Consider the following 144,179-nt stretch of genomic DNA (forward strand, 5'->3'; position numbering starts at 1 on the left):
AATGTCCCATAAAATAACTCATTAAAATTACTGATCCACTGTGGTTGTTTTCATAATTTTTTGGGGAGAAGCTCCTGGGGCTGGACAGTCAGTTGTCAATTGATCTAGCGCTCATGCCTTCCATCACTAGTAATTGATTAGTTGCTGTACTCACATTATAATGATTGATTGTTAGCATTTGTATGCAAGAACAGTTCTCTTTTGTAAAGATCATAACACAAGTCCCCCCTTAATAGTTTATATTAGATCAATAACATCAACTTTGCACTTAATCAGTTCAGGATTTAGATTTGAATTGACATTTGTGACATGTGTGCACCAGGAGTGTGCCAAAAAAAGCCACTTATGGCAACACCATACAGACAGACATTGTTTTGAGCCACAGCTGTATCTAAATTGCATACAAATAGGTGTGAAACGTAAAGTAAAGTAAATCCTATATATATATATATATATATATATATATATATATATATATACAAGGGCAGATATTACGTAACTGAGATTTTCAAAAGGTCACATCCACTGTGTGACAGCAGCGCATCGCCTCTCCTCACTTGAAAGACTGCAAAACAGCTGGCGGCAGAGATCAGTCCCTGCTGGATTGGACTTTTGTGTAGAAAAGATATCTTTCAAATACGCTTAAGTGTTAAGTTTACTGAATGTTGAGCGTATTCCTTCAGTTTAAAACATGCGCAATCCCCTATCTGGTACAGAGAACTGCAGTTACCTGTTATTGTAATGCATCCTTTCCCCATTTTCCTCTTAAAAAGCATGCATTCAAATGACAGCACAATGCATGACATGTAATACTGTTGTATGCGTTATATGCATGTCAAAGATCTTGTTACTTTGTTGTTTTCTTTGCTTTCTTCTGGAATAAAGAGATCTTTTTGCTTAAAGTATCGCCATGCGTTTGGGATAGTTTTGCACCCAAAACAAGGCATCGCTTTGTGCACAGCAGGGATTAGGAATAGATTAGAATAGGATTGCAGTGAAACAATGGGAGTTGCAGCAAAGCTGCACATTTAAAATACAACACGTTTACGGTTAAGTTACACAAATGAGTTGCTTGCAAGCAACTCATTTCTGTAACTTAACCGTAAACGTGTTGTATTTCAACTAATACACATTATAATACATCCATCTATAGATACGATCCTATTCCCACTGCATTCTACTCCCTCCCCTCCCTAACAATATAACAGACAGGGCGCAGGAGGGAGGCGGGGATCCGCGCAGGCGCACCGAGCCCGCTTGCCCACATGCGGCTCAATCACTCCGCTTCAGGCGCCGCGGCTCCAGCTCCAGCCCCAACCCCAGCTCCAGCCCCAGCCAGCCGGGGAGGCTCTCAGATGCGTCCCGCCGCGCCGTGAGCACACAGCCCCCGTCTCTCTGTCCCGCGTCCGATCCACGCTGACCCCCCTGCGGCTGCTCGGCATGGGTTAGAGGGAAGATGCCCGGGATTATCCACTTGCGCCACTTTGCCAGGATGGGGGAGTTGGATGTGTGCGCTCTGGATGGGGCTGAAGCACATTGACAAAGAGGGGAGAGAATAGAGACGGGCATTGATTTTTCTTTTTCTTTCTTCGGTTTTTTTTTTTTGGGGGGGGGGGTTTCTTTTCTTTCGTGGTGTTTTTGCGGGAGCGATGATTGCAGAGTTGGTGTGCAGCGCCGTGGCTGTGCTCCTGTATTTGAACACCCTGGGCGCTGATTTCTGCTACGATGACAGGTACATGGCCGTCTTCATTCAACCTGTCCGCTTATTGCTCGGGTGATAAAGAGGTGCCGGGGGGTAGAGATGGAGAGAGAGAGAGAGAGAGAGAGAGAGAGAGAGAGAGAGAGAGAGAGAGAGAGAGAGAGAGAGAGAGAGAGAGAGAACTGGGGGGTAAATGGGGGTAATTGGGAGGATTGCACGGCGGTCCTGCGAGTGGCAGATGTGATACACAGCACACAACTCGGCAATGCTCTGCTTGGGTCACTTGGCTACAGTAACGAGTTTGCTTTGTTTCCATCCCCGTCCGCCGGAGCAAGTTTTGCAGGTTTCTTGTTTTTAAATGCACGTCATGATGTCAAGGTCGGAAACACAAGAAGTGGCTACTTTGTTGCGATGCCAGTGCGCCGCGGATACAGTGCGTTTACATTGTATCGGCGCACATGCTTATATTGGGGGGCAGCGTGTATGTTAGGTCAGTAATGGGATCCACAGCAAAACGGGTCGCGATTGCTGCTTGAACCCACACAAAGGCTGCCCGTGTTGTCCGAGACACTGGCACCGATGCCTGTGAAGTGCCCCGGCCAGGACTGGTGCCCGTCTGCGGGCTGTGCCGCCCCATTGTCCGCGGAAGATGAAACGCCCTGCCCTGGCCCAGCGCGGTGCCCTTTCCCGGGGAATGATTACGATTACAATTAGGCTCAAATCGGTTTTGGTGAAAATTAAATGTGTGTAGCAGGGCACGGCTGGCACAACTTGATCACAGATCTGCGGTGTCTTCATGCCCCGGTGGAAGGAAGCTGTCCTCCCCTGATAAAAAGTGAAGATGCTTTCAGTTTGACAGCTTTCCACCGAGGGGGTCGGCTCCACATGCACGGTGCTGTATCGGCTCTGTTTGTGGGACAACTCCTTGGTTTTAAAGCTGCATTTATATTTGGGGATGCATGCGTTTTGAGTTACTCTGTGGCCAGCACTGTGCACCAGAGCTGCAGAGTCTCAGCACAGGGTCTGCCATGCTCTCCAGATCACCGGCCCACACTTCTCTTGTTCTTGCGTTGATGCTGGTAATGGTGATCAGTGAATTGGACATGGACTGGTTTAACAGGGGTTATCAACATAAGTGTTCAGTTTGGCGGCTTCTCTTTCTAAGCATGCTTGTAACTCTTCATTTCTCTCATTAGGCATATATCATGTGATTGGATTAAAACAGTGCAATGGAAATGGAATCTGTAATACTACATTTTTTACAATAATGATTATTTGCAGAGTTTAACAACCCAACCGAGTGTTAAATGAACCCTTATTGTTTTTAATCTGGAAAATGAGATGATGTTTGTTCTGTGTTTACACATAAACATACACATAATTGGAGTGTCTAATTCATACTCTGCTGTGCACTCAGGCAATTGTAGTTTTATTGCTAATTTTACTATATAGAGTTCACTCAACATGTGATCTCTATGAACTACACTGAAACTTGAATAGTAACTTAAAACTTGTGTGCGTTGACTAGTTGTACATTTGAAATCTGTAGCCTATATGATAGTGCTGTCATTTCTTATGCATTGCAAAATATATAATTGCTGTCTTCAAATCCTTAAGTAGTAGTTAAAACAACATTATTATAAATAGGTGTAATATATAACAGTCTATATATATATATGTAAGTGTATGGATCTGGTTTGCTATTTTTGGTCGGTTGCACACTCCTAAAGACTTTAAGCTCCATCAGTGTACGTCAGTCTCTCTGTGTGTAAGTGAGCACATTGCACACTTTGTAACTGTGATAGTGGCTTTGATGTTCAGGGAATGGTATTAAGTGTTTGTGTTAAGATAAGGGAGTTGAAAGGGGGCATCCGCACTGAGGGAAGTTTCAGGGTGGCGTGGGACTTTTGGTCACTCGTTTGTAGATGCAATTTGGTAAAGGGTGTGTGTTCTGTTTTAGAGATAAAAGCATTATAATATATGTGAAATGCATGTTGACACAAATATACCATTTAATGATGCCTGCTCTGCCATCGGGAACGTTTTTATTTTTGTTTAGGTTGAGCAGACATGACTGGCTTATAGAACAGCCTGAGAAGAAACATCTCTCCTTTCTTGTGATAGCTGGTATACTTTGCAAGGTTTTAAGCAACTAATTAGAATCAATGCATAGATCTGCTATAAAATATGGAATTAAAACATGAAACATATATTTTAGACATCACTCTCACTTTCATTCTATTTTTGGCTTATAGAAGAGTCTTCTGGTACTAAATCACAGTTGAGGAAATAGTTTTTTGTTACCATTAGCCAGCAATCTTATGGCTTTCTGTACGTTCTTGCAGGAGTGTCTGTATTACCGTACAATGCTCAGTCTTCATAAAGTAGATACGGAGTTTAGAAAAGTAAAGATGTTTTTCTTTGATATTTCCGGGAGCATGTATGGTTCAAACATTTAGGTTTTTATTAAGTTTCAGGTATTTTATTTTGGTATGATTTGAAAATATATACATTTAAATTACCCAAAGCACAAGGTACTTCATCCCTGTCCATTAGGTAGATCCAAAAAAGATAAAATGTGTAATTTGATATAGGCTACTGATACTGTTACATGGTCTTCCTGTTTATTAAATTGTCTAATAAATTAGATTGCTGCCCATTGGGGTCATGTAAGGTAATGTTATATTATAAACGCTACATACTATACAGATATAGTGTAATTAAGATTTTATTTCAAGGCTTTAGTAAGCTTTTTAATCAGGGATTTCATGCAATAAGAAGATGCCATTCTAATTTGCACTTGTATTAAGTTATGTTTTGTAATTTTGACCCATTTGCAATATTTTCAGGGTGATCAGCGTCCTGTTATCTTGCGACTGCTGCTGATGTAGTCATCGTACACTTTCATTTTAATTTATAAAGAACAAAGGATTAAATATACCCTGTATCCGAGCAGCCTGACCTAACCCCTGCTGAGCAAAGATGCAGATTTTAAAAGCGTTGGAGTGAATTCATGCAATACGATTTAAACAATAAACACATCTCAGCATTTCATATAGCCTAAATTATGCTGTTTGATAATAATAATATTAATCATAATCATAATAATAATAATAATAATAATAATAATAATAATAATAAATATTGCTTACGTACTCCTCTTTGACATAAATGCATGTATTGGATGTATTAGATTGTAATTATTTTAAATGTGATATGTTCCAGCACTCACTTTATAGTGCAGAATTATGCAATAAACCTTTTTTTTCCCCTCTAATGATGCAGTTAGATGTTTCTTGAATGACAATTTCAGCCATTCAGCATCTTGTGAAGAAAACAGTTTATCTCTGATGAGCATGTAACCGTTATTGGTTTCTCTAAAAAGGAATGAGAGCCATTTAATAAAAGCTGGGATTATTCAAATTGCTGTGTAGTCACCTTATTCTTTGAAGTACGGAACCAATATATTTAAACTTCATTATTTAAAAGACCTGTGATTACCCTTGAGTGTAGTCATGTGCCTGGTTTAAACACTGGGTCAAGTACTACTGTAAATCAATATGGTTATGATTGTGGAAATTATACATTGTAATGAAATTTGACATAATTAACATTAATTAAAATATTTGTGTGTACTGTTAAGACTGAAAATCAGACATTTTCCCATTTGTGTGGAAGGAAAATCAAGGTTGTAATCTGTGACCTTAGCAAACATATTTTTTTATTTATTAAACTTTTGAGAAGAGCCGTTTGGTTTGAAAAGGCCCTGTCCACCTGTTTTGACAGATGTGTGTATTCTTGGGTCGTCACTGGTGACCAAATGCAAGCTCAGACAGCTGCCCTCATGTGAAGTGCTAAGTTACCCCCTTCGGCAACATTTAACCTCTCCCGGAGATCTGAAGTGTAATAATTGGTTGGAGCAAAATCTACTTATTAGGAAATGCACTTGGAAATGTGCAGTGATTAGCTTATCTCTCGATGTAATTTACAGACCACATAACGCGTGACTGGAGAGACTTTTATTGACGAAAATTAAACCGTCACAGTAGATAAATCAAAAATACATTCGACACTTATCAAAAACCTGTATTACGATCAAGGACTCCAAAAGGCAGGTTAATCTACACTTGTTTTCAACATCTATGTGTTATATTAAAATAAATATCAATATAAAAATAGAAAAACCTAACAAAACAAAAATTTTAGTGTTCACAGCATAAGCTCTGATAATTAATTAATAAGGAACTGATTTAAAGTGTTATTCAGGAAACTTTTAGTCTAGTTCTCTGCCAAAGAAAATACATGTATATCTTGCCAATGATTAAAGCCTGAAATCCAGTTGCGTTAATATGACCTACAGCAGTGAACAACCCAACAAAAGTCGCACTGGAGGGTTTTAAGATGATCCAGAGTTATTTTGCCACAAAGATTCTGCTGTGTTAGAAATGGAACACAGCATTCTGGAGTGTTTATAACCTAAGAATGACAAGAACCTGATCTTTTTATTACATTTCAGTCTATGTCATCATCTCTCCCATGTACTTTTCAAAAATCCCTTTTCCCCCTTTTTCTTAATGGTATTAAACAAAGCACTAGCATTTTAGATTTATTTTAAATGGAACAGTCTGTCATTGTATGCCGTTGAATTGTTTAACTAAATGCCATACTGGGATTTCCGTAGCTTTACAGAACCCACAATATATAACGGAGAAAATGGAAGTCTTAATTCATTGCAGCCTTTTGGGGATCAGCGAGTGTGGTTTTATTCTGTTCTTCGCTTTGCTCGTTCTGATTTTGTGAAGATCGCACAATTGTAATTCATTATTTTATTATAAACTACATTAGCAAACATGAGTTCTAATGCATTTTTATATTGAGGCAATATGGTAATCCATTATTTTCAATATGTAAGAATTTATAGCATTATTGCCAGACTATTGTTTTATTACACACCCTGCACCCTTCAGCTGATCATGAGCAAATGTGCTCTGTGATCACAGTAGTCTAGAACAGTTGTTCCCAAACCTTTTCACAGCTATGTGTGGTACTAAAGTATTGCAGATGACCATAATATGAACTATGCTATACAGCCAATATACATTTTATTGCATGCACTTACAAAAAATGTATTTGCCAATAAAAATGCAGTATCAATACTGAATATATAAAGCATTTTTAATGATTTTCTAAATATTTTGATTTAATTTTGAATGTGGGTTTGAGTGCAGGAGGAAATATGCTAGTGCACTAAATGTGCTACTGACCGGTGTTCGCCAACCACTGGTCTAGAGTTTTTTAGACAGAGAAGCTTCTGGCTTGAAACATATGGTGCATCCTTTATTATGATGAAATTGATTTCTTTTAAATCCAATTCATTTCCTTTGAAAGAAACCATGCAACTCTGCATGACATGGGAGTAAAAATCCAATATGTAATAAAAGTGATATACTTGGACTTTTCCAGCCTTTTTTTTTCTTTCTTTCTAATTTGCAAGTGTCTTTCTGGAAAGAGATGAATCCCTTTATGTTTATAGCTCTTTAATCTCACTGGCAGATTAAGGCCTTAAAATACACTCAAGCAGTTTTACACAGAAAAGGCTCAATGTGTCCCTTATATCTGTTTATCTACTTTACAGATGGAGTCCTTTGGCACATATTTTGAATTACCCTTTGACTCCTTTTTCATCTTTAATTCATATAAGTTGAAGTGGCTCTTCAGTTTGACGCACTGTTGTTGTTGGCTTCTGAACAGTAAATTATCATGTTATGTTTAACAATTCTGAATATACGCAGGGTTCAGTACTGACAAGCTTCCAATGGGGAAAAAACTAAAGAAGTGGGGACGTCTCCCATAGAAATTGTCCAAAGGATAATTTAAATAAACAAAACATAATTAAATGCCTGTCTTTTACATTTTGTATAGTATTTGTGTTTCATCTTTTAAAAACGTATGGTAAATTCAACATGTGCATGGGCCAATATGGGTCAAATGTCTCTAAATAGTCACTGCTAGTCGAATGGGAGTTTTATTTGATAAACACTGAAGACATTAAACCGCCTTGTTGAATAACCTCAGTACTTATTATAATCAGCATATGATAGAATTGACCTGGTGTGCCGAGATCAACAGAAGACTTTTAGTTTAATGTTATCATGGGTAGTTCTGTATTATAAAATGAAAGCACCTTGAAATGCAATTAAGCAATCGTGAGATGATTCATATTATTAAGGTTTACTTCTCTGTGTAAAATAAAATAACAGACCCTATTACTGAGTTCAGTGTTTTGCTGCAGAGTATGTACTTAATTTTTTCTGTCTTTTACAATGAATGCAGTTTAAGAGGATAATATGGGGTCATACTGTATAACAAGAATATATTTATTTAAAAAAGGGGGTTTATTCTCTTGTTAGGAGTAGTTTCAAATGTATGCTGTCCAATTGCATCAATTAGTCTCTACTTATGCACTCAAGAAGTTAAATGGCACAAAGCAGTGGTGTTTCAGAAGCTATTTGCAATGATATGTGTACACAGGACTGCACATAATGGTTATTTATTAAGAATTATTATAATGCAGTAACTTGTTTCACAAATTGGTCTTGACTGATAAAGAAACAATTTTATTTAATCATTCTTTAAGATTAATGTTGGACTATGAGTAATATAAGATACGCTTTCAGGAGAAAAAGACACAATCCATCTTTTCTAGACATAGTGCGGAGAGAGATGATCTCTGCGATATCCACTGTAATGCATTTTGAGCATTTCATGTTTACACTTCAGTGAAGAATGTCCTGATTTGGATTAAAGGAATATGTTTTAATAATGGTGAGTTTGATAGGTTTACATTACACTTAAAAGATCTTCATTTGATGTGAGAAGCCAGTTACTCTTTGCTGAGTGTGTAGTTACTATATCTCCCAAAACTGATCTGAAGAGTCAATAGGTTTAAATCCCTTATTTTATTAAGGGAGGTAAGCAAATTTTAAAGCCCAGAGCTGTTTTTTGTTTTTTGTTCAATTGTTCATACAGTAAGTTTCCCTTCTCTATATGCATGCAACATTAAAATCACCATACAGCCAATTCCCACTTGACACCCTTCTTTCTGCTTGTGAATAAACCGTATTTACAGTTGACATGATGTATGTTCTACCGTATCTCATTTTAGATTGGCTAAATTACAAATCAGACTGCCATACATCACTTGATTTTGACATTTAATCTGGTTTAGGCCATTGCTTCTATTGTAATGCATTTTGACCTTCAGTTTGGCAATGATAGTATGAACACTTTATGGCAATAACATCCCTATACTTCAGAGAAATACATGGTTCTGGGTTGCAGAAATAGCCCTTAATTGTTTCATTGTGTGCAACTTGTTTTTCATACACTGTAATTAGCGCCTAATGGGTCTAAGATGTACATTTGCGTATCTGAGCTTTAAATAGATAAAGTTAGTTTTTCATTTTGGTGATTTTGACTGGTTTGGTCACCTTGGTCTCTGCCAATTTAATAATGTTCACCCACTGAAGATGGCATCGTTGTGGGTATGTGGTCTGTTCAGAGTAAGTAACCCAGTTTCTGTGCACCCTGTGCTGATGTCCCAGAATGAGTGATTGCAGACCTAAAAAAAGCCACTGCCTGGGTTTGTCTTTAATCTTGTGCCTGATGATTCAAACCACTCTTGACACTTGCTATCAAGTGAGGATCTCCTGTTATTTTGATTGTTTTATGTGAGAAAGGAAGTATTCTGATGGGATTCCTGTATTTATATGGGAGTTTCTTTTACATTTTTAAATGATTAATACAGGGCTGTGTGCCAAACTTCTGGATACAGTGTTTATATCATTTGGTAAAATGTTTCAGTTGACTCCCTTTGCTCAAAACATACACTGGTGCTCAGATAGAACTAGGCTGAGCAAATCATGTTGTGTTTTATTCTCAAGATTGAAAAACATAAGAGTGTCTTCTGTTCTGTGTCAAGCACAGCTTTGCTTTCAGATTTGCTATAAAATGGCACAATTACTATCCAACACCTGCCCAGATATTAGGTTATATGTGCAGATGGATCTGTTTTGTACAAGCAACTTTGGAAATACCTCCATGGTTTTGACCACAGAGCCCTGTAACTACATTAACAAATTTAAAGATAGCATGAAACTCAATAGCTTGGTACTCTGAAGCCACTTCACGCAGTAAAGCGTTTTTGCAGGCCACGTTTTTTTACAGGGACATACATTTTACAGGGAAGCACAGTAAATCATTATTAACATTGGCCATGTGAAATTAATATACCTTCAATATCAAGAAATATTTGTGGAGCATTTCAGCTGATGACGGACAGATGTTTGTTTTTGGTTCCATCTGAAAAAATACATTAGTCTACACTAAATGTTTGAGGCTAGGAAATATAACGTCCATTGGGACAACAGTTACTGTACATGTTAAATGTGCTTAGTGATGTTGGAGCTGCATAAGGATTCAGGTAGACTTCCATGTTACAAAATGTTTACAATACACTAAAATATTCATTTTGACATTCGGAGAAACATTACTAACCGAAAGGAGAACTAAACGCTCAGTGGAGACCAAAGGAAAAGCACGCTGCCCTACTTCATGTTGTAAAATCAGTAATATTGTTCAGATCCTTTTGTTAACAAGAGGTTCAAAATTTACAGATTGTTCTTTTCATTGCCTACAAAATTCAGACTTTTAAGTAGAGGCAGTCAGTGCAGATGTGGCTCACTTGAATCAGTGACCTTCTTATGGTAAAATAAAAATGTATTTTCATTCATGATTACATTGCTTAGTGGTAGCCAATTTGCAGAATTACAGTTAAGGCAGATTTGACCCGATTGCCATAATGTTTGATATTTTATGGTTTATTGAGGGTTCAGGCTTGATGTTCTAATTTAAATAAATTAATAAATATCAAAGAAACCTGTGCAGTAATTTAGGTACAGAAGGGACTGCATTTCTTATGTGTTCATTACACTAATTCCACTTCCTGTCATGTCAACTTTGCTAATCTGAAGCCTTGCCTCTCTGAGTGAAAACAGGACTAGTCTTTTATAAACTAAAGCATTTTATTTGTATGTGCTGAAGTACTTTGCAATCTCAATCTCAAGGGAAATTGATATGAAAGAATTGTAGGTTCTTTAATAATAATTTTAATAATTTGGTACCATATAGTGGCGCAACAGGTCAATATACTGTGTCGGTGTATTTTAAAGGTCTTTTTGCAGCAGGAGGTAGTGCTGATATTAATACTTCCGGATTATTATTATTTTTAAGCAAATCTTCAGGGTCACTGACATTTTTAATGATTGTCAACTTGTCAGCTTAGTGTGTCGACTGCCCTTGGCTCACATCACCGAGCTGGACGCTGGCAGCTCCTACTGTTTAACCTAACTGTGGAGGACTCTTGCTGAGGACTTTTAAGGTCAACTTTCTACACATGCAGATCATTTCAGGTTTTGAACTAAGCCTATCAGTCAGACACTTGCTAAATCTTTTACTAATAACAACACAAGAAAGGAGAAACATTGATTTATTTGAGGTGATGTTGGATTGGATTGAAGAGCAGTGTTTTGTTGACTCTAATGTTTTTGTTGCGCTCCAAAACATAAACCTAACAAACAGAAAATGGTTAGTATAAAAATCTTAACAACCAAGCTGTATGGCACAAACATAGGAAAAGTTGACTGTTTAAGATGTTCCGCATCATGGGCATGAAAAAATTGAATAAAATCTTAATGGATGCCACTAGTTAGCCAATACCAGCCATAGCCCAGATGGTGTCTAGACAACAGTCTTAAGATGGGGAAATACATAAAGTTTTTATGCTTTCTGTCTGTGGCCTTGAAGGGGGTTTGTATTGCCTCAGGAAGTCCCCTATGTGGGTCTAGGTTGAGAGGTTGGTGGTTCTGACTTTTGAAGACTTTGATTAGTTGAGGCTGCTGGTATCAGAGGTAGGAAATTGGAGAGGCCTGGGCTCAGTCTATGCATGTACGCATTGGCTATGCATTCTGTGCTTCTTTGATTGCCTGCTAGATGAATGTCATTTCTGATGCGTTGTGGGAATAGGGTTAGAGACTTGCGGTGGCGGTGATGATCGGTTACCCACCATTTCATGAAAAGGGTTGTTGTGTGCAGCAGACAGTCCTGCAGCCCGGGCAAATTAAGCGGGCTGAAAAGAAAAAACACTCTAATCGTTCAGATCGGAGTTAAAGAGATCAGAAATGGGCCATATGTAGCCGAGATGTCGGTCATCTTGGCTTCAGTAGAAACCATTGGAGATTAACGTGGTTAGGAAAAGGGGTGGTGGCAGTCTGTATTTTTTTAGATTTATCTTTGTTTGTTTAAATAATCACAGATCTGCTTTCTAGTGTGTTTGCCCTCTTTCACAAACATTTTATCACAAACTGCATACTTCTGTTCAGTGCGTCATGTAAATAATATTTTGACCACAATAAAATGCATAAATAGATGAATAATAAACAAAGTATCATGAAATTGTACAGTACTATATTGACCAAGTGAATTTATAGCAATTTTTTGGTCCCGAAGGAAAAGAATATGTCAGTAAGATTCCAATTCAAAATTAGAAATTAGTACAACAATATCTAGTTTTCAGTTTTATAAAGTACAGTAATACTCTAATAGGTCTAGACAAGAGGACTAATTCAGATGGATATTTTTTCTGATGGATTTAATCCTGTGTCCAGTCCATGCTCCAAGTTCTCTTGATATTAATGGGATTAGCAGTGGTATGCATGAGCAAACTAGTGTAAGCAGAGACCGGTCTGTTAGAAACAAAACCTCCCTTGTAACAAATGCTGAACAAGGATGCCATGGTCTGGCAGGAGAAAACGACCCTTATTTGCCGTTCTCTTGATCGTTTGGCACAAAGTTGTAGAGCGTTTGATAGAATAATGACATTCTCTGACCACAGCCTGTCTTTGTCCATTGTGAGGGGCTGTGTGGTCTGATCATATTTTCCAAGTCCATGAAAGCCCTTATTTATTGTTGCTGGGGAAATAAGTCACAGTGGCCAATGGTTGTGAAGACCAGCGGATTTGAAAAGTAATAGGGGCTCCAGTGTTCGGTTGGAAAGATCCGGCGCTCTTGTACCAAGTTGTCAAAACCCATCTAATCACTTCTTTGTGACCTTATGTGCTTGAATTAACAAGAAGTGATACATGAGCATTCACATCAGCACAGAAGACTACAGTGTTGTCTTCTTTTGCTATGAAGGTCATGTCATCTGATTTCCCATGTGCCAATGGATGAATAGATAGATGGATGGATGGATGGATGGGTAAACAGAGGTCAACTTAAAATGGCATTGAAATAGTACTCCCAATTAATTTTTTATAGTCAATTTCAGTGCTTTGAACTTCAGAAATAAAGTGGATATACATTAGACCAAACAACAGGACAAGGTTGAAGTCACATTGTTGTGAATTATATAACACCTTATCCATTGTGATGCTTATGAAACCAAAATTAATGTATTTGTTCTCCCTAGCTGTTTCAAAGACGTCTGCATAAACGTGGATTGCTGCCACCATCAAGAAATTTGCTTATAATGTAAATTCTGTCTGACCACATTTGCTTACGGGCATCAGATTTCACTTGCATCATTCCAACGATTTACTTTACTCTCTCTCGTGATTTTGACCGTTGGTATAGCATAACATGTTTTGCTGTTGATGTAATGTCCAAACTCTGTGTGCTGGATGTAGTTATCTTCACCTTAAAGCGTTCTTCTCCCCAGTATATCAGTTTTTGACTTTTCTTTTCTCAGGGCTGCCACATTTTGTTGTTTATTTCCATCATCTGTATCTGCTTTTAAGACTTTAATCCAATGACATTGTTACATCCACTTCAATAATTAAATCGTTCTCTGATTATGGCAAAATGAGCGCAAATGTTTCTAGCTACACTTTCATTATGATTGCTTTTGTTCTTGCCTTGTTTTCAAGATGTATTTACTAACCAATCCTCTCCTTTTAAAATAAATTACAATGACACTTTTTTGTCTGGAAACACACCTGTCAAATCAAGAAAAAATTGAAGAAAATTGCAAGTGAATGGATTAATTAAGTGTTTGCCTTAAAAAAATGTTGATTGTTAATTGTAACCAGTTGCTACTCAGCAAGGTATTTCTCAAACAGTTTTTCTCCTCAATGGCAGGTAGCTTTGGATGGAAAGAATATTGAATCTTCATCTGTAAATACTATTTTTATAGGTGATGGCATTTACAGTAGTAATACAATAGATCAGGTGGGTCTTATTTTTGGTGTTGAGGTCAGTTTTCTAAACAAATACAGTAATCATCTTGGCCTACAGAGATTTTGACTCAACTTGTAATATAATAATGGGGGCTGTGGTTTTTGAATTTAGCTACATAATTTGTTTCTGTTCACACAGCTGCTCTGCCAACAGTAGCACATTACTGCACCTCCAAACTTACCCTATACTCTATTTGCAAGGTTAGCCTGCTATGCCAAGAATCGCATTTCCTTCCATGCATGTACAATAATATTAATATAATTGTCTATTTGGAAGTTGGTGAATTAGAAGCATGTGTTCCTTCATTGTCTTTCAGTCCATTTATGATTTTTTTCATGAGTTATTGAAATTCAAAACACATTTTTATTAGTTCCTACTTTCGCTTATAAAAGAAGAATAAAAAGCAGGTACTGCTTCTTTGAACTCGTAGATCGTTTTGGAATAAAGTTATGGCACTGTTGGTAGGAGATTAAAGTCCATTTTATTTAGATAAGGGAGCACTATCATGAATACTCTTGTATTTTAAATTGAAAACTGAATACCAAATGCATGTAATTTGAGCCAGAGCCTTACATCAAATTACTAGGTTAAAAGTGCAAGCGCTAAATATACAGTTCACAGCAGTCATGTTTATTTTCTGGAGATATGCAGCATGAGGCTCTATCGGGATTAAATGGATGATGCCAGAGGTGTTTTTAACTGATTTCTACTGGACTGAGTTACATGGTCTTTTCCTGGCAGCTTCGGGTTCCTAAAGAAGGTCTTCAAGAGGTCCAGTTGAGTTGAACTTAGTGAGCGATTAGGACTTTTCTGTTTTCTTTCGAATGTCGAAGTCTTCTTGGCAACACAAATAATGTTTGGCGCAGCTTTGGTGGTAAATTGAACATTAATAAATAATAAATAAATAAGCTGTGTCATACATCTTGTCTCTATTCTAGGTTTATGGCCCTAAGGGAACTTGAAACTGACTTTTTCAACTGAGCGATTTGGCTTAAAGTGGGATTGGCTTTCTGCAACTGTATGATATCAGCCAGCTCAGTCTTTTTCAAGGTTTTATTGTACTGAATACTTAGTTTGGTTTTTTGGTGTGTTTTCCCAGCATAGTGGATTTTACATTACTGTATTTATTTTGTTATCCATTTGGAATCCTGCCAGACATTTTACAAGAAAGGTAAAATCCTGTAAGTGCTAAACAGCAGGAATAAGCATTGAATTTAAAATCATGTTCAGAAGTCGTTATTTATCGTCTTTTGTCTACTTTTCTTCTCAGATAAGAGACTTTCTCAGATTTTGGCACACATTTTGACATTGCTTAGGTGCACCTAGTGTGAAATAAGTAGGCCTGCTTTGTATCAGGCGTAATATTTGTTTTGAGCATCCGGTCTTCCTTCCAAAAAGTTTGAATGATGTTAACTGCTCTTACGTTCCCAGCTGACGAAACACATATAAGAATGCACCTGGGGGCAGCATGTCCGTTTCTGATAAGTATCCTCCTGCAATTCATGACTGAGATAAAAAAAAGACTGTTTTGTCTCTTTGTGTTGTTGTAGTAGTCAGCTGTTTGCAGAGTACACAAATGTGCTTTGGGGATTATCCATAACTGTGGTAAAGTGTCTTGCTCACTGTTCCAGTTCGTTCATGCGATTTCAGTTAAATAATGTGCACTTTTTATACATGCCATTTTCTTATGATTCTCCTTAAGTGGTTGAACTAGGTAGGCTGCAGGCTATTTAGATGATGGACATGGGGTGTACATAGTGAGAAAAATAATAGATATTCGTAGCACTTGAGATTAAAATATCTTACTTCCCAGGTACCTGACAAGCACACCGTATAATTGACTCTTCAGCCACTTACACTTAAACTCAGTAGACTCTGTAGTAAAAAACTTACACTTAGGCCTACATGAGATTTATTTATTCATTTATTTATTTATTTAGAAAATGTCTCAAAAGGAAAAACATTGAATGGTGAGATCGATGATGTTTAAGCTAGAACATACTCATAACCTTGTAGTTAAGTCATTTTGCACAGCTGTTAAGTGGTATGATCTGTGGTATGATGTGCGGATGCAAATGGAATTAATATCATGCAATACATGATTAAAGTGGAACAACATATTTATCGTTAAAATATGATTAAAGTGGAATAACATATTTATCATTACAATAATTACCTCTATCGTGTTTGAACAGAATGGAAATAAGATTGTATCAATTCAAATACAGTTCATATAAATTATTATTACTGGCACAAAAGCATTTTTTTTTCTTCATGAAATTTGATCTACACTAAAAACTCAAGGCATTTGGTTCCTACCTGGCATCAACTGTGTCAGACTTGCACACTTGTGTCTGAAGTTACAACACATTTGCCATTTTTAAATCGAGATGTAATTTAATCAGTTTTTATGGAAAAGTGTGTCTACCCACAACCGTAATTTGAAGATTTAATAAATCATACATTGGCTTTATAGAAATCTCTAGGTACCATGTAGGATAGGTAAAGATTCCTAGCTGCTGTAATTTTAAGAATATTACATGTCTGTTCGCAGTATCAATTCAAATGGTGGGTTAAGGTATGATTATGTGAAAAGGGGTAGAATAGAATGAGTCTTATATGGTGTGGTGAACCAGACGTGCACCTCCTGAAGATGATGAAACTGCCTCTCGTCCCATAAAGTGATGTTTCATTCATGACAGGTGGGCTGTGCTTGCAAACTAGCATTCAGGAGACGTGCCAAATCTGAACATTTGTGCCACATTGTTACATTATTTATAAACATCCTGCGCTAAAGTAATGCCTTTGAATGGAGTTATGCAGTACCGTGGATATGTACATGATGGGGTGTTGGGCTGATTCCCATTTCTGCTGTCAAGAAATGTTATACTTCAATGTGATGGACCCATGTTCCCCATGTGTTTTTCTTTTTTTTTTGGTTCTTCTTCATGAAAAGTATGCAATTTATCATGGTACTGTACCTCTGTGTAAAAAAACAGATGGACACATTTTCTGCTGACACCTAGACACCAGCTAAAGGATGTACCTACATTTTTAGAAGCATGTTTTTTTAAAGAACATCTTAATTTAAAACAAAGGCTTCCAGGACACCCCTTAAGTTATTTGTGGTGGTCCTGGGGTAGACGGCTATTGCAAAGTCACATGCATCCCACATGTAGTGTTATCTGTCCATAAAAAACTGATAACATCACTATAATTGAACCACCACTAACGTTTTTGATCTCTGAAGGCTAAGCATCTCTGTTCAAATGTTAACAGATTTCATTCGTTCACAATTTCCACCAACAAACTGCCTTTATACTTCAAGAACCTCATTCCCTTTTACATCGAGCCGTAATTAACTGTAGATTCCTGGGTCGCTAATGAGAAATGGTTGTCACTCTCTTTGATTGATGGCTTTAAGTATTCCAGAAAAATCCTTCTGTGAACAGCCTGCCTTATAAGGAGGCCAAAGTGAATTGTGTTTAATGAAAAGAAATGTCCTTATCGGCATGTAGACATCCATAGTATACTTATCCTAACCAAAGGTGTATAATAAAAACAAAGACTAAAGAAAAACGTGTTGAAAATGTCATTATTACTTTTGCAATCCACAAGTGGGTTTTTTCTATTCTTTTCAACCACTTGAGTTCTTAAATTCTTTAATGACTTGAGTAATTGGTCCAGATTAACATCTTCCCATGGTCTTTTGCAGTTAATGCTTTAAAGGGCACACTAAAAGCTAGTCCTCGAGGACCTTTTGTAGACACCCTTTATGTATTTTACCTCTGCTCCCTGGAATTGAGCAAAATCCAGGAATACAAATGTAGTGGTGTTAAAATCAGCATAATGGTCTTTATTTAATTGTGACTGGGCTATTGTGAGGCAGTGCTGAACAGCCAGTGGTGTACTAACTACTGCAGTATGACATGCCTACTTTCTCTGAAAAACTGCATTCCATTTATCTAATATATATCAGTGCATAGGGACCATTCATTTTGGTTTCTGTCTGAGACGGTTAGTTGTCGCCATTTGTGTTCTCTGCAAGGAAACCTCTCTGTGAACATGCTTTGGAGATCTCATTTACAATGTGAAATCCCAGGGGCTTTGGCCACCACTGTCCTTCCTTATTAGTGACCAAATTAATTTGTGCATAAACATGCGCTGTCTGGCAGACAAAGATCTCTATTGTGTTTCTAAGCAACACTGCCATTCAACTCAACTCCACATTTTATCGGACAGATAGGTGACATCTGGAATGGGCGAGCTATTTCTTTCTATTTTTCCCCAATGAATGTTCAACATTTTATCCAACACACAACATGGCCGTCTGAATAATCAATGGTGGTCAGGATTAGCCACTAATTGAGTGGTAATGACTTCTACTTCTGTACTCCTTATGCGTTAGAGACATGTCTAATGACAGCATTTCAGCTTGCACTATATATATATATATATATATATATATATATATTGCAGCAGTTCCCACTTTGGGTGGGAAATGTATCCTTTCTGTTCCTGGAATTACAATTTGTTAATTTTGCCAAGTTATTTTTAATTCTGGATCTACATTTAATAACAGTAAGGTGTTCTCCATTCCAGGCCACTCCACAGTTCTTCACAAATCCAGCAGGGTTTATTTTATTAGGAATTCAAGGATTAAAAGCACAGTTTTTAAATTGACGTCATTCCAATAGTTACTTAACTTATATAACAGTTTTTCATCTTCCTTTGTATGTTTATCTCTCAGAAGTAAGGCTTATCATTTTCTCTCATTTCTGACAGAATGCCCCCAAGCACAGATTATATGCAATAGCTCAGTGGGTTGAAGCTTTATTTTAATCTGGACCTTAATTGAGAGACTTTGGTGACCAATTAATAAGGGTAAACCCTTTTCTTGCAGACAATCCTCGGCTAATTTGTAATGCATTAAAGAGGACATTATGTTGTTGGATTAGACAATGGCATGGTATTAGGGAGCAATTTGTCAATGGGGGGCTTCCAGTCTTTGTCCAACGTGTGTGTGTGTAGGCGTAGGTGACCCTTATATTAAAGCAGGTTGCTAACCCCCTGCTGATTACATACACCCCCAGCCCACGGCTAGAATTGACATTTGGGGCAAAGCAATCAGAAACCAGGTTTCAGCCGATCCATCCTTATAAAGACCCCTCCAGAAGATGTATAAAAGTTAATTGAAAAGCTAGGATTGATGAGTAAGCAATTTTCATTTCTCAGCCAAAAAATCCAATTGATTAGCACGCCATTATTCCTCTTCTGTTGGTCTTTTACAAACCTCAGTGATTCGTTTCAAGACAATATGGGTGTTTTTCTCATGTTACATCTCACATCCTAATCTTTTTCTAATTGTTGTATCTGACAGGACCATTTTTGTTGCAGTTCACTAGAGATCTCCGAGTTGTTTTTTTCTTTCTGTTTGAATGCACAGAGGTTTAAAAAGCCCATCTTTACAGAGTGCTTGCCTTTTTCTGTCACTTTTATCTTGGATTGGATTTAGTCTTTTTAAACCATTTACATCCAGGTTATTTCACTTATTTTTGTAATGATCCTAATGAGCAACATACCTTTAACTGGAAAGATATAAGAATGGATAATCATTAAGCATTTGAAAGAATAAGATATCAAAATAAATCTGTCATCATACCATGGCTTGTGAACACTAAACCCTAAAATGTTACAAATAAAGCTTCAAACAGATGATAATCATATAAAATTGGCCAATAATCATATAAAAAAGGCTTATACATTGTTCAAATAATGGGAATCTATTTGTCGGGATAAGGATGCATCAGACGGGTGTTGCCGCAATTACGAATGAAAATGATCAAATGGATAATGGAGCATGGCATTTTGTGCATCAGTATGCTATATTTTCATATTTTACAGACGATGTTAGGGGAAAGCAATTGAAATGTAGTTTGAAATAGAATTAGAAATTGGTGTTATGTTGGACTGTTGTGTGTTTCAAAGGGTTTTTAATTAAGCTCGCTGTATAGAGTTAGTCTAATGTAAAGACAACCCTCAGTGAAGCATGGAAGGGTTGAACATTGGACTTGGAAGCAACATATGGGTGATTTAAAGAACAGCATCTGGAAGCCTATTTGGAATTAGGCATTAGTCAGTGAAATCAAATGTCTATGATTATGTCTTTTGTTCTATGTCTCTAATGCAGACAGTGTTTTATCTTAGCAGTATTTCTGTGTGATTCTGAAGTAAAATAACATACACTTCTGTGCTGTATTCAATCGAGCATCACTGAGATAATATGTGTGTGAATGACACCAACTTGAAGCACAAAATGCAGAGAACATAAACATAGCAATACAGTTCATGGGTCTGTAGCCCATCCCAGCGAAATTATCTGGTTTTGACTGGTTATCACTCAGCTAAATGGGTCCAAGTAGCTCCAAGAGTTCCTTTACAGTCTATTTTGTTTATTCTCAAAATGCTCAACGTATTTCTCACCATGAAGGTTGCCATGAAATGAAATAAATAATACAAATATCAACCTGTCAGGGATTATTCAGCAATATATTACTGCTTAGGATGAACATATGTTGATGTCTGTGTTGGTTTCCTCAGCGTTTAAATGTAAACAGGGTGTTGCAGCAGTTCAGTGAAATTTGCATTAATGAATAAATACATAAAAATACATAAAAAATTTTGGTGGAGAAGGAAATAAACTTAATTAAATTCCACAACTTACAGTATCTGGAGGTATGTTCATGCCCGGCTTCATACCATATCTACCTTTAAACAAAGTGTGTTGTGAAGTTCCCTGGCAGGGATACATCCATTCAGAAGTGGGGGTAAAACCTGAAATCCTTAATCATTCCTTACTATGTTGAGCCACAGGAATGCTTTTATAACTCATTTAATAATCTGCAGGTGTCTTTGTTTTGTAATGTAAAACTGCCTGGTAAAACTCTTGTGAAGTATCTAATGTCTGTGTGAAGAAAAACTTCTGATTGATTTCATTTTTTCATTCATCCATTCCGCGAGTCTTAGGATTTATACTGGAAGTGGAAAAATAAAAGTATGCCTTGAAATCTAGGCCCACTGCAATTGTTACAGCTCTAATTTTGGCTGGGTTGACTTTGTGTTTTAGAAATGACGAGCATTGTTTAATTTCACTTGTTAAGCCTCATTTATGTTCCTTTAATCAGCACTTGGAACTGAGTTTCTTTCATACGGCGTTGACTACAAAGAACAGGGGGCATCTGTATCTGAAAATGTAATTTAATATGTGGACTGTGGAGGCATTTTTAAATTGAGCAGAATGGCTGGTATATTAAAAACCTTATATTTTTGGAGAGAATGCTGCTGCTGTCTTAATAAAAAGCATTTCGGACTTGGTTTTGAGACACCCACTGGTGATTGCTAAGATATATTATCATGGATTTCTCCTCTGTAGGAAGATTTAGCTTTGTGCTTCGGGGCTGTGACTGTTTTTAAATTTATTGTATCGAAGAAATGTTTTTCACATTAATGCCTTTCTTTCTTTTGCAGAAGTTAGAGCAATTGTATAAACTAGTTAGTTAGTTACAGAATTTTGTGAATGTCATTTGAGTTATCTGAAACTTTGAAAAAATTAATATCATTTGCTTCATTACAATTTGTATTGTAACCTTTGTAGGATGAATTGTTTGGGGGAACACAATAACATTCTGGAAGTATCAAATAATTTGCCCAAATTGGCAAACCGTTTTCTCTAATAATTTATTTTGGGATTTATTAAATTAGCTTGATTGATATTCATCTTGGAGGAAAGCCTCAATGTTGGGCAAATATTTTCTGTCCAAACATGTTGCTGGTAGAAGAGCATATGCTGCTAAAAGAGGAAATGCAGAATACACCTTTTTGCCCTCAATCATTACAATACGTACAGTTTGGATGTGTTGATCTCTCTTTGAAGTTTAGTTTGAACTTAACTATAGTGTGGCTTCACAGTGTTCCGTGATTATTATCAAGCAGGCTGTAGTTTAATTAAGAAAATGTATTTGCATGCCAGTTTCGGCTGCATTGGCTCAGCAGGGTTCAAATTAGCATCCATATGTATTCATGAACTCAAAGGCTGGATGCTAATTGAATATATATTTAAAGCTCCACAGAAACTATTGTGACATTTTGTTGTTTTATGATGTTTTATGCATTTCTGTTCATTTTCTGACGCACACACAGAAAACGTTCATGCACGGCTCAGTAATTACAACTTGAAAAGGTCTAATTGTGAGATGCCTTTGCTGGTGGGAATCATGAAATCCGTCTATGCCTTCATAATGTGCTGATGCTTTTATGCAAATAAATACAATTAAAAAAGTCATTTGAAAACGGATGATTGTACGTGATAGCTATTGAAACCTTAGTGTGGCGCTTTACCACTAATACATAAGATGCACCTTGTGTTTTAGGAGCTCCTTTTCAGTCATTACACTGTAGTAACCCTTGGCTGCTCCATTGTATGCGTCTGCCAGGCCTGACCAGCGGCCAGCATTGTGGTTGGCAGTGAGGAACTCTGCAACAGTCCCACAATCCTCTCTGGAACTGGAACTGCATACCCTTGCAGAGGTAACAACTCGCCAGGGCTTACCTTAGCCATAGGCAACATATGGAGCTGCCTAAGGTGCCAATTATTTGGAGACTTGGTGCATTTTCCCCATGATTGACTGATCTTCAGCTCATGGTGCACTTGAGGCACCCTGCTATGTAACTACAGGGTAAGAGTGCCTAAGTCTTTATAATGACATACATGTCAAATGATAGTCCTTCAGCTGTCAGTGAACAGCATCATTGACCTAATGGCCCAATGAATCCCTCTATGCCAGTATCAGTTCATAGCAGCCTATCCGAAACCATGTTAAGCCTAGCATTTTTGTTCTACCAGAATTAGTACAGTAATAACTCGTATTACTATCCATATGAAAGTAGTGTTCCATAGAGAAAAGTGATCGGAGACCTTGGGAAGAGATGAATTTCCATTCTGCCGTCCTTCTGTCATTCAGTCACTTTGGTTTCCATTCCAGTTGGCTTGACAGTGATATATATATATATATATTTAAAATATTCAGGCAACCCACGTTGAATAACCATCAAGGGAACTGAAAGATGTTGGTAGATGCTTCCTTTCTTGTCCCTAATTACCACTCCTTCATTGAATGGAGATCTAATTATTTGAAATACAGTAGAGGTGCAATACGGCCCGTCGGCGCTGGTTATCAGAGTTGTTCTTGCAGTGGCTGAGCCTAATCTGGCTGATCACGAGTAATGTGCTGTTATGATTTTAATTTAGCAGCTCGCGCTCAGTGTGCGGCTCTGACACTTTGAAAGGTTTTGGTAATTGATGGGGCTCCTTTGTGCAGGTTAAACTGTCCCTCTCGGTAATGAAGATGACAAAAGTGCAAAGCTTTCAGCAGAGCCCATGTTTGATGAAGAAATATGATTTTCAAGGTGTCGATATAGGGATTGCCTGTTATCTTTTCTGATAAGATATAAATGGCATTTGCTGCACTGTTTAGATGCTGGATCAAGAAATTTCAGTCTTTAATATGCCTTTTTAACGGCTTTCTTTTTCAATTACGCAATTCCTTGATCTTCGGTTTATAGCTATATAAATGTGTTGCAAAAGTTGATATGATAAGCAGTTATCATTATTATATTTGTTGTAAGGAGAAAAGACTCAAAACTTATGCAATGCTTCTCATGCAAACATGTCATTAAACATTTAAATCAGTATTTTGTGTATATTTTTATATGTTCTTTTAGTACATAGGATTTGTTATTTATTTTATGACTTTAAACTTTAACCAGCCCTATGTGCTTATTTGACTTTGTCTCAATGGAGTTTCAAGTCAGAAGAATCTATTAATGATTGACTATGGTTATTAGTTGAAATGTAACTAAATCTGTTGCACTTCATATAACCAAGGCTATAGTTCTCATTTTATACCAGAATATATGATAAGAAATATTTGCTTGTGGTTAAACTAAAATGCCAGATGCTTTGTAAATCAAATTGTGATTCACTTGTCTATTTCCTTGCAATGACCTGACACATGTGGCTTCCAACAGCATGTTTAAAGTTACTTGGCCAACCGTATCTGTGTCAATTGAACTGACTTTTTTTCCCAACTTATACTTGGGGGGATAAAAAAATCTGGTTCAAAGGAGGGACAGGCTTCACATTCTTAAAACGTAGACAAGAGAAAACTATATATTATACATCATAAAGCAGTCTTCTCTGATACATTGAGGCAGGAGAAGTCTGCCGTAGCTCCAGTGACACCTTTCTTTAGAAGCGTCACTTCTGAGTGTTGTTTGAAGACGGGTGGGTAAGGGGATCGAATCGTCTCGACACTGTTGTATTTCGTCTCCTGTGCCGTAGGTGATCGCAACATTTGTTGTGCAGCATGGTATTCTTGAAAGCCACCCTTTACATTCAGACAGTTCATTTTTATATTGTGTTTGACTTCAGCAAAGAACAAACATTTGTTTAACCGGCATATTATACTGAAACCATTATACGCTCCTGCCTCATAGCATTACTGCAGTCCCAAGTTGTTGACATTGATATTCTTTAAAGCGCAAGGCAGATTTATCCTTATCAGACCAGAAAGCCAATGCTACAGATTTGCTTGTGGCTGGTGATATGCATTGAGATTGTACAGTGTGATGTGTTAACCCAGTTTGCTTGACAAGAGTTTATTGATTTTTTAATGATTTTTTTTTAACCCTTAGTTTATTCTGTATCATTCAAATATTGCAATATAAATCCCCTGTCTCAAATAAATCAATGAAACAATAACAGGCAGAGCAGAATAGTAATGTATGTATGCATGCATGGGTAGAGGATACAAAAAAAATGATACACCTGGGTTAATTAAGCAAATGACATTCCAGCATGCCTAGAGTCATGTATAACAATGCTGGGCAGGCCTATAATTTTGGCTGCAAGTGGAGACTGCGGTGGCTTTGATAGAGGGGTGATTGGTGGGGCGCATTTGGCAGAATGGGTTATAGACGTTCAAATTGAGAGCCGTGGGTGGAGGGGTGTTCACAAGGCTGCCACAGAGCTCTCCACAGAATACAAGAACAATATCACATAGTAATTTAAAACTGAATGTTAAAATATAAATAAATCATTAGGCACAGAGGAGAGAAAAACAAAAACTCCTATAGGATGACAAGAGTTTTAAATCTCTCGGGTCCACAGTTAATGGATGCCTCCCCCCCAGGCAACGTAAACATAAATGGGCAGCAAGAAGATCAGAAAGTTCATCTGTGAATTGCGGTCTGTAGACTTCCCTCTGGGAGTAATCTATTGTCTCCCTGTGGTGGGAACAGGTTGAGTTTACAGACATAGTTATACCAGTTTTCGTACATCGGGTGGGTTTATTACAATTGTCTTTAAATGATTCTGCCTCAGAAAATGAAAACGGAAAAGGTAGACTCTCGATGTTAGAAATATTCTGGGTTGTCTATATTATCAACTACTCGGTAATAAATGTCATCATTAAGAAAATCTTCTCTAAGTAAATTTGTATTACATTTTTAATTTCATTTAATTTGATTACACCACATTAAGTATAGTATTCTTACCCTGTTTTCCCATTCCCTGTTCTCTAAATTATTATTTATTCTGAATACATGTCATGGGTATAAATCAGAGCTGGCAAGAGTTTCCTAAATAAATGTAATGATCAGATATTGCAGTGTCGGCACAGTTTCTCAATTAATTGTCCAGCCTCCCAGCTAATAAATCTTGGAAAGTGAGCAAAATGGATCCTGTTTAATCATTGTATGGTGGACTGAAATTGGGGTTACATTTTCCCTATATAACTGCAAAATAAAAAAAGTTCAAATCCACTTAGGCAGTGCAGGAAGAAGAGCTTAAATGAATCAAATATGTATCTAGTATTTATTTGACATGTTAGGCCATGATCTAAACTTAGCTCGCAAATTCAGTAAAGCCTGAAGATTTGAAAGACTAGGAATTGGGCATTTTTTTTCCTACTCATTCAGTCCACTAACCTTCAGTATGTGATTATGTATATTAATCAGTTCAGGATGGACATTTCTTCCACTTGCTCGGGCAGCACAGTGACCTGACAGTTCCTTCTCGTAGGGGTGTGATTTGATACCTAATGGAATCGACGGCTTTAGACTTCCAAAGGACCTGAGCTTACTTACGATAATGGGCTTATTTCTATAAATAAACCAAGCACTACGCTGATTCTTTAAAAATAACAGTGAAAGCACAGAGCATCGCTAGATTGAATGACTTCTGATTGAACTAGACATTTTGTAATACTTGTAAAGATAAATGACAATCAGTGTTTATCACTAAAACGGCCAAGCCATGTATTCATATTTTTCACCAGAGAATCCTAGTCCGTTCATTGGGTTTGCTTATTTTTAAGGCAATACGAGGAAATATGAATTATGTTAATAGCTGCATGATTGATATTTTAAGGGACTTCAAGGCGGGTGTGGTCTTCCTTTTCTGAGGAGACGTCAGCTGAAGAAGCATGACAGTAAAGATTTTTTTGGGATCTTTTTGCTCTTCGTGACCTCCCTGACATCGGTGGTTGCGGGAGACGCTGCTGCTTTCACTTTTTGCAAAAACGTTTTTTGGTTTTTGGGTCAATCAATCCTTAAATCAATATGGATAAAACCATAGATAATTAATTGAATCAATGTGTCCATTTCTGGCTGAAGGCCCCTTTCAGAGTAAGCAGTGAGCTGGCTTACTATGATGTCATAGTTGTTGTTTTTTAATGTGTTTTTTGGAGTTGAGTTATTGCTGTGAAATCTAAGTATCCCTGGGGAAGAGTGTCTGCTAATAAATAAATAACATAGTTGTGGGTCTTCTAGTGCTGTTTAGATGGGTACATTAACAAGGGACATTTGTAGTAACTTTTCTGTTTTTAAATGATAAAACATTACATTTTACAGTAACATTATGTATGTATTTATGTATGTATGTATGTATATATAAATATAAGCTTTATTTGGGGTAGTAAGCCACTGTTATATGTATTTATTATGTTATAGACTACGTTTCAAATGAGAGTGAAATTGTGACATTGGCGTTTACACTTGTTTGCCGTTGAATATGTTGAATAGCTCAATATGTAGCAATGCCTTATTTTAGCTCAGTGTAAGCAGTTACCATACAAGTCTTTTAGGCCTTGATTGGCTGTTCTGGTATTCGGTGTCTGGTAAGTGCACTGACATCATGTTTAGATAAATCATATCTATTTGTTTTAACTGGGCACCCTGTTAAGCTTTGATGTCAATTAATGTCAGGGCAGAAAAAACACAATAATTGTATGTGATAGTAAAGTGAAATTGACCATAAATAAACATCAGACCCAGTTTACACTCTCTTGATCTTATATGTGGGGGTTTAAGTCGGAGGCCATGATTCTCTAACTAGTGAATTTATAGTAAAGATCTGTTTAACAGGAAATTCTTAATTTTCAGTACCAGAGGGGTGAAAGTAATTTTCTGTATATTTTTCTTAGCAAAAGAATGTAAGCATATTCAAGTCAAACTAAATCATATTCCTAGTATATGTTTATCTTCTCTTAAAAAGACATTGCGTTATTCAAATTTACATCTATTACCCGTCACAGGGTTATATTTTGAAAATGGGACCTATTTTGAGGTTTATAATCTTTTGTAAATGACTCATATCTTGAGGTTTACATAATAATAATAAAAGGTCTTCAAGGCTTTTTCTTATGTGGTCTTCACTGTATAACACATCTTAAAAATGAAATAAAACATCTTTAGGTTCAATCCTGTTAGTGTAGCTTTGCATCCAATACAAGCTAAGCATGTTAAACAATAAACTATTCAAATATATGGCTGTTGAAGGTTTCATTCATTCATTCATTTGATGTTAATAACGCTTCAGAATTGATATCTGTGCATATTCAGCGGCTGTGCATTGTATTGTAACCTGGTTATGCTGGGGGTTCACTGTATATATGCAAGGAATTATGCACAAAATATATTTGTAAGTCAGCACAGACAAACAAATCTGCCATTAAGAGTCTCTGAAGAGCAGTGATCGTTTTATGTATGTGGAAAATCATCCATTATCCAACGGAAAGCGCAGACAATTTAAATTACAATGACGCGCCTCTCCTTTCTGCAATGGTAGCCACTTATTGACTGTATATTCAACAATGAAAGTGAATGACTTTGTGCCATCTTAACTAAAAGGGCAGCCTCCCCCCCCTCCCTTTTGTGAGAACTTGTTGTTGTCTTCTTTTATTGATTGTTGTCTGGTCAGTAACATCTACTAATTATAGTGTTGCATCGCTTTGTAGCTTGGATCAGTGGAAATTTTGTGTTGATGTACTTAATTATATGTCAGTCTGCCTTTGATATGAAACAACCATAATGGTAATGATTTCATCTGTCCTCGGGCTTTGCATAAATACATGTGTTGAGAGTTATTTTTAAGTAAGTCACACACAGTAAGGTTATCTTGGGATACCAAAAGTCTTGTATAATTTGTGCAACATTGTAAAACAAATATGTAACAATATAACTGAGATATGACAGACAGTTCTTCCTGCACAAACCCGCCAAAACAAAATGGCGAATGTAACAATAGCCTCAGCTCCCTGGGGACTTGATGAGGTTTACGGTGTGGTGCTGATGGTTTACCTTTATCCTAATGAAGTTGCACGGGATACTGACAGCAGTTGCAGGAGCTGTCAGAAGACAGGGATTATCACGTTGATCTGCTCTCTTGAGCCAAATTCATCTCTTTGCTGTAGCAAAGGTAATTAGTACCAATCTGTTGGCATAAGAAAGATGCATCATTGACTTTTCCCACTTCTTGACTTGTGAGAATTAAGGAACGTGGGGTCTGAATGCTAAAGGGCTCCAGCCATGATTATATTGGAGAAGAGCTTGGAATACTAAATGTCATCTCCTATATCTTTAGATCTTTTGCTTTTATTTTGTTTTAAATACCTCTGAGTTCCCTTTAATTAATCTACAAAATAAAAAATCGAAAACGAATGTTCTGCCTGTAAACCATTAAGGGCATCTGATGTGTGTGAGGTTCTCGGTCCTTGCATTGTTTCTCTGTGCTTCAGGGCAATCTACATACAACCATAATGACTTATGTTTACGAGGATGCTTCTGTAATTTCTGAGAAGAGCAATTATAGTCACCACACACATTGCTGCAGTATGAGTCGCCTTGTTTTTCAACATTGTGTCGGCTGGTAAACAGAACTCTCCTACCTTTTATTTTCATTATTTTTGGGAGAGCGCTTTTAAACAGGTGGTGAAGGTTTAGGCAAACAGATGGATGCTGGGTAGTGTGGGTTTCTTACTGCTTTGCAGGCAGTTTTTTCTTTCCAGTATAACAATCCACTGCTACCTCATAAAGCTTGTCAAGATGGTGGTTTTGGATCCAGCTATTTCCAGTTGACTTTATATATTTTATTTTTTGCTTGGTTACTTGTGATATTTCTTGCTTTTTAACAGTCGAACATCATCTACAAATAAATACATTATTAACCGAGACCGAAAGCTAAAGAAATTCTCTGATTTGAAAACTGACCTACGTTAGGATGAGCTCTTTTATATACTACTAGTCCTTTGCTGGTCTTGGTTGGGTGATATTGAACCTCATGCAGCTGTTGTCCGGTGCCAGCATTCAAAGACTCCTTGAAGAAAAAGTGAAATGTATCTCAAGGACGTATTTGTTTTGAGAGAAACCACAGTCTATCTGAGAATCCATAAGGGATACTTTGCTTGCATCCCCACTTTAGTAGTGGTTTAAAGATCTGTGGGCATTGATGAGACTGTTTGTTTCAAAAGTAATTCCCTGGTCTTAGAATTCAAATTAAAATTCAATAGTTTTCTGAGTGGGTTGATGTCCAATAAAAATGTCTATTTTAGGATCTTTTGCTTTTTAGAATTGGTGGCAGATATATTTCATTGAAGTTACCATGAAGTGCATTTATTGTTTGGCACAATTTACTCTATACTCTAAGAGATGTGTCTGTGAAGCTTCACTAAGCCACTAAATTCTCAGATGAGTAAGTTTAAACATTTAGCCCATGAATGTTACTTATTTTTAACCTTAGGAAACTGAGTTAATTAGTTTTATTTGAAGCAAACATGTATAACAATTGTCTTACAATATCTTAAACTGTGATTTGCATAGGAAAGTAAATCTGCATTTTATGGAAATTCAAGTTACAGATAAGCCAGTCTCAATTATTAGTCTATATATCAGGAGACAAGATTAAATGTCAAAACTGAATTTAAATGACTGTGCTGTCAATCTCACCACTCTTAGAAAGACCATCTGTTCTTATAGAACTGTGTTTCACTCTGTAAGCCTGGATTAATTCAACTTTGTGGCACTAAAGCAGCATTTGTATAGAACTGCCATCTTTACCAACTAATTTTGCAAACTTATTTATTATCGCCTTTTAAAGTGAATGTAAAAGCTAACTTCTGTTTAATTTGTTGAAGGTTTTTTCCCCGCATGTGTTGCTGCAGTTATTTTTATTTCTTGTTAATTTAATCTAATAACATGTATCCTGGTCCCCTTGCAAAAAAAACAAAAGAAAAATGATGTCATAATGGCGTGCGTAGATTGTTAGTTAGTTCCAAGTTGCAGCACTGCTGGAGTAAAAGCACGGCAGTAAAGAGTTATTAATTGTTTCCAGTAGTTGCCTGTTTAGCTTACGGTACTTGTGAATGACAGATTTGCATGAAAATCAGTTTCCTGCTAACACTGGCCCGTCTCCAAAATCTCAGGCCTGGCGAGTTTACCCCTGGTTTTTCATTACATCGGAGGCGACTTGTTTTGCCAGCTTTCTGTTACTGTAACAGCATTTCGTAACAACAAGGTATTTAATGCTGGTGGATAAATATAGATATGAGACCCGCATTTCGCAGCTAGTCCAAAATAACTTGGAGACGGTGTGGTTAGCCACAGCATGCCGTTGTGTTTACAGTATACAGATTCTAGCATTTAACTGGGAGCGCTGTACGGTCTGTCAGTCATAAAGGGGAACATGTGAGTGTTTGTTTTATCTTAAGCACATTTTGAATGCTGAGAAATAACACAAATGTAAGCATTAAGTTAAACTAGCTCCTATTTGAAACCATGCAAGAATAATTAAAATTCAAAACATTCATATTACACCAGCGTTTTGTAAGAAGCCATGATCAGTGTCTATATTATAATGTCATTAGGGCTTATTAACCTAATAGTATTTAGATCCAAAGCAGTTAACCGTTTGAGATCTGGGGAAAAATAACTAAAACAAACAGACAAAATTGAAATTGTATTTATTTAAAAAAGGCAGGATAAACATAGTTTAAGGGACAATAGCAGGCAGCATTCCAATCTATTATTATGCAAAAACAATGAAATATGACAACTTATTCAGTGTTACCTGTTTGAAAGTGCCCATCTGTAGATAATTTATATAATGTTATGCAATTTCCCGTTTCAAATCCATAAGATGTTGGAAATCTTTGAGAGTGAGTCAGTCTGGTGGTGGTGAGAAATCTGTTGATTCAACCAAAAAAAGAAAATGAGATGGGAGTGTTTTTGTTCTCTTTGAATTGAGTAATGTACTCTGTGAGCTGGCATTGTGCTATTTTATTAATTGCTTTACAGTTTCTTTCTTTCTTTCACTGGTCACCTATCACCTATGACCTTATTCAATTAATGGCAGTAATTAGTTATAAGCACTTATGTTTTTACACATAGTCCTGTCACTTCTGGCTTTCACAAGCAGCCTCAGAGGATCTCAAATTGATGAGAAATGTGTTGCATTTTTGTATTACTGAATTTTAATTTCCTCCCCTACTGGCAAGAAAATAACACATTTTATTTTACAATCTAATTTTATATTTTATTGTGGTAGAAATCATTGACAAATGTCATTGCAATAAATATATATGTAGTGTTTTTCATCGAGAAATGGATAACCTCAATCAAAGTCCTCTGTTGATGCAACATTTCTCATTTGGCAAAGGAGAGAGAGTTGGACATCTGGTCAATTGCTCTGACTGCCAAGTTGGTAGTACTGTATAAAAATATCTTTGATTGCATCCGAAAATGTGAAAATATAGTTGTCATGCACATTCTCGAACATGATAAATTGGATGAGACATTTTTCATTTCCTGTTTCTGTCGGCTTTGTTTATTTATTTCATCCCTGTTTTTGGTCACAGTGAAAAAAAAGGAAACAAAAAAGAAAAAGAAAGCACACTAACAATAATACAAGTCTTTGCCTGGTAGCTATTTGAAGTATCCTGTTAAACTCATTAATTGATTATTAGAAGATAAAGACATCCCAGAGCTCTGCAATTGCCTGCAGCAGTGCCTCCCCTGTATCTTACTTAATAGCAATCTGATCTGAAGGGCTTTGAATAATTTCTGCTCAGGCTGGGTTTATGGGTCACTGTGCCACAGACGTGTGTAATTTGGTTGTGTGTGTGTTTGGGGGGAAGGGGCTGGGTTGTGGTGTCTAGTCTGAATATTAAGTGATTGTCAGCCTCTGTTCCAATACCTTTTAGTATAAATCATTTCAGACAACATTTGACCTAGATTTCCTTCTTTCCTAGAATATATCTATATATTATCAAAGGATAATAAATTAGAAAATAGAATCTGATTCTTTAAAAATAGCCTCACTCCTGTGGATTCTCCAGTGGAGGTATAATGAACCAGATTTATTCCAAAGCTAAGAATGGATGTGACATTTTAGAATATTGCAATATCTTGTTTTACTTTTGAATCATCTTCAGTGCAATTCTAAAAATGTTAACCGAAAATAACTCTCAGCTTCTACCTATGGACACCACTTCTTTTTTAACACATTATCCTTTTGTCTTGTTTGTCTAAGGATTAAGCTGATTGTTAAATGTTTTATAATATATTAAATCAACATCGTCCTTGGCCTTAATTTGTTCTGACAATTTCCAGATGCTGTGAAATGGTGTTTTATTCTTTGTAGAAAGCAGAAAAGCAGCATTTGCATTAATTCATATCAAACATTGTTTCACAGTGTTTCCAATAAACACTTTTTGGAAAAACAGCTCTACTATCAACTCTTAGTCGCATTGAGATGCCAACACAATATCACTGACTTGCAAAATGCATCATACAACTCTAAGTGCTTGGTAGTGTCCTGTCAAAGCATAATAACAGCGAAGTGTGCAGCAATTGGGCCAATTCTTTTGTATATTACTTTCTCACATTTGTTTTGTTCTTTCGTTTGGAATCCATGAATGTAAATTAATGTGATTTAGGGACACATGACGTGTGAGTCGGCCGTGGCAAAGAAAAGCTTCTGTTTGCCAGTCAGGATCCCGACTCTGCTGCTGATCAGATGTGCTGAGAGGCTGGCGAGTGTTTCGTCACGACTGACCTCATCTCCACAGAGCCGACCTTTTGTTTTCGGGCTGATTGTGCGGAGGCCTGTCTGATGCTAATCAGCTTTTTGTGGATGTTGTTTAACAAATGTTTTGATTCTGAAAACGATGATCCCGGGGGGGTAAAAACAGCAGCTTTGGTGGTCCACTTTCAAATTAAAAGATCATTCTCACATTAAATGTGTAACTTGCATTGATTGAGACAGAGTTTTAATTGAATTCAAGACATCCAGTAAACATATTTGGCTTTCAGCTTTACAGGGAGTTATATATTTAAGGTGTGTTTTAGCTACCTCATTAATAACAGAGATTAAAACATCTAAAGATGCAGTTGTAATTAACTGGTCAGCGACTGTAGTAATTAATTAAAAAGTAGTCAATTGAAAATCTCACAGGGACTTCGAAGGATTGATTTTTTAACATTTATGTATGTTTTTCCTCACAGGGACTACCTAGGAGTTAGCACTATGGCTACCAATTTTAAAATGTTGGGTAATATCTTGTTTGCTGGGTAATTTGGGTGAAATTGCAGAATTTACTTCAGACACCATATGGTTCACCTGGGTGGTCATTTTACCAGAAAGTTGCACAACTTGAGTTTTATGGCTTTCCATTGCTGCCAGCTATGCTTTTAAGACTGAGAATTTCAAAGAATACCAGCTTGCCCCATTCTTATTTTAACAGAGAACACATTTTCCCTCACATTTATGGGGTCTGCCCCTCATATATACATATGCACACATTTACTTTAATATAAAAAATCCACTTTACTGGGATATCTTGACTTTCCAGATGTGAAATGTCGAACCTCCATTCTCAGCCCTTCCAGTTTGACATCTGCTCAGTTTTTGTTCATGAGAAATTATAGGGTATTTGCATCTTTGAGTTTTTTCTACCGCAAATGTTAAGCTGCGACTGCATTAAAGATTTTTCAAAGCCATTAATTTACAGAATGATTCATTACATTTTTAGGATTAGCCACTGCTATTTTCTATTCCTATTTTTCCAATTTCCCATATCAACATATTCCAGTTTAGAGATGCTTCACTGGACCATTTATCTTCTCAGTTTTAAACTCTTCTTAGTTTTAAACTTTTGAAGCGAACCTTTGTTTCACTGTCAAGAAGAAAATGTATTCACGCTTTGTCTGTAAAAGCAATTTTACTGATGTAGTGCATTTGAATATAATTTCCATTGATAATTTAGTCTGTGATTAATCACAGACAATTCACTAACTACCAATTCAATCCTCTAATTTATAAGTGAAAAAGTGGCAAAAATCAGGTGGAATGCACATCTTATCATCAAACCAGTCAGAGGCTTATATTTAGATGAGTGTCTGATCGGGGAAGATGCTCATTGTGTAATACTTGTCAGTCTTTTATGTTAGTGAATTTTCTGCGTTCCTCTGTCTGGATCGAAGCGGTCTCTCAACTCTTGAGTGATTGTATTGACCCAACTTTGTGTAGCGAATGTTTACTTTTAGAATGTGAACAGGAAGCTTCAATGGAGAATGAAATTAGTTATTTTAAACATAAATAAAAGTATATTTCTGTCAGGTTCCAGAAGTGAGCGGCACATCTGTACTGTAGCTTACCATAGTGTAATAAATAAAAACTTTATTACCCGGAATTATTAATGTTCAAGGAGATGCTTGCTGCTGAAGGTATTAAGAAGAAAGAAAAATGTAGCCTAGCTTTGGCTGTCATTTCATACAACAACATTTATGGAGAACATTTTGATAGGATATTAAAATATATCGACCCTTTAGTTGGGAAATGGTGTAGGCTTAAATTAGAATATTATATTATGCCTGTAAACTCTCAGCAAAAGCAATGAGAAACCTGTTTATGTTGACTAAAGTGGAAGCAAAGTATAATATAATTGTGAATGTGAAGGGAATAAGAAAGTTTACCTTTTAAATAGAATATTTTACAGTTTCTTAAAGAGATGAAGGTTGTCTATATCTGTCACTATAAACCAGATTATTTTTTTCTTTTGAAAAGTTGGCATTGCCTTCTCCTTTCTTCTTATGGAAAACAAAACATAAAATAGAATACTGCGGGAAGGTCAGAAAATATGTGAACATTTGACTACATTTCATATCCATAAATAACATGTTATAGTCTCCAGATCCTTTCCTATGTGTGTCAAGTGACTTCTGGAGCAAATGTAATGGCAACAGATTGTGAAACCAGTAACCAACTCCCAAGACCCATGCAGATGCTATTATATGTGTTAGGCTTATGTTTTTTTCATCCATCCAGTTTCTATGTACTTAGACATTTGACGTTATGTTGCTTTCAGTTTATTCATTTTGAATTTATTTTCTGTTGCGGCTTTGAATTAAATGTAGCTCTCCTGTACAACAATGCTTATTCTTTATCCTGAAGCCATGTGTTGAAGTCTTGATTACTGATTGGTTTTGTTCAGGAAAATTATATATATTTTGTAGTTTTGTATTCTTAAATGGGCCATAGTCATCAGCAACATGATTCCTGGTTTACTGCTTTATTATCATTCACAAGACACCTGTCACTCATATTTTGTGACACTGAAGGAAGACACTCACACAAGGCAATACTACAAATAAGTGTCCTACTTCTTCTTACAAACGCTAGCTCACTATACACTAAACGTGCAGACTTTGTTTCCTTCTGTTCCTTTCTTACCAGGCAGGGCCACGCAGTGGGACGTGTCCCAAGGAGACTGTGCTTCAGCCCTGCTTGCTGGGGTGTGATAATTGACCACACATGGCTCTGCCTTAGTGGCTTCACGTTAGTGTGTTTCGATGCAATGGACAAGGCCTGGACTCTTCTCCTCCGAGCCATTGCTGGCTCACACTACCCACTTCTTTGTCTGCTTGATTCACAGAGCCAGGCTGTGGAAATCGCTGTCTTCCCATTGTGCTCAATGCGGGGGGTCACCCAGCCTTTCCCCACCCATCGTTGTACCCTCTACCTACAATCTGTCACTGCAAATATTTGAAGAATGTCATGAATGCAGGTCCTTTTGTTCATCTGTTTTACTGAAAGAGAGACGTACAAAACTGCCTTTGGAGAGCATCAGTTCACTTTCTGTCAGATGCAAATAAAGCAAGGAGATCCGGGGGTTGAAGAAATTGGAGATTTTAAAGCTACAAAAATTCCACGAGCTTATTAGCTTGTAAATGAGCAGGAATACTTGTCAGCACACCTCATTTGAATGTTAAATGTCTGGTAAACATTTTCACATAGTAGCTTCATTTAGTTTCCGTATTATATAGCTTAAAACTGATGTATATCAACTGTCTATAGATATCAGAAGAGCTCTCAACTTTAAACATTTTAATGATGAGGCTGTTTGCATTTCAGACAGTTGAGATCTAATAGTTGTATCTTGTAGCAGATCGTTAACTGAAAAAAACAAATTAAGGCTTGGGTTGATAAACATCAGTGCCAACTGGTGAGATTTGGATTTGGCTTGTCATTATGTCACAAATCTGGAGACGTATTTACTGCCCTGCATAAACTGAAAAGAGCATAGAAGCCTTCAGAAGTCTGGATACTGTAATAAACACGTCTCCTGTTTTGCTACATAATATATACCCATAGTTCTTTACTTTTATTATGGATTACACTGCACCCATAAATCTGCATGCATGTGAGAGGCTTGCTATGGAGGCTTTCTTTAGAAAAATAGAAGTTGTTTGAAGTGTCACCCACATGTTGCATTTTTCCATAATGCTGAAGGCTAAACTGATTTGTAAAACCGCTGCTAGCACTGCTAGTGGTGCCATTCTGTTAAATTCACATAAGCCATCTTACATTTTTTAGTGAAAAAGCTACCCCAGGATTTATTTTATTTTATGATAAACATATTTTGAGGAATGGGGTGCATTATATCCTTCAGCTAAAAGGTTTCAATATATTTTTCTTCTGCTTCTGCTCTGCAACTCAATACAATTAATGAAATGGAACTAAATGTTTTTTTTCCCTTTAGATTTAAAGGATTAGCTCAAAAATGGTCATGCCAAGTACTGAAATGTTTCATTTGCATACATGTCACTGTATATTTGGGTCTCCATTCTGCTTTTTCTACCAGTATCTTTAATAATAATGTATCTTAGAGGTTAAACATTAATATTTTGCCATTAGAACAAACAAATGAATTCACATGAAAATGGAAATCAGGCAGAATATGCTCTGCATACTCCTCTGCTCATGATATGCCCTTGGCATATGGTCCCCTGTTGTTCTGTTACTAATCAGGAAATATACTTTGTGAGGACATCAAAGGATATTGCTTGACAATGGGAAATGCTGACTTCCTGTAGCTGCTTGAGCAAACCCCCTTTGTAGAGAAGAGAGGAAAAAACCTTCCCGTTTCAGGCATGTAAGCAGCACGGTTATTTATTCCTCACCAACGATTCCCTTTGATATCAGCAGGTTGGAAATTCATGAAAAAGAATTGATCTAGTTAGAACTTGTACAGCATGTAAACAACAATATCTTGCAGTAAGAGAAACTGATCAAACTCTTAACCTATTATACACTTCCAAAAAAGATCCTAACCATTTGTGTTAAACACATGTGATTTGTGCCTTTGGTTTTCCACATTTAGTTTTCTTTTGCCTTGTGGACCCAGTTTCTCTATTGCATACAGGGCAGCGTCATTAAGGAATTTATTTCCTTTGGCCAGTAGTGATTCAGTTTTCAAATGATATCATGAGCTTGCTGTATTTATAGAGCATAAGTAACATTCACAGCAGAGGGTAAGATAAGAAATATTATTTGTCTTAACGTTTGTTAAGCTTGCAAATAGATTTGTAATTGTTTGTAAAGGCAAGTTGTGTTTGACACATATGGTGTGTACAACACAGAAGACATAAGTGATATAAAGTGTTTGGGTATGTTTATTTCTTTTTTTATTATAGATCTTGGTTGGTGTGCAGGTAGCCTATAGTCATAGCCCTCAGCTGTATCAATATTGGAAAGACATCTGTTAAAATGTTATCTTCTCTCATTTAATTAGGAGACAACTGATTTGAAAATGATCAGATTTCATCTGCTTGTAAGAAACTTTGCTATTAATTGCTGTGTTGTTGTTTTTGTCCCTGTGTCTTTCTCTTTTAAAAGAAAACCTTTAAACAGCTCAATGGAATTAAACTTCACAAGACATTCTTAATGAATTACACTGTTTGGATAATAAACTCACAGAAATCAAACAAACAGACTAAATCAATTACAGGGTATTCCAATACAGAAGGGATCTGTATTCTGGTTATTACTCTTTGGAGATTTGGAGATTCTGCCTTGGATTAGTGGAGCTATAAAACCTGTGAAACTGCTAGTAGGCAGTTATTGATCAAGAAAGCACTGTTTCTGCTCTAACTGTGGAGAGGTCTAAATATTCGCTGATGCCGAAAATATGAGAAGCATTGGTCTGTGGTCACAGTAATGTGGAATTCACAAAATGAATGAAATGTACATTTAAAAAGATTCCGTTGTACATATATATATATATATATATATATATATATATATATATATATATATATATATATATATATTCTTGTACATAAATACATAGCTGACGATACACTTTTCTCTAATTATCTGTGTTTGTGGATAGTAAAGTCCTGACTAAAGTGTTTATTTTTCAGGTAACCGTAAGTCACCTTTATCTGGTTCCCACTGGCGACATTGTGTAATTGTAGCTGCAAGTTTTCTAAATATATACTGCTAAGGTGTTCATTGACTTGACAGAATAACAATTAGTAGGTCCATAAACAACCAGGGCGTAGACTTGCAACACTGTGTCCTTTCGGCCCCTGTAATTGTCATCAACATAATGCATTACCTCTTTCAAAGTCCAATTGCTAGTTGTGTGGTGAATCATACAATGTGACCCATGGGCATCTAAAGGGAATGGAGCTGTGAATTCCTGCAGACTATCTCATTTCTTTTTCTTGTTCATCCTTGGTGTTGGCACAATATGTCCTATAAGCATTCCTCAGCTGTTGGCGAAATCATTCAAAGGTGAAATGTTTCTTTAGGGCAAATGTATCATCAAGAAATATAACTTTTTAAAGCAAATAATGACTTTAACATTGTTTTCAAGGAGCTGAAAGTTAATATTGCAGAGTATCATCTAGTAAGGGTGTCATAATTAAATTACAGAATTATAGGAATTTGCTGAATCGGAAACCAAAAACAATTTGAATAGATTATTAAAAAAATTGTCCAGCACCGCAACTCGTAACGTTGTCTTCTGTAATGAGAAAAATAACAGAGCTTTGTTGTTTTTTATGTTTCAACTTCAAATGTTCCAAATTGCGTTTTACAATTAAAAGTTTTTAAATGAAAATCATTAAAAGTGTTTCAAATGCAACAACTCACGAACAGGAAGGACGAATGTGGCTTTGATGATCCTGCTTCTGTACATTTTTAAATGGACTAAATGAGCTCTTTGACAAAAATGCAAATTGGAACCATGTGGAAGTCAAAGTATAAAAACACGGTTTGAGTGGTTTGGTGGGGTTTTAGATAGGTTTATGAGAGCATAAGCAGTCGCACGCAATGTCCGTGGCAGAGTTTAAAGTGGGATTTTTTCCCCCTCAATCATCACATTTGGTTCTATGACCTGTTAAACTGTTGGACTCAGTCATGCCTGATTATTATATTTGTCTCATTTTGGGCAGTTGGACGATCTTGTTTATTTCAAATAGTGAAGTAAAAGTGCAATTTTTTTAAATGGTAGTCAGTGATGAAACAAAAAATCTGTAACGGATTAGAGTGATCCCTAATTGCAAATGGCAGAAGTCTCAGTGGTACAGTATCTCAGCTATGCCTGACTGACCAGTAATTTGTGTCTCTTCCTTTTCCTTTTTCCTTATTTCATACCCTATTAACATACTGTGAACTAAATGAAAAATTCTACAGCTGTTCCTACTTTGTTTGTTTTGCAAATCACAGCTCGTCATTTACTCTGATTATTTGATATACACAGTGAATTAGGATTCTTTATCTGATTAAAGGAGGAAGTTATATTTTGTTTGCTGTGATAAACTATAAAACACCGCAAGTTATGGCCTTGTAACACAGTTTGCAGCCAGTCCTTTCTTTGGGAAGGAGTCCGGAACATGTGTCTTCAATGAACTTCTACCCTCTAATGAGAAACTAATAAGGTTCTTGCTAGTATGAGATACATCTGCTAAGATAGTCCTGTTGTGATACGATTATAGGAGGAAAACATTCATTTGAAACCATTGTGTGACTCGCCATAAAAGGCAGCAAAATCTTATGAATGCATATTGTAATAGAAATAAATTATATATATATATATATATATATATATATATATATATATATATATATACAGATCTCACGTCCATTTCTCTGAACACCTGTTTCAGGCTGTTTGGTAAAGAATGGGTGTTTTGTAATGTGGTTTGGCAAGATCTGTACATGTGGGTTTATCTGACAAGTTGAATAATTCATACTGTGTAAATATTGTAAATTTAGAGTTACTCGTTTGCAGGAGTGGATGATTTAATTACACCTTAAAGAGTATTATATACAGTAAAAGAAAATAATTTCACGCTAAATTGACCATGTGTATATGTATAACATAACTAATTGACTCTATGATACGGTCATGGAAAATGACAAGTAACTTATGCATGTCTATTTAAGAATTACGTTTTGTTTCTTTCAACATCTTTTCTCAGAGATTAAGTGTTTGTAACTCCTATCTGTGACATCATTGCTCTTCAGATTTATGATATAGGAATAAATAAGACAAACGATGTTAGTGTTAGCAACGTAATCAAACTGAAAAAAGCTTTCTGTAAAAGTGCAATTAGTCACAATGTTCAACAAGTCCTGGACTTTTTGGATTATGTGAAGCAGTTAATTTACATTACCACTCGACAAATAGAGATCCATCATTATAAAATTTGATTTGACCAGTCAGAGCTCATTTACGTTTATAGATTTCATTTTTGGTTTCACAAAAGGATACCTCAGGTTGTTTTAGTTCAAAATAAATCGATTTACCATTTTCAATCTTTTGCTGCACATTTGGAGAATTGAGGAGATGTTTGAGTGAAATGAGGTCACAATTTCAGAAGACAGTCACGGATTTTGAAGAGTATGAATCATGTTTACGTTTCCTCGTCTGCCTTTAGAGTGTAAACCTCAGGATATATCTGAACCATGAAGCACCCTATTGGTGTGGCTTAGAGAAACTAATTGAGCTGAAAGCAAACTATACCCACCAAGAAGTCACTGTATCCCTGGAATTGTGGAGAGAAGTATATGAATCACAGAACTATCCTGACATTTCTATGGAATGTTTGGGTCCAATAGTTCAGTCTGATTAATTCCAGTATTCTCATTGACTTGATCAAAATCAATCAATGACTAGCAGTAGGCCTATAACTGAGCAATTTTGTCTGAATAATGTTGAACACATTTTTTTGTATTACAGCAGCTGTAATTCACTATTGTTATCAATACAAAACTAATATATATATAATCCATTAATATATGGATTCCTGATCATGTGACCCACTATTGAAAAAGCTTGGTTTTTAATATGGTCATTGTTCTTCTCCCTCCCAGCTTTGGATTTCCTAATGTTCAGTAAAGTGGGCTCAGTGGTAAAACCTTTGTAACAGCATGGGAGAATTGCAACGTAAGAACCACATTGTCAGGCTAGACAATCCTCTCACACTGAACACTCAAAGCACAGACAGCAGAACTAAGATATCCGACAGGACTGGCTCAACTCCCACTGATAGCCCTGAATACACACAGGTGTCTGGAAAACCACCCAGATCACTGCTATACAGGAAGCTGAGGAAACCCTGACCGACTTCAGTCCCACCCAACCCATTTGGCTCTGGGTCAGTTGTTTGCAGGCTGATGGAGAATCCCTGTCATAGTTTGCTGATTATGTATTTAAACCAGTGATTCCTAGACCACAGGACTAAAACGTGCTTCAAGCAGAAGGAGAAACAGGTTTAGCACCCATTGCAGTCTTCTTTTTAAAAATATTGGCAGGAATGTCCTCGCACTACTGTTTAAGGGACCTTTCACACCTACGGTTAGATGGGCATTGAGGTGTGGTTTGACTCTTATCCTCTCATAGTGATGTAGACCATAGGATGCAGAGGAAACAAAATGACCCAAACCGCTAAAGAGCGAACTCGGTATATTTGTCACAATCATCCTCCAAATTTATGCTCCGTCCTCTCGTGTGTAAACCCTCACTCCGCCCCTGGCCTTAACAGTCTGGTTTTGATTTTATGTTATTATCAGTTGAATACAGTACAGTATATAGTGTATTTAACTTTGTCTTCTTTTTCTGTGATTACAGTTGAAGTAGAATATGGCCAGAGAATATCTGGTATTATTTACTGGTAATGCTCACAAAATATTATAGTTACTTTCTGATCATATTTATGTATTTATTATGTATAAGGTATTCATCCACTTTTTTGTGGTTTAATTTGCAAGTCAAAGGTGAAAACATTAATGTCCGAATATAACATATAGTTTACGTGATGCCACACTACTCCTGGTGATTAATTTCCTTCGGGGTAATAAATAAATAAATACACACTTTTTCGTTACCCTATGATTGAACACTAAAGACACCAGGTTTAGAACACATGTAAGACACTGCCTCATTATCCACAATTTATTTGCTCTGGCAGGTTTAATAGAAACCAATCTTACCCAGATCAAATGTCTTCAAACCTTTTACATGTTCAAACCACGAGAACATTAAGTTCTTTGAGTAAGTGTTTGAAACTCTATTCAACAAGGCAAAGGTTCCTTTCAGTAGCAGTCCAAAAAATGTGTTTATTTTTATTTATTATTACTATTATTATTACATTTTACCGCAAGCAACTTGATATTACAAGGAAATGACCTTTTCAAAGCTTCTAATTTACAGTTGAAGTGGAAGTTTAAGCCTCATTGCCTTCCCTGGTCTTTGAGTGTTTCATTCTTACCACCAGACAATCCATATGTGTCTTTGTTGTGAGAATTTGTCATACTTATATTTCATTTGATGAAGAGTCTAGTTTATAAATTAGCATTGTGTTAACCATATGTTATCCTAGTGTGCTGATGGTGGACAGTAAAACAATAAAGAGACTAAAATTACTGTATATATGTAACATAATATAGCAAGAGGAAGCTTCCATGGTGCAAATGTATTGGTGATATCATTCTAGCTTTATATTTCTTTCACTGAGTAATATTTTATGGGTAAAAGATAAAAACTAAATCTATAATATATATTTTAAACTATGTGCTATAGAATAGACCTGGCAAGGGAATGAGCCTCCAATCACTTGAGGACAGGCCTACAAATGAGTTGATAAAAAGGTGTAAATGTCAACTGTCGGAAATCTCCCCAATTCTCTTAAAGTTGAGGGTTAAGAAACACAGGCTGGTCTGGCTCTCCGGTGGGACACAACCCGAGATACACAGGGAGAACCGCTGACCCTTTTCGGCACAGGCCACTTGACTTGAGAGTGAGCTGGAGCACCATGTGTCACCGCATCCTCTCAAGTGACTCCAAAGTGAACGGTGACAGATTTATGGAATGTAATAATCCTTCTGTATATCATCCTGCCTTTGTCATTCAGGCGGGACCTGTAATTGGTTTTCAGACCTGCTAATGTTAATTCAATATGTCTAGACCTGGGAAGTAAACAAACTGTACAACAACATTTAATCAAATGAATCTCTGTGAACAATGCACTCAACAGTGTGATCCCTTGTGCAAGTTTAAATTAAACGTAATTCTAGTTATGTATGTGTATATGGATGTATGTATTTTTATTTAGTACACCTCATAGATTATTGTTTACCTAATAAATGTATAGGTTATCCAATCAATAGCGTGCATTATACTTAAGTTTATTATACATGCCTTCCTTTATAGAAAGTAGTAAAGCTTTATTGTAAATCATCATTTAAAACTCAATTGTAAGTATACTATGGTGCAACACAAATCAAACCCTTGACCTAAGTGTTGTATGGAAGTTTTCTTATGGCCATGTAGGGAGTGTCTTTGATTTTTATTTCTCAATGAGGGGGTGCATGGGGGGTTATATTCTGAGAAGAAAGTCTGAATTTCTGAGATTTAAAGTCAAAATTCAAATACTTGTAATAATATGGTGACAGCCAAAGAACAGCCAAATAATTTCCATATTGCTAAATCCAATTCCACAATATAACTTGATTGAAGCATTCATTTGATGCGTTTTAAAGAAGCCCCCAGTTAATATTAACTTGGAATCTCAGAGATTCTGACTTTGATCACTCCCTATGTGGCCCTATAGGTTTCCATAATCTTGCCATTTTAATTTGTTTAATTGTTTAATTGTTTTTAATTTGTTACAATTCTTTTTTTAACTCTAGTCAATTATTTGTGTCACAATATCCATTACAATGATTTCTCTTTTCAAATAAATTAATCTGAAGAAGTGAATTGAATTGAGTTGAATAGGTTGTTACCAACACATTCAGTAGTCCATTTACTGTATAGCAATGTGAATAACATAGCCGAAATTTGGGCCCAGCAGAATGCTTTTACTGCAGCTGTAAACCACAGAACTGCTTATACACAGTAATCCAGGACACGTCATATCCAACACTAATTGCCACGAAACAAAGACTTGGTCGTGATGTTTTGGGACTGTTTTGTCCATAGAGCTAACCAGCGTTAACCCTACAACCCTATAGCAGGGACTTATTTCTGCTAGAACGCTCTGTGTTTGCTACTCTACTGTAGCATGAAATGAAGTGCTTTGGCATTTAAATGAACCTGCGAGTTTGTCAGCGAATGCAATAGGGCCGCAGATTCCAGTGCACACAATAACGACGGCAGAGACGGGGCTTGGGTTACCACACAGGAGGGTTCTGGTGGAGGTTCCCCTCACATTCAATGGAATTTAATCAGGGCAGATATCTTGGCATTAGGCGTGTTGTTTTGCCCCTGGAAACTGGAGGTCTGTGATCTGTTTTTCATTTACTTTATATAGGATACTACACTGGTAATTTGTTTCAGTGGGGAGATGCAGATGAATATTGCATGAATGAATCAGTAGGACTCCCTGGCGGAGGGAAATCAATTAATGAAATGTTGTCAGTGTTTAATTCCTCTGCTCTGCTTTGTTTTGTTTTTATTTTCTTTTTGCCATCAACAGGAGCCAAAACAAATGGACATTATAAAATGTTAGAAATGCATCTGCCAATCAAACTGTACAGGGTCTTGCCCTTTCAGGTGATAAATCCGTTTTGAACGAGATGCAAATTTGTAAGAAAGGGTAATTGGAAGGGTGCACCAAGTAATGAAAATGCACTGCCTGAGAGACTCATTAACAACAGAGCGAGGTGCACCTTTTACTCTATTACAATCTGTCATGAAGCTAACTACGGAAAGGTAAAATATCAGAACAGTGTAGTAACAAGTTGGTTAGTTTAATGCTGTACTTTGCAGCATGCTGTTATTTCCTCTTTGACAGTATTGTTCAGAGGCTTCTGATAGTGATGTTAATTAGCCAGTGCAGGTTTTCTGAGAGGGAGTCAATCCAATAGATTAGGGCTGATTGAAGTAGTGCTTACTTTGAAATGTAAATTTATTGGCAGATCCCTTAAAATTAAAATCACCTGCCAATTTGCAGGCAAGAAAACAAAACATTAGTGCATTCTACATCACTGCGCAATTTTAAAATGTATTTGTTATTTACATTTTGTCAGTTGCATCATACCAGAACTATTCTACGCATCTGTAAATTACAAGAATTTGGTATATTCACACTGCATTTGAGCTGAGGCTAAATGTTATGTGTGTGGAATAACGGCATCAATCAAACTCGTTAAGATCACAAAGGAAAAATGTATATAGCTGAATTTTTACCACAGATTATGTAATGGAATTTATGTTTTAAGCGCTTTGACATGTAGAGTATTGAATATATGTCAGCTTTTCACAACAGATCTCTCTCTTGTTTCACTTGAGACCCGAAACTTGGCTAATTCAAGTTGAAAATACCCACATCATCTGAAGAGGAATATGTCTTCTTTTCCACCCCTGCTGTAACTTTTTGGCCATTATCCTTCTCTGCCTGGATTAAAATCCTATTTGTCACAGACATGCCAAGAGTTCATTTTGGTTAGAATTACTGTTAAACACATACGTCCAATTGATTTAGAAGACCATTCAGTCTCAACAAATGCACATTGTATGGTTGTATTAGGGGGACAATGTCTGTTATAATGTGCTGAACCACAATGTGACCCTTGGTCTTTGGGACTGAATCTGGAGTGAAAAAGCAGTATGACCACATTGAAGAATCTCCTTTTATTTATTACTTGCATATATCTTCTTATCGTTGAAGACAGTTTGCCACCATGAAGTTTCGGTAGGTTAGTCAGTTGAAAAGTCTATTGCTGTGGTATTTTTGTGTAGCTGAAGAGAGAAAATGAATACGGATGGGAAGAAAAAGGCAGGCACTGTGTTTTGTAAGTGAAAGATTAAGCAATTATATTGTGCATTGGTATATTGAGGGTTATTTTAGGATTCTTAGAAGTCAGACTATGGTTGAATCAGTGGGAATCTTCCATATCAAATGCTGCTGTACCATCCTAATTTTAAATATTGCGATCAGGTAACTTTTAATCAAAAATATCAGTAGTGTCTATGAAAAAATGTACATTTTGTTAAAGGAAACGTTACGCACTGACTACATTAGCTGTTCTGGCAGTTAAAAGAAACATTGTTCTCCAGTTCTTTATAATAAAAAAAAATCACAGGATGAACTATTGCGTGATATTTGCCAAAGGTTTCTGTTTCCCAGGATTGTTTCCATGTTAAAGGGGAAACAACCATTTTCCCAGACTCCTGTAGTTGTCCATGCTAAAATGAAGTATTTCTGATGTTTGGATTTGCTAGTCACAGTATGTTGCATCGCCCTCTGCCAAGTGTCATGTCTGAACAGTGCTTTTGATAACATATCACATTAATATTGTACCTTTGATGAAGTGATGTGCAACTACAGTATTGTGCTTCATGTTGACTGGCCTGTGCTCTAAATAATTGAAACATACAATAAAAAATACTGTTCTACTTTGCTATTGCACAAAATACAAAATTGTATCTATATTTAGATAAATCCTCTTTGAGTTCTTTTAACGAGCAGAACATTCATTAAAATCTCATAATGTTGCTGTGGAATTGGAATGGAGAGGATTTTCCTTCATATTTCCATACATTTTCTCTCTCTCTGGTTTTATCCACTTTTGTAATTTAACCAAGAAATGCGATGGCACCCTTTGACCCATTCCTCACTTAACCTCTTGTCCTTCCTTCTAACGAGAGGAAGATTTGCGTATTCATTTGATACTTAGTAGAGCTAGATAATTACAGAGCAAAGTGTTGAAATAAATCAAATGGAGCTGAAGTCCTCAGACAGGCAGTGCTGCAGTAACAAAACAGACACATGAACCAATGGTATGAAAGTCAAGTCATGAGCAAGAAAGTCAAGTCGTGAGTGCCTGCAAGGACGAAACTGACTTTAAGTCTCTTTACAAAGGAAGTCTTGTGTTGGTCCATTTCCAGGCTTCCCCTGCTCTCCGAATATATTTCATCACCTATTGAAATACTTTTACAGAACAAAACAAAAATAAAATATGCAGGGCTCCCTTATTTCACATAATGAAGTAGCAATTTCCTTCTTTCTAAAGCCCACAGCTTTTGCAGTGCAAATGCCAGAAAATGAGAGTAAGGATTTCCAGTTTATTGTTCAAGAAGAAAAGTGAAACTATAAAACTGGAACTCAAAAAAAGTCATTAAAAAAAAAAGAACCCTGCTGGCTTGCGCTAATAGAAATAGAAGGCAGGCGCTGCCGAATGGAAACCTGACTGGACAATTGAAAGATTTTTCAGAGATTGAAACTGTGTGATGATGATGCATCTCTAGCAATGTATTATTAATATTTCCTGATTGTGGAACAACTTCCTTCTTTTTCCTCGTCCTCTTCCTCTCATTTATTTGCATCTGCTGCTAATGGCTGAGTTAATGTTATTCCAATTCATCAATTAAAGTAGGATTATTTATCTTTAACTGCCTACATCCCTAAACGTTATATTTCCAAATAGACTTAAGTAACATAAAATTGTGTTTGCTACTTTGAATAAGTAGAGCAGCCTACAGGAGGCTACAGGACACAGGGTGATTACAAATCCACTCATTAACGATTGAGCTGTGGAGGTTCAAAACGAGTTGCAATTTTAAATTGCTGGGCCCTCTCATCTGTGCCTTTATACTATATCAACAGGACTCTGAACTTGCCTCTCTGTGTGATGTCTTTTTAATGTTAAAACCTATTTCAGCCGTGTTGTTGTGTTTGAAAGCCATATGTGTACATGGCACTTGGCATCTTTATACATCTGTTTTGGGAATTCTCGTTTCGAATTTGCACTTTTCTTCCTGTTTCAATTTTCACTTTATCTGACCTGTTTCTGGGTTGATGGGTTTTGTTGTTTTCCCGTTTGTAAATTCATTCTGAAGGAGTTCCTGTGAATTTAATAATACCTTATATAGACTTTTTGATTAAGGACTGATGGAAAGCTGAAACTAATTTTCTATTTTGCAAGTCAAGTGATTTTGTGTATGTTGTTGTCTTCTGAAAGAATACATTGAGCAGCATGTTTAAATCAATACGAGTCATTTTTGGGAACTTGTAGCGGTTTAGTTTCTATAGTAACAGGAAGGTTTTTTTCTATAAGTGTATATTTATTAATGTATTTACGAGGAGAAATGAGGACTGATGACTGGGTATCATGTAGATCCCTGACCTTGCTTGTTATTTTCTTCAGGATTCATTTACAGTAATTGTAACAGAACGTAACTAGATTATTTTATTTTCCCGACGATTGTCATTTGAAATGGCTTCTATTGTTAACATGACTCTCCCAGGACATGGACAAAACACACAGAACAGGTTAATCAGTCTCCTGTTACAGGGATAGATAACAAGCCATGTAGTTTCAATAAATTTGGCACTGATAACAAATTACTAGTATTGTTGCCTGAGGTTAGAGGAGAGGCATTAGAGCAGATATCTGTTTTTGTTGTAGTTCAGCAGCGACAATTCACTAAAATCAATCTCATTTCCGGTGTTGCATTTTTTAAAAGATAAATGTCTGTGTCAGTGTTCAGACACGTGCGTATGTGATCTTTAATTGCAATTTACAGTTAAGCAGTTGTCAGTTAAAGTATATTGGCCATACTTGTTAATTAGGTAGATCAGACTTGAACTATGTACATTTTAAAGTTTTAAATTCTTGATGTTTTTTTATCAGTACAATAAGATACTAACTCTATTGCTGGCATTAGCTTTAAAATGAGAAAAGGGCACCATTGGCTGTCAAATTGAACTGCTAAGATTACAAGGAACATATTTCAGATTGTATTTGTTAATATTTATTAAATTTACTGAGTATAATATGCATTCTGTCCCTGAAGATAATCAGTAGTTATACAGTATGTTTTTTTTATAAAGAAATGTGAAGAAAATATTGATCTCAGGTAAAATAAATAAATAAAAAGATTTGACAGATTAAGATGAAGTTTTAGCCTATGGCGTGCGATAAATCACATCTGGCCAACTTTTGGTTTCTCTTGTTAGCAGTTACTGGATACTGCAGTCCTTTAGGGGACACAGAAATGCGTTTTTTAAGAGGAATGTCCTGTAGACAGGAGAGGTTTGCAGTTTGACGGTCCTGTGCCAGCTATCCAAAAAGGAGCTACTAACCACAGTAACAAAATCTTCCACTCCAGCGGCTATTCCTAATATTGAATTCAGCTGTTGCAATAAGAGTTTGTGTGTGAACCAAAGGATTAATGAATTGTTAGTTCTCGTGAAAAGGGAAGCTCTCGGTCATTAGGCATGCAATAATGCAAATGTGTTAATTCCATAACAAACACTAAACTACGACTGTTGTTGGACTCGACTCATTTGAACGATGCTGACGGAGGGATTAGCAAGCCAGACTGCAGCCTCAGTTGTCCTTCCTAAGAATCTCTGTTAACCACAAAATATGGTTGCTTACGTATCTATATCCTTTCTGTCTTAAAAGAATCTGAAAGCTAGAAAATACTTCACTTTTCTTTATTATTGTATTCAAGTACTCACAAATATCCCCTTATCAAATGAGTTTTAATGGCAACGTGGTCTTGCGTTTTGGATTCCTCACTTAAAGATAGGAATGCACACAATTCTTAATGGTAAAGGGGATTATATTACCTTTTTATAAATATGATTAAGATGGATAAAGTAATATTTTTATTTGAAACATACTTTTGAGAAAAAATAAAAACTGATTTAATAAAACTGTTGAATTGAATCAATTTCAATTGTGTATTATTCATGCAAACATATTAATATTTTTGAAGGAATACAAGGTTTATTTGAAAACTTTAAGTACCGAATACAAATTGTTAGCTGGTTCTAATAGGTATATAAGTATCCAGTTATATTAGTCCTGTTAGTTCATTACTTAATACTGAATGAAAAATATCTGTGATTAAAATGTTTTAATAAAGGTTGTTTTTTGTCTTTGTTTATTAGTTAAAAAGCTCTCTCCCTTCTTGGAGGCTGCATTCTATGGCAAGAATCAAACAGAAAAATGTTCCACTGTGGAAAAATACTGAGAACATATGCTTTGTAGCAGTAGTTGTCTTCTGTTTTCAATTTTATTGCCCATGGTAAAGCTGTGAATTGTGTGCTCATGTCAGGAATTGTTCTGTAACATTTGCTTAATTATTCTTTGCAATCGCCGTATACTATGGGAATACCCATAGGCAAGGTACCGATAGGCCAGTTTATACTGATTTTATGCAAATCTACAATATGTTTGCATTATTGGTGGCTGTTTCAAATAAGCTTATAGGAAACTGCTCCAGAGAAGGACAAGGGTGAATATCATTTACATGTGACTTTCAAGGATACAATGAAAATTCCACATCCACTTTTTTTGATGGAAATCACAGTTTCAAGTAAAACCATTAGTTAAATCATGCATAATCTTCACACAATAACATAATAAAAGTCGAAAGGGAGGTGGTCATTTTCTGTTGTGAGTAACCAGACTGCTTTTTATCCAGGCAAAGGTATAGGAAGTTGTTGATTAATAAAAAATGTTGAGGTTCAATCTTCTTTAAAGGTATGACATAAACAGTCTAAAATGATTTGGGGGCATCCTGTTCATGAGAAGCATTGAGCAGAAATAGTAACTTATTTGCAGCTTTAGTGATATGGAATTGGTTGACTGGACAGTTTCATTACGTTAATCAGATTTGTTTTCCACAATTAATGAGTCATATAATAACTATTAATCACTGAAAATTATTTCCCTCACCAGTGTTGTTCAAAACATTAATTTGCGCTATAGCAATACCGATCTCCCATGTTTATTTTTATTTCCAGATACGAGGGTTAAAAATCATAAGAAATCTGTTTATGAAGAGGACTTATTATCCTTCCCTCTCCCGAAATAAACACTTGAACAGATTCTCAGTGGGTGTGCATGGCCTTGAAAAGTGATTATTTTCATAGCCTCCTGTCCCACATTACCTCTTACTTTGTAGACCCTTGTGCAAATATACAAAATTCATCCATTGTCTATTCATATATTCACCATTATTGAAGACTGAGGGTCTCGCATATGACTGATGTTGATTGATGTGGTTTTATTACTGCACTGCACACAGTTCATTAAGGATTACCTCTTTTAAACAGTTTTTTTCTGTGTTGTTAAAGGTTTGATAGACATTTTCTAAAGTCAGAAGACGTGTGGCGTATTTGTTCTCCAAGTCTAACTGCCTTTCAAAGGAATTGTATTGGGGAAGATGCACATAACAAGCAAACAAACAGCATATGCACTTAACATATGTGCATCCGTTAATAAAATAGTCAGGCAGACTGAAGGATCATGTATGTTCCGATTTTCACAAGTTCTGCCATGAATAGATTCCTGGTTTTCATTTCACAGCACCAGAGCTCAAATTCATGAAAAGAGTCTGTGCGTTTGGGTTGGAAATTCAGTTATTTCAGTTTCACACAAAATACCAGTGCCTTACAAATCCATATGATGAGGAACTGTTCACATAATTCCATCCTTATTTCATTTGTGCTCCTTGGATTTTCCCAGGGGTTTTGCCTTTAATTCTTGCATGTGAAGGGAAAATGTGCAGGCCTACTTGGATGTTGTAGTTAGTTAGTTTTACGTCGGGGGAATTGGCTATTTAGCAAACGTTTGTAAAATGCATGTGGGCTAATCTGAGTGATTTTGCTTTTCCTATTTTTATATAAATGTGTTGCAGAGAAACATAATCACTAACTCGTTATGGATTGTGACGTGGAGAATTGATACACGGTATTGTTTTCTCTCGGTTTCCCTGCAGCCGTGCTATCAAAACCAATCAGGACCTCCTCCCAGAAACGCCTTGGACTCAGATCTTCTACGATGACTTCTGGGGGACCCTCCTCACCCACAGCGGCAGCCACAAGTCCTACCGCCCCCTCTGCACTCTTTCCTTCCGCCTTAACCACGCCCTGGGTGGGCTGGACCCCTGGGGGTACCACCTAGTCAACATCATCCTGCACTGCGCCGTCACGGGTCTGTTCACCAACCTGTCCCGCCTCCTGTTCGGGGGAGGCTACTGGACGTTGCTATCAGGGCTGCTGTTCGCCTCGCACCCTGTGCACACGGAGGCGGTGGCGGGGATTGTGGGCAGGGCCGACGTGGGCGCGGCGCTCTTCTTCCTCCTGTCCCTGCTGTGCTACGTCCGCCACTGTGCCCTCCGGCGGCACTCTGCGCGCTCCTGGGCCTGGCTGCTGGGCGCCATGGGGTGTACCGCATGCAGCATGCTGTGGAAGGAGCAGGGGGTGACCGTGCTGGCAGTGTCAGCGGTTTATGATGTCTTTGTCTTTCACCGGCTCAAATTTCACCAACTCATCTCGCTCATTTACAAGGTAAGCGTTTTTCCGCCCATTGTTTTATTTTTTATCTTCAGTTATTACTGCACAATAAGCAAAGTGCATTGCTGATTTGGTGTCTGTAGTGTGTGTGCGTAAACCTGGATGAGGCAACAGGCCAGTCTACCACAGATGCATGTGTTTGTGTCTGCTCCATTTTGTCTTTTGTCGCATGTGTGTTCTTCACAAATACTGCTAATTTTAATATGAAAATTCGGTGCCAGCATAAAATACATAACCCATAATTAAGTTTGAAGTATGGCATCTAAGGTCCCTATTGAATTGTCTTCAGTAAGAAAAATGAGCCACTCATCTAGCATACAGACACACAGCAGAGTGTGCTTTAATAGGGAGAGATCAGCAAAGAGATGCATCACTTTGTAGGGAAGAGGTTATTGTGTGTCACCTGCACATTATTGTGGCCTCAATGTTGAATTACCGGCACTGAAGTGAGGAGAATGTCTTTCCATTAGCAAAATAATTCTTGTTTAAAATTATAATAAAGCTATTTTGGGTTAATCTCATGTATAAGTAGATTGCAGTCTTCAAATTATGATTTTGCACGTGAATATGATTAAAATATTTCTGTAGGGAGTTTGATTAGAAGACTCCCAAAGTCAATTGCTGTGCTCATCTCGGTGTGAGAAAGTAAGCCCCCGGCTGTCAGACTTAGTCAGACTGCTGCCATTATTTAAACCTTATCTGAAGTTTAGTCCTCTGGAGTATAACCCATCCATTGATGGTGGCAGACAATACTTTTAATAGGCTGTCACTCTGTCTGGGGTGAGAGGCTGGTGGTGATAGAGGTGGTTGTTGCCGGGGGTGTTCGCTTTTAGTTGCATATTTGGAGCTTGTGATTGGTGCCTCACCTTATAGATCAACCTTTCCTGTAGGCGATACAAAATACTTTTATGTATGAGGTTGGCTGGCTTTATTTTTCTCAGTATTATATATTCATATACACAAAATCAGCCTACACATTTTCTATCATGTACATATTTTCATGAAGCAGGTTTATTTCTAAAGCAGTGGTTTAAAAATAGAAACATTATAATGCGCTCTGCTATAGAAATTATAGCACATCCACAGGCAGATGTTCATATTGTGCTTGCTTTTCTATTTTTACAATCAGAGAAATGCAGTAAAGATGGAAATACTGAACTAATTCAATATTTTGTATGTAGTACCATCTAGTCCAGTAGGTGGAAATTATCTCTACTGCATCAGTAGTTCTGTGCAAAGCTAGAAGTGTTTACAGACATTTTACTGCGCTGTTTAGCTTTACTACTTAGTTGGCATTGATATACCTATATTGTCCTTGAAGACATATGTGTTGTAAGGGCTTTGAGAAATACAAATTAAAATAATATAGTGTGATTTTTTTTAAAAAGGGAATTCGTCCAACTGCACAGAGCTCAATTTAAATTACAGCTCGTGATGAAAGCAGTCAAAATGGAGCACTTCCACTCAGAACGAACATACACATCTTTTTTTGGTAAAAAAGAGGAAGTCAGACTAATTAGTGTGGGATTAAAGAAAACAAGATTTCAAGGTGCTAAAGTAAAACTGTCCCAAATGTTAAATGACCACATTTCCTTTTTGAGTGCAGAAATGTAGAAACAGATTTAAAAATCCCCCATGTTATAAAAGAATATAGCTCTTGGCAGAATGAATCGTGCTACTGTAGAGGTCTGCTCATTATTGATGGTTGGAGTTTGTATAATTTCTTACATTAATGGCAAGGCGTTTGAGAAATACTGTAACTCTTTGTGTATCTTCTCTTGTATCTGTTTATTGAAATGTTAGGGAACATTTTATGGTACCCATGGGAGAGCCCGCACTCTAGTGTTTAACAAAAGTTGATAAAAGGAGGGAAATAAACAAATAACACTCTCTTTGGGCACAGTGTTAATGAAGATATGCGTTGCAGGCAAAAGTCCAGTATTGTTCTTCACCACAATGCCATTTCTCATAATTGGTATAGTCTTGATTAAACGATTCACAGATTGTGTCCCACCCTCAAATTATACATAATGCAATAAACCTACCAGGACGTGAGTCTTTGTGGAACTACATTCAACATTCAGTGGAACATAAATTCTGTTCAGCTTAATTGGGTTCAAAATGGCCTTTGCAGATGGAAGAAGGCTGAGTTTACCATAGGCGTTTCAGTTTTCAGACCCATATGTGTCCAGCCTTCAAGTTCTGAACCCCCGAAGAATAGGAGGACAAGGATAAAAGAGAACAGCTTGAAGCAGCCTCTGTCTCGACTGCAGATTCTGCCAAAACACCTTATGTGCTTACAAAACAAGGGGCAAACTGTGACTAATTGAGCAATGCCTTTAAATGCACAATTTACTCACAATGCATCCTTAAATGCTTCCGTTTTGGCATTAAAACTTGCATTTATTTTTGTTCCAGCGTAAGATTGGTATTGCTCAAGTTGTACCGTCCTAATAAGGATATATTTGACTTCTGCCACATGTGTAATCCAAATAGTATAAAGTGTTTTTTTTTATTTAATTGCCAAGTAAGTATCCACAACTTTACCATTGTATTTATTTTACTGTTTATATACAGTATAGGCAGTGTATTTCCTGAGGGAACTTAGCCAGGACAGTGCCTTTTAGATCTGTGATTGTTTACTTGAGTAGATGGGATCGTTTCCTGTTAGTAAAATGGGAGCTTTGCATTTAGGTATAGGAATCATCCTTCTGTTATGTTTCAGATGGAGATATGTAACTGCCTAAATATATGTATTGCTTCATGTTTACACAAAGGACTTCCCATTCATTTAAGCAATGTTTGCAATTAGACTGTATAACACAATTCATTAAATTAGGAGATGATGACAGGTTAGAGTTATTTATTTTAGTCCCTTAAACAACAAAACAACAACCTTAATTTAAACTCAGCATGTGCCTCTGCATGAAATAATGCTATGATCAGTAATTTATTGTAGAGATGAGAGAGTGTTACTCAAACGGACTGGTCAACAGCATGCATTTATTTGTTTCCACTACTCCGGTAGCAGTTTTTTTGCCAACTCTTCACTGTTTGTGGTTTTTCCTGACAGCTTTATGGGCCTGGCCTTTCCTTTCAGAAAAATCAGCTTGAGGCACCATTGCCCTGTGCATGTCCTACTGTGCAGTAGCTGAAGTAAAGGCTGTACAATGCATCCCACCCTTTCAGATCCAGCTGGCCGGCAATATGCTTTGGTTACTCGCGCCAAAACTGTTGCTCCGCTCACTTACTTCAGGAAGAAATGTTTCATATTCTAGTCATTTACTTACCTCCCTAGAGTGGTCTACATTTTGTGACTGTTTATTGTTCTCTTTTGTGTTTATGGATTTATTTACGTTTTGTGTACTTTACAAGGAAAAGACCTTCTGAATTCATTCATATCTTTGATAAAGTGGACTAAAAGTTGATTTAGCAAGAAACTCCAATCCATTATTCAGTATAAATACATCTGAAATTAAGAACTGTATGATTATTGGTAGTGTATGTATTAAAAACATACCTGTCAAACCTAGATACATGTATTTCTAAATACATGAAGATCAATTAAGTAGTATTAGTTACAACCTCGCAATCAGTTCCTTTCTGCTTGATTTCTTTCATCTTCTGAGAATTTTAAGTAATCTTTGAAGCCTTCATCATGCTCAAGAAAGCACCTGCTGTTCCTTGCAAAACTGATAAGAGGAGGTATAACTTACTGGGGAAAAATAACATCTCCATCTGGTTGCAATTATGTTTAAAAATATCTGTACTTATGATAAACAACATTTCACCACTCATTTATATATTAAAGTGAATTATAGGTTTAAGAGTGCTGGTAAATATAAACTACAATGCATTTTTATTCTTATATACTTTTCACAATGCAATGTAAGGTTTTGTGAGTTCTTTTTTCTCAATATGAATGCCACAAAAGGGCAACTGATGCTAAATTCATGCATACCGTGTAAATATGTATCGCGTAGGCTTTTAGGAGGATTGTATGGCTGTTACATTTCAATAATGTGATAATTTCTTTGCATATTCTTTTTGTCAGTTCACCTGGTATGATGTGCTCAAACTCACAAATGCATCCAAATCCACCCACACAACATGTCTTCTTTAATCTAGAGAAAGTAGTTTATTTTCAGTCTTAGGTCTTCTGCTAGTGCTCCTTTTACTGACAGCTTGCTTTACATGGGAGGATTTTGACATTTGCAGCGACTGTTAAAGGTGAATCAAGGAAGTTTTGTTTAGTTTTTTCTCCCAGATTGTGATTTTACAAATGGAAAAACTCTTTAATTGGTCAGTGTCGTTAATCATTCAAAGAACTGAATACCCTTCATAGAGATTCCAATGAGAAGTGAAGGACTGCAGTTGGATACCGGGGCAGACTCCTGGCTTTACAACAGAAGCAGAAGCCCGTGCTAAAGAGACAGACCTGCTGGTGACTTTCTCCTCAGTCTCCCTTTGAGTGCATACATGAAAGCCCATTTGGATACAAAAACATTTAAATGGACACGTGTGGAAATCCATTTCTTCTGCCTTGGCATTTGGTAGATGAGATGACAAATGATTGGTTGACTGGCAGCTCTAGTTAAGCCAAGTCTAGCAGTTTCTAAACTTAAAGTTATTATACGAGGATTTTAACCACAGTCTAGATAGAGCTGTCTAATGCAATAATGTTTTCAGTTTGCCTCCAAGCATTTTGTTTCTGAGTGAGCTTCCGCAGTCGAGAGACCTTGACAGTCATGGCGTGTGCAAAGATAACTGTTCCCAATTAACTTTGGCACCCTGACACTTTAACATGTTTTTTCCTTCCTCTGCCGTTCCTCTTCAACAAAGTAAGATACCTGTGTAAGGCAAATGCTCTCTTTGAGAGTTTTATTTTTAACTGAATTGATTAATTTCTTTTTTGCTCAAAGTAGCACCAGTAGCACAGATTAGTCATTATTATCATCATCTCATCCTCATAATCATCTTCATCTTAGTCAATATCTTCTGTAGCTCTTTTCATTTGATCTGTAACCTATGACTCTCATGGATGTAATTGCCCTGCATCCATTATGACTTATTTAATAGTACAAAGCTGTGTATTTAACTTTGATTTGTGTGGATTTCTGTTCTATGGAACATCAAGTCAACAAATACATGTAACTGTTGTGCTTAGTAGTCCTGATGTTTTACTGCGGGGCCCAACAATGAAATGAAATGCTGCTCACACACATTTTATTCACATGCTGTGTTGTCGTTTTATGTAAACCTCGCAGCATTACATAGTGTAGCAATCTCTCTCTAGAGTTTACAGGTGATTGTAAGAGTTAAATGAATAACTAAACCCTTCAGACTGTTAATTGTGAGTTATACAAGATTGCTGACTGCTTGCTGTAAATGTGTGCTGTGTAATTCCAGTCAGTTTAGTCTCATGTAAAACCGATTTTATGGGCTCATTTTCTGTGTGGCTCAGGTTAATAGGCTAATTTTCAATAACAAATCCTGAACTCAGATGCAATTAACACACCTATTTTGGCATAGATGCTGTTGTTTTTCAAATATGAGCTGGAAATACTTGCTTTTTAATAATTTGGTATAAAATGTTTATTCCCAGATTTGGACTGTTTTAGACTTTTTCCATAACAATTGAGAAAATGCATAGTTTAGTTTTTAGTGTAATAAAGTAAACATTGTGGGGAAAAAAGGGGGTTACCAGCCAAAGTTATAAATAATTACAAAAATAAAAACCAGCCCAAAAGTAAAAAACTTCCCACAAGTATTTGCTGAACGTTTGAGAAAAGGGAACACTAAAATGATTTAAAATCCTTTTGATGTCTGGTTTCTAAAGGAGTTTAAGGATAGAATACTCATCGTTGTCTGTAAATTCACTGTCTCTGTGTAATGATATGTTGACTGCAGGGTTGAGAGTAAAAGCAGAAAGAGAGAAACAAAACAATACAAAAATAAATCCGCTAAAGGGTAGATTATGTTTAGTAGTTTTATGGGTTGTTTTGGATGCTTCCCTTTAAATTAATTTGTTGAATGTCCCTGTATTGATGGGGTAAATCACAGTTTCGTAGATTACAAGTCTCCCTGCTATTGTTTTAAAACTAATTAACACCTTCCCTTCGACTGTTCAGTGGCTGTTATTCCCGACTCCTTTTTTCGTGCTTGTCATTGATTGTATGTTATTTGTGCTTATGTTATTCTCTGTGCTCTGAAAAGGAAAATTGCTTCTGGCTGTGAGTGAGGGGCAGGGTGGCGGTGAAGCAGATGCATGTTTCCCAAATGCCAATTATTTCCATTTGTCATGCACCATGATCTGCACACTTTGCAACAGGGCTGTGCGGTGCTGTATATGCCTTCTCCCTTCCTCACCAGAAATCACTACTGGAGTGCATGCTGGGAAAAAAGCATAGTAAGACGTGAACTGTTACATATATATAGTTATTAATTAACCTCTAAATAATACACTTTCATAGACTGAGGCCAAATCAAAACTTTGACCTACCCACACATTACAAACTTGTATCCCAATACGTTTTGAATTAGAAGTAATAGAACCTAGTAGAAGGTTTTCAGGGAATTTAAAGTTGTGATTCGGTCTTAATATATACAGTTCAGTGATTTCTTCAGATCAGTTAATAATAACACTCCCTGGAACGCTACATTGTTCTTTACATTCATGTGACACAGCACTGCGTAAGACTGTCTCCGTGCATCTGCGAGTTACAGGAAACCCAACAGGACAGATCGTGTGAAGCGTGGCTCTGCAGCACTACGGTATCCGTAATGCCATAATGAGTGTTTGTGTTTTCCTCGCTGAATGAAATCTGGAGCAGACAGCTTTGTAATTGTCAGCAACATGAATTGCGGAGCCTGCACAGGGATCTGACATGTCCTTGCTCTGTGATATGTTACTGTAAAGCCCTACAGTACCCAGATGGCTCCTGTATGCTCTACTTGTCTGGTAATAGCGGCTGTCATCGAGTGATAAACCATACACAGTCAAGTTACTGGATACTTGCGCTTTCACACCTGCCTCCAAGTTAATTTTGCAGACAGCTTTATATCAGAGCTAATGTATTTTTAAATAAACTTGTTTTCCCTTACCACTAATGCAACAGCCTGCCGAAGCTTTATTTACAGAGACCAGGCCAAAACCGAACAAGTGTAACCAGGGGCTGCTTTCCCAGGAATAGTTTATTGCTATTTCAGTGTCGACATTTGTTTAGCAGCAGTGTAGCTTTGTTACAGTGTTAAGCCATTTCAAAACAGAATTGACTTCATGTGTTTACGCTGATTTCCAAAGTTCCTTAGTTTGATCACCAACTTTACTATGTCGTCTACCTGATAATAATAATGTTGTATATATGTGTTTGTGTGTGTGTTTACAAATGGAAATGTTAATATAGCCAGCAGACCTATGTGTTCAGCTGTTGTAAGACATTAGTAGGAAAGATGACTAAAGATTAACAATGACAAAGAAATATTTTAAGCTTTGTCTGTCCTTAACTGGGCTGATGGAAAATGACTTAAGGTAATCCAGCCTTCATTCTGCTTCAAATCACAGTTAAAATAAAGTGACACACATGTCTGTAAAGGGTGAAGTATTGACCCTGGCACTACCTAGAGGCAAGGAAAAGAAAGTTGGGTTATTCTTAGCAATACTGAAACATAACATTTTGTGAAAACAAAGGAAAATTATTCTGATGTAATTAATATCCAGGCATACTGTGTATGTATGTGCACAAATGTTCACTTTTCCTGGGTTTCCAAATGTTCATTTCTGTGTTTTTTGTTTGTATGTATGTTTTTTTTGGGGGGATAGGAGGGTTGTTTACCTTTTTAAAGAAAAGAAGACAGGAAATTATATATATTTATAACTCCACTGTGCTGTGACACTTGTGATGAATATAGATACTGTGGTTTGTGTGTCTGCTTTAATAAACATGTTTTAATTATGCTTTTCTGTGGCCTGTAACTCTGTGCCTTAGGATATTTTGAAGTGTATTACCTGAGAAGCTTCAGATTAATTATTTATAGGTTTGAAGACTTGGATAATCAACACCCCCAAAGCATGTCTGAATGTCTGAAACCATTATTCTGTCGTTTTTATTTCACTGCTCTATTAAAATTGTAAAATTATGAATTAGGTGAATAAGAGATGTTATGGTAGGGTTCTCCTTTATTGGTAGGGATCTTCCTGTTTGCGAACCTTTCTGCAATTGAAGTTGCCGTTAATCCAGTATGTCCCACATAAATCAGTGTGAAGACGAGCTTTTTGTTAACTTACAATATTAAAAAAAAAAAAACACACTTTATAAACAATTATTCCTCTATATGCTATGTGTATTACCCACTCGGTGGCCTCATATGTTATGAAATAGATCTCAGTGTGTGCTTCTGAGAAAGGAATGGTTCATTGCCTTTGGATATCTTGTTATTTTGTAGGAAAACACAAGTATGCTGTATATGTATCTTTCAACATATTTATGTAAACTAGTGGCCAAACATTACTTCCCAAACTGCCTTTTTTATTTTATTAATGTATTTGTTTTTCCAGTTATTCTTTAAGAACGCAGAACGCGGTCAAGGAAAATATGACTGTTCTTCCTTAAGTGTATTTATGTCTGAGTGTCTCCATCTCTTATCTGAAGAGAGGATGGAAAATATAAGTAGATGGAAGAGGGCGATGCATGTTTTGTAAACTTTCTTATCTTTATTTTTTATCAAGTTGTTTTCCTAAACATTCTACTTGTTTTTATCAACGAAATAATCAAAAGACTTTAAATACCCTTTACATCACAGTAAGCCACTGTCTCCACAGCTTATTTTGAAATAAACCTACAGACTAGCAGCATATATTGTGTATTTAAGAAAATGTTTACAGTGAATACATCTGAGCAAATATTTGTTCTCCTTTCATACCCAAAGTGGAATTGATACTAATTTCTGCTGCGCTTCTTCTAAAGACACTCCACCTTTTTCCAAACAATGGACTTCAATAATCTCTCAGAACCAGAAACAGATTATGAAGGCCAAGTGCAGAATCGTGTGCCAGAACATCTGGAATATTTATCACTCTTTAATGCCTTCCACTCTCATTTAATTAAGTAGTAATCTTGAAGAATGCTGTGTGTACGAGCCAATAACTAGCTATCACGCTCTGAATAAACACCATGGCTACACGATGCATGAGAAAACGTAAGAGATGAGTGGAAAAGGCGATTCATTCTGTGCAAGAGGATGCGTTTGTTTTACTTTTTTTTATCTGTATCAGACTCCTTTTCTCTTTCCCAGCCTTACAAACTTTTCCTTTGTTTCCTTTTTTTCCCTTACTATGTAACAGATAATTGTTCCCTGTTGTCTAATGACCGATATTCCCATGTAGGTACAGGGCAGGAACAACAATTGGTTAATATATTGCTGCTATTTAGCACAAATTGAACTGAAAATGTAAAGATCATTGCAGAGCCTTTTCTACAAATCTACATCTTTTCCAAATGTCACAAAACTATCTGTGAGTAGCACAGCAGTATACAAAGTTTTATTTAGGGGCTGCATTACTTTACATTTTTTTTAATATATTATTATTATTTTAACATGGCTGTATAAATAATGTTTGAGCCAAACTCTATGTGTTAATAATTAGTATCAACGATGCAGTGTAGTAATGTCTACTTAGAAATTAATTAGTGAAATTTAGTTGCAGGTGGTGATTTCCTCCTTTCACTAATTCAGTCTGAACCTAGTATATGTGCACTGCTTTCAGGAGCATTAGATTTTTTTGATTATGATACCAAACATACATGTTTGAGTAACTTTGCAAAATGCATCTGGTATTAGAAGTAGGATTGTCATAGAATAAGCTTGAATGTCATCGTAAAACAACACACTGTCCTTTACATGTTTGAACAGATAGATGTGTCTTGTATGACCTATAGTGCCTAAGCCCGGTTATTTACCTATGGGATCTAAGAAAGGAATGATTACTATGTGGTTTCACACCTAAATCAATACACATCCATAAGAAACATAAGAAACATAAGAAAGTATACAATTGAGAGGAGGCCATTTGACCCATCGTGCTCGTTTGGTGTCCATTAATAACTGAGTGATCCAAGGATCCTATCCAGTCTATTTTTAAATGTTCCCAAACTTATTAACCATATTAAAGGGATACCAAAGCCAGTCTCAAATTATATTATTTTGTAACATTGACTCCCTTAGTTCACTTCCATTAAAGGAAATTAATCTGAATTTGAGTGTTGACTCTCATATAGGCCTAGTAGTTGTTTTTCAAAGGATTAGTGCTTTCCCATACATCCAAAAGAGGAATTTTCAGTTTTTTCCTTTCTTTTCTCAAGAACAGAGTGAAAATAATACTGTGTTTTGCTGTTCATGTGAATGACTGCTTAATGACAGCTCGATGACAGCATCTCCGCACGATTCTGATGGATGCAGTACCATTAACTCCCGCTACACACATACTCAAAGTGGCTCAGTGTGATCACCTTAATCCGAAGTACAACAGGTCTAATCTTTTGAATTCTTCATAATGAGAGTAGATCTGGGCAGCGTGCAGCTGTAAGTAAGTCAACATTGCCAGTAGGTAAATGGGCACGTAGTGGTTTTTTAAATTAAAGATATATGGCATTTTACAATCGTGTCGTATTACCATCAAACTGCAGAACACTTTCAGCCTTAGCGACTATTTTCAGCAGAGCTTGAGTTTAAGCACATCCAGAAGATATTCCAAAGCAAATATATATATTTTCAATTCAGTAGCTGTTGGTTTATAAAAGACGAACAGCTTTGGCTTAATAATGATCTTTAATAAAATTCAACAGGGTTCCAAAGATTTGGGCTTTTTTCAATTACACACATTTCCAGTCACTTTCAGCTTCTGTCAGATGTGGTCTGCTGCACATATTTATTTTACAAAACAAACAATAAATGCATTATTTTTAACCACCAATGCATTGGTCTGAATAAGAGCAGCAGTTTTTGTGCTACTTTGTTGGTCTTTTATTGTGGTAATCAATGGTGCTCCCTCCATGCCTGACTGCTGACCAGTGGAAGGCGATGACAGTGGTGGTGTTATGAGATTGATGAGCCAGCGATTTGCGGTTCCTTCAGCTGTAGTATTGAGTGTAATTTATATCAGTATAATAATGTTAAATCAATGGTGTTTATGTTTGCAGAAAGTAGGGAAGTATTGTAATTAATGCTGTGCTGAAGACCGTGCTCTCAGTATTTTTGCATCTGACTACTTTCTCAAGGTTTTGTCTCTTTGCCAGGTGCATCACTGTCCCTCTTTTCTTCACACAGCGCTGATTATTCAGTACAAACGCTTGCATCTGTTATTCTGATTGGGTGTAGGAATGAGCCCAGTGCTCTAGCTATTACAAGTGTGTCTCAATGACTATTCCATACATTTTTAGTCCTTATTATTTTTGGCTCTCCTAAATGCTCTCTTCAAAATCTTTAATGTGAATATGCCTCTTCCTGCGGTGTTATAAAAACAATATAAATGTATTCTCGGACATTTCATGGGCAAATTAGAAACAGAAAATCGTATTCAGAGTCACGCACTGTTGCGGGTATGTTTCAGAAATGTAGATGCTTAATATAAATAAGATTCATGCTCTGTCATATTCAGATCATTATAAGCTTTCCAGTTGTGAATGTGCTGTCAGGCATTGAAGGAACAGTGTATAGTACCAATTATCAAAGCATCACCATAAGAGTCTACGGAATGATTTTCAAAATGAGCGTTCTGCAAAATCCATTGGTTTCAATTAGTAATGCTCTCTATTCCAAGATGACAGATATTAGTAATTGGGTGTATCATGTAGAAGACACAGTGTTGCAAATTTGTGGTTTATTTGTGGTTTATCATTCCAATTTGGACATTATGCAGTCTTGTCTCTTCATGTTTTAAGACTTTTCTCGGTTGTTGTGTTGCTTTGTAGCAGACGATGCTTTGAAAAGTGACCCGAATCTCAGAGATCCAAAAGTGCATGAATTGACGGAGACACAATTCACATTAAGGACTGAATTAAACGTTATTTCAACCAAACTATCATGTAAACATAGATTGATACAATTGTGTTCTTTAACCCTTACCCTCTTAAAGTAGATACTACTAATGTTGTATTACTTTATATCCGAAAAGTAGAATACATGTATTGTCATGTGCCTAGTGATTGTGCATGCATTTACACATGAACTTAAGTGCTGTTTTATCACCCTGTTGTTGATCTGTTTCTATGTGGTTGCAACCCAAAACATGTTAGACTGTCACTTATATATTTATTTGATGTACAATAACAAAGAGAAGATTTATACCTGATCCCTGGGATTGATTTTGTAGCCTGGGTAGACGGGACACTCAGCAGAGAATGAGAAGCACACAGATTTGATTGCATTCAGGTATTGTTACTCCTCCACTGATGCGCTAAACTAGAAACAGTCTGGTCTGCATCTAAGCTTATAAACAGCACTACTATAGAAGCAGAAAGCTTACTGCTGAAGAATTTGATGCGTAGTGCACAAGTTGTGGATGAATCAATAACCTACCACATCTTTTCCACCAATTGAATTAGTCTGCTCAAAACTCAGCTTTATTTAATTTATTTCCTGTGTTCCAGTAATAGGTCTATTCCGTATTTCATCTCTGAGGATTTATTTATTCACATGCCTGCTTCATAAAGGCTAAATTGTTCCAGGGCTGATGTATATTATGAGAAAGAAGCAAACTTGCCCCAGCCCCTACTGGGATGTGCTAAATCACTTATTCGAAGATGAACAGTAATATAGAAGAAGCTTGCAATCTAAAGCTTTTAGGCTAATGAAAAAACGGTGCCAACAGACCACTTGCAGTTTCTGTAATTTAACTTGTGATGTGTGGCTGCTACTCATTTAAACTGGAAGTGTATTAGAAATATGAGTTATTTACTTACCTATTAGGACGCTGAACTGAATCTCATCAGTCTGTAAATCTTCTCTTTGGTACCTTCTGTGAAAAACGTGTTTGCTTTAATGGATTGTTGACTTCTTTATTTGTGTGTGCTGAATTTGTATTATTTACTTGTTTTTCATCAAAGAGAATTGTGATACAGAAGACTTAATTGTAAAAGTGCTCAGCGTATGCTCACACAGAAGGACACTACTAAGTAATATTTGGATGTAGTTAAAATGGTTGTCTTAGTTACATAAGGAGGAAGTTCAGATGACACACTTGTGTTTGTCCTTAAGCCAGGTACAGCACATGGAGTGGCACAGTGCCAGATATTCTTCAGCATTTGAGTGAGAGCTTTTTCTGCCCTCTCACCCTGGTGGAGGGTGGTCGCTTCGAAACAAGGAAACGTCTCTTTAGCAAAACATCTGTGTTTGCAAAGCTTGGCAAAGTGCCTACTCGTTTGTGCTGTACCTGCCTTGTGGGCAGTCTCCACAACTGTCACATTCCCTCTCGCCTCCAAAGAACGAATTCACCCCAAAGGATTTTCTTGTTTTTGTTAAGAAACACTGAACTGAATCCCCAAAAACCTGTATGTAACAGGCAGTTCTCACAGTCTTGTCAGTCTGTGGAATCAGATAAACACCTTCAAGTTATCTGCAGTTCAACCAGATGCATGTTGATTTATTTACTGTATCATACGTTTATTTGTATTCATTTTTTACCTTTAATATACGATGGATTGTCAAAGGCAATGCAGTTTCAAGGAAAGCGAATGCTAGGGTATTCAGTGATGATGAGGTTTGTTTCTTGGGGTGCTGCATTCACAGCTGGCATTTATTGTCAGGCCCATTTGGTAAGTGTTGTCATGGAAGCGGCCCTAGCCAGTAGGGTGTCTGGTGAGGCGGACCCGGGGGAGTCCGTCCGTATTGAAACCAGGTGCTCTTACACTGGGGTTTGGAGTCAGAGGTTTTAGTCTGCAGTTCTCGGAGGGTTACTGGTGGGTTGGGGGTCTGGGTTTGAAGAAGCTGCCTGCTTGGAAAGTAAATGGATGTGCTGGTATAGGCAGTGATAATGGACAAGTTTAATGTGGGATGGAGGAGGATGTGGAGGCCTTGTTGCTCGTGGTGAATGTCACTTTTATTTTTAACAAAGACTGCTGGGAAACAATTCTTGCTCATTTACCAGCAGAAAGCAACTGCAGATAATGCCCTTAATGAAATGTTGCACAATATCCATATGTATTATGTTGATCAATTCAAATGAGTTTATTTTCCAAATAGAATAAGAGCCCTTCAGAATGTGTGCTGTAAAAATGGCCTTGCTTATGCATCCAAAAGGAGCCATACAACACATCTTTAACAAGATTGAAATAAAAAAAAAATGTATTTAAAACTTGATTAAGTGGACTCTAAAAGCTTTTATTCTGCTGCCGTGGATTTTCAGTCATCAACAAAGCAGAGCAGACTTGCGTTCACGAGATAAAGGTTGCTATTTGACCTGTGCTGGGAATTATAATACTCTACAATTTACTAGTGAAGTGAAATGAACATTTCCTATTTAGTTAAAATTAGCAACTTTATTTTTTTTACTTGTCTATGTACTGCCTTTTGCTAACACTGAAAAGTGCTCTGATCTATAGCTGACCCATTTTAATGACGCTGATAGTGGCTGGCACTTTTTTGATGTTTTGTTACTTTAACCTCTTCTATGAAAGTAATGCTTTCTTGTTATTGACTTAAACATTTTTGATATTATTGGTTATTCTGGTATGTAAACTGGAAGTGGTGGAGTTTTTTCTTTTTTTTTAAACATGTTAATCCAGCTTCTTAAAACTATTTGCATTAGCACTAAATATATAAGAATTTAAATCTGTGATAAAACACTACACAGAAATATACAGGATACTATTGTTTCAAACATTATGCAGCCAGGTTTCTCAGGCTAATATTGGCATACATGGCACTACAGTAAAACATCTAAAAATCTAATATCTATATATATATATATAGAGTACAGTTGTTGTACTGGGGTATAAAGAGATTTGTAGATTTATCTCTTTTTGTAGGCTAAAAAGGCTCTACTTTTCTGCTACCACCTTTCCCTTGGAGCATGATCATAACTTTGACGGAATTCCTTCAAGGTTTCAGACAGTTTAATATGAGCCAATGGTGTATGTGCCGGCAGTTAATGTTTTTTGCAGAGCTGTTTAACCTTACATTCAAATAAAATTAGAAAGCTGAAAACCCGGGTCTGTGTTACCGTTTTGCTACGGCTCAACAAAACCCTTAGTAATTAGAAGTGCTGTCTGGAATATTTACTGTGTGCTTCTCGTGTGTTTGAAGTTGTCTATTCCTGAAACCTTAACTTTGCCTTTCGCTTCATTTGACATCTTTGTGAACATGCTGCTTTTGCAGCTGCTTCCTTTACAGTTTTATTGCACTCGGTGGGGAGGTGACCCCAGAGTTTGGACAGTTGTTCTTTAATTAGTAAGTAATAGTGATAGGGGCTGAACCTGCGACCTGGTGGTTTCTCAGCAACAAAGTAAACCTACAGAATAATTGGGTAACTAGTAATCGAAAATAATTAATTATTTTTCTTTATTCCAAAGTATTTTTGAGACACATCCATGCACAATTGCACTCAACAAGCTTTTAACAAAATACATGCATACATCAACCAGCCTGATCAATGCAAGTTCTGTATAGGGCATAACATTACAAAATGAGAGAGAGAGATCAACATTTTTGGGATGATAGCACAGTGTTTCTGTTTTGTTTATATTGATTATGGTTTAAAAATATACTTGCTTCTTGTGCAATGTTTTTTTCAATGCATACATTCAATTCCAGCTAAACAGCTAATACAATATAATAAATGTAGAGTCTTGTTAATCCTCTAACTGTAAACAAGATTTATAAGGAGTCTTGCATCTCTTTGTGAAGACAAATGCAGATGCCAAGATCCCTGAGTAGTATTACAACCCCGTATGGTAGTCACTCTGTCTTTCTCTTCAGAAATGCTGTAACATCTTATTTAAGGATGCCACAGGGAACAGTGTTTACTGCCTCATCCCATTGACATGAGACATCTCATTTTCCATGGGGTCTTGACAGTGTAATGAAACACAGTAATGCATAAAAGACAAATAACAAGGAGCTCTCGTAGGGATAAACTAAACCAAAGATACAGAGTGAAACCATGAGAAGAATAAGAAAATGATATGGATGGCAGTTAATGGAACTATATAACCTCTGTTTTTATTTTAATAATAGTATTATTATTTTTATAAGCAAGGAGTATAATTTTTACCTCAAAAAACTATTAAAATAAATACACAGATGACAAATAGCTCTTAGCTGCAGTGGGTATAAAATAAAGTGGCACAGTGTGAAGCTAAGACCATAAGCAGATTAATCAGGAAATTGTTTAGATGAATGGTTTTCTTTAGGATAATGCGGCATGGTTAGTTTGACCCTTTACATCTTAGAAATTGTCGGAACAAAAAGACGTTTTTTTCCTTTGGGGGAAAAAATACAGCTGCTCCCGCGCTGACAAAAAGAGTTGTCAGAGTGTGCTGTTCAGGGGACTTTGTGAAGCTGTCAGGTATTATCATTCTGAATTGAATAGTAGCTTGTAGTTTCATTGCAACTTGATGTCGTCATTGGCTGAGATGTCTGCCCCTCCCACTACCCTGAGATTATGTTCAACTGATTTTTTTTTGTTTTAATTCACATCAAACAGTACTTTTCATTCCTTCAAAAAACTTTAAATTTGTTTCTAAGGCATACCAGATGTTTTTGTTTTTTCAAGTATCATCCATTTCTTATCAGTCTCCAAAAACACATTACTCATAAAGTTCTGTTTATTGCGGTAAAAGTTAAACTTAGTAGCTTCATCTTTGTAAACCTCTCTGCATTTCAATGCCACGTGTATGATTGAGGTGATGATATGATTGTGACCATTTCCAAAAGCCATTCCTTGGAAGGATTTGATCTTGTCAGTCCTAGAGTTAGGACCAATAAATAAATAAGTCATGTAACTGTAAAAATCATTGTATTGTAAAGTAAGCAAAAATGTAATATATATATATATTTTTTTTTTGTATCTATTTTTCATGGATGGTCTCCGTTCCAGTGGTTTGGAGAGAATAAAAAATATATTTATCTGTCTGCAGCAGCAATGCCTTATGATTTAAGTTCTGGAGGTCTGATACAAGCACTGCCTGAGGAATGAACGGCAAATGAAACGTGACATGGCGCTCCACTTTTATGAATAAATATCTGTAGAGGAAGCAGAAAAGTTAATGCTGACGGCAACCTTTTCAGTTGTCTGCTCACATATTTCCTCAGGAAGACCTGCTGCCTGGATCATAAATTATACCTTTTTTTCACTTTCTTTTTGATTATTTATATATGTGTGTGCGTGTTTATATCTATCGATACAGGCTCACTTGCATAACTTAATTAATGTGGCTTATTTTTGACCTGGGAGTTCTATGACATGCAGTTGCATCAGATACAGTTGCTCAGAGAAAATATTTACACTTTTCCAAGTTGTGTCCCCTGTGTTTATCTGTAATGTTTTTTCCCTTAAAGTCTTCTTAAACCCACAATTTATAGCAAAGTGTATGCTTATTCAATTTACCAAATGTCTCCTTCAGACATTTCATCTTAAACAATTTGTACACAAACTCTTTTAGACAGCACAAATTGGAATTCAAATTCAATTTCAATTGAGTTTTCTTGCGGTCGAAAACATAAATAAAACTTCCTAGAAAATATGAAGTGATGAAAATTAATTTGAAATTATGTTTAATATTGCAACTCACTCAGCCACATTGGTATTCTAACAAATACATTTGACAAAGTTTGATTACAAAGTAAACTTACTGTACTTGCAGGCAGATGCACAATTCCTGTTGCTGCAGCCAGCACAGCCACCGCAAACCAGAACTGTTGAATCAACTTATTTCAGTGATTTTAAAATAATGTTTTGAGAAGTAATATTAAAGGCAGAGCTTTGAGTTATTTTTGATGAAATCTCCAAAAGGTGTGCATTTCAAAGTTCCCTGAAACAAACCAACATCCTTTACACAGGTTTGCTGCTGGGCTAGTAAATATTAACATGTGAGTTTTTTCTCATGTTTACATTGTCAAACTGAAAAGGAGACTAACAGAGAAACCTAATGCCTAGGGCTAAACCAGATCAAAACGTTGACTGACCCGTGAATTGCTAGCCTATATCCTATTGTGTTTTCATTTATTGAAAAAGTAAAAATATTTATAAGTCAAATCGCGATAGGGTACAAGTTTGTAATCTATATTTTGTACACGTCTTGTGTTAAGTTAATGTGGGAAAGAATTCTTGGGACAGGAGTTTAGTCAATCAGCTTTACTTTTGAATGAATTCACACACAGGGACGTATAAAATCAAAACCGACCCGCTAATAGAAAACTACAAACCTGTACATCATAGTGGTTAAATTTCTGATTAGAAGAAAGTGGCTGAAAATTAAGCTGCAACTGAGTACAGTTCTGTAGTTTTCTATTAGCGGGTAGGTCAAAGTTTTGATTTTATACGGCCCACAGTCTGGTTAGAACCGCAAGGCCTGTTGATTTCCTGGGTACAAGCAGTTCTATTACCCAACAGAAGAGGTGCTCTACAAAGGGGGCAGTTCTCTCCCTTCCAACTGGAGTAGGCACTGATACAGAAGGAAAACCGCCAATTAGTTTTGCATAATAGTGACAGTCTGGGAAAATTCAACAACTTGCTTAAGTCTTAAACTAGACACTTTTATCTTGTCCCAATATGTAGGAGCTGCTCAGCCCTGGTATCTGGATCTTGTTCCCACCAAATTCATTGGGTTTTTAGTTAAACTTGGCAGAAACAAGACAATGAACAAAAGGACAGTGTGCTCCTGGGACGTGAATTGAACTAATCTCACACACAGAATAAAAGCAATGAAAAGCATTGACCATTCATATTAACCCTTCAGTTGAAATCAAAAATGTTATTTTCATGTTTTGTTTCAAAACACAAAGTGTACGGTACAACAGAAGTCCACCAGGACATGAACATAAGTGTCTTATGTCTTAAAACAAAAAGGTATCAAAGAACCATATTGTTGTTGGCAATTTCAGATAAACCTGCCAATACTGCATGAAATATTTTGCAGGATAAATTGCCCATGGATAGAATTGCCCTGGATAAGGGCATCTGCTAATAAATAAATAATAATATAATCATAATAGTAATGACTTGCACTCAGTATAGAATTATAAAACAGTCCTTCGTGTATTTTTTTGTGTTGAGCTTAATTTCCCACTTAGTGATATAATGTTAATCATGACTTTATGCATCAAAACAGTTCTTAGTATTTCATTTAAGTCCGTAAGTAAGGCCAAATGACTCAAGACCACAATGTCCAGAAACTTGTCATGTCTGTAATGATGTAGGCTACCCCACACCAACCAGCAAGCTGATTTATATTTATTTATTTTATATAGTATTAAATATTCCCAGTGTGATGCAATGTCCACCTCTGAGTAATCGTGGTCCATTCTTGTCTTGCAGAAGAAGAATACCTCCCTGTGTGTGAGTGTGAGCTTGTTAGCAACCTGGGGAGCATCGTTACTGGCTGCCCGCTTCTACTGGATGGGCAACAAGCCGCCCAACTTCTCCAACTCTGACAACCCAGCAGCGGACTCGGACAGCCTCTTAACCCGGACCCTAACCTTCCTATACCTTCCTGCTGCCAACGTGTGGCTGTTGCTGTGCCCGGACACCCTCAGCTTCGACTGGTCCATGGACGCCCTGCCTCTGCTCAGGACCGCTGGCGACTGGAGGAACCTTCACACTGTGGCCTTCTATGTTGGATTACTGCTTTTGGCTTGGTTCAGTCTCTGGAGTCAGGCAAAGGTTAAGGAGACCAATGGGAAAGCATACGTGATGAATGGGAAAGCTAATACCAATGGACACAGCTGTCACGCAGACCCGGAGCACTCCAGCTCTGAGTCAAACCCTGTAAAAAGTGCGGAGAATGGTGTGAAAAACCATTATATCCCAAGGACGTCGCTCCCCACCACAGAAAATGTAGTGGTTTTCTCTTTGGGGCTGTTGTCAATGCCCTTTCTGCCCGCCACTAATTTATTTTTCTATGTGGGTTTTGTAATAGCAGAACGAGTACTCTATATACCCAGCATGGGCTTTTGCCTGTTGGTGACTGTGGGCATGAGGGCCCTTTATGTCAAACTACGGAGGAGATTCTTGAAGAGTCTTTTGTTGTATTTCAGTGCCACTTTGGTCATTCTGTATGGGATTAAGACCGTTCTAAGGAACCAGGACTGGCAAAACGAGGAAATGTTATATAAATCAGGGATAAACGTGAACCCAGCAAAAGGTAAATTCCTTTCGTTGCTTTGGTTAATCATAAAGTCAACATTGACCTGAACAGGCAGGGTAACTGGTTAAAAATAATTACATGACATTCTCAGGGGGATTGAACATGAGGAAAAATACAATTTGATTGCTTTTATAATATGTTTTTAATTTAGGTTTCGATTGAATGTATGTCTTTATTTCCTACAAATGTTCAATTGTCAGATTTATTGAGTTATTCAGGTTTTAGTAGCTGTTTTTATATATATATATATATATATATATATATATGCCGTCTTTAAAGGCTGCTAAATGAGAGACATTTACTCAAATTCTCACAATATGTTTTAGATATGAGCAAACGGAGGAGAACTTGTGAACTCTGAAATATTAGATTGAAACAAAGAGCCGGTTTCCTCAATTAATAATTCTAGCCTTGGGGGAAATCAGTTTAATGCCTCTGACATCTTTTCGAAATATGACTCTTAAAAACAATGAATCGTAAATTGTCTTGCCTGGGGGTCTCTGTATATTGTACGTTCCCTTCAAGGAGAATACTATTATCTGACAGGACCTTGGTTATTGTGAGTTCAACCTTCAGCAATGCTAGGAGCACCAAAGAGCTGCAAATACTGAACTATACTGATAATGTTCATTATTAATAGTATAAGTATAATTTTAAGCATTAGTTTAGGGAAATGAAGCTGTTGCAAACTGGTTTCTCTGCTTATTTTAGAAATTCATCACACACACAATGCAAGAAATCGAGTGACACTGGTCTAAACACAGAGCCGCCGGGATAAAGCATTTTAAGTATTCTTGGAGGTTTTGCAAACCTTTTGTCTGTGGACTATTAGAGTTCATACACATACTGTCACCAGGGGGCTGCATTGGTATTTGCCATTGAGAGATTTTCAATGGCTCAATAGAAGGTTACAATAATATTTAAATTAAGTTGCTGGAAGCACAGTGACACTTTAATTGCAAGATTGTAACACATTGAGTTTCCTATGAGATAAACTAATGGGGGGGGGTGGAGGTATAAAATAATGATGTCTTGTTTTAGCCAGTTTAGCTACAGAATAGGAAAGTAGTGGCGGCTTATTGGCAGAAAGGCACAGCGCCATTATTAATATCCGTGTCAGGTCAGGCTGTCGTTTGATTTCTAAATTGTTAAGTACAACTTGCCTTGATTATGAATAATAAGGGCCTGGTTAAAGAAATGCCCATATTTGGGAATGCCACCAGAATCTGTACTCTCTTCAATGTGTGTTGTTATTGTTTTAATTTGGATTTGATTTGATTCCTGGATCACTGAGTTATGAGCTACCGAACAAACACGGTGGTTAAAATGCTCTCCTCTTGTTTGTTACCTTTCTAATGTTTGTGTATGACAGGTCATGTCCGGCCAAGAAACATGACTGTCGAAGAAAGTGTAAAAATAAATGTCTTACATACATCTAGCCTAATAGGAAAATGAAAGGTACATGTGCATATGGGAAACATGATCGTGTCCATGAAACTTCAGAACCTTGTTCAGATGCCATGAAACCTAGCGTGGCACATGTCTGGGGGCTGTTTTTGTCTAGGCTTTGTGCCAGACTTCTGTGTTCTCTTTTTTAATGGTTTAGTGCAGGCTGTTTCCTAAAACCCCTTAAATAGTATGATCTACCTTTTGATGTAAAAAAAAAAAGTTTCATTGATACAAGTCAACTAAATTGCTTGAGGTAATCTTATTTGTAACTGTATAATCATATAAGAATACATGCTCTGTAGGTCCCATATGTGTGGTACAGTGCAAATGGGCATTTTTGTAGCTTAGCAGGGAATAGAGGGAGGGTGTCTGTCTTAGCCCAACACTGAAATATGAATGAAGCAAAGAAAAAAATAACCTTCAGAATTCAGCATTTTGGCCGTTCATGCTTAGTTAATCTGTATCATTTCTACCTTTAAAAAATGCTGAAGCTGTGGTTTATTTTGGTCATGCATGATGTAACTTCAAATCAAACTGCTAGACATTGTGACCTATATGTGGGTTTGCAAGATTTGTAAATGGTTTAATTTTGTATGTCAGAGCTTTGCAAGTATGTCAAATTCACAACTAAAAGAATACAGTAGTAATATGAGATAGATAAGTGTTGTATATCGATTGATCTATGTATAATAATAATAATAATAATAATAATAATAATAATAATAATAATGGCATAAAGGGCATTATGTAAGATTAGCTCAAGCTAGTTTTAATCAGAAATTGTTCCTTATGGTTCATGTAGGAGCTCCCACTCCTGTCCGAGGTATTTGTAAACCAGGCAGCTTTCGTTTGCCCTGCAGAAGAAGGAACCACAGTACTGAGGCTTCAGCAACAGACGTGAAACATGAATGTAACTGCTCTGAATGTGACATCCTGTAGCACTGTTATGTGAAATATCTCGTTGTTTCGGGGTCAGATTCGGGGACCGTGCTGAATAATGCTTTCTGTCTTCCTGCCAGCGTGGGGTAACCTTGGGAATGTCCTCAAGAACCAGGGCAAGATGGCGGAAGCTGAAAAGGCCTATAGAAACGCCTTGTACTACCGCAGAAACATGGCTGATATGCTGTATAATCTGTAAGTATGCATGACTCACCTCAGCTCTTTTTTGAGGGTGTTGTATTGAAAGACACTATTGATCCAGAGACGCTTTGCAACAGTGAAAGTGTTTGTCGTCTCCCCCCTGGGCCTTTTAATGTGACAGTGTTTTCATTAATCAAGTTGCCTAAACTCTTGGGAGGACAGTGGCTTTTATGAGGATGAGGCATCTCGTATGCTTCCATTAACCCCCAGTGTCGTGAGTGCAAGTTGGTATACAGAAATGTAATAGTTTGTCTGAAATGTGCTTTTTTCTCTCTCTCCCCATGTACTTTTCCCACCAAATAGTATATTTTTCAATACAATAGACTACTTTTTTAAACTTCTCTACTGGAAGGCAGAACAAAGTAATGGCATGGGTACATACTTCCATAAAAGCGTTGTACTCATCGCGTCATAATTGATAGCAACGTTTAGTCTGTGGGAATTGCTTACTGAAATCAAACCGCTCTGAGAGACAAGCAAAGAAAAACAGATTGTGCCACCGAAAAATAGGCCTAGAGAAGAGATTAGGGTAAACATTGAGTTATTGCTTTTTGAGGAAGGAGCATCAATGAAACCAAACAAATCTGAGTGCCATTGCTGTCTGTATTATAAAACAAAACATCTTGGGTTTCGAAGAGAACTAGCTAGATGAAAGACAGGAAGTTAAATTGCTCTGCATGGAGAAGCTGTTGGTGGTTATTCCTATATGAACCCCAGAAGAGGAGGCTGTGTATAGTTGAATTCCACTTGAAATGCTTATTGGATTAAAATGTGTTATTCATGAGCCGGTTACACATGAAACAACGGGTATGTTTCCGTACGTATTTGTGTGATTCATCCTGAAACACGGATGGTTTGATTGACTTGACACAAAACCAGGGGTATGGACTGATTGAACACAAGTTTCTCTCCAATATATGGCTTCCATAGACAGCAACATCGATTCACATAAATGCCACCATGAAATCCATGATTGTCTTATTTGACTTGTGAAAGGTTTGCTTCTGAAAAGTGCTATGTTAACAAATACAATAAATCTTTGATTAGCAGGTGTTTGGTTGCTTAATCATTGATTTAAGTGCTAATGCCTGCATTGTTTTTCAAATGCTGGGGGAACTTGTTATTCATAATCAATAATGTTTCATCTAATTTATTTAACACTTTTTAGAGGTCTGTGCCAGTCAAGCCTTTCCGAATTGGGCATTGGATCGTATGCTTTTATTTCAGAAGATTAGCCTTCGTCTGTAAACATATATACCTACAATGTTTCCAGTGTTAATGCAGTTTGGACACATGGTACCATACTGACCTTTTATTGCACTGTTATATAGGAAAACAGTACCCAGGTTGTACTTTTGAAGGTCTGTTTTCAGAACCAAAACAGTAACAAAAGAGTTAACAGATTTCCACAAACACATAATTTGGATGTTTGAAAATAAAATAATAACTAAACCTTAATTCTATATGCTGGATACACATCCCACATTCATTGGTGATCCTTAGTAAGAGAACACGTATGTTTAGCAATGTTAATCCATTGTAACATGATAAAGGGCTCACGGGATACAGACACATTTTCATATGGTGCAACTATGAATATTTTCTCACATTGAACATTGTAATCATTTTAATATACATGTCAGCTTTTTGTATCTTCACCGAATAATTCTGCTATCTCCTGGGGCACATTCTTGCAATGTGTTAAAATTGTCGCAGGCTCTATTGTGTGATGCTGGATTATATTTTTTGTTTAATTCAGTGCAGCTACAAGAATCAGACAACAGGTTGCTCTGCTTATATCCACATCACCATTTTTAATGCTTGTGACAGATTATTATTATAATTATTATAATAATTATTATTATTTATTGACCCTTTCTGTAAGTGCCTAGTTTTAATTGTGCCTGATTGAATTTTCCACTGATGCTCTGCACTCTTGTTTTTTTAGTGGTTTGCTGCTACAAGAAAACAACAAGTTCTCTGAGGCGCTACACTACTATAAGCTGGCAATTGGTAGCAGGCCTACATTAGCTTGTAAGTAAGGTTTTTTTTTATTATTGATAATTTCATGCATGTGTGATTATGTATGTACCCAAGCATCTGTAAAAACAGAGAAATTAAGTGGAGTGCCATCCCCTTACTGAATTAATGGTTTGCTCAGGTTTATTTAAGAAAATATATATATATATATTCATTTCAGCAGTTTCATTTCCTACTTATTTATTACAAATCCAGCTCTCCTTCTAAATCATTTTCACGTTCTGCCTTTAATCTGTTCCTCTTCACCTTCTGCACAGCTGAAGTTATTTCATGCTTTTGTAACCCATTATCAGCTTCAATTTGCTGTCAGGAAAATTAAATTGTATTATGTCATCGTTTGGGAGGAAGTCATTCTCTTGTGAGTAACTTCATTGGTCATGCAATTAAGTCTGCTACATTGTTTTACTGATCACTCCGGTGCAGTGGGAAAAAGGCTGTTTTTGTGACCTAGATTTATATTAGCATAAAATATTGCACTACAAAAAATAGGAAATAAGCTGAAGACAAGACCCATGTGACTGCTTGATCAACATCTAGTTTTCTGAGCTAAAATGATGCCTCCATTATTATTTTTTTAAACAAGAGATTAACCACGGGAGGGCTTCAGTCATTTTAAAATAATTTCACTTTGTAAACAGCTTAATGGGTCAATTGCTACATTCCAAAATTACTAGTCTTCACAAAGCAATACTTAATATGTTTAATATTTAATAATATTTGAGCAATATGTTGATTTTCTCTGTGTATATTACATTAAATAAACACAATTTCTTCACTTATAATATGAAACATTATAAAGCAGACGTTAAATAATTGTATGGAAAGAGGTTTAAGGGAGACAGCCATGTATAATCTTGTGTACAAATAAATATTTACACTAGTAATGTGTTCTACAGCATCGTTAATGCATCAATTGGCATCACACACAACCTGGACACTATCAGAATGATAATTCGGGGGATTTCTGTAAATCTGCCTCTTAACCAACAACATTCCCCTTTACACAATGAACGTCAGCTCAAATAAGATCTATAATCTGATTCATACTAATACAAATGTTTAATTTGTTTCTCTTTTTTGTATATATTATGTTAAAAAAATTAAAAAACAAGTACAACACTGCAGTCTTATGAAATATTGACAGTGAAAATGCTTTGGATGGCAATTACTGTCACATAAGGGAAATCACAACATTTTCAATAAACATTTCTCAACATCCCACATTGTAAAATGAGTGATTTAAACCAAGAAAGTAGTTAATCTTTTGTATGATGAAATTCTTATGAATTAGAAGAAATCAAGATTCAATTATGCACAAACTGTTTGAAAGGAATTGAAGGGAAAGAAAGTTATTAGAAATTGACGCTGATAACGGTTGTTTTTTTAATGAGAAATGTGTACTTTATTGAATGCTCCACCAGAAATATAATGGTATGAAACCTAACTTGCGAAACTTGTTAGCTTGCCCTTGGAAAAGGTTAATTTATTTACTTGTGGAGAGAAAAATACTGCTCAGATTACCCACATTTTATAAGGTAAAAAAAAACACACACACACACAAACAGGAGAATAATAAGACTGTTCTGAATTAATGTGTTCTTCCATGAATATTTTAATCTTAACGAGTATGCATGTATTTACTCATTTATTCCTGCTGAATATCTGCTCTGAATGTTGATAAAGAGGCTAGAATGTATGGGGAGTTCACACATACAACTTCTCATGTTGGAGAAATGCAGAAACAGAGTAAGAAAACTAAAACAATCTACAATAAACATAATAGTCATAGTTATAACAATACCGATGTGGATGGTTCAGTGCAGTGATCCGTTCGAGATGCCATTATCCACCGTACATATAGATTGGCATCCCGCGGCTGGTGCTGAGAATGGTTTCCCAGAAGTGGGGGATTTATTCTTGAAGGCTTTGCGGTACAGTGGTAGGCCCCCAGTGTTTAATTAGTTCTTGCTCAAAATAATTGTGTCCCTCTCCTCACAGCTGCATACTTGAATACGGGGATCATCCTGATGAACCAGGGACGACTCGAAGAGGCCAAGCGGACGTTTTTGACTTGTGCCGATATCCCAGATGAAAACCTGAAAGACCCTCATGCACATAAGAGCTCGGTAACCAGCTGCCTCTACAACCTTGGGAAGCTCCATCATGAGCAAGGGCAACAGGAGGTATGCCATTAAAAGAGTCGGGCACAGTCACGCACCAAGCACTGAAGATTTGCAGTGAGAATAATGTAGTGATGAATGTTCATGAGCTGAAGCATTGAACTGTGGGAACACAATTGGAAATCTAGTTTCGTGAGTGAACGCCAAATAATATTCTAAGATCTAGGGTACTGTTGAGTAATAAACCTTCCACACAGGTTATCAATTTTAGCAACACAACAATATTTATACCCATGGATGTAATCTGTAATCCTGTGGTTGTCTATCCTAATCTTAAATCTTGGTAGTGTTCATGTTTTGCCAGTATTGGATCTCCTCTGTTTTGCCAATAACGGCTTCAATTTACACACTTTAGAGCTGTGTATGGCCATTGTGCAGATTATAAAATAGAAACCATGAATTGCAATAATATTTTCTTCTTATTGGTCTTCTAATATGTTATTATAATTGTTATTTATTCATAGGACGCTCTTTCCGCTTATAAAGAAGCAATAAAAAAGATGCCAAGACAATTTGCACCTCAGAGTCTGTACAACATGATGGGTAAGTGTTATTAAGCATTGGTTTATTGGAGAAAAAAGCACAGATGACTTAAAAGTGCTAAACAGTGCTAGCACTACAAATATGCATTGCCATCCATTGATGTGACTATGCCATTTCAAACACCGTCTCCTTATTAGCACAGTAAACCCAAATAAACAACCTGATACTTCTTGCAGTGTCAACTTTTTCAGTCTGGTTTAAGATAAGCTAATTTGATATAATATAATATAACATGAATTTCAAAACGTTAAGTGATTCCCTTTACAGAGCTTTTGACACCGGGAGCAGGCTCTGCTTTTTGAAGTCCTCCTAAAATCTGGAGCTGGTATAGAGTTGGTGTTGAACAGACACACATACCGACTTCAAAGTCCTGGGTGTGGCCTTGCTCATCAACCGAGTCAACTGAATGTATTGGATTTTAAACATTTCCATTTCCATACTGGATTAGGGCAGTTCATTCTCTTCCTGCTGTGATAATACCTCACTCGTCGTGTCAGAGCCTTATGAAAACACCTGCCGAAACAGTTGTTGCTTTTCTGAGGTAACAAAAGATTACATTTCAGTTGACCCCTGTTTCTACCTACACTCTGCTGCCTGTCTTGTACTCACTTGCTTATGTATTGTAGTTTAACCCTGGCTATTCATTGTCCTACTTGTTTAATTTCCAAGCAAAAAACGTCATACATTTGGTCAGGTGGGATTAAATCTGGTTAAACTCTTTTGCATTAAAACCCTTGCATTGACTAATTGAAATAAATGATACATAACTGAAAAATATTTAAATTTACTATGGAATGGTCTGCATAGAAATGACTGAAAATCCTTAGTTTAATAGACAGGAAATTCATGTTAGTTTGAAGTTTGCTTTAAGGTGTTTACTTTCCCTCAGCTGATTTTTATTTTGTAGTCTTTGCTTCCAGCTGCTTAAGGTAGTGAGTTAGGGAGCCAAGCCACATCCGGTCTGTTGGCTGCAAACTGCATCATGCTCTTTTCTTACCAGGAAAGAGATTTAAATCCATCAGTGTCGTCCCGTCACCATCCGATCTGCTTATCTCAGGCTAACTATTAACCACTAATATATATGTCAAATGAAACCTGAACTTTACCTCAGGTTCAAGCTGAGGTTTCGCTCTCTAATAAAAAAAAATTTTCCCACTGAAGTAATTACATTTAAAACCTTGTTCTCGGTGCGTTTGTTAAATTACAAAAACGGTGTCGTGAAATTCTTGAAATAATACACCTTACAGGCTAAAAATGAGAGCATATTGTTCCAGGTGGGGGAAGGATTGAAGAAGTGAATATATCACATGTTGTACGAGGGGCCACAGTGTATATTTAAACTAATGTCAGTATCATTGAATCGGCCCTACAAGACGAGCAGCCCTCAACATTGAAATCCATCTTCTACAGGAATTTCTGACCAATCCCTAATTGTTTCAGCTGCCTTATTTCATTCTTGTTACAGAACATTTTGAACTTTTCTAAAGCACAAAATGTAATTCATAATTAAAAAAAATGATGTTATTCGACAGTGGGAGAAAATACAATTGCATACAACTGATTCTCTTTATCTTTTTGTTATTATGTCCTTGCTCCAGTTTCTCCTGTGGTGTATAGATACACAAATGTATTCATACAATGAAAGTCAGAATTTGTTTTCCTCGGCTTTTTGTCTTCACTTTGTTCGACTTCTTGTTCAATATTCAGTGTATTAGTTAAACATAAGCCGTTATCTTTAAAACCCGACATTGGGCTGTGTTTGTTGATCTTAATTGGCTGTCTCTGCCCTGCGGGAAACCAAACTCATGGCTTTGAATCTCAAATTAATGGGCAATAAAACTTTCCCATAAAGTGTATTCCTAACTTGGTTTGACATTAATATACTGTTGCTACAAATAAATACCTGCCATCCATAATACTAATGAAAGCAGAAGGGTGGTTTGGTAAAAGTTCTGAGCAATGTATGCACAGAAACACTGGAAACGTTTGAAAAATGTTTTGCTGTTTGCTTTGTTATGTTATCTTTCTTTTCCTTTTGTGTTTAGACCATAATAGTTATAAATGTATCTGTAAAAAACCTCCTTTGGTTCAGTATAGTTGTTCACTTATTCGTGTTTTGTTTGAATGTATTTGCAGTCCATAACATAGCTTATGTCCGCTTATAATAAATGCCAAAGTCATACTTAGGGGCCCGACTTCTGTTTGTTTTAAAATCCATTTAAAGAACTCTAAAACAAGGTCCATGTTAATCTTCCATTCCTCTCGTAAAACACTCGAATGCCAGTAAGTATCACATTTCAAAGTCAGCTTGGGCTGCAGCAGGCGTTTTTTTGGAGGCATGCCATATCCTTCATTGGATATGTCAGGAAAACAGGGGAGAGATGTGTGGTTCCCTAACCTCTGACCTGACCTTCTCTCTGCCTCAGGAGAGGCCTACATGAGGCTGAACAAACTGACAGAAGCTGAGCACTGGTACCGGGAGTCTCTGCGAGCCAAGCCGGATCATATCCCGGCTCATCTCACTTACGGGAAGCTCCTGGCCATCACAGTAAGTCCCCTCCTCGTCCTCTGACACCAGCTCTTGCAGCTACTAAAGTTCTCAGACTGTGTTTGTTTTTTTAAGGTCATCGGGAGCATTAGTCAATAGCCTGTGTTCTTCAGTTGATACATGGAGATACCATTGGATTTCTCAAGGTGCCCTTTTCTCTGAGGAAATGCACATTGACCATTGATTGTGCCTTGTATCTCCCCTACTCTGTCTCCTTGATGTCTCATTCGTGAGCTGCAATATTAATTGTAGACATTTTCTCTGCCCTGGAAGACACTGAGTGTGTCTGTCTTTCTTGTTTTCCTTTTTCAAAGGAGGAAATATCCATTGAGATGTGACACATGTCTTTGATTGGACGGTATTTGGGTGACTAATCTTTAAAAACTTAGGAGAGATTGCAGAGGGGGGGAATGCTAGCCGTTCACATTGCAGGTTTAAAAGTTCAAAATCGGAGCAGCGTGTGGAGAGGGTAGTATACCCTGATAGATCTGTTACAGACTAGGCAGCGTAATTACATGGAGGTATTCACTTGTACTTAGATTTGTCAACACCAATATACCCCTTTTCAATGTCGAAGGCAGGGGGTGTCTGGAAAAGCTCAAGGATGCTCTTGTAAACTCTAATCTCTGCAGCTCCAAATCTGTCTTTCCAGACTATGTCAAGAGTTTTTCTGTTTCTGGTCTCCACTAACTTCCACTTTTTAATTCCATGTTGATAGGGTTTTTTTTCAGTAGGGTTGGCAGTGCAGATGTTTGATACAGTTTGGTTCTATTCTACTATGGTGTGAAACATTGCTAATTAAAAAACACTCATTATGAATATGTTTGGGCAAGTGTTTTTAGTCTGATCATGATGAAATTGACTTCCACAAACTTTTTTGTGGAAAATAAATGACATTACAATGAGAGGAATGTGGCTGTCATGAAATGTCTGGAAGTTGAGGTGTTTTCAGCTGTGGAAAAGGGAAAAAAGAATGAAGACCTGCTTCTTTTGTGACAACTGTGACAGATAATTGAAAAAGCAGTAGAACGGTGCTTTATACTACGTTTCTGATGCATGGCACTAGGTTGGAAGATTGAGTGGCGCAAGGCTGAATAATTGATGGAAATTGTCTGTGTTGCGGACTGCACAGTTATATTTAACATGCTTTTTGACTGCAGAAACCTAGAGAGGTTCAATTTTGCTGCTTGGCTTATTATCACGGTAGTATTTGAGTCAGTGACCTGAGCTGCTTTGGGGATGGATTAATGTTCACAACTGGTTAAATATTGATTGTTTTCTACTTTTCCGAGCTATTTCCATTAAGTTACTTCTTATGCAAAGCAAATGCTGCTACCTCATGCATGAGACAGGTGACCTTTCCGACGGATTCCTTTCAGTCATGTTTTATAGAAGAACCTTGGTTTGTCTGGGTGATGAAAGTAATGTTGGGTATGGAGAAATCAAATTATTCCAATGATCTTCCAAATAATATATATTTTTAAAGAATAATATCAATATATATTGGGGTCCAGTAGAAGTAGAAATAGAATATAGAAGTAAGTTTAATAAAGAAAAAATAATACTAAAACACACTAAATAATAAACAGCTTTCAATTTAAAACTGAAAAAATATAGTTGTATACACTGAAACTAAATTTGCAGTAGTAAATACCGATTTAGGTTTAACTTGGCTGAAGTATTCCAGTTCATCATATATGAACCGTGTGTTTCAGCTAATTTTGAAGTCATAAAGATCTCTCTGTTTTAATCCTGGCCTCACTACTCCTATTGTATTTTTGAAGTGGTAGTGTAATTGATCATTGATGTACTAGTGAATCAGGTGCTAAAAGTTTAACATTTCACCCCTAAAACAGCTGTTACATCTTTCCTCTGTGAAGAACACCTGCCTACAATTGTTTTAAACAGCAAAGAGATATCAGAGCTGGAACCCACTCAACAGCTAAATCACTGTGAGTGGCTGGTTATTTATTTGATGAATATATATATATATATATATATATATATATATATATAATGTATGTTATCATTAGAACACTGTAGAATGTTTTGAAAGTGCAGTATCTGAACACAGGGATAGCCAAAACTCATTTATGAGGGGTTGGAAAGATTAATTTTCCTCCGCTAAAACAAAACCAATTTAAATCTACTGTTGACATCTGACAGCTGGGAGTTATTTGTTATTCGTGTTTTTAAAAAGAGAATCAAGGCCTTATTTTCCCGTGCATATGTAATGCATAAATAGGTTAATTAATGAATTAATACATAATTCCCTTTGTTGCACAATGATTGTGAAGAGAAGTTGCCTTGAGTTAGTGGCTGTAAATGCCTCCTACAAGACTGGAGAAAAAACAACATTTGTTAAAGAGCACTGGGACACACCAGCAAGTTCAATTGATTTCTCTGTCAAAACTGGACTGGTTGCAGTAATTGCAAATAGCTGAGTTGAATTAACACTGGGAAATTGTTGCTTAAGTAGAAATAAATTCTACTTAAATTGTGTTCCAAAGCATCGAGTTTCTACCTTTTTCCCTCTGTATGACTTTGTCTTATATTAGCTCCCTTCATTACCTATAGCATAACGGTATTTTTAAGTGTGTATAACAATCTCCAAAACTCAATAAGTATTCTTAACACTGAGGCTTCACAGATACGGTTAAATTCAATAGAGCCAGGAATATGTTCCCTACCTGACAGAATATTGATCAAATGCATAAACCCAAGTGCATTTGTATAATTCAATTCATCTCCACATGATCCCAGGCACTGCACATAAATGCAAGCCAAAATCCTTGATCATCTCCGTAATGTCAGTCAAGCCACATCTGCGGTGAGAAGTGATAGCTGTTGTGAAACACCACAGCGCATAACAGCTTGACCTTGGGAGAAAGCCAGAAAGCAATGAAAAAAATTGAGTCCTTATTGGAGAGTTAGTTAGGGTAGGGTTGGATTTAGGGAGGATAGATTTGGTATCTCTTGCGTCTGCTGTCCCTCTCCAGGCTGCTTGACCATGAAAGCTGGGAAAGTGTATGTTTTCGTGTGGAGAGTAATGTTTGAAAAGCGCTAGCTGCGGTGCTGCTGGGTAATTCTAGTTTTGTTATTTTTGTCTCTCTGTATTTGTGTAAATGTATGTTTGGCCTCTCTCTTCAATTGCCCATGTATTCACTACTATTCTAATGAAAGACACGCATGTGACAGCAGTTATGTTCACATCTGACTTTTGTTACAGTTGATGAAAGATAACAAGTGAGATGTAGCCCCCGTGGTGTGCCAAACCTGTGCACTCCTGCGCTGGGAGTTCACATCCTGGCAGGGGGAGGAGAACTTCACGATGGGAATGTGTCCTTTTTCCGGGTCCCCACTGCGTCATGTTTAGGGAGTGGGAGCATCTCTCGCCACGATCAGAGGAGTGTTGTATAAGCACCCCGACAGTGAAAAATGGACTGAGACTCTGATTTCTTTATTCTCATAATAACCTGCGATTCACAAGGAAGCTTTCACAGGCACTACAATAACAGAGTGCAAGGAATAGTCCGTTTTAGCTTCAGTTTTGTTTTTTTATGACCGTTTTGGTTTTCATAATAATAATAATAATAAACCTAAGTTATGTCACTTGGAAGTTTTTTGTTGTGGTATAATTTTGTTTTACCAAAGGGTCTGAAAAATTAAGCTCAGTGGTTCTGACTGTGCAAATTGTGCAAGAAGAGACACCTTTAATGTTGTCTTAATATATAAATATTCAATTAAATAAGGATTCTGCCCACCCTTCATTTTTAAGTGACAATAACTATAATCCTAAATACTCCTCTCCATTGGTGTCTTGAAATCATGTTCATGACACTTTTTTCAGTGTGTCACAAACACTCAAACACTTGGTTTCATCTATTTGTGTTTAGCTGTTTTAATATAATAGCTCTAGTGCTATTGATAGAATACTGCTATTGATACATTCACATCCAACAGTAATGCTTCAACTTACTGTGTTGTTTAATACAGTATGCACAAGATAACATTTATACAAAGGTTGAGAGGTATAGGATTGTGATTCATATACATGTGATTTAGATTAATAGTAAGAATCTGTTTAATTACTGAATCTGTGTTTTAACTATTGAGGTTGGGTTAAAATGATTCACAAAATTACCAGTGTAGCACAGAAATCATATATCTGAAAGGGTTTACACTTTTTCATAATTATTCGTACTACTACCTTAACGATCATTTAATTAAAATAAAAACCCTGCAGATGCTTGCAGTTCAACATATTCCTTAGGGATTTATTTTTTCTTTTAAAAATATGCTTTGAATTTTGCTTAATTTGGATACATTTTCATGCCATTGCACCAGTTAGGCAAAGACTATTCCAGCCTGTGCATACACAGGTGGGCGTCTGTCTTTTGTTACCATTGTCATTCTTGACACATGCTTTAGGATTTCTCCACAGCGTTTATGTCCAGCCAAATGAAACACATATGGTACACGGCATAGTAAACAAAGCTAAGTGCTGCTAACATTTTTCCCCAGTACGTAGACCTAAAACATATTCTTTATTTTTTGTAAATGTGATCTTGCTATCATCATTCTCTGTAGAACTTATTATCCAGAACTGCCCAGCTGTGCTATCAGATTTTTAACTGGGATGTCAAGTTCAATTTCCAGTCAGGTTACACTAACTTAAGTCACAATTATATTTCTGCAGGCAGACTGTCTGGGCTAAGATATGCAATAAGCCAAATGGCAGAATATAGATTTAAAGAAATTATCCGCTAAGCACTATATATGACCTTTCTGTTTTGCACTTTAAAAAAAAAAAAAATCCCCCCTGGAAACCAGACAAGTTCTGTTCACGGTTGATGCCCACAGCTGCCTAAGTAGATTTTGAAAACACCTCACAAATAATATGGATGTATTGTACGTGGTAATATATCAGGGCATGGGCAAAATTATATTTTTGTAATAACAGCTCTGCCTCTCTTGATGTTATGTTCGTTATTGTCTTTCTAATAGAGGAAATATATTGTTTTCTGTGGAATAACTACCAGAAATAGGGAACAGTCAAGACAAGCTTTTAAACCATGTTACATTTCTTAAAGGTTGAAATGTAAATGCTAAAATATTGAAGATTTGATTTTCAAATTAAACCGGCCCAACTGGTTTACAAAAGAACCAGCAAGATAAGCATACAAATATTAAAATCAATTACACTGCAGACAGTATCTTTTACAGTTAGGCTAATCCTCACAAATAAAATATTCCTGTACATCTATTGTACGTTGTTCAAACATTTACAACCTGAAATATTGCAGTTACATTTTGCCATACGAATGAATTAATACATATGTGGAGACATTTTATAAATTTTAGTATTTTAGACTAGATATTCTCCAAAATTCACATTTTATTTTGCCCATTCTGAAAACATTTTCAATGGAGAATTAAAATTATTATCGTTAAGAAATTTAAGCAATAGACAGTTACAGTCAAATGTATTCATACCCCTTATTTAAAGCGATGCTATAACAAATCAGGATTTATATGAATGCATTATTATAGAGTGACAGTCAATGGTTTCTATCCCATCAGTCTTAACTCAGTTTTCTCATGGATTATTTGCTTCTTTGTGTATATATATAAAACAGAGCACATTGTTGGAGCAGAAACAGGTGTGTTTTGTATCATTATTTCAGTGGTTGAAGGGGTCAGTGATTTACACAACTGTGTATGTCTATTACGTGTCGCAATACACTGCACAAGCCCACAGGACCAATCTGTCATGATCTGTTTGCAGCCAGAGCTGACCTTTCGAGGGGTATTTTTCCACACACGTTCTCGTTCTCAGGAGGTTATCTGGATGGACTTGTCGGACAGTGAAGCCATTACTTTTAGGTCAAAGGAGATTGGACGTGCTTTCGGTGTCTTATACCATCTGACATCATCAAGAGCTTTCTCTTCTGTCTCAATAGTGCTTGCACAGCTATTATTGGTCACATAAAGTGCATGGCACGCCAGATTGTTCTCATTATTTGGCCATGTGCATTTTGTGCACATGTATCCCAAACTAGGTAATCCGAGCTACATGTGCACAGGGAAGTGATGATAGCTAAATATGTGTTTAAATCTAGTGCACACAGAATGAGTTTAAAGCATTGAAGGGTAAAATGAAATCAAGCGCACACTCACACACGTATGCCATTAGCGGTGTATAATTCACATAATTAGCCAACTTTATTGAGTAGGGTTAACTAACCCAGGCTACAATAATTATCTTGCTTCCACACCACATGGCAAGGATGCTCGCCATATGCCACAGCTTTTAAATATAATAAAATGTACTTGTGGGTGTTACAGTCACACTCATTGATCAGGGTTCAGTTTTTCAAAGGTTGAAATGCAGATTATTTTCTTGGCTTTCTCTGGAGGGAGTGGAAGTTACTTGTTGTGCCCGTGCCTACAGGGGACAATGGCAAAAATTTGCACAAACTATTACTGTTCAGGGCACATGTTACTTCTTAGGTCTGTGATTAATGCCTTGAAAACACAAGAAGTTATTAAGGAAAAGGCAATGTGACCTCTTAAATCATTGTGTGGTAAATTAAGCCTTCGAAAGAGGTCTTTAAGAGTCTAAAATAATCCTCTTTTGCCTTGCAGGGTCAGAAGCTGGAGGCAGAGAGGTACTTTTTGAAGGCGATTCAGCTAGATCCCACAAAAGGAAATTGCTACATGCATTATGGTAAGTACCAGGCTGAGGTAGACTTTTTAAATTTCTTTTCAAATTCTAGCTCAAAAGTGTGGGTAGATGATTAAAGTCAAATGCTTTCTTAAGATCTGTGATTTGACATATTTTAACTTGCACCTCTGTCGGTCTGTTTAAAGCCTTGGTACTTGTGTTTAATTTGTCTTGTGTATTAAATTACTCTGAGAAAACAAGTTGTAGTGCATTTAAATATAAAAGTAAATACAGTCCAGACAACTGAGGGCAGATGAGTGGAAAGAGCTGCTTATTCTACCATTGACACGGTTTTTAAATATCCTGTTTGACTCTATAGCTTCATTATTTGTTAATCTTTTTACATTTTTTAAACCGAACTGTGACTGACCTTACAATCTAGTGCTAAAAGATACAAAAGTGTATTCCTCAGCTGGAAATTCAAAGGTAATTCTACCCTAAACATAGTGATATTTCAATTACCGCTAGATATTAAATGTCACACTTGTAAATGCATTTCAGAATTCAGAATGAAGTGAAGAGTATTGGTTGTATGATTTGTATATATCATTATCAGAATAAATCAGGCTTACAGTAGGGGGACAGACGTTTCATGAAAGGCTAATGGTCTTTTAACATAGACCCCGTTCACACTTGAGATTTGTGAACGGGGTCATAGATTTAGGCCGGCCTTGGGCCATGTCAAAACTACTCCCGCTTTTCGACCCAGCCTAATGCGGCCTAAATGTAACTGAACACGCCGGCGCTGGGCCGGTGGAAAGCGTCAGCGTGTGACGCAACGCAAGCCCCGCCCCCAGAGACGCGTGTCTGAGAGACGCGGAATAAACACACAGTAAACATAGAGTAAACACAGAGTAAACACAATAAACACAGAGTAAACATAGAGTAAACACAATAAACACAGAGTAAACACGGGCACCGACACAGCTCACACACTGCAGGACACAGTGTTGTCTCTGTATTGTTTGAATGTCATATCGATCTATAGCCTTAAATGTACTGTTGCATTTCGCTAGCTCACATCTTTATATATATTATAAAAGTAATGAGTTATAATGTAAACATTTCAAACTACTCGGTCGATTAAAATAAAAGTGTGTGGCTGGTAAACTTGCTATTGTTTTTTCTTGTACTAAGTATGATTGAAGTCTGAAATTTAACATTATGCATTTTACATGTGGAAATTGCATTGTGAAATAGTGAACGGGACCAGGTAACTTTATTAATTATCCGCATTTTGCATTAAAACGATATAAATTTAACCGAAGCAGGTTTCCATTCAAATCAGTGCATTTTAATACGAGACCGGTTATTTACTATTCAATCCGAAATGCAGTTATATTGAGCCGAGCAGTACGATCACAAATGCCAGCGTTTGCAATGCGGAAGATACAGTTACAACAGAAACCGCAGGGAGTGTCCAGCGCTGCTGTCTGATAAAACTACACACGCGTCAGAGGCTGCTTCCCATGCACACGATTGCACACTAATGCACAAGATTTACTGTGATTTAATGCAGATGTCCTAATAAAGGTGCTTCGCTTTCGGGTGAATGTATAACAGCACTTTTAGACGTGCAGAACCGAAGATAGACATTTGAAAAGGGAAATATATGAATTAGATTCCCCATTGAACCAGCACATTTTAAATTATTTTAGAAAGCTTCGGCTGCAAAGGGTAAGATAACTTTCAAATACAATATACACTCACCTAAAGGATTATTAGGAACACCATACTAATACTGTGTTTGACCCCCTTTCGCCTTCAGAACTGCCTTAATTCTACGTGGCATTGATTCAACAAGGTGCTGAAAGCATTCTTTAGAAATGTTGGCCCATATTGATAGGATAGCATCTTGCAGTTGATGGAGATTTGTGGGATGCACATCCAGGGCACGAAGCTCCCGTTCCACCACATCCCAAAGATGCTCTATTGGGTTGAGATCTGGTGACTGTGGGGGCCAGTTTAGTACAGTGAACTCATTGTCATGTTCAAGAAACCAATTTGAAATGATTGGACCTTTGTGACATGGTGCATTATCCTGCTGGAAGTAGCCATCAGAGGATGGGTACATGGTGGTCATAAAGGGATGGACATGGTCAGAAACAATGCTCAGGTAGGCCGTGGCATTTAAACGATGCCCAATTGGCACTAAGGGGCCTAAAGTGTGCCAAGAAAACATCCCCCACACCATTACACCACCACCAGCAGCCTGCACAGTGGTAACAAGGCATGATGGATCCATGTTCTCATTCTGTTTACGCCAAATTCTGACTCTACCATCTGAATGTCTCAACAGAAATCGAGACTCATCAGACCAGGCAACATTTTTCCAGTCTTCAACTGTCCAATTTTGGTGAGCTTGTGCAAATTGTAGCCTCTTTTTCCTATTTGTAGTGGAGATGAGTGGTACCCAGTGGGGTCTTCTGCTGTTGTAGCCCATCCGCCTCAAGGTTGTACGTGTTGTGGCTTCACAAATGCTTTGCTGCATACCTCGGTTGTAACGAGTGGTTATTTCAGTCAAAGTTGCTCTTCTATCAGCTTGAATCAGTCGGCCCATTCTCCTCTGACCTCTAGCATCAACAAGGCATTTTCGCCCACAGGACTGCCGCATACTGGATGTTTTTCCCTTTTCACACCATTCTTTGTAAACCCTAGAAATGGTTGTGTGTGAAAATCCCAGTAACTGAGCAGATTGTGAAATACTCCGACCGGCCCGTCTGGCACCAACAACCATGCCACGCTCAAAGTTGCTTAAATCACCTTTCTTTCCCATTCAGACATTCAGTTTGGAGTTCAGGAGATTGTCTTGACCAGGACCACACCCCTAAATGCATTGAAGCAACTGCCATGTGATTGGTTGGTTAGATAATTGCATTAATGAGAAATTGAACAGGTGTTCCTAATAATCCTTTAGGTGAGTGTAGAACCGAACAATAGCCAATCGATATTAATAAGTTGTGATTATAAACACATCGCACACACCTGTAACAGACCTCATGTCCTGCGTCACTGGTGTGTTTGTGCAGATGTGTTTATTCCCGGCATGCATTTCGTTTAGGCCGCCTTTTCGTCCGCATGTGTGACGCGCTGAGGCTCCTAAACCTGCCAGTGTGAAAAAAGCCGGACTAAATTTGAGGCGCCCAGGGCCGGCCTAATAAGTGTGAACGGGGTCTTATTAGTCTTATGTAAGTACTAAATCCCTTACAGTCAATGCATTTACTCAGCATCATATACATTTATGTGTAGTAAAAGATATGCAATACTTGAAGGGCTATTATTTGTTGTTTTGTTTGTTTTTAATTTATTTTACATCATACAAACATTTTCCTTTTTTCAAATTAAAATAAGTTGCAGTCCTTGAAGGTAAAATCTTGTATACTGTTTGCTCATCAGTTACAAATGATGTAGCGATGCTCATCTGTTTAATGGCTCAGAATAGTTAGATTACTAAACGTCCATTCGTGTTAGGGTTGAGTTTCTATTGGTCAAACTAAAATGCCGTAAGTTGTGGACTGGGGTCAACAGATCGCCAGCACCCCCTCACCCCCGGACAAACCACTGATTCAGTCACCACTACAGCACTGATGTATATGTTTCTATTTGATTTAATATTTCGCATTTAACCTGCTCTATCGGATGCATTAATCGAAAATACATAACGTATATTTCAATTATGGTATTTTATAAAGCAAAATATACTCAGTAAACTAGTTTCCATATAGGATATGTTAAAGTGCTCTTTACAGAGAGCAACTGTAATCACACAATTTTATTCAGAATAAAACAACAACTTGAACATAGTTGTCACACTGTTTTAGGAAGTTCCAAAATTATTACTTATAAAAACCTCAGATATTTCATTTTTCAAACGTTTTCAATAACAAAACCAATTTATTTTCAAAAGGTGACCGAAAAAATCTTAAGCAGAAACGGCAAAAACATTGTCAGCGGTTGTGATTGTTTCTGCCAGTTTCATATAATACCTCTGTAGCTGTACATTATTTCACTAGGATGTCACAATTTTGTTTTGATCATAAGTTTGATATGTTTCAGAATAAACAGTTAGTGACTTTCAGTACGTTTTAGTGAACCGTAAGCTTTGTGAGAATATCATTTTCTGATACGTAGTAAACAATAATAAAGAACAATCACTACATTTTAGAATTCATTTTCTTGGTTTTCTGTAGTATAAAGTCTGCAGTTTACTGAAGAAAACCTGAACTATCTATCTTTCTATAAAAACACGATATGCCAAATTGTTGAAATTATTTTTTTGTCACCCAATAATATACTGGTACAATAATTTATTATTTTAACAACAGTACTTTTGAAGGTCAAAATGAACCCTTCATTACAGCCATGGACCGGTTCAGCATAATCATAATCTGCTTTAATTTTACTTTAAACTTTCTAATAAATTATTAGTTAAATAAATAAATTAGTTAAATTCTACAATTAGTTTTGACTAGCTTTGGATGCATATAATAATCTAATCTAATGGCAAGTTAATCTCAGTTTCCTTTACAATGTTACCTTCAAAGCTTCATGCATCAGAAATGCATATGGAAAGCAGAATTACTTTTCCGCTTTTCCTGTTGGAGGCTGCATCTCTAATTGAGTAGAGATTTGCTGGAATCTCAGTCAGACCAGCTGTTAGTATTAGAGGTGGTTTAGAAAGCACAGAAGGATCAAAAGTCACAGATTAAAATGTCTCTTTCGACTTTGCTAATGCTAATATGAGCTTTTCAAGATTCCTTATATGGCAGTAGCACTAAGATGGTACAATATTAGTAAGGTCAGTTCCCTTAACAAATCAGTGCTAGGTCACAAAACAGGGATTATGTGGTTATATGCTTGCTGATTATATGTGCATATATGATAGTTATAATTGAGCATTTGTCATCTTAGAAAATAACATGTCTGCAGCTTGACACTTTGTTTGTTCTGTCTTCATTTTGAGACAGTCTCTTGGGTAAGGATTTTGGCATATAAAAGCTGTCTGTTAGCTCAAGATCTACCTTTCTGTCAGAGAGCTTTTTTTTAATGGTTTTCCTAAAAGTTAGTTTATTTTGAATAGCTACCTTATCATACATTTCTTGTATGTCCATTGGACCCATCCCAGGCTAGTGCCACAATGTTGTCTGACCTTATCCCATAAACCAGCACATCTGATGAACTCTGTGTTCCTTTCGGGGGAAAAAGTAAGCATCTTTGCAGGAACAATCAAAGTGAAAAGCCTGCCAGAGATTAAAGGTTGGAGGCAACCTTTTTCCGGGAATTGTTCTCATTAACACTTTGCCAGATGCACTCAATTTTGAGCATCTTACAATGTTTCTCCTTTCATTGACATGCATCATTAAGGTAGAGAGACCAGAAACAGTTCCATATATAAATGTAAACACGAGAGTACAGATCAAGTAGAAAGCAATCCAAATGAAAAGGATACGGTTTACTGAACTGTATACATTGGTTTACTAAATGTATTGGGACATCAGGCAAATACCAACAGACAGATGTTGACAATGTGCTGCTGCGTAGGGTGCAGACTCACTCTGGATCTTAACGACAGCTGCAATGCTTTTGATAAATAGCCCGAGGAAGGCTGAGCTATTGCTCCCTCAGTGTAGTTTCTAGTGGAGCGAGCAGCGTTGGTCTCTGCTGTCTTTTTGCGTCTCCCTGTTCCAGCTCTTTAGTTGTGTTCTGTTGGACGGAGGTCAAGATTCGGAGTGGCTAATTAAATGTTTTCAACACTGTTCTCCCCGAGCCAAAGCATTACTGTACTGTTCCAGTTTTGTAGCAGATTTATGGACCCTCAACAGAAATCTATGCTGACAGTACGCCGGTGTACTGTTGTACTGGTGGTCATGGTGCCTTTAAAAAACTCTAGATAGCACATGACCTCTGGTAGCTCCAATTACCTGGAGGGAGACTTGTCCCATTACCTTGTAATATAGTGTATACCAGAGACCAATATTTTACAATACAGAGACACAAGTGCAGTGCTCTGAAGGTTTATGTAAGCAGTAGGTTTAAGAAGGATCATGACAAAGGTTACAGACTCCTGGAGGTCTTGGATCCTGGCTGCATCTTATGTCAGAAAAGCTGTGCTCTGCACCCTATAAAAAAAACAATCAATCATCGCTGGTAGCTTAGTTTTCTTGTTATTTAACACATCTTAATTTGCTTCTGCACTTCCTGTTTTGAAATTGTTTGAACTGAATATCCGGTGGGCAAAAAGTGTTATCTTCACAAATTTCCAGTGGAAGGTGTCAAAAAGGTGCAGCTTCCTCCCTCTGAGATATATATATATATTTCCATGTAGAGAGTTAGGGCTGATGTCACACGCTGACACACATTCTGACTTGAAACACATGTACACATTCATGTTTTATTTAATAAATCACTCACAGTTGCACTTCAGAAAGTCTGAGAAAAGGAATATCGATTAAACTATGAATTACATGTGGTTAATTTCTTTCTTTATTTTGCATGTTTTATGGAAAAAAACACATTTATATGTAATATCCTATATATATATATATATAGTAGGGATATTGACAATGTTTGTGTGCGGGGCCTTCATAAGCATGTTTCTCAACACATTTAAGCAACATGGTAATAAATTATTCCTTTGAATTGAAGTGTTGACACTTACACCCCCTTTTTTCCAGCCCTGGCATGTGAATCTGTTATTAGAGTGCTACTACTTTTGCCAAAGCACACTTCCTCAGCTGTTTTTTTTCCCTTTCTTTTTTTCATTGAAATTTAACAATGGAATCTGAATACAAACAAGGTCCTTAATGTGGAAATTCACAAGATAACATTACTGCTTTGTGTGGTAAACAAAAAACAACATGAAAAAACTGACAAACATTATAATGAGATTCATATATATATATGATATTAATATTAGAGAGCCGGTCTTGATCAATTCAAGGAAGAAATGCATCATATACATTTATGTGGCATGTTGTACCGCAGATTTTATTGCGTTTAATGTTCTAAAGAACATTCCGAAAGAAGCTTACTTGGCAAATCATTGAAAATTCAGCTTCTTGATGTGGACGAGTACAAAAGATATTAATGTTATATATATATATATATATAAGAACAAACCACGAAGGTGAGACATAAGTCATTATATTTACATACAATACATGATTTATTGGTACTGCATTTCAGTCCATATTTTGTACGATAAAATAGAAACAAACAAACAAAAAGGTATATATTTTTCTACATCTATTCCTTCATCATGGCAAGGATGGCAGGATCCCACATCCCAGAACCAGTGTAGATTTAACAGATTTGTAAATGAAATGTCTTTTTTAATCTCTTCAAATTTAACAGCTGTGACTGTGTTTGATCCTTGTAGGATTAAAGTGTTTAGACTGCCATGATGGAGTTTATTCATCTTTTGAAAGTTGTTGATTTTAGAGATTAGGTTTACTTTGTTGTAACATGAATACAATTCATGAACATGCCAATTTCCCCCAATGCAAAATTACTTTATAAGCATAAAAATGGTATAAACATTAAGGGTATGGTGAATTCATAATAATACAAAAATAAAAATAAAACTATTATTCAAAGTTTATTCTCTTAACATGATTACATTATACAATATACATATATTTAACTAGTTTATTTATATATATATATGTATATATTCAATACATCACAACAAGATACAAATATCTCACACTAAACAAGTAAATTAATGAAGAAAAGTAGAGAAATAAAATACAGTCAAGACTCCAGACCAAAAGTTAATTGTATTGAGCTGTGCAAAACAGTAAGGAAACGTCAACCTAATTAAGAAGCCACTGAGAATAATGGGAACATTTGAATGTATAACACAATGCCTCGGAATAGCAAATAATCAAATAATTTAACTGAAATGTGTTGATGGCACAACAATCAAAAACCAAAATATGATTATCAGAAGAGTGGAACAATTCTACAAAAACCCATCCAATAGTGAAGAGAGAAGAGGTCTCAGTGAACACAAGTGAAATACCAGATGTGATTCCAGAAGAAGCAGGCTATGCCATAAAGAAGATAAAAATGGAAAAGCGCCTGGAGATGATGGAATCACAGTGGAGATCCTGGGAAGCTGGAGAAGAAATGGAGCAGATTCTGGCAAAACTTGTCATAAAGTGTCTCATCTGAAGAACTGTAGGCCCATCAGTCTACTTAACATCTTGTACAAAGTATTTACAAATATATGAACACATCGCCTGCAAGACACACTGTACTCTACCCAACAAAGAGAAGTAGCAGGATTCAGAAATGCATATAACATGATGGATCATATACAAGTTGTACGAGAAGTACTGGGAAGATACAGAGAATATGAGCTTCCTCTGAGCCTGGGCTTTGTTGACTATGAGAAAGAATTTGATCTAATATATACAAACTCAGTCATTAGAGCTCTAAGAAATCAAAACATTGAGGAAAGGTATATAACGTCTATGAAATATATCTACAGCAATGCTAAATCAGCAATTCAACTCCACCAAGGCACTCCCAAGATCAAGATCTGCAAAGAAACGCATTTTCATATTTGCAAAAAAACCCCACTGAAGACCAGCAGCTTAAATTTCAAGATATTCAGATGCAAGCAAGAAAACAGGACGTAAGGAGGGAGTAAAACCAAAGTCATGCTTAACAATTGTTAAATCTAAGAAAATGTAAGTAGCTCAACAGAAACCTGGCACGTAACTCAAAAATGTTACAGAAAGTGCGGATGACTCAAAGAAGCATGGAACAACAAAAAGAGATAAAATAAATGAATGGATCCAAGAACAAATGAAAATATGTGTGTGTGTGTTTCTATTTTATTGAATATTGTATATTTCACCTATTTTATAGGATGCAGTCATAATAGAAAATACATAAACAACATCTTCATCAGTGTTTTTCAATTTACAGTGCCAATTTTCCAGATTCAATACAAACGTCCATCCATACATACATACATACCTAATATACAGACATCTGGCTTAGGTTGCATAATGTGAGGATAGAAAGCCAAGTAACCCTACTGTTTATGATTTACACTACATAATTGTTTTACCAATTTTCAGATTTTAACCACAGCTATTTTTGGAAACATTGCTTGGTTTCACCTGGTGGTTTTAAGTCTAGGAGCAGTTGAGACATTAACCAAAAGCAGCAGGGAACATGTTTATTTTAGCAGAAATATCACCTACTGAGGGACTTTTTGAACTCGTTCACCGCTTTTGAGGTTAAGGCTGTAGCTGTATCAGAAAGGATGTGAGATCAGACAGGTAAAATATTTAAGCAAGCGTAAAGAAAAACAGAAAGATGCCACACACTTTGGAAAAACACAGCTATTATGATCTTTTAGTGCAGGAATAGAACTGTCTGAGGGTCAGAATTAAAGGGCACTTTGTTTCTTTTGTTTCAGCAAATTGTGTTGCGGTTCCCAGACCTCAAGTAGGTCAATGACTCCCCCAGCCAAAGGAAATATTTCCAGCTCATATCTATCTATGTACACTACCCTCCAAGCTCTAAATCGTCAAAAAATTTTCTCTCTCTCTCCCTCTCCCCGTGACCCACAGGTCAGTTTTTGTTGGAAGAATCCCGCTTGCTTGAAGCAGCTGAAATGGCAAAGAAGGCCGCACAGCTTGACAGCGCTGAGTTTGATGTGGTCTTTAACGCAGCCCATATGCTCAGGTTGGTTTTTCATATTACTACAGCATTCCTTTCTGGGAGGAGAACGACTGGGTGAGGCTGGATGTTGACTGCAGGCTTCAGTTCAATACGTACTGGTAATCCATTTTCCAGTATGATGTAGTCAATATTATAGAGTCATTCCTTTCTTTGTTCAGAGTTAATACGTCCCCCAGACTGGAGAAGTGCCGTCTCACTTGTGCAGTGTTTTGAATGTCTGTTCACCCTACTGTTTTTGGCTCATTCATAAAAGTACGTTTCCAAATAAGAGCAGGGTTCATTTCTGACTTCATGCCACTACTTGTGCAACAAGCTGTTATATTACAGCAGAAGCGTGTGGGGATATGTAAATAGCACAATGCCAACTTATGTCTCACTGGCTGAGGGATTTGAACACATATATGACAACTGGAAATGAGCTGTACTCCAATCAGCATAACGTTTACCTTTCAGAACTGGAAGATGGCAACATTTCAAAGCATGTTGAGATCTGTGACCTTGACATAGTTTTGAAGTGTGCATGGGTTTTGTCAGATCGTTCGTTTTGCTTAGGTAGTCTGGGCCTTCAATTTGATTGCAATAGAATAATTATATATTTTTTTGTAGAATGTGGTGATTTTCTTTGAAGTACACCTATAATTATTATCCTTTATTTCGATTGTTGGTTAAACTGACTGTGCTCCAGGATAATCTAGCATTCAAAAAATGTCCCTTACGGCTTCTAATTCTCAATTCGTGTAAATACTCAACCTTTACAAAACAGACATATTGTGGCTTTTTAAAAGTATATTTCAGACTTAAGATGTTTCTTTCTCAACTGCATATGCTTTCACTTTAATCTTGAGTTGTTTTTCTCTCTTAAGATAGGTGATCAAAGAAATTGCCACACAACATCACATATTTTTATGATTTTAGTGTTGTTGTATTATAATCCACATACCCATTGAAAAAATCCTCCAAGGACCATAAGAGATAAACACATTTTCTGTAATGGACACACCAAGTTATTGCTTCAGCTGTACACCTTTAAATAATATAATACAGATAGTTCACTGGATCCCATGCTTTTATCGGTTTGGTATCATATACAGAAATACAAATTACTCCGACAGCTAACAGTAAGTGTAGATCTCATCTGAAACACTAAACTTGAACTGTATCACTGCTGATGGCAGGTTAAGAGGCTTTGTATTAGAAATATCAATCTGTGGGAAGCAGGCTTTGCAATCAGTGATATAATCTGGATTGTACTGTAAGACTGAAGTGCTCAGGTTGACACAAGTGTATTCTGTATATTTACAAACAATTCAACATTACATTTCTGAATTAATACATTTTCATAATACTGTATCTATGTATTGCATAATGGAGCTGAAACTGATTTCTGCAGCTTCTAGGTAGTGCTATTAGTAATGCAGCAAATTCTTAAGGACATCTCATTTTGTTGGTGGTCTGTACTGGGAAAGTGACTCAGGAAGTGGAACAAAGTCATAAAACCGCATTGTGTGAAAAAGAGCTACTGTTTTGTGTGGGCACGAAATGTGAGCAGAAGGGAATTATTTCATCAAAGCAATTTACAGGGAGCTGATTTCGTCCTTTTCTGAGGGTTATTTTAAAATTTCATTTCTCAAATGAATAGCTGTTGAGTACGTGCTCTGACTAACTGATGCCTTCCTTTTTAGCCTCAGGTGCCCAACAGACATGAAATGCTGTACTATTTACCACTCCGCCGATATTTAAGGGGGTTTATCCAGGAATGACCCGTAGGTTGTTTATTACAATCTCAGGAGGGAATTCTGACTGCTGTGTTGGCATGAGGTCCCATTAGTTTATAGCTAATGTTCTTTATGTGTTTGTCTTGGATGGAGATGTTGAAAACCTCTCTAGTGTCGATGTGAGTGAACCAGTGGGGGATGTTCAGATGTTGAAACCTCTTTTATTGCTCTCAAGGGCTGACCTTTTGACAAGTTTTCTTCCTCGCTATCAATTTTCCAGCCTACTTAAAACAATCAGTAAGTTATACACAACCTCTTACAGCGAGGTATGCTGTGGATTTCAAGTCTGCATAATAATTTACAGCACATGAAAGCATCCGTCAGTGACTGTACAGGAAAATCTATCAATGCCTTGGGTATTAAAAGTGCAGGACCCCAGCAGATTTTACAGTAGTTTATGCATATGCTTTAAAGGGAAGTGTTTCAGATTTGTTTTTTATTTCAGTTCTTTTTATTGAATGGCCTTGTCCACTTTCTCATATTGCTGTCTAATTTTTTTGTTTATTTCATTTTTAGTGATTATAGGATAATAGTTAATATCTAAACTTGGTGTGTATATAGATAGATAGATAGATAGATAGACAGAAGTTTAGTTTACTAAAATTAAACTAGTATTTGTGAATACTCTTTTTCAAGCTATTGAGCAATATAACTACTGAAACTTCTATTACATCCCAGATATAGTTAAAAAAATATCCCTGCAGGATTTGCAAGGGATACCAAAGTTAATTTATTTGTTTTGAATTATTTAAAAATGCTGTCAGATACTGCATTTCTTTCAACACTTTCAAAACCGCAATGAATGCTTGTTCTGTAAAACTCATTTAATCATAGTGTCCTTCAGGAAGTTTAAAAATACAGCTGTGTAGGATGAATGCATAAGACATGAGTCCAACATTACCAACACAAATGGACAGGATTAGTATTAAAAACAGCATCAGCTTACACAGTTCAGATAATCCTGTAGCAAATCTTTAAGCCTTTTGCAGGGAGGTTTCTCACAGACTTTATATTTTATATATAAGATGCTCTGGACTAATCACACACACATCCAATCCCACAGCTTGCAGTTTGTGATCCAGATGGTTATTAGCACTGACAAAGATTAGAAAAGCTTCATGTCAGGGCTCTGAAAATAAAGTTGCTGTAGGCGATGTGTAATATGGAGACTGAAGGAAAACATACCATTAAACACCATACCTATATTTATGAACATGAATAAAACATATTCCATAACTATAAAAGCATAGTTCTGGAAGAAGCTCTCAGCAGTGATTTCCATTTGCCTATAAAACTAATATTGAAATATAAATATGGTTGTGAAATCTCACACAAAGCAAATATAGTTTTTGAAGAGAATGAGTTGTAAAAATAATTAAAAACACTATTAAATGAAGTACAGATAAATCACTTCTACAGTCGGCTGTATAAGGTCACCTTCACACAAATTCTCTAACAATAAATATTGCATGGGCCTCTACTGTGTATTTCTCTCTTCTATCATGCAGTTCTTTACCATTCTATAAGGAATAATACAATTTAAAAAAGCATTAATATGCTGATTTATGCATTTGTTCGATGAGTAGTAGTGATAAAGCATGGGCTAATTGCTAACAGTCAGCAGAGAAAAAAGATGTGGGTTGTTTTACAGAGAGTGATTTATGGCAGTACATCCCTCAGCCTAGAAGCCCTTTTAATTTACTTATGATCTCTTTCCAGTTTATCTCTTTCCCATCGCCATTGAACTAGTCAGCAGTGTTTCTGGGATGAAGGCCTAGCCAAGGCCAAAGTGTCTTCCTGTCCATTGTAGTTTGCTTCGCCCTGTTCCATGCCACCCACAATCCCTGCTGTGAGGAGGTTACTCTGAAGTGGATAGGAGGATCATAGCATCATTATTGACCAGAGAGATGAGCTCTTCTCGTGTTTCTTTTTATTTAAACACCCCCACACACACACACACACACACACATTCTTGCCTCCGTTTACCTCATGATAACTAACACCAAATGACCAATCTAATAAAAGCATTGAGTCCTTTTTTCCTTATTCAGCGCAGGCTTATAGATCAAACCACTCGTCCGTGCAATAGCTGCAACTTTGAATTGCGAGCAAGGCAGACAAATTACTATTCCATTAATTTCAGCTTACTGCATCAACATAATTAGAAACCATTTCTTTCTACAGTTCAATACATCCAAGAGACAGACAATTTGGCATGTAGGTTTCTTTGGCCAGAACCTACACTTGCGTACAAACACCCTGCATTCATGAAAACCAGTCTAAGCTACTGCACAACAGAGATTTGAACTAAGCCCAGTAGTAAAATCAATTGCCCAATACTCCGTTTCACAGTCACCAGTGTAAATGCCTTTGAGTATTTAATTGGATGTTTGTTGCTTTGCAGTACAGCTTTTAATTAAGTTTGCTTTTATATCCGTTTAAACATCGACCCTGCCCCAGCCCACCCAACTTGAGACTAATAATAATAATACATATATTATTATTTACAACAAGTATGATATGATCTTAATTGGAAGACATACAAATTAACACTCAGCCTTATTCTGTATTTATGCTTTGTAAAATGGCTGAGACTTGTTCTCTCCCTTTGGCAATAGTTCACAACTAAGGTGTTTCAGCTTTCCTTTAAATAATGGGCAATTTCATTCGGTTGTCCTTTTGCCTTTTAAGATGGAGGCAGCGATTGCTTAATTTCCCAGATGGAAACGTTTGTAACCTATTCTTCTTTAGCCCTGATGGGAATTCAGAAAGTTCTTATAGCCTTAAGTAATTCTTCTAGTTCCAAGTAATGCAATTATTTAATAGACAGGACAGATCGAAAGATCAAACAGTATCCTTAAAGATCCTTTCCAATAATAATGCAGATGATTGTGATTCACACTGACAGCATCCCTCAAAACATCTATAGTATATCAGTTTATAAAATAGTTTATTTCACATAGTAATCTTAAAATAAAGAAAATCTGTAATCGGAAACTGAGCTCAGGGCATAAAAATGTGCAGTCACTTCTGATTACTTGCAATTAGGATGCCAGAATAGCCACAACCATGATTCAACTGCTTTCATCTGATACTGTTTGCAAAGAGTTGACTATTAAAAAATAAATAATAACATCCATGGTTTTTGTTTGTTTATTTGAAATACCACAGATAAACAGAAATAAAGATACAATTTTGTCAAATATAAAATATAATTACGTTATCATTTCATATTTTTTTGAAGTTTGCTCCTAGCATTTTTTTTCATAGCCATTCTGTATAGTTACTTTTAATCTTAATGTTTTGACAGTGGTACTGTGGAATGTAGTTGATTATCATATTTCTTTTAAACAGATAGGCCTAACAGAGGTCACTGTGACCAGTTTAATTTAGTTTTTATACCCCTTTCTAACAAAATATTAGATTGTGTAATTCCATATGCATGCATTGCTGGCCTATTTTAGTAAAGTATGTCATTATCTATAAGCAAAGAATGTGTGTGTTTCAAAATAATAATAATAAATACCCTGGATGATGATAAGATGTTTATTGACATTGTTTAGCTTAAAGAAACCCCAAAATACTTTTTTTACAGTATTTTCATGCTAAGCTATCCAGTCAATGTGACCTACTTTTGCAATGGCTGACTATTTCTATGAATAGTTATTAATTTAAGCCAAGTATTGGGGCATTCTTTGTTTGAGTTCAAGACAAGTCATAAAAAAATGTTTACAGTTCAGGTGAAATCCTGCCATTGTGAAGGTAGTTACATTAAGATTATGGCAATAAAGAACCTTTTTCTTAGTAGAGGAAGAGAGAAATGTGGTAAGCTCAACTGGCACTATATATATAGTGTTTATATCCAACCCAATGCTTTCAATGCAACAGTGAATCTTAATGAAGACACAGTCTTCAATTTTGAAAGGCTGTTAAGCTACTGTTTCTTGTTTTTTTTCTTCCCCATATTGAAATAATTAGCCTCCATCGTCATTATGTTTTTTCTTTTAGGATTTTAACAACTTCATTAGACATGTGTGCTTAATATAGACAATAACCAATCTGGATTAATTAACTGAAAGCATGGGCAGTTTCTTTTTAATTTAGCTGACTAAGTAATCCCTTTTGAGGAATGAGTACACAAAGCTAGAATGCAAACCCAAAACTAGTTTTAATTAATTGGGAATTTCATTTAAATACTTTTAAGCCTTATGTCTATTGAAATAAAAGAAAAACAACAGAAAAGTTAATGAAATAACATGTTTATATATTAAAGCTAAACATAATTTAAAGCAACATTAATTGTAGTTTTTAAATATCAAAATTATGGAATCTATTATCAAATGTTGCACAAGGAGCAATACTTGTAAGGGAAGTAATGAACTGTGTAGCAGGAGGTTATCAATTAGACCCAATTTTTCAATTTTCCCCATTTATGAGGGGATAATTGATTAATTGGGTTTAATTGATAACCTCCTGCTCTGTTCAGTCCTATTGGTATCTGTAAGGGGGCTGCTGCGATACAGACATTGAGCTTTAATTGCATCTCCAGATGTTGTGCATGAAGCTAGCCCCAAAAACATTGGGGCTCGGTGGGAGTTCCTTATTTTAAGATTACAAAGGTTACATTTACACGATTGAAGTGATCAGATTTTAATCAGTTTTTAATATGTTTGACTGTTTTTATCCTTCAGTCTTAAGGTTTTTTCTCACCTTGCTCCATTTACTCATGTGACACCTCCCTGACCCATGTCTTTATTTCTAACAACAATGTGGTTATTTGGCCAGACGTGAAAGTGTGACGTACTCTTTCAGTGTAGTGTTTTTCTTAACGCAGACATTGCCTGTTTAGTGGCCTTTATTTAGGCCTTTGGGTCAACAGTCATATCCTAGGAAAATGAAAACATCCAGGCAGTGCTAAGGTGAGCTTAAAGCATCCTCCTGTTATGTATGCACACTTCTCAAACCCGGTCTCATTATTCAAAGCAACTGCTTCTCCATGGTGGGTTCAGAAATGTTATTTTTTTGCTCTCCTAATATGCTAAACACATTTATGAAGGCAGTGTTGTTTTTCCCTTTACAGACAAGCCAGTCTCAATGAAGCAGCTGAGAAGTATTATCGACTAGCAGCAGGCCTGAGACCCAATGTAAGTATTAGGCTAATAACCCCTATTACTCAAACTGATGGATTCCCATCAATTACAGACTTGGGTGGTACATTCATTACCCATTTGTACAATATCGCTATGGATGTTTATCAATGGCATGCATTGTCACCTAAACACTATATATGTTATGGGTCAGTTTACGTAATGGTAACCATCAAAGGAATCCAGTTTTGTTTGCAGATAATCAATCACACACTTCTCAGGAGGGAATAATCACTTTTAGGGGGAGCAATATTTGCAAAACGTGTAATAATGACTCTCATGGGTTTTCTGATTTAAGATGATAATAAGGCTTTTATACCTTATTAGAGTAGGTAAGAAAATACACCATCTATCTTTGTAAATGAAAGAGCGAGGGACCTTATCTTGCAGGTACATTTCCATTTTTCACAGTGCAGTTAGTGAATCTCATAAAATCGTTTAATCTCGTTAGTTTGCAAAGGGTATTGCTGTGACTTGCCCATAATGAAAATGTCAATTGACCATGAACAAAAAAAATTGTTCAGCATGCATTACTTAATTTTTTTAAACCAACATTTATCCTTGAGCCCTTTTCAGACCTTGTAACACTTTTTCTTACATTTATATGGAGGTTAGAAATTGAAACCATTAAGGTTGTTATTTATAGTTAAAAGAACGGTTTATACCATTATTATTATTATAATTCCGTTTCTATTTGCTTGAATTGTTTTGGAAAGCACTTTCAAGATCATCACAGTCCTTCTCTAATAATCTGTGTTCCTGTGGGTGTCTCAGGCTCCAGCAGTGAGTTTGGGCTTTAGTTGGGTGATTTCTAAACCTGCAGCTATAATTATATCGGCTGTCTGCAATACCTGAGAAGGTGTGGGAGGAAGGGCACGGTGTTCCTCTGCAAAAAAATCAACCAGTATGCTTGAAAGCAGAGCACGAACCCAATACTGAGTCATACATTGTGCTTTTAGGTTTTGGAAAATTCTGCACTTAAGAAACTTCTCTTTTAAGTAATTTATTTTTAGTTGAATAAATCTGTAAATAATATTTAGTTATTCATATTATGTATGTGTTAAATATGACATTTAGATTTCAAACAGTCCTGTAATGCCACTGTTTACTGGAAATAGGTGGAAAGGTAGAACTGATTTACCCAGAACATACATAGATATAGAGAGATGGAGACAGATATAGATAGAGAGAGAGAGATATTGTGGCACTGTGGGGGGGATGACTACTTTTAGGCGCAGCTCCGGGAAATAGATGTACCAGGCAGGCCACCAACAGTGCTAAGACAAATCGTCTTTTTAGTTTTATACTTTTTATTATAATGTTCACACATTTCTGTAGCCAGGTGGCACCGATTTTTACTTTATCTGCTTTTCATATTTTAACAAAGTTTACCTTTTCTCAATTTCAGCATTCATATATTTTACCAATTACTTGGAAATATAAGTGACCCATTTCTCATTATATATATATATATAAACTGTTTGAGCATCCCTATCTTGTTGTTTTATTAAGCACAGTAAAATTCCCTCATTATTGCTTTACACATTGAATCCATTGGTTTTAGCTTAGTCTTTCTCAATCAATTGAATGATCATAAAACATTTTTGAAGTCCATAAGTGTTCGTGTCATTGTATTGAGCTATGAAAGGACGCTGGGAATTGTAATTAAATGGCATTTATCATTTAAAATGGGTGAATGTGATCCTGGGATTGTACAAGGAAATGCCTGTAAAAGAGGAACCAACAAAAACCTTCTTTAGTTGTATTACTTTTTCTTTTTTTGAAACGTATCCAATATCTAGAGAAGACCAGGTTTTTTGTAATAATATGTTTACATTGTGTTCTACAATATGAAATGCCATACATTTGAGAGTTGTTTTGGGTACAATATATCTGATATGTAATAATAATGATATAATCTAAATGTTCAGTAACATTCTACACTCCAGTTCTTTAATTAAAACACATTTAACACTTTTTATAATTTTATTTTAACACCAGCCTCGTAAAAGATATCTGGACCCTCACTTACATAGGTTTTTTACATAGGCTTAGCATAATTCATGTTTCCAGAAATCTTCACTTAAGCCTAAACTCTTACAGTATGTGCCCCAGCTGTCAGTCTGTGGTCAGCTCAGTGCTATAAATCAGTTTGTAACCTTCAACTCAGCATTTACTTTTGTAAAAAACAAGATTAGCTGAGTGGACAAGTCGGAAGAAACAGATATAAAATTACCCTCTCAAACTTAAGGTCACAGTTGTGATCCAATAGAGTTTAGTGCTGGCAACAGACAGGCCCTGCAGTTTTGTTTCCTTTGATTAGCTTCACTGTTCGGGGCTAAAACAGAAGACTTAATTGTTGTAACTACTTACAATTACCCATCATTAAAACTCATCAAAACAAACAATTTAAATTTCAAAGAATAAGCAGGTTTGTTTTCCTCAGTTTGGACTAAAATAATCTAAATCTTAAAATAAGTGAGTTTTCGTATGAAAGTATTGCATTTTTCTATATTTATTATCGCTATAAGTAAAGAATTTGAGTTCCATTTCATTTGTTTTGCTTATTAATACAGTTTATATTATTGAGTTTAATGTGTCTAAGTCTTTGTTTTACTACATACCAGTAGGTGAGATGTATTTTCTGGTTCCCTCCTATTTTACAGTATACATTGACTTCCACTTCCTTTGAAACTATAGATTTTTTATTGAGCACATGTGTCAGTTCAATTTTAGCAGGAGCTGCTGTGCTCTTTAAATCTAATGCTGAAAATCTTCTCTCCCACTTTTCCCGTCTATAAACTGAGCTGGATGGAGATTTGCTTGCATTTCTTTCGTTACCATTTATGAATGGTATGTGCAGTATTTACGATTGCTCGATAATTAAACCTTTTATTATTTTCTTTATTTTTTTTATTTACTGTGACATCAAATACTTAAAGCTAGACATTCTCTCTCTGTTCGGTTTGGATTTTAAGCAGCTGTTTCTTCAGAGCCCATCTAATTTACTCCACATCTGTTGGTACTCCCATTACTGCATGCCAGAGGAAGGGGAGGGGAAGGCGGGCTCTTTGAAGATTTGCCGGAGCAGCATTAGAAGAAAAAACAGCAGATTCCCTGAATTTTGGTCTCACCACCTCAAGGTGGATTTGTGATCCTGTGAAAGTATCTTGACCTGGAAGTTCTTGTCCTGAGCCTGGAATTCGTTTGGCAGCAATCTCTACTGTTATGATTTGCTGTGATTTTGTGGAAGGGTGTAAACTCTTTAGGTCAAATCTGGCCAATTTCATATTGACACTACGATAAGCAGGTTTAATTAAATTGTGCCCTTGAAAAACACACTCACTCATTGGACAGTGGGTGACAACTGTACCCACAGGCTAAACAAATAAACCCCAATTCAGTTGTCTTAACTGTGATGGATGGAGCCAGGCTTGTGTCTGAATGGTACAGTAGCTCATTCTTGGAGTTGCTGATGAATACAAACAAACAAATACTAATCTAGTATTTGTCTAATCCAAGCTGATGAGTTTTTGTTTGTTTATTGTATTGCCTCTCATCTTTGCATTCTCCAGACTGTTGCCACTTATTCAATTGTCTTTGGTTTTGGCAATTATGCATTGTTATCGTACGCTACTTTCATGATCTGTTGCAGCCGTTAACATTCCCAAAACACCTGGGAAGTACTGAGCTCCAAATTCAATGCAGAGGAAGCAGTTGTCCTGCTGTTTGATTTACTGAAATCCTGCTCTCCAGGTTTACTGTAAACTATAATCTCTAACGCATGTAATAGATCATGACATGAAGTTTCATACATTAATGTAATTAATTGTGCCTTTTTAGTTATCAGGATTCATAACACCTAAGTAGGTTAGCAGATGTGTTTACTGACACAAATATACATGTGTATGTATTTGTAGTGTAAAATAAAGATAAGGTGCAAAATGTAGATTGATTTTAAGTATATTCTGTTGAATCTCACTGTAGTTTAAGGTACTTTACTGACAATTTTAGCACCAGTCGTTAATCTGTTGTTAGACGTTTTTGTCTCTTACAATATCTGGTTGTCCATTTGAAATGCCAAATTATGAGGCTCTGTTCTTTCTCATCATTTTGGGGTTTTGATGTTTGACTGGAGAGGCGTGTATACTCCAGTGAATTATGAGTACAATTTTGGAACCTGGAAGAAAATGATCTCCAGGCATAATTCTGACCCAGCTATTGACATAAGTTTAAGTTTGAATCCCACGTAAAATCGCTGAAGTTCACTGTCCCACAGCAGGACACTGCCAGGATTTTGGCACGTCGCCTAAGAGCTTTAATTGAACACAGGCTGGCCTCATTCGCTCTGCTATTGAGATATCTCACACCAGTGGTGGGTAATAAAAAAAAAATCCGAAAGGCTGGGAAAAAACATTTTTAAAACATGAAGGGAAAACATGTAGCTAACTGACAATTAGACATTTTTTCATCATACCAACCTTGATTTACCATTTCATCAATTTAAAAAAAATGTTTCTGCTTGTAGTTTGAAGAATCCTCTACAGGGCCTTGTAAGGGACAATGCTATACTTGCAAAAGCACTTTGATTTTTAAAATTGAGCTCCACGAGGACAAGGTATTTTAAGTTTTCAACATGTTTGAGATCCTCAAGAGGACAACATCAAACTTCACCTTTGGTGAACGCATATATATATAAAGATGCGTACTGTAAAAAAGCCTTGGGGTGCAGAGCTAGGAAATACCTAAGTCAGACTGCTTTGAAACATTATATACATTATCCATTGAACTTTAGGAACTCACTTTTACTGTATTTGCACAAAAGGGTACTGAAGGGAAACCTTAGAGAGATCAAGAAGAAATGGTAAAAGTTACAAAGCATATGTTTGTTTCTTTCCATATGAACATTTCCAAAATAAATCAGAACCAATGTTTAAACAGTATTTAGAATACCAGGAATCTTATTATTTTTATTCATTTGCTTCTGCCATCTGGATCCATCTTTGTTGACCTATTCAGCTCCCATATTCAGCCAATAATTTCTTTCTCCCAGCATGATATTGTTTTGGGCCTGTTTGTCACTGTCCTTGTGGTATCCATCCTTGGCATGCCATTCAGGACATCTTGTTAGATTTTCTCTTCAATTATCTGGCTTGTGGTTTTCTTACATAGGTCTACATTTGAAATTCACTTCTTCCAGTAAACGCTTTTCAAAAGTAGTTGTTACAAGAGGAGTTTAAACCTACCTGCCAATTGTAGTAGCTGGCAACTGTCTCAAACCATATAAGAAACTTACCTTCATATGAGTGTGTGTAGATGGATTTTCCATATAGAATTTAGTCTCCAGAAAGTATATGTGAGAGTTGCATTCCTGGAAAACTTCACAGACGAGATTTGCACAATTAGCGGAGCATTATCACATAGCAACCAATGGAAATGTGAAGATTTGCATTACTCACACCATATTTTATACACCTCTATTACACTTATACTTATATATATTATACTTTATACAGTTACAACATCATATCAGGGGATATTTATTAAATGTACATAGATGTAAAACACTATAAAATAAAAAGAGACTATATATTTTCAATTGAGAATAAGGACAATGCTAATCATTAAGACATCTTTCCTCCAAGGCCACCAGGAACGCATTGTCAAGGCTCTATAATGTGAATTCAAGCAGAAGCCAAAGATGTTGCTTCACAAAGGCAAAACTCTGAGTGGACCGGCTGGGCAAACGCCTCGGCTTCCTCCCCAAAACACCAGTTGCGCGCGGCTGCGTTTGTGGTCTGCACAGCTTGGGTAAAGAGACCAAACTTATGGCGACACTTCAGAACGTTTTGGATCGCTCTGGGATGCTTTAAAATGATCTTACATTTAATACATTTAATTTAGAATTTTGAAACTGTGTTTGGGTCTTGCATTTTTGACTGTAAGAGTATCTGTTTTTGACACTAGCAAATGTTTGATACAATAAAGAGCAATGAGTTACACCTCTGCCTCCCCACCTCAAAAAACTTCACACATATTTATGTACCAGCCATATATCCTTTATAAATCTTGTGAATATGTTATCTATATTATGTGCTTATGGTTTGGTGGAAAATACTTGATCTAACATAAAAAACATTTTGGTTTTATACTCTGACTCGTTTATGTTTATAGTTTTTAACAGGATCAGTACACCACCAGCAATCATTTTCTCATTCAACATTCAATGTATTTATTTTTTAGCTTTGCATACTATGTGGATTTACATGCTTTGTGCTTCTGTTACTAAAACTATTTTCAGCAAAGCTTTGCGGTGGCTTAAGATGACTAAGGCACATTTAGTCATGCGTGTCATTCTGTAAAACCACATGGCATTCCTGTAATTACATATTTCTGGTCCTATGGGGCAACCACATCTTTACAAATGCAAATTATATGCACATTATATTCTCCACAGAACTTATTTATACAACACAAGTATTCGATTTTTAAAAAATGTATATATATATGATATTGAATCCCTCATTTTACAGATTGATTGTTTTTACACACCCCACCAAAAGCTGTGCCTTTAATATGGCAAACTGTTGGCCTTGTCACCTCCCTTTTAGCATTCCTACTGTTTGCGTTTATTATTTGTAAGATACACAGTATACATGGTTTATGAGTTTCATAACTCACGGTCAGTACCACTAAGGTCTGTTGATGACAGGCATTTTAATCTGACAGAGAATATGAATTACATACGCACTCTGCAATTGTGTTACCAAACCTAATTGAAGCTCACTTTAACAGCAGGTAATTCATCAATATACATATTGTAATATTATGAAGACAATGATGCATTTTATGAAGAGTCGTTATGCAACTGTGGGGGAGTGGACAGGGATCTCAAAATGGCTTGACCTCCAATAAAACTGCTCCAAGCTTTGTGAGGCAAAGCAAACCATCAGATGGTTAAATTCCCATCAGCTATAATTTACATAAGAGGCAGTTTTGTATGGCTGTGTCTATGAATATAAATCTCCACAGCTGAGCACTGTCTCCAGGTATTGCACTTGTTTTCAAATCCCCCTTCTCCACTTATTTTCGCTGGACACAATGTTTACTTTGCATTTATATGTAAGAACAAAACTTTTGCTCAGGGGATATCATCTCTTCTCCTCAATCCTCTATCGCTGGTGCTTTTTGCTGAATAATTTGTGTTATTATTGATTTTAACTTTGAATTTCAGTCATATATTTATTTTAGTTTTACAACACTGCACAACAACAACAACAACAACAACAACAAATCTGCCCCACAGGGAGTTGAGAATTTCCCCCGGTGGCACCAGCAGAAAAATAGATCCAGAGAAACTTATAGCCACAGAATTTTCCATGGCTCGAATGTGTACTTCATACACAATAAGTTTGAGAGTCCTTTTTCTCCACAGAGTTGCAACTTATTTAACTTCAGAACAGAGGTTGTGTTACACAGTGTAGTGAATGTATAAAATGATATTACAACTTGCGTATAGGATTGAAGTTGGTTTACAACTTCATTCCAGGAGTGGCATTGATATGAAAGCCTTTTCTTCCAGTACCCAGCTGCCTTGATGAATCTCGGGGCCATCCTTCACCTCAATGGGAAGCTGCAGGAGGCCGAGGCCAATTACCTTCGAGCTCTTCAACTCAAGCCAGATGACATCATTACCCAGTCGAACCTTCGCAAGCTGTGGAACATCATGGAAAAGCAGGGCCTGAAGATCATGGGCACATGACACCAGCCTCGGATCCACATGGAAACGAGTGAAGGAAAAGTCAACATGTAGACAAAAAACTAAGTCATCCACTTAATTGCGTTGATCTGGTAAATGAACCATACAAGGTGTCAAAATATTACTCGGTAATGGATTTCTTCATGAGATGCTGTAACGGTGGGGGGCCCTGAAGGTTTATAGAGCTGTCAAAACCATAGCAAGATGCCCTCCCAGAAACTGTGTTTTTAACCAGAGCACTTAACTTGAAGCCGGACATAGCTGCATACTTGAAGTCTTGTGGTAAAGTTGATATTAATTAGTAATTGATGCTTAGTTCTCTTGAGGCATTACTTGTCCTGGGGCAGTGCAAGATGGAAAAACAATGAGCTCAAATTAAAACCCAGGAGTGCAATAGTAAAGTTAGGTCTGTTTGTAATTTCCTAGAATGCTAGTTAATCTCAAAAACTATGATTTCATGAATGCAACTGAGTACTTGTCAGTTTTGATGGTTTCCTCGAATATGTTAGCCATTGGTGGGTGCTCCTGTCATTTCCTAGATAGCATTGAAAACCCACGCAAGAACTATATGCCCATGATACTAAAATCTTACCAGAGACTGCTGCTCTTGATTTTAAAAATGGTGTCCTTTAAGGGATTTTGTGTATAAAATAGTTTAGTTGGTTCAAATTTGAGAACTCCAAGCTTTAATAACAGGAACAAAGTCATATGCAGCTCCATATCCTCTCCTGTTATCCAATCAGAATTAGTAGAAACAAAATATGACTCTTTCGAAAGCAGGGGGTCTTTCATAAAATGAATAAAACATGTTAAATGATTCAAGTAAGCAGAACACTTTAAATTATATATAACAATTTCTGTAAAATGCTGTAGTCACAATCTTTTAAAGAAACATACAATTAAAAACTAAATATATTTGTCAATTACTGTCCAAACAGTCGCCATTGGCTTTATACACTTTTCAGTCTACATGTGGAGCACAGATTATTATGTCAGTGGATGTAAAACTACAAACACATATCCAAAGTTTATGCATAAATTGAGTTCAAAGGGACACTGTCCCAGTAACATACTGTGAACATTTTCCAGTTACCTACATTTTATACAGTCTGCATAAAATTGATTGATTGGAGGATGTGGATTTATCTAATTGATGTCTTATTTTTATGAAGAAATTCCAGATCTATCCACTGCTTGAGGTGAGGAAATGGTTCCCATTTTTGTAGATGCACAATTAATACATACATTGCCAAAAAATATATATTTTATCAATGAAAATAGTTTAGAATTAGTTGGGAGGAAAAAAGAAAGGAAGACAGGTTACATCACTTTTAAAATGTAGTTTTATGTGATTGCTCCACTTTGCCTTATTTCATCATTAGAAACAAAGGACATGGCATATAATCACCCATCACAAAATGAATTAGACTTGAATAAGCCAAACAAGTCACTTCAGTTTGTGCACTTCCTCTTAAAAAAACAAAAAGCTAAAAAGGGAATTATTGTAATCTTACTCCATTTTCTAACCCCCCCATAAGATGTCATGGAATCTGCCAGGTTGTTTTAATGGGTATATAGAGCTGAAGGGTTAATATGTTTTAATCTTAACGATTTCTTAGCATAGCTAGCTTAATGACAGTGGAGTCTTAAGCCATGACTGATTACAATCCTAACCAAATAGCTGTACAACTGTTGCACTCCTTTAATAATGCACAACCATAGAATTATTTTATATATATAAATATAAGGGATTCTTTAAATGTCTATTGCTATGTTGTTATTGTTAATTCATTGTATCCATGTGTATAAATAAACCTTAATATATACAAAGGCTGCATTATATTGAAGCTTGCCAGTGAAGTGCACCTGCAACGTTGCCAACCACAAATATACATCTGGAAGTGTGACTGCTTTGTCATTCAAAATATCATTTTGTCTATACACTTCACTTTTTGCTGCATCTCAGTTTATGTATTTTATTAAATATACAGAAAAGATCCACTGCTTGGGTAGACCTTAGCCAATGTTTGGCCAATATACACAGTTGAGATGTCCTTTTAACTGTGCAACTATCAAGCTCCTAATAATAGTACAAAACACACATTTATACTTAATTGCTTAACATTGCAACAAAACAAAAAGGGGTTTTATGTATGCTTTTAATCAGTGTAATCGTGTTTTTATTTAACTTAGAGTGCTCTGTGTTTGGTAGCTATCAGTTGGCATATGTTATATAACAGGTTTTGTCTTTTTTTGGTGATAAACGAAAACAAAATGTTATATGTAAAGAATTTCATCTTTGAATGGGAAATCGCATATTCCCTTGAGTAGAATAAAAAGTGGTTAATTATGCATTAAGGAAACAGAGCTTGATTTAATACTAATTGAGTTGCAGTACACATGAAAGACAGCAAAAGTTGGCTAACAGAGACTTATTCACATATGCTATTGGTTTCAGTTGAATTCCTCACTAGGTTGCCCTGCTCACACATTATCAATGTAGCCGCTGGTATATCAATCTTTTTGTTATACCCATTTCATTGGTAGGATTCTGTATTTCCATGGCTACACAAAAAATTAAATATTTAAATGTTGACGAGAGATGTCCTAGATACTTAGAATGTTATTGGTTTAGCTTTTATTATTTTGCGCCAAACAAATACTTTCATTTATTAATTAGGTTTTGTTTTACTATAAAAATAGAAAAATGGATGCTAAGAAGATTACTGTTGCTACCCAGTCAATAACAACCACAGTGAGACTCATATTTACAAATGAACATCATCATTGCCTGACCTTCAGAAGGTCTCGTAAGCCATGAATATATGTATTTTATTTTATGTTTTCTTGAACATTGTGTTACTCTTTCAAATCATTATCAGTCTCCTACGTTTTTTCAATATTTTGAACAAAGCATCAATGTTCATCTGTCATGTGCGGCTGTAGTAATGGTTTGAGTTTGTACCAACACTGTGTTGTACGTAGCAATGATAGCTGGGTCTGTCACCGAGTGAAATATTTAACCTAGTTGCCACTGTGGGATACCCATGGCACTGCTTAGATAACTTGCTAATTCTTCTTGTGGAGAAACTATTTAAACAGAGAAAATAATAATAATAAAAAAAAAAAACAGTTAAATGTTACAATATGTGTCTCTGCTCAGGGATTTCAAATGGTGGGTTATTGCAGACAGTGCTTACGGAGCACAAGGACAGTTTACTAAATTAAAAGTTTTATTTTTTGAAAATGGTTGTATTTGTATAAATTATCAAGATTTGTAGCCTTTCCTTTTGTAATATAAAAGAAAATAATTATGTGCCAGATTAGGCTTCCCAGATGTTTTTTTGTTTGTTTGTTTGTTTGTTGGTTTGGTTGTTTTTTTTCCACAATAAAGAAATGGTAACATGCTTTCATTTGGAGACTGTGAGTGTTTTTTGTGATAATAATACAAGACTGAAATGTGGTCTTTATGTCTACAAAAATCAAACACTATAGTGAGGGTAGATAATGAGAGATTATATAAAATATGACTTTACTTGTCATCTATTTCCAGCAAAGAGCGTGGCGTAGACAAAATCAATACATATGTCTAACATTGAACACAACTGCACCATTAGTTAGACCAATTATTATAGCTGTCAATTCAGCTGTAAACAAAAGTGTTGAGTTGCACAACTTAAGACAAATTGTACTGATAAGTGGAATTTATAATTTAAATTTGGGAGTTATCAACCCCAATTCCACCCATTCACTTAGCTCGATCAACTTTAAATACCTGCTTATAATGCACACCCCTAGCGTTCGCTGTTTGGCATCCCACCTCTTCCCCAATCCCAACAGCCTTGGCTCATTCCTCGGAGTCCGGCTGTCCCACCCATTCTGCCAGGCTGTCGTTCCCCTCGGCCAGGCAAGTAAAGCCAAAACCCAACCCAAAAGTGGTGTTGTAAACTACTGAAAGCGAGTTTGGTTGAACATCGTTGGCAAAAATAGAAGTTCATTGTTCAATGTCATCATTGTTTGTTTCACTTTAATACAGTGGATAATGACCCCAGTAAATATCTGGTAATGTATCAGTAAAAAGCCCTATAACTCATTCTGAATAAAATACATAACTTTTTCACTCCAGTCGCACAGTGCAAACATCTGGATTTGTCTGGATGTCTGCACACCACTTGGAAAAGTGTACACTACTGGGGAATGCTAGCATAAATATTCAGTTTTCTGTGTAGTTTGGGCGAGGTCATATGCAGCTCCTAATTTGAATTGGATGTCACTTGGAGTAAAGGAGCCACACTTTAGAATAAATGGGACCAATTCTTAATGAATGGATGTTTGAATACATGATGCACTTCATCAGAGATCTGCTGTTAATCACATGTATCACAATGTTAGGGACAGGTTAACCGAGTCGGTGTGGGGTTAGGGATTATACATGTGAGGAACAGCAGGACTCCGTGAATGTACATTCACCTAGGATATTCTATTGTAAATGTGCATCTCATTAATTGTAGTGAACATTTGGCAAACACAATGTGGAAAATGAACAGTTTGAGTTTATAACAGTTGTACAACGATTGTAGGTTTTAATACAAATAGTGGTAACACTTTACAATAATGGGCATAATTTCTAAATTAATTATTGTATCCCACAATGCATTTTGCCCTTCATTATAAATTGGTCCGCTTGTTCTGGATTACTACGGTGTACTATATGGAAAGGCTTTTCTCATATACAGCGATTTAACAGATGGTGAAACTCTACAGTCTATAAGGTTTTGAAAACCATGAATTATTAATTTAAAAGGCTTATTTTTCATTTTTACCTGTTCTATAACTTAGTTTCCATAGCAACATGCTGAGAAAGACCACGTTGAAGAAATATGCATGGGATAGGAACAGTTTTTTCCTATTTTATGTTTTCAATTACAAAAACAGAATTAGCTTGTTAAGGGTTTTCCAGAGACCAGTAAAACACAGTCATTAGCTTAATTGTTTACTAACCTCAATCTGTTTCCCAAAAATATATGCAGTGTTTTATAGGATTTTATGTTGGATACAGGTTGTCATGCTCAGCTTAAGTTAGCACTGCTTAGTAAAAGAAAATTCCATACATATGTCACTGATAAAAGTTAAATATATTGATAAACAGGCTTGTGTTATTAATCTCAAAATGTTATATAAATGTATTTTATATAGAGCTCTGGAAAAAAATTAAAGACCACGTAACATTGGAGTGGTCTCTTAATTTTTTCCAGAGCTGTGTATATATAATATATATACTTACATATAATTACTATATAATTACTACATATTACGTGATGTTTCATTAAAACCATTCATTTGTGTTAAAATGTTTGTTTATTGTTTGTCTCAAATACCTGTGGCTAGGAAGGGGAGAGGCTTTTGTTAAGGTGTTAGCCTGCAGATACTCCTGAGAAGAAGAGATGCAACAAAAGAAAGTTATAAGAAAGGAAGAGGACTGTTTTCTTGTGTATAAAAGCTCTGAAAGAATATTGTTTTAGTTTGATTGACTTTCATTTTTTACATCATGTTTTACATAAAATGTCCTAAAAACACTGCTGAACAAACTCCCTTCTACACAAACTCAGGCCACTATCATATCCTCTAACTAGGGAAGATGTAGTACTGATGTGAATGTCTTGCCTGATATATCAGCTTACAGTTGATGTATTTAAATATCTTTAGGCTAAATCATTGTTCAACGGACTCTGAAATGGTAACTCATAAAAAAGCAATATATGAACAATCTTTATCTAAATTAATCACATAACTGTTTCAGATGAAGGATATGAATACTATCAAATACAATTAAATGTGTGTCTGTATATGTATTTTTGAATTACATATATTTATTTATAGATTATAATTAATTGTATTACTATGAAGATTTCTATTTTTAATCATATTAAAAAACATGTTTTGACTAGAGCTCTCTGCTACATATTTGTGTAATCATCATCAAGTTTTAAATAATGAGTAACTAACAATAGTTGCATTTCCCAGGTCCTTAATATTTTGAGTCATTATCTGGTTTCAGATTATTCCTCAGTTTCCTGGAGCATAAACATTTTTTTACAGAATGTTCAGTCATGTTTTGATTCAGTGATTGAGCGAAACTAGCATTTTGTTCCAGTGCCATGAAGGCATTGGCTTACTGGAAAATGCAAATAGCAAGAAATATTACTGTATTCATGTCATCTTCCTCATGGCAAAGTTTGTCTTAGCTGTTTGAAACAGTTCCAAATAATGATTGGTTCAGCTTAGACCTTTACTGTGGGAACTTTTCTTAAACACTATATTGTCTTTTTTCATTTGTTTTCTTAAATTATTATTATTATAACAGAGCACAGTTTATAATAAAATAATCAGAATTGCAGACACTTGTTTTCAAACTCCAGATACATCATGTATCTGTGTAGCAGATTGAGATTTTGCCTTCAACAGTCCTTCTTCGTGTTTATTCAGATTTCCTTCTATCTGCCGTACGTCAAACTGTACTTATTTTTGCCCTTTGGAGTGTGGGAGATGTCTCCGACAAGTTTCCTGACTTTCGCTTGCTATTTTTTCATCTTCTTGTTCTTGCTATTGTCATCTTGACAACTATATCCTAGGTTGTTCATTTCAAATTTCTGACAGACAGTAGCATTTGCCTAAATCTGTAGGTCTACCTATAGCTTGGCATCTTTTTGCAAGTTGTTTTTTTCCTTTGTGTTCACTGCATAACCACAGGGGCTTGAGAGAAATGAATACAATATGCAAGCCCTCTGAGATGCCTGTTCTCACAAGCCATTTACATTTGATTCTTTTTTTTTCCCCCTCTCTCCTTCACACTGCAATCTTGAAATTCAAACTTTTATTGCTAACCAGAGAAAGGTTACATCCCTTATTGACAAGCTTCAGGCAAGTGGGCGCCTAACCAACAACTGGGAAGTGGTGAGCCAAGGAAGGTAACCTCATTTCACTCAACCCCTCATGAAGTCCTGGCCAGCCTGTCTCTGCATAACCTAGACCAGCCTTGGAGACACATCTGGATTGACCACTTAAATCAGAGTTTATGCATTGATATTGTGTATAGACTGAAATATTTACCATGTGTAAATATGCTTTTTACTTGACAAATGTTAACCATGGCTGTATTAGTATATGCATTTATACATATCTTAAATCAGCTCTTGGGTGGCATCTAAACATTGTAAAGTATACTTGAAAAATGAATACTGGAATTTAAAGTGATTTTTACTAGTACGTCTATAAGGATGTAGGTCTCCAGCTTCTCATTATGTGCTCCAAGCAAGACCAGAGCTTCCACAGGAGCCGCTTAGGGAAATCTAATCTTAATTTAGAGTTGCTATCTTCCTATTAGATGCATTTTATAAATGATTCTTACAAAAACATTTTATTTTATTAGTAAGTGGATAGTATGTGGCAGACCCCAGGTTTTCAATCTCTGCTTAACTATTTCTTCTCTCACAGTCCCATTCTGCAAAACAGGAATCCCATCGAATGTTCCGCTCTGGTGCTTTTTTCTATGAAATCAAACGAATAGCTCAGGACCACAATGGTTAAACCGATAATTACATGTCTGGAGAATTGAAAAAGAATGAAAAGGGGGTGCAGCTGTGGACTGTGTCAGCCGTATCATATCTGAAAGATGCTGGTTAAGGGTCTGTATGAAGTCACAATTCGTCAATGCATTGTACAAATAAATGCATTAATCCATAAATAATCTGACTCTCCACCACTAACGGCTACGACTAGAGGGACATACTTGACCTTATTGTACACACCTTTTAATTTGAATATAGGGCTCATTAGTATTCCACTAATCTTAGTTAGGTCAACTGCGCATGGCCGGAAGCAATTACAATTAGAGAATGTAGCCTACATAATATCAGTTTAATTTGTATTATATTATTCTTATAAGGTTATCTTTTCATCACTATATTCTTACAAAACTCATGTCATATAAGTATGTTTTCTCCTACCTCCTTTATTTTCTCTTCAAACAACAAAGACCTCCTTCCACTTTGCGGATACACGACTACGCAATAGCACTACGTCATCTGCGTACAGTTGAACTGGCGGAGGGGGTTGAGCTTTGTTCGCGCATGCGCTCTGTGTCTCTCCCAGTCAACTGTGTTTCACAGATGCGCATGCGCGTACAGCACGTCTAAGCTGGCTGGAGAGCTGCGTGTGGAAACGTCTGTTTAGACACCGCGCATGCGCACTGTTAACTAGCTACTCAATCAAACAGTGGAGCCGCAGAAGTGTCTGGCCAACTTAATAACTTGCAGGCCGAAGTGAGGTATAGATATCCATGCGCCTGTGTCGTTCATTATGAATGTATTGTTGTCACAAGCATATAGCACTGTAACCCGTTGTAATAATAATAATAATAATAATAATAATAATAATAATAATAATAACAACAACAACAACAATGGGAGGAAATATCCATCTCTCAGTGGCCGTTTGTGCGTCATTTTGAAGATTCAAATCCCACTTCCTCTGAGACCCTTCGACACAGACATTGGAGAAATCACTTAAAAGCATCGCAGGATGGACTTAATTTACGAATAAGGTAGGCTATATTAATATTTATAATTGTGCTTGGGTGTCTGCTCTGGCCCGCCGAGGCCTCATAACATTGCGTGTTGGGGGCGGAGCGCAGCTTGTCCTGTTACAGATGTTACTGTAGTGTCTGGTCAGTTCATACAGATGTTGACTGGTGTCGTATAGTTTTGCGGCTAGATTTGTAAAACTTGAAACGTTATTAATATAATAGGATCCCCATGAATCTGTAGCCTCATTTATTGTGTATTATTGTTATTGTATTATTTCACAGCTAAGTATTCCAGTTGGATTATATTTGCGATAGTGATTAAACAGGGGTCACTGTTACTATTAATATATCGGTGGTGCTTTATAGACTTGTATAGTTGGCTTTATTAACTTCAAATAGAAAAATCTTGTATATTATTTCAGAAACATACAGTAGCTGCCAACAATGGTCTTGCAATCATTCTGAAAGGAAGGAACTCGGCACATATTCAGGTTATTTATTCAGCGCTTTCCACATTGTAAAAATATCTTCAAAAGCCTATATACCTTTCAACAGCTTAAGTGTTTATGATTCACTTGTAAATCCTTCTGGATGATGTTAGAGTCAGAAAAACAAAGCCGGGCACAGTATTGATGCCATGCATTTAAAAACGTGTCTCCCATTCACTCAGACATGGCGCTCTGAAATGGAATAGTTCAGTATTTAAACATGAGCTTATAGCATGGGAAAGAAATGTCTATAATAAGAAATCACTATTAAAAAGTGAGAAATAAAATCAATGATGACAAAAATCCTTAAAGTGGTCCTTCATTGTCAACTACATTGAATATCACGTCAATGCACGCCTGTGAAGAACAAAAAGGGGATTCATTTTCAGGCATGAGACTCATTAGTATTTTATATAACTGCTGTGTAGCTGTTAAAAATACCAAATAAGAGCAGCATAGCAATTAGGCCTGCAAACTTCACTAGGGAACATTGGTGATTTATGAGAATCTACTCTGAAAGACAAAGTGGGAGACAGCAGAATGCCCCCTTTGCAGGAAAGTCTTTTGTACTGCAAGGTACACTGTAACACTGTCAGACTCTTACATTAAAAAGGCTGAAGTTCACCAAACTATTTACTGAGATACAAGGCTTTCTTTTTTAAGAGAGTAAAGAAATTGCTGTGACGGGTTAAACAAAGACCTTCCATGTTCAAGGGGACACCGTCCACTGGCTGGTAATGATGAATTGGGAGAAGTTATTTTCATACCAACTTCCTCTTGCACCATTGATTTTTGTTTGTCTATTACAAAAATAAAAGCATCCTGTCATGACTGCTTATTGGATTTGAGTATGGTGGGGGGTATATATTTCTGACAGACACTCCATTGATTTGTATAGCAGTCAAACATGTCAGAAATTATATTAAAAAAGCTGTGGTATTATAGCGAACCAGTGGTGAGTATTTATAGGAACAAGCTGGCGACAATATTTTGTCATGTGTGAGTTTGTTTTAAATTATTTCAGATAGTTTAATGTCCCAAAGAGTTTCCTCTACCATTTGCAGTCTCATCTCTAGCAGTGTATATAGAGGGCATAATTCAATTTCTGCAACAGTTGACATGAAAGATAAATTCAATTATACGTACATTGACGTCAACATAATGGATTGGAGGGCCTGTTTGGTTGCAGTATTGGATGTTTTCTGACACCTCATTTGCAGTCTGGTGGTTATTTGTATGTACGACTGATATTTAAATAGGAATCATTAAAAATAAAACGAAGGTCTACATATATATATATATATATATATATATATATATATATATGTTAGTGTGAGTGTGCTTTTAATTAAGGAGAAAATTAAAAATGGGACAAAAGGCTTTTATTACAGTCTTGGTAGTAGGTGAGCTTTCTTGAAGCTGCAGGGCTAGAATTAATTATCCATTTTACAGTCAAACTTTATTAGATGAAAAAAACAAAACCTATGTTTCCATCAAGTATGTTTCCATTTACCTATTTACATGAAGAACTTAATAGATAATAGACACATGGGACACATCTATGTTTTCAAATACGTATGCCTGTCTAGATGGAAAATTAGAAGTGTTGAAACAAGCACTTAAAATAGATTGTTCTTCAAAATAAGCTATTCTCTATCATTAAGCAAACTGGGGGTGATCTGAATAAATTGGAAATGGTTTTACTGCCAGGTATACATCTTAATGTGAAAAATCTGTCTCACGTGCCTCAGCTGTGCATACTGCTGCTATGTGAAAAAGGTCCAGACCTGATAGCAAAGCAATAGTGGGCTCCGTGATCCAAGCATGTTCATTCTTCTTCTTCTTCTTCTTCTTCTTCTTCTTCTTCTTCTTCTTCTTCTTCTTCTTCTTCTTCTTCTTCTTCTTCTTCTTCTTCTTCTTCTTCTTCTTCTTCTTCTTCTTCTTCTTCTTCTTCTTCTTCTTCTTCTTCTTCTTCTTCTTCTTCTTCTTCTTCTTCTTCTTCTTCTTCTTCTTCTTCCTATTATTTGTTATTTCAGGGCTTGATGGTGGATGTAGGCACCATGTTAGGTTTTACCTTTGATTAACAAATATTTCAAGAATAAATATATAATCAACATAACAAAATACAATCATGGTTGTAATGTTGAAAAAGATCAGATATGTATTTATGCATTCCTATTGTTACCCGTGATTATTAAATGGATAATTAGCATTGCATAGGTGACTTAGGGCCTGATTAAATAAATAAACATGAAAAGGTTGCGAGGGAATTGCACGTCTGAATATCGCATCGCCACTTCTAGCTGCGTTTAATCTAAAATATCACAATCTGCGAACAGGGAGTAGACGTGCTTTGGCGGTGTGGCTTTCAAAATGGGCAGAGAGGGAGAAACCACTCAAATCAGTTTTTATTTGAGATAAAACAGAGGGTGGAATCTACCAGTAGTCACTGCAAGTTTGGCAAGCCAAGTTATCATTTAGAGATCTCCAATTGCATTTCAGGATATCTATTCTATACATATTTAGAGATATCTTTGCCTCTGCTTTTCCTCATTTATATTAATGAGCTAGACTCTGCTATTGTTAGTAAACGTGTCAAAATTGCTGATGAGACAAAAATAGGTGGAATTGCAGATACATTTTCAGCAGTACAGATTATACAAAATGATGTAGACAACATTCAAGTATGAGCTGACACCTGGCAAATGAAATGTGGGTAATGCAAGGTATTGCATGCAGGGAATGTAAATATCAACCAGAAACATACAGTGGGAGGGATAGAACTACAGGCAAATATACGTTAAACTATATATATATATATATAATGTTAAAACTTTACAGTACACTAGTTTGACCTCATCTGGAATGCTGTGTTCAAATCTGGTCACTGCTCTGGTTATTGTTATGGAGGTAGTTCAGAGGAGAGCAACCAGACTCATTCCAGTACTGAAGGGGAATGTGATATTCAGAGACTGAAGAAATTCAATCTCTTCAGCCTGGAAGACTACAGGGGGACTTGATCCAGATATTCACAATTATGAATGGTATTGACCATGTCAGTCCAGAGGATATCTTACAGATCAACAAAGACACAAGGACCCAGGTGAAACAAATGGACACTGAGTTTGAAGCCCTTCAGAACAGACAACAGGATATGCTTCTTCATGTAGAGAGTTGTGGCAGTCTGGAACAAACTCCCTGGCCATGCTGTTGAAGCCGACTCCTAGGAATGACTCAACTGATGGATGTGATTCTTGTTATTGGCTATCAAATGAGCATGGTGGATCTTAATAAAAAATGTTCTTAATATTGAATCCATAGTAGCACCCTTACAGCCCTGCTCTGATCCCCCAGCACCCTCTAGCATATCCATGAGAGAAAGAAGGCATGTAAAGAAAGGTTAGGACAGAATACAAAGTAAAGGTAAAGAGTAAAATAAACAGAAGTGTAAGTGGAATAAATGAATGGGTCGCATAGAAAACCAATCAGTATAATGAACAGACAGACACTTAGATAGCATAAAATACAGAAGCAAAAGAATAAGTACATTGAATTGACAAAAACATAATGCATATAAAATACCATGTATCATTAACATTTTCAATACATTTTGTTGATATGTTTAGAGCCACGTCTCATTTGTTAGGTGTAGTGTATACCAATTTCAAAGTTGTCTAAAACTTGAGGTGCTGCGGGAGCTTTTGCAGGTTGTTTTCTCGCAGGTATTTTCTTCATTTAATACCGCTACAGTGACCACTCCCACGGCATTGTTGTGCAAAACAAGGTCTGACAGAAGCACTGCAAGATAGTTTAGCAGTGTGAAATCCCTTTACAGTAATGCCAATAATGCTTCTGAGAGTGATTCCCAGAATGTTTTTTTAATTTGATTTAATCTGGCCCTTAAATTGTATGTATAAATCAAGGTTAGAAAAACAACACACATCAGTTAAATTACATGGAATTTCTGGGTCTGTTCTGCAGTGAAAATGTTTGTGAATTCTTTAATCATAATGTTTGTTTTCAGTGTAAACTGTGCCTATGGAATATGGACATACCAACATTGTTTTATGACATGCTCTTAGATTGTGCATATGTAATTCATAATTGGTAACATCTGCTCACATTATATGTGATTGTGTGTGTATAATGTATGCTGATTGACACTGTACATTGAGCAAGATTGAATTACAGTTGTATTACTTTTAGTTTTCATAGATCACAGATTAAATTAATGTATCCCTTCTACTCTATTTTCACTATTAGCAACCTATTTAAATGTAGTAATAGTATTAATAATACAATTGTAATAGAACCACAATGCAGTATTTGATTTATGCATCCTACAAGATGTATACAATTTTTCTTTTTATTGATTTTTGAACAATGTGGATGTACAGTTAAATGATCATCATATTTCAGTCAAAGGCTTAGTTAGCCTTTTTTTGTTACATTTTAATCATGTAATTCAAGTAATTCAATGTTTATTAGGGATGGGGGAAAAATCAATACAGTGTAGTATCATGATATTATTTTTAACAATATTAAAATTCATCCTCTTGCATTGCATTTTCAAGCTATGACATGGGGTAGTTTTATTTTTATTGAGCCACAATAACAATGCTGTAATTTTTCCAATCCTATAGATGGCACAATGTTCTTTTGACTGTGTATTCATTTTAGACCATAAACTCAGCTTCAAAACATGGCTGACACCAATGCTATTTGAGACCGTGCCTTTTTAAATCTAAAGTATGTGCTCACTTTGGATTTTACAACATTTTAGGGAAGAAAGAACTAGACATGTCCACGCTGTGTGTATACAATGTTGTTAAGGTTACATCTGTTACATTGACTTATAAAATCCCAAGGGCTGTGTGCTCAGTCTCTGTTGAGGCATATTTAAGGTTGTTTACATTCACATGTAAGTTAATTTAAATGACAGACTTGTGTTTTTAATTGTATTATATTATAGTATTTGGGAGTATGATTGAAGTGTTTGCAATGTTTCAATGATAAAAATAGGCAATAAATCACAATATCGATTCACAATACACAAAGAATCGTGAGGATCATGAAAATCGCAATACAGTGCATTCGGAAAGTATTCACAGCGCTTCACATTTTCCACATTTTGTTATGTTACAGCCTTATTCCAAAATGGATTAAATTAATTATTTTCCTAACAATTCTACAAACAATACCCCATAATGACAACGTGAAAGAAGTATGTTTGAAATCTTTGCAAATGTATTAAAAATAAAAAACAAAAAAGCACATGTACATGTACAAGTATTCACAACCTTTGCCATGAGACCCAAATTGAGCTCAGGTGCATCCTGTTTCCACTGATCATCCTTGAGTTGTTTCTACAACTTGATTGGAGTCCACCTGTGGTAAATTCAGTTGATTGGACATGATTTAAAGGCACACACCTGTCTATATAAGGTCCCACAGTTAACAGTGCATGTCAGAGCACAAACCAAGCCATGAAAGTCCAAGGAATTGTCTGTAGACCTCCGAGACAGGATTGCATCGAGGCACAGGTCTGGGGAAGGGTACAGAAAAATGTCTGCAGCATTGAAGGTCCCAATGAGCACAGTGGCCTCCATCATCTGCGGTATTGTTTGTAGAATTTTGAGGAAAATAATGAATTTAATCAATTTCGGAATAAGGCTGTAACATAACAAAATGTGGAAAAAGTGAAGCGCTGTGAATACTTTCCGGATGCACTGTACATATCATATTGGCACCTAAGTATTGTGATAATATCATTACTAATTCTCAGCCCTAATGTTGAGTGTAAATATTCCTTGGAGATATGTGGTGATATCTGCAGATTTTTTTTCTTTTCCCATTGTGCATTAAACTTCTTTGTTGTTGCACACGAGGAAAGATTTGTCTTTACAGTTTTGAGTAGTGTTGAATAATGACTAGCGTTCTGGTGAATTTGTAGTTTTTCTGCTATCTAGGAAGATACGATACAACACATCGTGAAACCTCAAAGAGCAGACATCCTTTTAACATCCACCATTATTTGGTAATTTGGTAATTTTACATTTCAAAGTTTTAAAATGTGGTTAACAACATGTAAAGATGCATAAAGCCATAATTTTAGGAACTGTGCCAACAGTGAAACTGATTCCCTCTATTATTTTAACACAAGATATTTATAACTTAATGTAAAAAATCTAACTTTTAAACAGCAAATATATTGCATACCACACACATTCAATCCTGACAGTTTTTTTTTTTTAAATGAGCACTGAAATCTCCATAGACCCCAATCAAATTACATCGTTTTCCAAGGATGAATAAAGGTATCAGTTTTAGACAATCCTGAGTTTCAGTGGTCTCAGTAAATTTCCTAGATTACTTTTGTTGATCTGAGAGAATGATAAAGCAAAGAGTCACAGATGCCAAATCTGTATTTTGCATCACAATGAATTGCTGACATTCTCCTACCATCTTTCTCCCTACACTCACATTTCAGAAGCTTATACTGAGATGTGGGCTGTTTGACCCACATTTCCTTGCTGCACACAAGACACGTAGCAGTTACTTCTTTGTGGTCCATGGAAGGGTAATTGTACCCTCCAGCACAGTTGTACATTTTAAAAAACATTTAAAAACATCTTATTTGCATTTTTTTTTTTTTAGCATTGCCTTCTATATTCCTGCTGATTAAAATCACACGATGATATATTCTCTCATGTAGCATCATTCAGAAGATCATTATATAATGATCTTTATCTTTACTTCTGTTAGAAGATTGAACTTGGACTGACCCTTGCAATTTTACAAATGTGTCTTATGTACAAGTTCAGGGTAACTTAATCTTGCCAGCAATTAAACCTATTAGTGCTGTACATATTAGTAAATAGCATTATAACATACACATAATGTTTCTCATTCTCCAGACCATCAGTTTCTGACTCCATATAGACCTAAATGGTCTAACATGCCTTTTTACCTAATACTGTATCACAATCATGCATTTCAAATGGAAGATAAGGGCTGGGTATTAAGCTTTATCTTGATTCATTGCAGCATACTGAATAATGATGTTACCCAAGCTGATTTAAGCATCAGATTATTTATTTGGAATATTGCTGTTTTTTGGGTAAGCAGTCAAATGTAATGTTGAAAAAATGCAGGAAACAAAATATATGCTTCACTGGATACACACTTTTATATCTTTGGCCTAGACAAACTGCAATACCCAAAAGGAATGATGATTTATAGATGAAAAATCATAGCCCACTTGTACTAATGCATTTATTATAGGGAATGAGTGCAGTGCCCTGTGAAACAGGATAACAACGCTGGCGCATATGGCATTAGACAAGTTGTTAAATATGCAACTCTGTGCTGGTCCTAATAGTATAATCAGTTACAAAAAGTGGAAATATGCCAGATATATGAAAGAAAATCTCTGATTTAATACAACATCTTATAGTAAGCTTAATGCACTGATCACTTGTTTGATCTGTTTTTATTTAATAACTCTTGTATAGTAGACCCAATGTCCTGCTAGTTTTTGTTCTCTCATTTCCATAATTTAAGTTATAATAGTCCTAGGCTACTTAAAGCTTATTATAATTTTAAATCATCAGAGACATCAGGTTAAATATAAAAGTGTATAATGGCACCCACATTCTCCAAATTTTTGTAATTTCATTATAATAATCAAGTAAATAAAATTATTAGTTCAACTGATGTTTGAGTTCATTAATTCAGGGAGCAGTAGCATCAAAATCCCATACGGTATTGGGTCCCCAGGACCAGGGTTGGGAAACACCTACAGATTTCAAAGTATGTGAAAGAGGAATGCACTTCTACATGGTGCATTTCACTTCAGTGATAACAGTGACCAGTGGGTCAGTGGGCTTTATAAGTGTTCATATAAAAAGACCTGACCTGCACATTTCTGTTTCCATACTCTTCAGATGACAGGGCAGCTTGCTGGTCCCCTTTCAACTCTTTTCATTAGGAATGATGCTTCATAACCATCTTCCTCGATCAATTCAGCAAACACAGCCACTGGACTGGGCCTAGGGACCACACTGCGGCATTCATCCCAATTAGAGTCACGTGCATGGACTTGAATAATTGAAAGATCATGAAGCAATTATGTTCGGCATTACATATTTTGTATTCTTATACAGCCGTGTGGTAAAAGTTTTTTTTATTTCTTTCTTGATTTATTTATTTGCAATCTATACTTTTGTAAATAGTGATTGAAGCTACATCATTCTATCCATCCCTGAAATTCAAAGTTCTTTATTATAATAATAATAATAATAATAATAATAATAATAATAATAATAATAATAATAATTATTATTGTTATTATTATTTTTATTTATTGCATAGGACTTAATACTGCATATGGAGAGCTGTTTTTCAACGTTGATATTATATTTTTAAATATTTTTGGCCCATTCCTACATAAACATAACATCTTCAACAGCTGTATTAATCACAGATAATGTATAATTTGTTTAATGATTAAAAATAAAATGGCCTGTTTTAATTGCATGTAAACAGTAGTTTTTTTTTTTTTTCTCAATTTTGCATTAATTGGTTTCCAGGCTGGACAAATTAGGTAGTAGATAAGCTTCAGTAATCAGTGTTTATATAACCACTTGCATGAGTGACGGAGTTGATTTTCAAAATGCTTGGCTAATTGTATAAACTACAAGAAACTACATGCCTGAAAACATAACCAGTCGGGCATCACTGTGTTTATTTCGTACGTTGATTAGTATTCTACAGATAATGTCAACTGCTTTATTTCAAGTTCTTCCACATGTACTGTCATTGTGTGGATTTCTTTACAGATTACCAAGATTGCCTGTAGGATAAATTACATGAAATCTATAGCTTATCCTAGATTTTAAAGGGCAGTTTTAATTAATGTGTTTCACCTTTTGTTTATCAGCTTAATTTACAATTGCCATCCTTGAATGTTGACGATTGCACTTTGAATGTGGACACTGATAAATTAGCCTTACATTCAGCTTGAGCTGGAAATAGACTGAAATGGCCCAGTATCCATACTAGATTTACCATACTCTCATGTGAAGACTGCAGGCTTTATGTGAATAGGAGTGAGACAAACCGATATTATAGGCAAAGATCTCTCCAGTCAAGTTAAGGGGAATTGTACTCCCTAATTAAATAAACAAATAAAAATGGCCTGATATCCCCAAATTAAAATGATTACTTCCAAAGTGTAAATATTCTACTTCTCTAGCCCAGGTATCACTGCTGCTTTTATCAGCTCAATGTGTTCACAGTTCCTCATTAAACACACCACAATTAAGTCTCACCCATATGTCCATATAAAGTAAATTGCATATTTTTCTATATAAGTCAATGAAGGTAAATTCAAACCCAATTAGTAAATATGTATGAGCGACCTCTCTAGATTACTGCCCTAATATTAGGTTATAACCTAGTCCAGAGTGGCTGTTGATAAATTGCTTTCATTTTGAACTGTTTTACTATGTTTTTAACTATGGTAAATACTCAGTTAGACTGTGAACATTTGAGTTTCAATGCTTTTCTTTTGTTTGATATCTACAGTAAGATTTGTTTGTTTTCTTCTTAGACCAGTAATCATTATCGTACCAAATTACTACGGCGATCTGTTGTCATATCTGATAGTTTCTCATTAGCCTCATGTGTATTGTCCATATTGTTCCTGGTGCTTGGGGATCTTACCTGACATGAACCTCATCTTAAATTTGGCAAAGGCAAAATCTTACTACACCCAGGAACACTGCAGATTGTGTGTGAAATCCCACTGGGAGATAACCTCTTCACACTCTGTCTGTCAACAACCCAGCAAGGTGGGAGTGCCATTCTTTCAGAGGTGATGAATAAGGAATCACATGAGGGGAGCAGATGTCAAGCATCACACAAGGATTTTAATGGAGAGAGAGTGTTGACACTGATAGCTGAGCGTACTCCTTAAATATAATTTTTTTTTTTTTGCCAAGGTCCAGTAGATTTTGGTCTTCAATTTGGAAAAATGCATTATAGGATTACTTTTAAGAAAGAGCATTTCATGTGTGACTATGTAATAGCAATTAAAGTGAGCAAGAGTCACAATTATATAAGAGTAATACTTCACAGGTCTTTTTAAGCACACTTTTCCTGTGATTCTGCAAACAACATGGTGATAAAAATCTTTCTATACATGGCGCATGGTTGGGTACAGTATGGTGAATATGGGACCTGTTAACTTGTCACGAATCCTATAATCCTGCTGTGCACTGCTTGCTTTAACAGCACTCGGCCATTATTAAATATAATCTATGTTCCAGGCTCCTTTACTCGTGGCAGAAAACTGTGCATTCTTCTTTATGTAATTGTTTTAGGTAGTATTAACGGCACAGAAAAGTATTTATCGCTACTTCCTGCTTGAGTTTGATGTTTGAGAGAGGCTGTATTTCAAATACACAATTCAGAAATTAAATAACATCTGTTTTCAATTGGATTAACTATTTCATCACATTATATTTATTGCCTATAGCATTGGTGAGTTGAGGACGCAGTTAGTAGAGGGGGTGCCTTTTGCTTATGTATGCCGTCTTCATCGGTTATTCAATGTAGAATTCACCAACTTTTGTCAAGCAAATAATGATAGGAATGCAGAAGCAACCTATCTGAGCTTTGATCTTTGTGGCTTCGTCTGAGTGCTTGAAGCGAGCACTCTGCATCTTTTGACTCCAGAGAAGTGCGTGAGGCTGGGAAGCCATACCCTCTGGACTTAATACCCTTTATTATTGCTTGACAGAAGCTGCATTAGGACATGGATTACGTGCAAATGCTTGACTCAACACTGGAGCATCTATCCACTTCTCAAGAGCCGAACCACTGCTTCCTATTATATGGTTTTGTTTCTTACCCTACTTATCTGGGGTGCAGGTATCAATGTTTGCTGTTATGTCAACCACAAAGTATGAAATATCTAACCTTTTTTAATTGAAAGAAATGCATTTATCATAGTAAAATTCCTGTTTTTATGGTTTAATTTTACATTTGTGATAAGTAATATTAATGTGATAATGCTTATGGCTGTTTCTAATGTTATCATAAGTATTATTATGTTTTTTTCTAGGGCCACACCCATCACATTCAACAACAAGCTGTCAAAACTTACATATGACTGGTGCAAATTATGTTGTATTGTTCAATGGTTTAACCAAAACAATAGAATACATTCAAGATTATGTAATACAACATAATTCAAAAGGTTATACAATGATGCAAAAGGCTGAATACAAATACAACAAATATGAACATATTTTCAGTAAGGAATCTCCTTTTCTGATATTTAGAATTAATAATAGATAATACCCTTGTAAAGTGTGTTGATGTGTGGATGTGTTGTCCAAATGGATATTCACTTTTGTATTTGCTAGGAAATAATTTTTGCACAATTACCAAGATTAACTGTTTCTTCTTCACACTTTTCACATACTTTGTTGAAGATTATATATTTTTTTTCAGTAAAGCTTTTTTAGACATCTGGAATAAATATGATTAAGTTAGTATATGGATTACAGCCAGTGGCAGTAGACAAAAAGAACCAATCCTTTTTTAGTGCATTTTAAATCACCAGGCTGTTCTCAAAGTTCTCAAAGAAAGATGCATGATCTTTACTTTTAATATAACACAGGACACAAGAAATAACCTGCAAACATTTTGATCTCTCTAAAAAAAATATACTCTCCCTCTCTCTCCCATTCATATTTACACACACAAACACTCTTAAGGTCTTAATGTTAAGTATTAATGTATACAAATGAGTTGAGTGGGAAATCCAAAGATCTCTGGCACTAACAAACAAACCTCTTAAGGACAAAACAATGTAAATGTATACAAAATGTACCACATTGAGTCACATTACCCTACCCATAGGAGCTAGAACACAAAGAGAAGAAAGATTATTGAGGTAACGTGAATCTAGCATAATGCTTTCCAAACATTACTATCCAAAAGAAATATGAACCCTGACATGAGTACAAATAGTTTACTGAACTCAGATAAAATGTGCCTTTCACTTTTGTAAACCACAGACTGGGATGTTAGGAGTACGGAAGTAGCAATTAACCTCTGTCTGACTAACAGACTCTTAGTGATTGTAGAGAACACTAAAGTGTTGTACATTTTTAAAAAATACATATATATATGTGTTTGCTGGGAAAAGGTTGTAGACATTTGGACAGTTGGAGTCTTATTTGCCCTTTCCACTGCTTCCATTTATGAATCTAGATCTTTTTTTAAAACCAGTTAAACTAAATGATAGTTAGCTTGGATGACAATAATTTTAGTTCAAAGACTCACTTTTTACCTTTGTTACTTCACTATATATATACATACATATATATATATATATATATATATATATATATATATATATATATATATATATATATATATATTCCTTCATCCATCTTTGGTCTGTTCTTCTTGCAATGTGCCATTTTAACATTTTCACTCTTTCAATTGTCACATTTTCATTTGTTCTCAAATCCATTATTTCTCTGTCTCTTGTTATTCCAAGTATACATCTTTCCATGCTCCTTTGTGTCGTCCACAGTTTCTGTATAATTTTCTAAGCAGGTTTCACAGTCATAAGTGAGCTCTGTAGTATCCATTGATCAAATACTTTTCTCTTTAGGCAAGTGGTAGATTTCCTTTCAACAGTGTCCTGTTTCTTCCAAATGCACTCCATCACATTTTCACTCTTCTTTAGGTTTTTTTCCATAATATCTCTATATATACATATATGTATATGAAATAAACTTTGCAGGCATGACCTGGAAAAGGAAAGCTGTAGATCAAAGCAAATTCTCTATTTTAGAGAGATTTTTATACCTTTAAAAATCAATACCTACATAACACAAATACAAAGACATTTTCACAAACTGCTGCACAGTTGACAGTGGATAAATATATTTTACCTTCCAAATGTTGAATTTTATAATGTTTTTCTTTATTTTCAGTCTTTTTTTAATCTATGCACTGCCAATGTACATGTTTATTATTATATTAATTCAATTGAACCTATAAAATGAGCCTATTTTTGGAACATTTCAGGCTGTGAAACTAGGTAAACGTTTAGACAACAGTTCACAAATTGCCTAGCACCTTATTTGGAAGTGTAAGGGAACTAATGATAGAGGAAAAGTTTTAGTCTTACTCAAGGTAGTTTAATTAAGCCTATACGTACTAGTTTTGTCGGCTATGAGGGATGAGAAGAATGTAGTTCTTTTTACAATCTCACATAGAAAAAAAGGATTGTATGAGGACCATTTGGTTTGATTTAAGACCACTGGCTTGCTGCCAGCAGTTGAGGTCCTCACTTCAGACTTGGGAGATCTCCAAGATATTCTTATGTGTCCTGTCACACATGGGATTGAAAATGGTTACAAAACACATTAAAGAACTGTAATTGTTGTTCTTTCCATAACTTGGGTTTCATGAAGATATGCTTTCTCTTTAATTTTAGGAGAGGTATCCAGAGCATCAAGGAAACGATATACACAGACTAGGCTGTTGCTGACAGTGTCTCATAATCTAAAACAATTCATGCAAGAAACTAGATATTTGAGAAATATTAATCTTTTATTGTAGTTATCCCAGTGTTCTGATGAGTCCCAACATTGCTCACGTAATTTTTTTGATGTTTTGCAGAAATTTAGATGGCTACTTTTGTAGAGGCCTAGTGGTTTGAAGCTACACAAGCTGTATATATACTTTTGTTCTCATGCATATATAAAATGTATGTATTTTTTCATGAAGTAAGACCAGTAGCCACCATTATAACTTTCTGAAATAGCTTTGTATTTTACATCCATGTCAAGGCAGTCATGCTCCGCCAGCTTGGTCAGTGAGCTATGAATAATAATGGCAATCATTTAAATAAAGTTCTATCTGTGTCTTTTATAAAATGTTCTCCGTGCATTAGGAATATAACGATCTGTGTACCTGGAGGTTTGGTTTATAAAAGCTGAAATGCACAATGAAAATGATCGGTATATGTCCGCCATTGACCCCATCTGTGGTGGAAAGGTTTCAGTTTCACATCGCAGACATGGGAACTCTAGATTCTAGATGTACCCAGCAGGGGTTTCCATCCTTCATGATGCGGTGAAGTCTGAGGCCTCGAGGGGTACGGGGTGTGTTGAAGTCTCACTGCTGAGTCGACAGTTCCCAACTTGTATTCCTGTGCCTCTTTCAGAGGGGAGATCTGCAAGATATAAGAAGGTAGAGAAGGTTGTGTCTGGGATTAAGTTGGTTTTGAATTCAAATAAAACAGACAAAATATGCAGATTGGATTCCTGAAAATTGTAGATGTTAGAAAATCTGTTATCTTTTAAGAGGGTTACATTTACATTATTATATATACAATGTATAATGTTCTTGCTACTGTGGACAACAATGAATACAGTTTAAGTCCATAATAACATAAATATGTGGCCTGGATGGTGTTCATCTATAGCAGGGTAGGCTTTGTGAAGTGTCTTGCTGGGTAGAAGAAGAACATTTCTAGCTAGTTTTATGGTCAGGGTTTGGAACTGTGACAGACTTCCTTACATGCAGTGAAATTGTAGAAAACAGTTACCACAGTGTTTCAACATCCTAATAGATTTCATATTTTGTGTTAAATGCATGAAACTCAATTATACGTTTTTGGATTTCTTCAAAGTAAACCCTGCTCTGAAGTACTGTTGCATTACGGTAACCCAGAACCAAAAACACAGCGTGTTCCAACTGCCTTAGGGAACCTGTCATAAAATCATTTTGTGGCGTTTTGGATTAAACTATTTCTAAATGTGACATTCAGCTTCTTGTTTTAAAAGGGATGATATAACCTTTAAACAAATCGGGATCATAAATTGAAAGCACATTCTGCATTTCTCCATACATCTTTTCTAGATTTAGTATTAGAGGGGGCATTGGCTTTGTAAGGTGATATATAATATAATAGGCTATTCATATTATTTAGCTTTTCCAGCTATTAAAGAGCAAGTCATGGGTTTAACAGTGGAATCAGAAAGGTGGGAACTTTGAGATGCATGTATTTAATGTATATCCCTAGTAGCATACGGAACACATCATTGACAAGATAATGCTTTTTTATGACTGTGTTCAAGGGGGGAATCACAGTGATGTTAACCATATCTCAAAGATGTGTCTATCATAAAAGGCAGCTTGAAGGACCACATGCTGAACCTTATTAATTATCTATTCAATCTCCATCAAATTAAGTGCGTTTTGACATGGACAATTAATCTCCACTTGCACCATTAAGTAAATAGGTGCTTCACCAACTTTAAATTGGTATTGGTAGACTGGAAAATTATCTTTGTCTGTCAGGTCACAGAAAAAGAGAAACTCAAATCATTTTACTGAAGTCAAGCTTGTTCTCCCATATTAGTCTGTGGGCTGAGTACCTCACAAGTGAGAATGGCATAATAATTCTGGATCATATGGGGCCATTTCTTGTGAAAGTACCCTGGCAAAGTTTAATAACCCTCCATAAGTACACTCTAATAGACTGTGACCATGTTTAACTCTTTCCAGTGATGCAACAAGGGTACATATGAAAGACTATGATGTGAAGCTTTGCAACATTACTCACTATTATATATTATAACATGGCTGTCACTACTGTATTTTTTTAATTCACTTTTTCATTGATAAGCTGATTTTCCACTCCCTCCTAGAGACAAGAACTCGTTGAATTTTACATAACTGTAGCTGGTACAGCTGATTATAATTTTTAAGGGAATGATAAAGGGTGTTCTTGATGAAAGAAAATTGAATTTTGAGATCTTTTCTGAGACGGCACACAGTGCTAGTAAAATGGAATGCAACATGAATTACAGATTAAGACTCCTATCTAACTCCAGGCACGCTCTGTTCAACACTTGCTTTACAACTGTATTGAATACTGTGACCTTTGTGAGAGTTATTAGTGTTGCCAATTTCTCATTACTTATTGCAGCTGGATTCAAAAGACCTAAATCTAAAGAGAAAGTGAGTAAATGAAAACTGTAAACCAGGTTTGCATTGAAGGTCTGTGTCAGATATAATCATAATATAATATATATATATATATATATATATATATATATATTCACACGTACACATAAAACCCACAATATAGGTAGGGGTGACAGATTCTGTGCTTTGTTGAAACACACATTTAACTATTTGGCATAAATGCAAAGCGCTGTGTGGCACAAACACAACACAGCACATGACCCAGGTAACACCGTCCCTACTGTGAAGCATGATGATGGCAGCATCATACTTTGGGGATGTTTTGCAGTGTCAGGAACAGGGAACCTTGTCAGGTTAGAGGGCAAATTCGATGCAACTAAATAAGATTTTATTAAATGTTTAATATGTTCGTCTCGTTCCACACGGGTCATGTAGGATGAGATGATCAGCTATACATTCTGAGAATGGAGACCGACAGAAGTCAATGTTGAGCTGATTGAAGAGAAACAAACACATGAAGAATAAACATGACTGGAGTATTTGATTTATTCAAATACTTCAAATAATAATGGTTGTTTTGGGGCAGGTTATTTAAAAATACTCTAATACAGGGATAATAATATTTTCAAAAACAAATACCAGTTAGTATCTGTAATTGAACCAGGTCTGTGTGAACTATTGACACTTCATACTGATACGATCATACAGTGGGATGGATATAGCTTGAGACTCTTGCTCAGCTCCAGCTCTCACAGCAGAGTACATGTCTTTACCCACATCCTTTTTTCTCTCTGCTTTTTTTGTTTGTGAGCACAGATGAACACACAAACTAGGGCAGAGAGCTCGTGAGTGTCCAGGTCCATGTTTGTTTACTTTTTCTCTGGATGGATCATGTGTGTTCCCACAAGATTTGGGGAGTTTCGAGGCTGTCCGAGATCCCCACAACAAAGGATTTCAGATCAGTTGTGAAGTATGTGACCCCCTGTACTTTAACAATCTTGTAGTGTGCTCTCCTTCAAGACGCAAAAATACATGCATTCGGTGAAGCCAGTCGTTAAGTGTGAGCTGCCCAGCGTTCTCAAAATCGCGTCGAATTGTAGACATCATGTAGTGTGACCCCATTGCATTACCCCAAAAGACTCCCAGCTGTAACTGCTGTCAAAAGTAGCTCTACCAAGTATTGACTCAGGGGTGAATATTCCTCTAACCAAGACATTTAAGTTTTTTTCTTTTTTCTTTTTTCCCATGATATGTTATTTCACAATTAAAACTCTTGCCACTTCAAAGTATTTAGTAGGTTGTTTAAATCAATGGAGAAACAAATCCCTTTAAATTGCATCAAAATTGTATTTTATCTCCTGCATTTTGGGAGCAGAAAATGTATAACACATCCTATGCTACATGCTATTTCTTTGGGGAAATTAGATTACATACCTCAGTCATGCTTTATTGGATGAATGAATTTGATAAGATGCTGATCAACTGCCAACAGTTACTTTCAAATAAAGTTCAACCAGACTTTGGGGAATATTCTGATACTTTTTAAGGAGAGGTTTTTTTTTTTTGTTTCCTGATGTTGCATTCATGTTAGGGGCAAACAAATAGTGTTGCACTAAAGGCATTAATGTCACCCACTCCTCTTCTCTGTATCATTCTGCTGAGATCATATTGTTAACTAATTTCCTGCTGTTTATGTTGTATGCATTTAGGTTTTTTCATATTGTGTTTTGTTGTCAATATATTTCCCATTATTATTCTGGCTGTGCTGTTCAGTGAAACAATATTAAACTAGAAATTCACAAGACTTCTTTCATCATAAATATCTCAACATTACAAGATTGCTGACCTGTATGACTATAATGATGTCAGAGATATTTTTTTAAAGAAATAATTGTTAGGATAACTATTGGGCAAAGTAGGCTTAGCCATGATTCACAATTTTACATCTTGAATGCAATGGAAAGACAGTAGAGATCAACATCCTTCTGTTCATAATGAGTCCTTATACTGCTCTCTTGAGATGCTTCAAGAGGCAAAGAAATGCACATATCCTATTTGGATTGTCGTCTTTAATATGCTAATGATTGCTTTCAAACCAAGCTAATTTTCAATTAACATGTAAATTGACTATTTTACTATGAGATGGAGTTCTGCTACTCTATCCATCAGACTGAATTAGCAGCTTCAACATAGTGACAGAGGGATGTTTAAATCAATCTCGATAAACCAATGTTGTGGTATAGGGTCAGGGGCTGTAGCCCAAACGACTAGTACCAATCACATTAAAGGAACTGGTTTGAAATAGTTTTGCTGGGATAATTGAATTTAGTTTGGGTGCAAATGGAAATAAATGCTGCTTCGTTATATATATACAGCTGAACCAATTTGACAATGAGAGTAATTCTACATCTGAATGAAAGCCATCTGTGGAGCAGTTGCATTTTGTTGCTGTGGCTGAAGCGCACAGAACATTTTAAATAAGAAAACGGCCTATTTAAAAAAATAAAAATAAAAAATAAAAATAAATAAAAAGATGAAATGCCATTTTCCTGAAAGTTATTTATGAGTGACTTGTTTTAAATGTATGAAGATGAACACTGTGCACTTTGAAAAGCAAATCGATAGGCTAGTCTTGATTTTTGTTTAAATCCTTTAGGCCTCATGACATTCAACTTGCTGAATTGCATATTTCTCATGTCATTTGTTATTTCGTTGCAAATACATTTTTGTACAGTTTTGTATGTTCTGTTTTCCAGGGCAGCTTCTTCTGTGTCCTCTTCTGATATCATGAAACCTCCCATTGAAGACTGCATTAGTTAAGTCCACATGACATAACTGTTTAGGTTTACACCATAAGGTAATGAATCTCATGCGCCTAGCAATAAAATGCTTTTCAGAGGTGGTGCACTACAGTGGACCTCTTTTTGCACTCATTGAATATACGGTACTATTAAATTAATAGACCATTTTTATGTCGACAGCCCCTGCCTTTTTGAAGTCAACTTGAACTGATCTACCTACTTTACAATGCTTCACAAAATCTACAGATGCTCCATGTAAAGGAGTCATGTTCGCCACAACCCAATTCTGTTATAATCCTGATGGACACAAACCGCATTTACATTAAGAGCATAGAAACCTTTCCCCAAAAGATAATCAGCATTTTCTACAGATGGTGGATAAACTGGGGATTGTAAGTGCTAGCTAGAATATACACAATCTCTTAAATCCTGGTATGACAAATATTTCCTCACGCACCTCATTTAATGTATGAGTGTGTCTTGAGAGAGATATGGTTTCCCTTTTTAATGACTGCCTTCATAACAGTTGTTTACATAAAGATACTGGTGTCTGTTTTAGGTCATCCATCCCATATTACCGGTTGTAAGCTTCTTGCGGAGAATGCATGGCTGCAGATGAGACCCTTGTGTCTTGAAACAACAGCCAACAGCTCAACAACATGTAGCCTATAAAGCGACAAAAGTAAGATTTCTGAAAACAAATCCGCTAACCACAATTACAATGAAAGATTTATGCTATTTCCCCATCATACCTTTTTCTGCATTAAAATGTAATGTAGCTTATATATATAATGTATATGCCCAAGTTAATTGTAATCATAATACACTGAAAAAAAAATGCAAACATGATCTAATATTAACCACAGTATTCATCAGTTTATTTTCATGAAATCTGTGTAGAGATGTTTTTGTGTATATTTATATATTTATTTTAGTGACTGATGCTTGGTAATGTGGTACCATAATAAGAAAGGTGATGACCAATTTTACAATGTTGCTCAAGAAGTGTAATTTCAAACTGAGTTCTAATCCAACCATTTTTCCATTTGTGATTTGTCTTCATTCCATTGGTTTTTAGTTTTCCCGACATGGCTCTGGATTTGTAAGCTTTACGTTTAATTCATATTAAGCTCCATGTCTGTGTTAAACATGAAAGAGACACTTGACTGAGGGAGGAGTTCATCTTCAGCAATATAAACTTCCTATGCATCCATATTATTTTCCAATTTAAAACATGAAGCTCTTACACATCAGAACAAAAGTAATCATCTTCATTCAAGGAAACAATACATTATTTAATTACCTTTAATTCAACATGAGAATATAAAAATCAGCCTATCAAGGGCACCACTAATGTGCCTAAAAATATATAGTACAGTATCACTTTAGATTAGGAAACACATTTGCTTTTTAAAA

General features: G+C 36.3%; 1 protein-coding gene across 1 annotated transcript; it reads left to right on the plus strand.

Annotated features, from left to right (window-relative positions):
* Positions 1–1,279: 1,279 nt before the first annotated feature.
* Positions 1,280–118,277, plus strand: tmtc2a (transmembrane O-mannosyltransferase targeting cadherins 2a). The gene is made up of 12 exons (XM_066723639.1): positions 1,280–1,732; positions 52,918–53,488; positions 73,026–73,851; positions 76,323–76,437; positions 78,392–78,477; positions 80,482–80,666; positions 81,128–81,206; positions 83,633–83,754; positions 90,403–90,484; positions 100,072–100,186; positions 107,039–107,102; positions 114,688–118,277. The coding sequence occupies exons 1-12, from the start codon at positions 1,650–1,652 to the stop codon at positions 114,865–114,867; spliced, it is 2,508 nt and encodes an 835-aa protein (XP_066579736.1). The 5' UTR covers positions 1,280–1,649; the 3' UTR covers positions 114,868–118,277.
* Positions 118,278–144,179: the final 25,902 nt, after the last annotated feature.

This window comes from Amia ocellicauda, chromosome 15, assembly GCF_036373705.1.
Source record: "Amia ocellicauda isolate fAmiCal2 chromosome 15, fAmiCal2.hap1, whole genome shotgun sequence".
Classification (NCBI taxonomy): domain Eukaryota; kingdom Metazoa; phylum Chordata; class Actinopteri; order Amiiformes; family Amiidae; genus Amia; species Amia ocellicauda.

Coding starts and splice junctions, on each gene's coding strand:
- tmtc2a (XM_066723639.1), top strand. CDS start 1,650: ATGATTGCAGAGTTGGTGTGCAGCGCCGTGGCTGTGCTCCTGTATTTG. Junction 76,438..78,391: donor GCTGATATGCTGTATAATCT/GTAAGTATGCAT, acceptor TTGTTTTTTTAG/TGGTTTGCTGCTACAAGAAA. Junction 100,187..107,038: donor AACGCAGCCCATATGCTCAG/GTTGGTTTTTCA, acceptor TTCCCTTTACAG/ACAAGCCAGTCTCAATGAAG.